This window comes from Malus sylvestris, chromosome 17 (genome assembly GCF_916048215.2).
Source record: "Malus sylvestris chromosome 17, drMalSylv7.2, whole genome shotgun sequence".
NCBI classification, from domain to species: Eukaryota; Viridiplantae; Streptophyta; class Magnoliopsida; order Rosales; family Rosaceae; genus Malus; species Malus sylvestris.
Window position 1 is genome coordinate 25951450 of NC_062276.1, and position 140426 is coordinate 26091875.

At 37.7% G+C, this 140426-nt stretch overlaps 15 protein-coding genes and 1 long non-coding RNA gene across 27 annotated transcripts in view; 11 read left to right on the forward strand and 5 right to left on the reverse strand.

Annotated features, from left to right (window-relative positions):
- The first annotated feature begins 6830 nt into the window (after positions 1–6830).
- LOC126611576 (protein TOO MANY MOUTHS) lies at positions 6831–8346 on the forward strand. Its single transcript, XM_050279873.1, has one exon. It carries the CDS (start codon positions 6851–6853, stop codon positions 8177–8179), a length of 1329 nt encoding a protein of 442 aa, XP_050135830.1. The 5' UTR covers positions 6831–6850; the 3' UTR covers positions 8180–8346.
- An 11435-nt stretch (positions 8347–19781) lies between these two features.
- On the reverse strand, positions 19782–20647 carry LOC126611922 (histone deacetylase RPD3-like). Its single transcript, XM_050280234.1, has 2 exons — positions 20522–20647; positions 19782–20423 (listed from the first exon to the last, which is right to left on the reverse strand). The coding sequence occupies exons 1-2, from the start codon at positions 20645–20647 to the stop codon at positions 19782–19784; spliced, it is 768 nt and encodes a 255-aa protein (XP_050136191.1).
- Positions 20648–22334: 1687 nt separating this feature from the next.
- On the forward strand, positions 22335–43964 carry LOC126611578 (PTI1-like tyrosine-protein kinase At3g15890). Of its 4 annotated transcripts, none has more exons than XM_050279876.1 (4): positions 22335–22778; positions 40137–40284; positions 42605–42867; positions 42958–43964. In XM_050279876.1, the coding sequence occupies exons 1-4, from the start codon at positions 22735–22737 to the stop codon at positions 43631–43633; spliced, it is 1131 nt and encodes a 376-aa protein (XP_050135833.1). In that variant the 5' UTR covers positions 22335–22734; the 3' UTR covers positions 43634–43964. The 4 variants fall into 4 exon arrangements, with proteins under 4 accessions (XP_050135833.1, XP_050135831.1, XP_050135832.1 ...); XM_050279874.1 differs by lacking the exons at positions 40137–40284; positions 42605–42867; positions 42958–43964 and adding exons at positions 23480–23627; positions 25165–25427; positions 25530–26561 and having other exon boundaries at positions 22337–22778; XM_050279875.1 differs by lacking the exon at positions 22335–22778 and adding an exon at positions 38924–39397.
- A 2112-nt stretch (positions 43965–46076) lies between these two features.
- LOC126611580 (uncharacterized) lies at positions 46077–47361 on the forward strand. The gene is made up of 3 exons (XR_007618905.1): positions 46077–46134; positions 46232–46347; positions 47230–47361. It is a non-coding gene; the product is annotated as an uncharacterized LOC126611580 (long non-coding RNA).
- On the reverse strand, positions 46676–49487 carry LOC126611579 (alcohol dehydrogenase 3-like). Of its 4 annotated transcripts, XR_007618904.1 has the most exons (7): positions 49051–49463; positions 48399–48535; positions 48117–48163; positions 47672–47980; positions 47476–47558; positions 47267–47385; positions 46676–46692 (listed from the first exon to the last, which is right to left on the reverse strand). XR_007618904.1 is itself a non-coding variant. In XM_050279881.1 (6 exons), the coding sequence occupies exons 2-6, from the start codon at positions 48419–48421 to the stop codon at positions 47344–47346; spliced, it is 393 nt and encodes a 130-aa protein (XP_050135838.1). In that variant the 5' UTR covers positions 48422–48535; positions 49051–49487; the 3' UTR covers positions 47194–47343. The 4 variants fall into 4 exon arrangements, 3 of the variants coding, with proteins under 3 accessions (XP_050135838.1, XP_050135837.1, XP_050135836.1); XM_050279881.1 differs by lacking the exon at positions 46676–46692 and having other exon boundaries at positions 47194–47385; positions 47783–47980; positions 49051–49487; XM_050279880.1 differs by lacking the exon at positions 46676–46692 and having other exon boundaries at positions 47194–47385; positions 49047–49466.
- Positions 49488–66206: 16719 nt separating this feature from the next.
- LOC126611581 (pre-mRNA-processing-splicing factor 8A-like) lies at positions 66207–77063 on the forward strand. The gene is made up of 15 exons (XM_050279882.1): positions 66207–66648; positions 67230–67353; positions 67470–67562; positions 67695–68085; positions 68790–72202; positions 72336–72589; positions 73048–73664; positions 73749–73855; positions 73952–74206; positions 74322–74795; positions 75086–75247; positions 75396–75593; positions 75699–75977; positions 76117–76359; positions 76471–77063. Exons 1-15 carry the CDS (start codon positions 66407–66409, stop codon positions 76660–76662), a joined length of 7044 nt encoding a protein of 2347 aa, XP_050135839.1. The 5' UTR covers positions 66207–66406; the 3' UTR covers positions 76663–77063.
- Positions 77064–77216: 153 nt separating this feature from the next.
- On the reverse strand, positions 77217–81075 carry LOC126611586 (U-box domain-containing protein 52-like). Its single transcript, XM_050279893.1, has 8 exons — positions 80947–81075; positions 80534–80661; positions 79688–79857; positions 79549–79579; positions 79144–79429; positions 78853–78954; positions 77607–78767; positions 77217–77502 (listed from the first exon to the last, which is right to left on the reverse strand). Exons 3-8 carry the CDS (start codon positions 79710–79712, stop codon positions 77407–77409), a joined length of 1701 nt encoding a protein of 566 aa, XP_050135850.1. The 5' UTR covers positions 79713–79857; positions 80534–80661; positions 80947–81075; the 3' UTR covers positions 77217–77406.
- Positions 81076–83084: 2009 nt separating this feature from the next.
- On the forward strand, positions 83085–86188 carry LOC126611590 (uncharacterized). Its single transcript, XM_050279896.1, has 5 exons — positions 83085–83678; positions 83995–84082; positions 84159–84258; positions 85235–85323; positions 85580–86188. Exons 1-5 carry the CDS (start codon positions 83429–83431, stop codon positions 85893–85895), a joined length of 843 nt encoding a protein of 280 aa, XP_050135853.1. The 5' UTR covers positions 83085–83428; the 3' UTR covers positions 85896–86188.
- Positions 86189–86688: 500 nt separating this feature from the next.
- LOC126611583 (E3 ubiquitin-protein ligase KEG-like) lies at positions 86689–90734 on the forward strand. 5 transcript variants are annotated; one of them, XM_050279887.1, is made up of 5 exons: positions 86689–86852; positions 87720–88105; positions 88248–88339; positions 88420–88893; positions 89489–90734. In XM_050279887.1, exons 2-5 carry the CDS (start codon positions 87728–87730, stop codon positions 90441–90443), a joined length of 1899 nt encoding a protein of 632 aa, XP_050135844.1. In that variant the 5' UTR covers positions 86689–86852; positions 87720–87727; the 3' UTR covers positions 90444–90734. The 5 variants fall into 5 exon arrangements, with proteins under 5 accessions (XP_050135844.1, XP_050135845.1, XP_050135846.1 ...); XM_050279888.1 differs by having other exon boundaries at positions 86704–86852; positions 87706–88105; XM_050279889.1 differs by having other exon boundaries at positions 86759–86852; positions 87723–88105.
- A 3256-nt stretch (positions 90735–93990) lies between these two features.
- LOC126611589 (uncharacterized) lies at positions 93991–96634 on the forward strand. Its single transcript, XM_050279895.1, has 4 exons — positions 93991–94191; positions 94498–94649; positions 95354–95891; positions 96150–96634. The coding sequence occupies exons 1-4, from the start codon at positions 94151–94153 to the stop codon at positions 96316–96318; spliced, it is 900 nt and encodes a 299-aa protein (XP_050135852.1). The 5' UTR covers positions 93991–94150; the 3' UTR covers positions 96319–96634.
- Positions 96635–97671: 1037 nt separating this feature from the next.
- LOC126611591 (uncharacterized) lies at positions 97672–101101 on the forward strand. The gene is made up of 5 exons (XM_050279897.1): positions 97672–98054; positions 98424–98556; positions 99295–99515; positions 99708–99881; positions 100709–101101. Exons 1-5 carry the CDS (start codon positions 97863–97865, stop codon positions 100793–100795), a joined length of 807 nt encoding a protein of 268 aa, XP_050135854.1. The 5' UTR covers positions 97672–97862; the 3' UTR covers positions 100796–101101.
- A 1545-nt stretch (positions 101102–102646) lies between these two features.
- LOC126611585 (uncharacterized) lies at positions 102647–110123 on the forward strand. 2 transcript variants are annotated; one of them, XM_050279891.1, is made up of 11 exons: positions 102648–103108; positions 103592–103660; positions 104202–104294; positions 105347–105465; positions 106155–106350; positions 107073–107248; positions 108055–108184; positions 108369–108529; positions 109075–109166; positions 109294–109390; positions 109750–110123. In XM_050279891.1, exons 1-11 carry the CDS (start codon positions 102785–102787, stop codon positions 109793–109795), a joined length of 1503 nt encoding a protein of 500 aa, XP_050135848.1. In that variant the 5' UTR covers positions 102648–102784; the 3' UTR covers positions 109796–110123. The 2 variants fall into 2 exon arrangements, with proteins under 2 accessions (XP_050135849.1, XP_050135848.1); XM_050279892.1 differs by lacking the exon at positions 104202–104294 and having other exon boundaries at positions 102647–103108.
- Positions 110124–110929: 806 nt separating this feature from the next.
- Positions 110930–112942, reverse strand: LOC126611593 (uncharacterized). Its single transcript, XM_050279898.1, has 2 exons — positions 112635–112942; positions 110930–111261 (listed from the first exon to the last, which is right to left on the reverse strand). Exons 1-2 carry the CDS (start codon positions 112890–112892, stop codon positions 111070–111072), a joined length of 450 nt encoding a protein of 149 aa, XP_050135855.1. The 5' UTR covers positions 112893–112942; the 3' UTR covers positions 110930–111069.
- A 14011-nt stretch (positions 112943–126953) lies between these two features.
- On the forward strand, positions 126954–131908 carry LOC126611587 (signal recognition particle 54 kDa protein 2). The gene is made up of 9 exons (XM_050279894.1): positions 126954–127477; positions 127992–128091; positions 128391–128544; positions 128940–129090; positions 129193–129341; positions 129971–130071; positions 130174–130331; positions 130987–131101; positions 131271–131908. Exons 1-9 carry the CDS (start codon positions 127247–127249, stop codon positions 131597–131599), a joined length of 1488 nt encoding a protein of 495 aa, XP_050135851.1. The 5' UTR covers positions 126954–127246; the 3' UTR covers positions 131600–131908.
- Positions 131909–132037: 129 nt separating this feature from the next.
- Positions 132038–134427, forward strand: LOC126611584 (DEAD-box ATP-dependent RNA helicase 35-like). Its single transcript, XM_050279890.1, has one exon. The coding sequence runs from the start codon at positions 132392–132394 to the stop codon at positions 134246–134248; it is 1857 nt and encodes a 618-aa protein (XP_050135847.1). The 5' UTR covers positions 132038–132391; the 3' UTR covers positions 134249–134427.
- Positions 134428–136960: 2533 nt separating this feature from the next.
- Positions 136961–140426, reverse strand: part of LOC126611582 (PX domain-containing protein EREX) — a 9657-nt gene continuing 6191 nt past the window's right edge. Inside the window, exons 5-10 of the mRNA XM_050279883.1 lie at positions 140141–140249; positions 139258–140036; positions 138401–138565; positions 138070–138312; positions 137621–137839; positions 136961–137403 (exon numbers count right to left, since the gene is read on the reverse strand). Coding sequence (XP_050135840.1) covers positions 137143–137403; positions 137621–137839; positions 138070–138312; positions 138401–138565; positions 139258–140036; positions 140141–140249 — 1776 coding nt within the window. The 3' untranslated portion in view covers positions 136961–137142. The remainder of the gene's footprint in view (positions 137404–137620; positions 137840–138069; positions 138313–138400; positions 138566–139257; positions 140037–140140; positions 140250–140426) is intronic.

Below are 140426 nucleotides of genomic sequence, written 5' to 3' on the forward strand. Positions count from 1 at the left end.
TAATGTGTTTTTCTAGTTGTTTTTCAACTTCCAAACGGAATATTTTAAAACAATGCAAGGCTTCAGATTTTTCAGAAATCAGAAATACATATGCAAACCGTGAAAAATCATCAATGAAAGTTATAAAATATGATTTTCCACATATGGTTTTAATTGGAAAGGGTCCGCAAATATCAGTGTGTATAATTTCTAGTAGAGATTGGCTACGGTTTGACCCTATTTTCCTAGTATTGGTGAGTTTTCCTTTAAAACAATCAACACACTCTTTAAAGTTGGTGAAATCAAGCTGTGGCAACAAGTTTTGTTTGGTAAGTGTGATGATTCTTTCTTTAGAAATATGCCCCAACCTTTTGTGCCAAAGCATGGAGGTTTTTTCATGAGTGAGCATTTGTTGTGAACCAACACTTTGAACATTAAAACATTCAATCTCATAAGTACAACTCATTTGCCACATATCAACTTTAAGATAAGCTTCACCAAGCAATTTATTCAAATCATTTGAATGGAAAAACTTTACACTTTGACTGTCACCCACAAATGTAAAGCCGGACTTAACTAACTTAGATGCAGAAATCAAATTCCTTCTCATTGAAGGTACATAGAGTACTGGACTTAAATTTAAAATAAAGCTAGAAGAAAGAACTAATTTGACACTTCCTATGGATTCGACAGCAACTTTGCTGCCATTCCCTACATAAACATTGTAGACTTCATTGTTTATCACCCTTGTTTTTGAGAAGCCCTGCAAAGAATTAGTTATGTGAATAGAGCAGCCTGTGTCAAACCACCAACTTTGAGGAGGAACGTAAACTAAATTAGACTCAACACACACAAAAATATTTATTTCATTACCTTTCTTAACAAGCCAATTCTTGAAGCCATTGCAGTTCTTTCTTAAGTGACCTGTTTCTTTGCAAAAATAACACTCTTTTTCTTTCTCAGGTTCAAAGTTAACAGGCTTTATTTTATGAGATCCTTTAGAGATGATGTTAGTATTTTTAAAAGTAGAAGAAATTTCTTTCTTCTTCTTCTTACCAGCAGCCACGGTTGAACTTTGAGTGAAGTCCCTTTTGCGTTTTTCTCCTTGCACAAAATTCACATCTACTGATTTGTCACTCTTGAGCCGATCTTCTTCTTGCGCACACATAGTGATCAGTTCATCGATGCCCCATTTGTCTTTCTGAGTGTTATAAGAAACCTTGAGCTGCCCATATTTTGGAGGCAATGAGTTCAAGGCCATGTGAACTAAGAACTGGTCAGTCATGGGTACTTCGAGATCCTTTAATTTCTGAGCAAGATCAACCATCTTGAGAATGTGTTCTCTGACACTTCCCTCACCATCAAATTTCATAGAGGTAATTTGAGTGAGAAAAGTCCCAGTTTCAGCCTTGTCAGATTCTTTAAATTTTTCCCCAACTGCAGCCAAGAAAGCTTTTGCATTGTCTTGTTTCGGAACACCCCCTTTAACTGATGGAGCCATAGCCTTCCTCATAATCATCAGGGACATTCGGTTTGTTCTCTCCCATTTTTCAAACTTTGCCTTATGATCTGCAGTGCTCTCTACAGTAATTGCTGCAGGTTTTTCCTCCCTTAATGCCAAATCGAGATCCATAAGGCCAAGAACCATTTCAACATCCTCCTTCCACTTCTTGTAGTTAGAACCGGTCAGAGTCTCAATATTGTTGAAATTGAGAGATGTCATATGAGGAGCTGCAAAAAACCAAATATTAATTTTATAGTTGTTAGTCATTAAGTGTCAGCAAACAAAAGAAAAGATTACATATAATCTCTTCTCAACACATAATCGTATAAGCACAGCATCATCTTTGGACAGAAACCATTTATACTAGATTTGCATAGCCAAAATATTGAACACAAGGGCAATTTACATAACTCCAACACTTTTGAGCAGATGAAGAAAGCAATCTTGTCAATTCAATATTTCACTATACATTGATTCATTTGTTTAACTTGAATAAATAAACACTTTTGAGCAGATTATTATTCACTTGATACAAATAAATCACATGTCCAATTACTTAGACAGCAAGCCAAAATCAACAAACTAAACACTTTTGAGCAGATTAGTTGTTGAAATTCTTGTTTATGATTCAAATCTCAAAATCAGTTTGACTTTTGACAAATAAGATATGAATCCAAAAGGTCTTCTTGATTGAGTTCCCAGTATTGTAACTATTCTTGAATGTTGTTCTCTGCACAGAATAGCAAACACAACTGGGGGAATATATGGTAATAATTGATTATACATCATGATCATACGATTTAATTGTCAGTATGCAGCGGAAGCATTTAATGACATAAGAGCAAAACATATAGATCATTCATATCAAGAGTTAACCATATATTGAATAAGGAACCCTAGCCATGTTGGGTTGGCTCTGATACCACATGTAAGCAGTATATGAATAAATAAACTACTGCAACACAGCAAACCAACACAACCCTAGGATTACCAACTAATATTATATTCATCATAACTAGAGATATACCAGTTTATAATCTGTAAGACACTTACCTGTGGGCATCGCCATTTTGAAGAAACAACCGAAGAAGAAGTCTTCTACTTCCAGCACACAAAAGTCTCTCTTCTAAGTGAATAGGGTTTTAGATAATATTGAGAGAGTACATGAGGAAGCAGGGACTGCAACTATATATATCCAACCATATATCTAGAGATTCACTCGGTCCAGCCTATTATTAGAAGGAGTGATTATCTCTATCTCTTAACAAGTTTTAGTCCTATCATGACTCTATATACTAGTATATATTTGATAAGGATCGAAATAGAACAGCTGCAACGTATAGAACTCCACAATTCTTGTCATACTAAAGCTCTCGGACTCCTTGTGTTTCGCATAACTAGTATAACTAGTTAAACGCCACCCAAGTGGTCCAGTTGCAATCTCATTGTTATTCAAACAAGTTTTACAACAAATACATATAAGAAAAAGGAAAAAAAAGGCCATAGGGATCAACTTAAAACTACAACTTGAGGATACTACAAATTCGGAGAAGAAAACTGAGGAATGCCTCAACAATGTTTGACGAGTGGTTGGCCACTGAAGTGCCAATTGCCCCTTCTTCAAACGTGTCTCAGATGGCGTAACTGGGGTTGGCAAGGGCTATATAATAGCTTGTTTGTGTGGCCCTGTGGTGCATAACAAGTGCAAAAGACAATGCCCCAAGTAAAGTGTTTTGACAACACGACACTTTGGAATGCCCGAAGTTGATAGCATGAGCAAAAGAGAATGCGAAAGCGGAGTTGATCTTGTTTATCTAATGACACAATCCTGCTGAGCTGAGGATTGAGATGTATGAATGTTGCAGCTGCTGTGTTGTTTAAGGACATCATTTAATGGCGGTTGTTTAATTTCCTCTTTATTTTCTTGATTTTGACCACATATGTCATGTCTGTCTTGGAATAAGCTAGCAAGCTCCGTCGTCATTCATGGTTGGGGGTGGTGGATAGATACAAATATCCGAAGAGTTTATAGTGGGGATTTCTAAGCATGTTGGGTTCACAATTATGTAAAATATATGCCAAAGGTTGTTTGCATATATCAGCTAGTGTTTAGTTAATGGGGAATATGTAAATGTCGCAATGATGTAATTGTTTTGCAGAAATCAATGTTTTAAAGTATGTTGAGGCAAAACTGACGACTGGGAAGAGATGATTGCTCCTGCTAAGTGGGGTAAGCCGGCGATGGGATTTGTGAAGCACTGAAGGACGGAGGTGAATTGTGACGGCGCATGGATTTCTTCTTTATATCACAGGGAGGATTTGGTTGGGTTGCACGATCGCCAGTTGGCTGCTTCGTTGCAGTTGGTGGGCTGGAGGTTTCCCATGTTGTTCTAGCATTATGGCGGAGATGGAGGCTATTAGGGCTGGTCTTACAGAGTAGAGTGTGTGGAACAAGGATGGCTAAAACTGGAGACAAAGACGAACGCGAAAGTAACTATGGACGTTTACCAAATAAAAATATATATAACTATGGACATGCCAATGATGGATGAAATCTTGGATACGTCAGTGGAAGGAATGGTCCATAACATCAAATTCTTGGCTTCACATTTACATACTATAGTTTTTAAGTTTGCTTTTCAGCTGCGTTTGCTGTTTGAGAAAACGGTGGCATTTCTTGCAATAGGTCTAAACCTATATGGATCTTTGCACTATAAGGAAAAAGGTCTACAGATATGGAATAGGTCTACATATGTGGAAACGTCTCTACTTGTGTTTATAGAGACTGTCTCCTTAATCGATAGAGAAATGCAGATACAATTTGGTGAGACAACGTACGTTACTGATGGGCTGGTAGCTAACTAGGTATAAAGAACGTGCATGTGTGAACTGTAAACCATGTACTACGAATCCCTTCCTCTCAATTCCAACCTCTTCTCTCTCCCTCCCTCCCTCCCTCTCCTATTGGAGTTCTCACTAATTTTCTCTAATATTATTGGTTGTTAAGTCAAATATATTGATCTTGAAACTGAGAAAATAAATAAATAAATAAATAAATAAAAAGAAGGCTACTTGCTGGACCAACAACTTGAAAGATAAAATGAAAACAAGGCCATCTTATTAACTAGCTTTTTAGCCAAAATGATCTCTGAGATTTGCATAACATATCACTTTGGTCCCTGAGATTGAAAATCAATAGAAATGGGCTCTGAGATTGTCCACTATCCATTATTTTGGTCCTTCCATTAAAAACTATGTTAAGTGTCCAGAGCTCTTAGCCGGAAGTTTGGGCAATTTTCAAAACTTCGTAACTCAATCATTTCTTAACTAAATTCGACCCATAATATATCAAAATGAAGATAGGAAGTTGTAAAACAATATTATACCTATTTGAAAGCCCAATGGTTTTCAGAGATGGCCCGAAAATAGCCTAAAAGGAGACTGTTCCGAGGGAAAACTGGAAAACTCGCCAAAAACTGGGTAAACTTTAAACTTTCATAACTTCTTCAATACTCAACGAAATCGAGTGATTCAAAAATAAAAATCATACTTCTCGACGAGAAAAAGATAATGGTGCCCTTATCGACAGCTAACTCAACGTGATTTGGCCGGAAAAAGGCTCAAAAGTGGCGAACTCAACGACCAAGACAGCCCTTTTCGAGCAGTTTTCTGGACAAATCACAGCGAGTTAGCCTTCTAGAAATGTACCATTCTCTTTGTCTCATCAAGAAGTATGATTTTTGTTTTTGAATCACTCGATTTTGTTGAGTATTGAAGAAGTTATGAACGTTTAAAGTTTACCCAGTTTCCGGCGAGTTTTCCAGTTTTCCCGCTAACCAGTTATCTTTCAGGCTATTTTTCAGCCATCTCCGGAAACCATTGGGCTTCCAAATAGGTATAATATTGTTCTACACTTTTCTATCTTCATTTTGATATATTATGGGTCGAATTTGGTTTAGAAACGATTGAGTTACGAAATTTTGAAAATTGCCCAAACTTCCGGCCAAGAGCTTTGGGACACTTAACGGAGTTTTTAACGGAATGACCAAAATAATAGATGGTGAACAATCTCATGGCCCATTTCTATTGATTTTCAATCTCAGGGACCAAAGTAATCTGTTATGCAAATTTCAAAGACCATTTTAGATAAAAAGCCTATTAAATTACTCGCTGCAAATCCTCTTTGGTCTTATTTGGTATAAAGGTTGGATTAAAATGGAAAACTTTCTAAATTCAAGGCACAATAGGTAGAAAAAAATGACTTTTCTTTTTGAGATGATTAGAAAGGATTAAACATGAAGGAAACTTCTCAATTTTTGTCCTACCATTTTGAAAATGATTCGAACCAATAAGTTTTATTCATAGTAATCATTCTTCTACCCCTAAGTTGGTCAAACATTTTCATTTCTTCTTCAAACATATCTTGATTAAATAGTCTCTTGTCGTTACAATCCAGTGCTATATACCAAACTTTGTCTTTGTTTGGTTCTCAAAAGCTCTTTTCCTTTTTAATCTCCTCGTATATCTTCGTCTAATCGCCTTCTCCGGCTTTTCGTTTTCTCTCACTTACACTATGCAACAAGCTAGTGAGAGAGAGAGCTTGAAATTTTTGGAGAATAAGACAATCTCTAAAGGAAATGTCAAATCATAAGTGGAATATTATGTAATCAAATTTGAAGGTAAGAGCAAGCTCCAATAGATATGTCAATTCTATGTGGATTGACATATGAGTTTTCATATGTCAAATTTGACATATGAAAAAAGGTGATGTTAAATAATTTTTAATTATTTTATTATGCAGGTCTCATTAATGCACTAATTATAAATATTGAAAATATAGTTTAATTGATTTCTTCTTAAAATGGGTCCTATAAATATAATTTATAATAAAAAAAACATATCAGTTAAAAAAAGAAACAATCTAACATTTCCATGACAGCCATCAAATTAACATTTTGAAATTTATCTTTTGACATCTCCTTTAGAGATATTCTAAAAAAATGGAGCCGATTGGGCATTTCTTTCTTTGCAACATTGCTCTGCTCTGTGTGTCAGTATACAAAGTGAAGCATTTCCACAACAATTAATGTAACAAATTTCAGTGTCTCCGCAACCCCAAAAAAATGCAAATAAAAATTTGGTATAAATCCCGTGAAGCACGTTAATGCACAAAATTTCATGTATTTATTTCCACTTTGTCACACTAGATCAGTAGAGCCCCATTTCCCGTGAACCCATAAATACCTCATTCACCAACCCGACCCAAATAACATTAACTCCCCCCAACGTACTCAAACCTTTATATATACCTCCCGACTGCCACTCACACTCATCCACTCCCAAACTTAGTCCAAACTTCTTCTTACAATGGCTCCCATCTTCTCACCCCTACTCCTATTTCTATCTTTCTTGTGTTTTTTCACATTAGGGGCCATGCCTTTCACCGTCATCATGTCGGATTCCGGCGTGCCGTCCGACCTTGTGGACGGACCACAAAACGGGTTCTCCGTGAACAAAGACGGAGCCCGAACCGATGCCCGTGAGCAAGAAGCGGTCTATGACATCATGCGGGCAACAGGAAATGATTGGGCCACTGAAATTCCTGACGTGTGTCGAGGCCGGTGGCACGGCATTGAGTGCAAGCCCGACAAGGACAACGTCTACCACGTCGTTTCACTCTCTTTCGGGGCCCTATCCGACGACACCGCATTCCCGACATGCGACCCGACCCGGTCTCATATTTCACCCTCCATCACTAAACTTCCTTACCTCCGGACCTTATTTTTCTACCGTTGTTTAACCTACAATCCTCAGCCCATCCCATCGTTTTTGGGGCATTTGGGTCCCACACTTCAGACATTGGTTCTTAGAGAAAACGGGCATGTGGGTCCTATTCCTATTGAGTTGGGCAATCTCACCCGTTTAAGTGTCCTTGACCTCCACAAAAACAATCTCAACGGTTCAATTCCAGTGTCCTTGGGCCGGATCACCGGTCTGAGGTCGTTAGACCTAAGTGGAAATACGCTAACCGGTTCAATACCCAATTTTACCTTCCCAATTTTGAGCATCCTTGATCTGAACCAAAATCTTCTAATGGGTTCAATCCCATCCAGCATTGGAGCCTGTCATGCCCTAATCAAAATGGATTTGGGTCACAACCGCCTCGCAGGCCCACTTCCCGACTCCATCGGCGGCCTGAAAAGCCTTATGCTGATGGATTTAAGCTACAATCGACTCAAGGGTCCCCTTCCAATGTGGATTCGAAGCTTAATCTCCCTTCAAACCTTGATCCTCAAGGGAAACCAAATGGGGCCCACCCCAATTCCAAGTGACTTGTTTGATGGTATGAAGGGGCTAATGACACTAATTTTGTCAAACATGAATTTGCATGGTCCTCTACCAGCATCATTAGGTCGGTTGCCGAGCCTCCGCGTGCTTCATCTCGACGGGAACAACTTCAACGGTTCAATCCCAGCTAGTTTTAGGGAGCTGAAAAATGTGAGTGAATTGAGATTGAATGATAATTGGCTAATGGGTCCAATCCCATTTGGAAGAGAAATGGTTTGGAGGATGAGGAGGAAGCTAAGGCTCTATAACAATTCTGGGCTATGCTACAAGTCTAATAGTGGGTTGGAAGACAATTTAGACTCGTCATTCAATTCTGGCATTGGTACATGTGGTACACCGAAACCGTAAAAACTCTCTGCCTCGTTTGTTACATCGAAGTGTTCTGACTCAACGTTTCATTTAATATAGTTTAAAGATCTTGAGCTCTAATTTTATCGTTGTAGTTAATAATATATATTGTATAGTTTAAGTGTGTAGTACTATTTTTGTTTATCCCAATAAATAAGTTTAATTAATATTTTGGTTGGTGAATTACCTACTTTAAATTATATTTCAAGGTCTTTGCCTCTTTTGTGGTATTAGCTGGGTTTGGTTGCGAAAGGATCATCTGATATGTAGTATATTTCTCCTTCATCTCCCTTTATTCTGTGTACATTGGTAGGAAGATGTCTAATAAAGAGTCAAAAATAACCTTTTACTCTAAATTTTTCGGTGCATTGAAAATAACTTAGCATATTTTTTTTTAGAATACATCCATATTTTTACATTAAGGGAAGATAGGGTTTCGCTAAGTTATACAATGAACAACTTAATTTGGTACCGAATTCACCATTCACGAAATTCAAACCTAAGACCTCTCACTTCCAAGTGAAGAGGAATATCACCAAACCGTAGTACTAAGTGGCAACTTAGCATATGTTACTAGGAAATACAATCTTTTTTTATACAAGTGTATTCTAATTTAAATTTATTTGCATTGTGAGGAGGGAAATTCGAACTTAAGTGCATAGAAAGAGCACATTTGTTTTAACCAACATGACTACGCCCACATGTGCTATGTTACATGGAATACAATAAAAAACGAAAAACCAAAATAGAAAAGAAGGAGAAGGCGAAGAAAGTTGAGATACGTTATGACATAAAACTAATTGACAATATAAACACTTTATTTAATGTGGAATTAATACTCCCAAACAGAATATATTCCAATTAACGACAAGTTGATCTACAAACTACCAAACAAATGAAGAAGAAATAATGCATTACATATAATCCAAGAATAGCAGTGCATCCTTCTAGAACTGTCACTCCATATAAACCTTGATCGACAACTGCCAAATTTTATGAAAGCTCCAATCAAACAAAGGTTTGTCTTCTAGGACTAACAAAAAACACTGCCACTTTGGTACGGCATCGACTTGTAGGTTACCATTTTTGACTTTTAGTTTAGTAAATTTTAAGTTAGATTTGGATAAGAGATTTTTCAGTGTGCTCAGAACAAGAGACGATATATCACATTTAATTATATAATTTGAGAGATACTTGAAATAAAAAATAAAAAAAAAATCCACCACTTATATAATAATATGTGACATATTGCCCCGTATTCTGAATACATCGAAAATCTCTCAACTTAAGTAAGGCTATTGTCCTCAACGTGTTAAGACTTAGAGCAGTTCCATCGGGGAACTGATAGGCCAACACCCAGCCAAAAAACCAGTCCGGCACCCAGGCTATCCACTCCAGCTTAGCATTTTGACCAGCACCCAACCCAAGCCAGGCAAGACACCGGCCTAAAATCGACAGACCCACATGCCGGGCCATCTGATGTCAGCTGGGCCATCAACCTCCTGCACGATCAACGCGTCGCATAGACATCTTGGTGCAGAGCTCCTCGAGGCTGAGGTTGAAGAAGACCCATTTGCAGGCGGAGCAAAGGGCGGCAAGGATGGGGGTTTGGGGGCCTTCGACGCCCTCCTCGAGGCTAAGGTTCAGAGAGAGAGAGAGATAGATCTCTTCCACTGTGTTCTTCCCATATCCCTTCATCTTGTTAATGGGTTTCTTTCTTCTGCACATTGGAGGGGAGCGGTGGGGGAGCTTCTGAGGCAAAGACAGGGGAGGGGAGTGGAGATGCATTTGTTAAAAATTAAATTATTATTTTATAATAAAAATTAATAATATTTTAATAAAATTGACTAGGGTATTTGGTTTTAGGGGTAGAGATGCTTTGGCCTATTACTGTTTACTGGAGTCTATTACTGTTCACTTAAGTGGATAAATGAACTGAGTGTTGACACAAAATCTTTAGAAATGAAATTACTCTTACGTTTCACCTTACAAAAAAACATATTGCTTTTTGCACCGTAAGCGTAATCACATCACCGTGTTCATAGTATTTAAATTTTTGTCGCTTTCTCGAAGAGATTTTATATAATTTTGGCTAATTATTATTGTCATCACTTGGGTTGTGGTACTTTTTAAATTTTTTTGATCAATTATTTATAGGTAGAGATGGAGAATCAACTCGTTCCAGCCACTTTGGCATATCCTATTACTTATTTGATGCTTCTTCTTGCATTAGTATTGTAGGGGAATTTCGCAAACAACAAGAGTCAATGAAGTAGTTCAATTTTAAAATGCAGCGTAATATGAACAATTAAAAGTTAAAAATCACTTTGAAAAATAATTACAGAAAAGTTAAAACCTTCTGGGGGCAGATGAAATGGTTGATTCGTATTGGTAAATCAATAATTATTCACCAACGATCATTTGGTTTAGTGAAAGTTGTTTTCACTTGGTTCAAGAAAGTTTTGACTTTTGAGATCGACTGAACAATATTTCCACAAAATAAGGTGTTAGCTGTTAGTATTATTTTGTCATTAGTATGTGATATTTCTCTTTATTTATAAATGAAAAGTTTTAAATTCGATTATCGTCAAAGACGAATTTGAATCACAAACATTGCTATTTCATTACTCACCCGATTCCTTTTAGTGTAAATAGTATTATTTGTTTTTTTAAAGAAAAAAGGGTGTTAGTATTATTCCACTAGGGCAAGTAAAAGGTTTTGAACCTATTCACCATCTATCATATAGTTTGAAGGAGAATGTGAAATCTCTTGCTTTTTGGATATTCTTCCTTCTTATTGCAATCATGCAATGTTATCACATCTTTTTTTTCTAGATCAATGACACAAATGACACATTCTTTATATACCAGTGAACTTGATAATTTCTTATTTCTTGTGGATGAATAAGGTCAGAAGAGGATCATACAGAGAACAAATAAAACATTAGCACGTCATTAACATCTTAAAATTTGTTGTCTCTAATATTACTCTTATGAGATAGCACCATCTTTTTTAAATTTATCTATAGATAGTGAAAATGAGACTATTTCAAAACATTTTGTACAACTTTTGGTTGATTTTACATACTAAACTAGATACTAACTTTTGTAGACGTCAAAACAAATCAAATATTTGGGTGAGTATAGATTAGCATTCTAAAATAGTTAACATGTATTCTCGTGAAAGAATTTAAAAGAAAAATAAAAATAGAGAGAAAAGCTACACTTACCACATTTTGTAATGTAGGTTATTTTTTTCCTTAAAAAAAAAGTAAATCAGCTGGTGACTTTCTTACGTCAATCCACCATTGCCGAGGTCAGGAAGACTCACAGAGACATCAGAGAAAAATACAAAGTGCATAATGACATTTTAACCTTTTAAATGTTAAATTATGACATGTATGCAAAACTAATAGGCAATGGAGTCATCACTTGCAAATAACATCTACTTGTATACTGTAGAGAATGAATCCTACGTTGATGGGACGATGGTGTTTGGACCCAAATTTACACCATCGGCCCATGTAATCAAGGCCGTTGAGTGAGCATAGTTCTCGACCGTCAGATGGAAAAGTGAAGATATTTTTGTTAAAGGATAATATTATGATTTTCTATCATAATAATTATTTTTTAATGATGAATTATCTTGATTTTTTCCTGGTACAAGATGGATGAGATGTAAATGTAGTTCAATTTGATTTGGGATTCTTGGAGTTAAGACGCGTGGTGGATTGGGAGCATCAGAGCACGTTATTAAGAGTCCTAATACACTATTGCATTGTTGGCAAATGGAAATTGGCAGAGATATTAATGCTTGCATAAAGATGAAGATGTTAAATTGGAGATGGATAGCCACGTGTGAGTGGATTTGGTGGAGCCATGCATGCATATCATTATTTCAAGTCAAGATGCTTATCGGCACTAATTGGTATATGCTAATATGCTATTAATTAGCAAGAGGTGGTTACATGTTGGTAAGTGATAACAATCTTTTTGCATGAGATTGTTATGAAGGAGGACTTTGATGTTGGCGGCAGCTTTACAACGCGAGCCGTCAGGATGAGGATGATACTTATAAATACAGAGTCGCAAACAACGGGTAGAACTCCACAAAAATCAATACAAAATTGCCCTGCGCAAACTCTCACAACTTGAGATCTTTTTCTTTTCCTTTTTCGCTGACACATCTTCCGTTGGCATCAACAGCACTGTGGAAGCAACCGGTGATATCTTAAGTCGGCATAGATAGCTCTGTCACCGTAGAGTCGGTTGGTCTCGCAGTATCTTCCGTTGGCATCAACAGCACTGCGGCGAGAACGGTCGACTGCCTATCCAAGTCTCGGTCGAGAAGGGTTTTCGAATCCTTGTTGGTCGAGGTCATCTCATTAGCCTTCTCGGCGAGGTGGGGTGTTACAGTTATTACATTCGGCACATTGTAAGCCGAATTCGGTTCGTGAACTTCGCAAATTAGCAGCCTTGTCTTCAGGCTCGAGAGCCCAAGAGGCCGAGAATTGTTCCTTCCTCGGCCGCAATCGCAAGACACAGAAGTCAGCAGCGCGCTCAACGCAACATCAACAAATTTACTCCTCGGCCGAGCCTCGGCCGACGAGTTGGCACGCCCCGCAATCACCGAAGGACGTAGTTAGCTTAGAATATATTCGGCCTGCGCGCCACGCAGGTTTTGTAATTTCTAGGGTCAACATTTTGGCACGCCCAGTGGGACACAGTGCTAATACTACGAAGTTTATATGTTATATCAAGATTCCAATCTGGCTCAACGTAGCCGATTGTACGAGCTCTTGGAGGAATTGAAAAAACATAATGAGGAATGCAAAAAATCTTTGGAAGCAGAAAAAGTTCTTCGTGGCCATAGAGAGATGCAAAAGTCATTCGCTTGCATGTTGAAAATAAAAGCTCCTGTTACCCTGCAAGGGCAATGGGTAAATGAAGACAGGGCTCGATTTAATGCCTGGCTAGATGAAGAACGTTTTCCTTACGTTTCTGATTACAGATCAATTCCATTTGAAAAATGGTTAGGTCCAAAGGCCGGGGGGCAATTTTTCGCTCCGGCCACAATCAAAATTCGGCCTCAAAAAATTGTTAAGGCGGCCGAAGAAATACTTAGGCCACCTGTTGTTTCGGTCGAGATTCAAAGTGTGGTAGGCCTAGACGAAAAAGTTGAAGTTTTTGAGCTAAAAATCGACTCAGAAAATGATTCGTCAGAAGAGTGCTCCAATGACGAACAAGACCAATACACGACTTCAAACCATAAAATCACATCGATTGATATGGTAATTGAAAACATAGGTCTAGCCGAAAAAATCACGCCAATTGATATGATTATTGGTGATAAAGCCGATATGGAGAAATCCCGTTCGGCTAAGTTGCTCGAGTTAAAAGCCGAAATTGGTGAAATAATTATGCCCGGGGGGCATAATACTTGTTCCACACATTCGGCGGCTGAAAATGCAAAATATTTTGCCGAGTCAAAAATATTTGGGAAAAATTCTTTATTCGGCCTAGAGCGAAATCAATTTGAAAATTTTGATGCAAAAAGATCTTGGCTTGGAATAAAACATCGTTGGCCTCCTCCTGATTATGGTTCGGCCACTTTTATTTTCGTTTGCTAAAATATTAAATAAATTATTTTCTTAACTATTCGACTTTTTAGGCCGATGCATAAACATAAAAAGGGGGTAGTATTGTTTTGACCGATTTGTGTTCGGATTTAAGATTTATTCGGCATATAACATATCATGCAGAAATTAATCATGGCATGAACTGTTCTAGCACGAAGTGTTACAGTTTGGCGTCAAAGCAGGAGTTGAATCATGGCATCTGCAATTAGAGTCTCGGCCAAAAGAGTGGTTGCCGAGCCATTCAATGCACCTGGGATTGGTTTGGCCGAATATATATATATATATAAAAGAGTTTAGCCGAACTCTCGACTACCTTACAAAAGCCTCGGCCTTGGCATATATAAGCCTCGGCCAAAGCTGCATATATATGATTCGGCCAAAACTATATATATATATATATATATATATATATATATAAAGAAAATGGGGATTCTCGGCCACAACTATATATATATATATATATTGGGGGGTTGTTTTTATTGAGGGCATTAGAGACTCGGTGGACGTCAAATCTTGGTCGAATGAGTGGGTCTGAGTTTCAATGGCCATGTGGGGTCGAGGGTTCATGATTTATCTTGGTCATGATAAATGAGTGATATTCAACTGGAGGAATTCAGCACAGTATTTTGCCGAATAAGTTTTTATTCGGCGGTGGTTTCTCCAATAATTCTCGGCCATATGTTTTTCTCGGTCACTCGGAGGTAGTCAGTCATCGGTATTATTATTGGTAAATCAGTATTATTGGATGATCAGACTTGGTGCATACAGCTGAGCTATCAGGGATAGGGCCGAGTAATCAACCGAGCTACCAAGAATTAGTCATTGCTGAGCCTTGCATATAGAATGATGGCTACGAACAATTAATTTCCTTAAATATTCGGCTTATGAGCCGAAGTTTAAGGAAATTGGGGGGCAATGTTTGGACCCAAATTTACACCATCGGCCCATGTAATCAAGGCCGTTGAGTGAGCATAGTTCTCGACCGTCAGATGGAAAAGTGAAGATATTTTTGTTAAAGGATAATATTATGATTTTCTATCATAATAATTATTTTTTAATGATGAATTATCTTGATTTTTTCCTGGTACAAGATGGATGAGATGTAAATGTAGTTCAATTTGATTTGGGATTCTTGGAGTTAAGACGCGTGGTGGATTGGGAGCATCAGAGCACGTTATTAAGAGTCCTAATACACTATTGCATTGTTGGCAAATGGAAATTGGCAGAGATATTAATGCTTGCATAAAGATGAAGATGTTAAATTGGAGATGGATAGCCACGTGTGAGTGGATTTGGTGGAGCCATGCATGCATATCATTATTTCAAGTCAAGATGCTTATCGGCACTAATTGGTATATGCTAATATGCTATTAATTAGCAAGAGGTGGTTACATGTTGGTAAGTGATAACAATCTTTTTGCATGAGATTGTTATGAAGGAGGACTTTGATGTTGGCGGCAGCTTTACAACGCGAGCCGTCAGGATGAGGATGATACTTATAAATACAGAGTCGCAAACAACGGGTAGAACTCCACAAAAATCAATACAAAATTGCCCTGCGCAAACTCTCACAACTTGAGATCTTTTTCTTTTCCTTTTTCGCTGACACATCTTCCGTTGGCATCAACAGCACTGTGGAAGCAACCGGTGATATCTTAAGTCGGCATAGATAGCTCTGTCACCGTAGAGTCGGTTGGTCTCGCAGTATCTTCCGTTGGCATCAACAGCACTGCGGCGAGAACGGTCGACTGCCTATCCAAGTCTCGGTCGAGAAGGGTTTTCGAATCCTTGTTGGTCGAGGTCATCTCATTAGCCTTCTCGGCGAGGTGGGGTGTTACAGTTATTACATTCGGCACATTGTAAGCCGAATTCGGTTCGTGAACTTCGCAAATTAGCAGCCTTGTCTTCAGGCTCGAGAGCCCAAGAGGCCGAGAATTGTTCCTTCCTCGGCCGCAATCGCAAGACACAGAAGTCAGCAGCGCGCTCAACGCAACATCAACAAATTTACTCCTCGGCCGAGCCTCGGCCGACGAGTTGGCACGCCCCGCAATCACCGAAGGACGTAGTTAGCTTAGAATATATTCGGCCTGCGCGCCACGCAGGTTTTGTAATTTCTAGGGTCAACAGATGGACTTTGCATGAATTTATAAGTAAGTTGGGTTACTCCCCATATTGCCAATTGGCTTTATGATAGAATCTCAACTTTCTTCATGGTATCAGAGTAGGTTGCCTCACGTGTGAAGCCCAACGGCCACACGTGCTCCATGTCATCCTGTTTGTGTTGTCCACGTGTTAGGTTTGAAAATTTTTCACACATAAGGGGCATGGTGAAAATGAATCTTACATTGATGGGAGGCATGAATTTATAAATAAGTTGAGTTACTCTTCATATTGCCAATTAATTTTATGGTGCAACCTCAACCTTCTTCGTATATATTTAATTAGGCTTTTTAGCTAAAATGGTTCCTGAAATTTGAATAACTCCTCATTTTGATCCCTAAGATTTGAAATAGATAGAATTGGTCCACGAGTTTATCCACAATCAATCATTTTAGCCATTCCGTTAAAAATCTCTATAAAATAATAATAAAATGACAAAATACCCTCAATTTTGGTCAAATCATTTGGCCTATTGTTTATTAACTTGAGGATATTTTTGTCATTTTAATCCTTATTTAACATAATTTTTCACTCAAGGACCAAAATAATTGATAGTGGACAATCTCAAGAACCATTTCTATTTATTTCAATTCTCAATGATCAAAGTGAGGAATTATGCAAATCTCAACGACTATTTTAGCTAGAAATTCCATTTAAATATTTTAGCATTGTGATTCATTGCCCTTCTTTTATAAAGTTTTCTGTCTTTTGTCACCATTTGGAACAAAGGAAACCCCACCGAGGACGTGGACGGTTTAAAGCCAAATTCATACCAATAATATCATATTTTAATGCAATTAATTGTAACACTCATGCATGTGTAACTACTTTCTTTTATTCCAAAGAAACCTTAATTATGAGTTGGAAGTTGGAACAGTAATGTATCGGCCCCAAATTCAATTATTTCCAAGAAAATTCACCCATTGAGTCAAAGTAACGTGGTGTAAAGTTTCCTTTCACGCTCCAAGATTAGTTCTTGTAGTGAATGACAGAGTGAAAGAGTGTTCGTTTAAGAAATAAGTCGAGATAAATCTTGAGTGTGATAGCTTTGTCAATTCACATATTATAATATAAGTAAAATATATTATTGATTTATCATAAATTCGAGACATAATATGAATATAAATAGATAGACATATTTTAACTGAATTCTTATTTTATATCAACCTTACTTATTTTGAATTTTCACTAGCCAAAAAATACATAAATAATCCGTAATTGAAATTTAACTACTTATTTTGATCTCGATTACAAAACTAGTAACCACTGCTAAACAAAAGAAGTAAATAGGGAGCATTTTTGCTACCACTATAAACCATGGTGTATACTTTTATCATAAATTCGAGACATAAATAATCAAGTATCTTTTCACTTAACTCTAGTAATTTTCACATTAAATGTTACTGTTTCAATTTTGAAAAAAAAATTAACTAGAATTAAGTGAAATGATACTTGACAAATAATTATGTTGATGCACAAAACCGGAGGGGTCTTGGAACAACGTAAATCCGACCGTGAATCTGCAAGAAAGTAAATAACACAAGATGTATTGTGGTTCACCCCAATGTTTGGGCTATGTCCACACTGATATTGTATTTCTCTGTTTGTGAGCCTTGTGGCTTTGTATGTGAGGAAGAGAGCTTCTACGGGTAAGAGAGCTCTCTCCCATGGCCTAAGAATTGGCATCTCTTGATGAGGAGAGTGAGGAGTCATTTTATAGAGAATAAGGGCTAATCACTTATTACATATTTGCCCCTTCATCTATTACATAATTACATTTGAGTCCCCCGAGTATTTATACGAGATCTAAATACGGAGGCCCTAAGTATGGTACAAACAGTAGTCCTTCAAGTCTTCAGTCAAGAGAGTCTTTTGGTTGAAGACTTGAAATTCAGTCCATGTGTGGGCCAAAGTAAGTAGATGTCGTCTAAAACTGATACTTGATATGAGTTGGTGCCCAATCTGAAATGATGCTTAACCAGAAGCAGCACATGTTGCGAGGCTGCTCTGCTTGTGGCTTATGTTGCCTTGGTTGGCTCGGCTTATAGCGTTGAAGGTGAGGAAGTCCCTTTTATAGAATAAGGACTCGCTCCTCAATACATAAATGATGGGCTAGAGTTGATGCTCACGGTGAGGCGGTTGCTCAGCTGGCGGCGATACTCTCTAATGATGGTGAGGGAGTCCTAGAATAAGGGTTCGCTCCTCAATACATAAGTGATGGGCTAAGAGTGATGCTCGCAGCGAGACAGTTGCTCAGCTGGCGGTGATACTCTCTAATGATGGTGAGGGAATCTTTTTTATAAAATAAGGGCTCGCTCCTCAGTACATGAATAATGGGTTAGGAGTGATGCTTGCGGCGAGGCGGTTGCTCATCTGGCGGCGATGCTCTCTAATGATGGTGAGGGAGTCCCTTTTATAAAATAAGGGCTTGCTCCTCGTACATGGATAATGGGTTAGGAGTGATGCTTGAGGCGAGGCGGTTGCTCAGCTGGTGGTGATGCTCTCTAATGAAGGTGAGGGAGTCCCTTTTATAGAATAAGAGCTCGCTCCTCAGTACATAAATAATGGGCTAAGTCCTCCAAGTATTTTTCATGAGGCCCAGTTGAGGCCCAATATATGGTACATAATGTAGTCCCCCAAGTCTTCAATCAATAGGGCCTGTTGGCTGGATACTTCAAATTGAATCCATGTATGGGCCGAAGTGGCGGTTGTTCGGAGGCGGTACTTGTATTCCCTGTACTGAATCTTTGTATGTGAAGCTTTGCAAGTGAAGTTTTGAAGCTGAAGCTTTTGTAAATGAAGCTTTTTGAAGCTGGAGCTCTCGAAGCTAGAGCTATGTAAATGAAGCTTTCGAAGCTGATTGGCATGAGTGATGCTCATGAATGTTTATGTTTGATTGACATGAGTGATGCTCATGAAAATTGACATGAGTGATTCTCATGAATGTTGACATGAATGATAGTCATGAATGTTTATGTATGATTGTCATGAGTGATGCTCATGAATGCTTATGTATGATTGACATGAGTGATGCTCATGTATAATTTTGGAGTACTGGACGTACTTTTGATCACCTGGTTAGTGATAATAGTGGTAGGTTACCGAATAATTTTGGAGTCTGGGCATACTTTTGATCACCTGGTTGGTGATAATAGCGGCAGGGTGCCGAATAATTTTGGAGTACTAGGCGTACTTTTGATCACATTTTAATCACCTGGTTGGTGATAATAGTAGTAGGTTGCCGAATAATTTTGGAGTATTGACTGTACTTTTGATCAACCTGGTTGGTGATAATAGAGGCAGCCTGCCGAATAATTTTGGAGTACTGGGCGTACTTTTGATCACCTGGTTGGTGATAATAGAGGGCCTGACTCTTTTGGGCATATGGTCTTTGCCCTCCACATAACATTCTAGCCCATTATTTTGTGCTTGCCTTTTTTTTTTGTACTATTACCCTCTGATGGGGTTATACAAATGTCTCCAAAAGATAAATAAATCACATCATTCAAAAATAAATCCGATCATCTGTTCAATGGGTCACGCCTATAATTCCCTTTTTTGCATGCCATCACCACCGTAATTATGTCTGCTTCTTTTTATCTTATTTTGCTTTCTGCTTTGCTTTTGCTTTTGTTTCTGTTTTTTCTTTTCTCTTTTCTTTTCTACTTTGCTTTTGCTTTCTCAGAAAATGGGAACATGCATGATGAAAGTGTGGGCATCTTCATTGTTGTTTTTCCTCTTCCGCTTGTTGGTTGTAATGGTCAGTTGGCAGATGGCAGACAAGAGGAATAATTATAGTATTGTTATTGAGAAAGTTTATCTTCTTCCCGTTTTCCACTAGTGCTCGTGGTATTCGCAGGAGATGGGATCGCCGCTAAGGTGAGCCATGTCACAGGAGATGAGATCGCCGCTAACGTGAGCCATGTCACAGGAGATGGGATCTGAGCATCAATAAGGGCGCTAATGTCCCTTATGCCAGGGAAATAATCCCCAAACTTATGAAATAAAACAGTCATGACCCTGTCTATCGTGTAAAACGCCTCCTCAACACCATCTCCATGGTGAATATCAATCTCTACATACAAAACGTGCTCGTGCTGCTTAAGAAGCTCCAAAATTGCAAGAACAATGTCATTCACATAGCAAAACCCAGAAGCCTCACACTTTTCAGCGTGGTGCAAACCGCCAGCCCAATTAATCGAAATATCGCAAATCCCATGGTTGAGCTTCACAGCGCCGCTGACCGACCCGCCGACGTAGGTCTGGCAAAAAGAGTACAACCTATCAAAGGCAAGGCAGTCCTCGTCGACATTGAACCGCTTGAGCTGCCGCAGCTGGTCCTGGAATTTCGTTAGAGCCTTACTTAAATAAGGCCATGGTTGTGTGCCATCCTGTTTTGCAGTCCTCCAAGAATCATCAAAATTTTTCTGATATTTATCTAGCACCTAGTTAAGCAGAGAAAATGCACTTCGAATGGGATAATGATCATCCATAAAGCCCAGCGCATAGAGGTCATTTGCTGTTGTAAGCATGTACTTTATACTCTTTGTGCTTGACGAACTGGTGTTGGTCCGGCGTGTGAGTGGGGTGACGGTGCGACCGACGAAGACGACGAACTCCTTGACACTGGACCTCTGAAAGTAGCCGAAGTGACTGGTATCAGAGGCATTGACCAAGATGACTGGTATCGTACTTTTCCTTCAATCTCTGATTTTTCATCTCTTCTTCACCAATGCCTTTCGCCTTTAGTACCATGGAGCTCATGTCTTCCGGCTTGAAAAACAACCTTTCGGATCTTGCCCCTCGAACCACCACCGTATCCAAGAACCACCTCCTTCCTCAATCCCTCTCATCTTCCCCCCAGTTTTCTCTAAATATACACAATCCTCACCTCGGCTACTGCAGCTCATGATGACATTATGTTGATCATGTCCTGATCTACCGCCTCCCTTTGTGGAAAACGTGACAACAGTTCGTGAGCCGTCGTATCTCGTCCTTGCTCTCGAACTTGTACAAGCACATAACGCACGACTCGGGCGGGTTAACTAGGTCTGAGAACTTCGCTAAGGGAAGAATTTCCCTGATCAGAACGGCGGAGATAGAGTGGAACCCCGGGAATCAGATTGGCGGGTCAGACCAGGCATTGTCGGGCTCGATGAAATCTTGGAGACCCAGCAGGGAGAAGAATGTGAAGATGAGCTTTCGGATTGGACCCAGCAGAGTGAGTGTGTGGATGAAGAGCTTTGGGAGCAGAAGCTCTGTGTACCTAACTGGAAACCCCATTGGAAAGCTTCGAGCTTTGATGTTTTGGGTTGTGATTTGGCTGTGGAGTTTGGAGATACGAATTGGGTTTTTTGTTTAAATCTGTGTATTTTGTAGAGAGAGAGAAATGAGAGAGAAAGAGGGAGGGGAATAGTAAGATTGGATCTTTGAGGTTGCAGCTACCGTAGGATTGTGCTGTCACTTGAATCACCGAGTCTTGGCTTGGTGGGTATAAGAACAAAAAAGAATCTCCAAGCTCAAATTGGTGGTATTTTGACCATTTGGTGTAGACTTGTGGATTTGCATAAGTTGGTATTCCCCAAGCATCTAGATCTCCTACTTTATACTGGTAGCAGAGCACCTGGGACTATATTAGCATGAGGAACTGCAGAGCCAATAAGAACTGGAATCTTGGAGTTCTGAGATTCACGGTGACATTGTGGTGAGATGAAAAAATGAAAGAGAACCGACATAGCTTTTTGTGTCGTTTCCCACAAACCGCGCCAAATGTTGATGCACAAAGCCGGAGGGGTCTTGGAACAACGTAAATCCGACCGTGAATCTGCAAGAAAGTAAATAACACAATATGTATCGTGGTTCATCCCAATGTTTGGGCTACGTCCACATTGATATTGTATTTCTCTGTTTGTGAGCCTTGTGGTTTTGTATGTGAGGAAGAGAGCTTCTACGGGTGAGAGAGCTCTCTCTCATGGCCTAAGAATTGGCCTCTCTTAATGAGGATAGTGAGGAGTCCTTTTATAGAATAAAGGCTCTTCACTTATTACATATTTGCCACTTCATCTATTACATAATTACATTTGAGTTCTCCGAGTATTTATATGAGATCTAAATACAGAGGCTCTAAGTATGGTACAAACAAATTATACATACAGTGAGCATACATCATAGTTTACAGTTTGCAAACAATAACGCTCCCTAATAAATATGAGAAAAATGGCAAAACTGTAAATAAATTAAATGAAAATATTAAATACAAACCGTAATTGGGTGCGGTTTGAAAAATAAAAATTTGGGTTTTGTAAAAAAATAAAAAATTGGGTGCGGTTTGAAAATAAATATTGAAGAAAATGGTAACAGGTGGACCAAAAACTTGAAAAAACACAGAAGATATTAAAAGAAAGCTTCAAGAAGAAGAAGGGTGTGGACTTTCTGCAAATCCCGTCTGTTATCATTCAGCTTCTCAAAGAAGAGCGCAGCATTCGCCCAAAATACTGCAGCTTTTTGCCCACCGAACAAACCCAATGACCGAAGTTCCAAGCTTGGTATCGTCTGATCCTCTTCGTCGGCTTCCGCTTTACGTTTTCTCTCAGCTCCATTCTGCAACAAGCTAGAGAGAGAAAGAGTTGAGAAGACCCAGAAGAAGAAGAAGAAGCAGAAGGGAGCTTGGAAAAGTACGAGAGAAGAAAAAGGAGCTGATTTGGGTTTGTGGGGGTCGTTTTCTGATAATCGAGTTTTGTTGGTGGGAGTTTGGCTATGGGTTTTCGTCCAATGTTTTGTTGCGGAGGGGGATTTTCTCGGTATGTTAATCATTGTTTATTTCCCAGCTGAATTTGATAATTTCTGTTGGTTGGTTTGTTTTAAGAATATTGTTTTATTATTTAATTAGTAGTGGATTCTAATTTGGAGAAAATCTTGTGATATGATCATGTGGATGATAAAATGAAAGTTGAAGTGGGTTTAGGTTCTGGGTTTTTTCTTAGATTTTAATAGTTTTATGGGTTGCAGTTTGAATGGAGGATTTGCATTCTGGGTTTAGCTAGATAAACAGAGAAGGAAAGGGGAATTTTTCAATTCAAATGTCGAAATGTCGGTTTCGAATGAGAAAATAATAGGCTAAAGAATTGAGGTTGAGTGGGATCTTAACGACCCAGTCAAAATTACAAACAGGCATCAATGGATTGACTATGTTTGGTTTTTTGTTCTGTCCTGTTTCTAATGACTTGGCCACTGACAATCATTTAGCAGTAATGCATCCTTTTAGTTCCACTTTCTCCAGCAACAAGAAAAGGGTATCAAGTATCAACTGGAATTTGCCTATTAGCTGGCCTCTTTGCTATGGATTTCGGGTTGCTTTTGGTTTCCGTTTATTAGTAGTAGAGCAGGCTTTCTGCTATTATACGTCTGCTTAGAGCAGTTGGTTGTTTGCTGAGAAGAAAATTGATTCACTAAAACACCCAATCTCGCATTCAATTTGATTTGATGGAAATCTGATGTGCAGAAAAGTACGAGGAAAGAAGCAGCCAACATGGAGGGTCTTTTCCTTGAAGGAACTGCACGCAGCAACAAACAATTTTAATTATGACAACAAACTTGGAGAGGGAGGATTTGGAAGTGTTTACTGGGGTCAGCTCTGGGATGGATCACAAGTAATCACTAACTTTTTCAGTTTATGTTTATATTTGTTATCTCTGTTGGTTACTCAGTTAACATCAACAGTACATAATTATCGATCTTGTTAATTTTCTCATTTTGTGAAAGAACAAAGATTAGGCATTGTTCTTGATTTTATTAAAACGTGCAAAATGGAAAGGGATACTGTTTGTTGATTTTTAGTTAGATGTCTGAAGTCTCATTGATTATATTTACTGTTTAATCCATTAAGTTTATAGATTTTGGAAATGTAAGTTAATTTCTTATATTGCTTGATTGAGAGGAAATTTAATGTTGTTTGGCATTCTTGAGTAATTCAATTTCTGAATTGGTATAATATGAATTTAGAAGGATTACATAAGGCTGGCTTTTGTGGTTAAATATGATTCCTTGATGTTTCAGTGCTAGGTTTAGATCAAATGTTTGGATTAGGCCTAACGAAAAACTATGGATGAGACCAATTTTTCTCTGTAGGAGGATGACATAGGTGCAGGCACATAGGTGCAGGCATGTCAAGATTTGGACTCTTGTAAGGACAAAACGCTCATATGCTCTATCTATGAACCACTGGTGTGATCTTTTTAATAAATGTTTATTTGTAAACAGTGAAAGTTCTAGTTAGGTATTTCTTTGTTGTGGGTGAGTTTATTAGGGAATAGGATTTTCTTTCCTCTCTTTCAAGCTAGTTCTAGTCTTGATTTTCGGAGTTTCTGTTTTATGTTTTTTAATGATTTAATTATCGAATATAAAGCATTGCCTCTGCGAATAAGCTGTTCAGTGCATTTGAAATATAGTTGAAAATTGTGGTGCTGATTAGTTATCAAAACAAGGGAAACCGTTATTACATTCAGATGGTAGAATCCACCCGCTGAGAGGAAGATATACTACGGAGATAGTATTTGTACATGTATCATGGGTGGGGTATATGCCTGTCCAATTTTACTAAACATGAGGCATGTCGTTTTTCTTTGTCATTTGGCGGTGAGTGCTAATGCTACAAACTCTTAAGATTGACTAATAGCTGCTTAAGTTGAGGCATGCTTGATGTATGTCGATAATAAGTTTTCATTTCATTATTTTCTACCCATCGGTCTCACGTCCCAACTGAGAACTGCATCAACAGTTCCAATATTTGGGCATATTAGTTATACATACTGTTAGCTAAAAGGGGAAGAAGTGCACCAGGCTTCTAGAGGCGCTATATCTGCAGTTCTCACCTGCAACTACCAGATTGCTTGGTTCAAGCCATACCACTGTTACGATGATCTAACATCTTAGAGAGAACAAGTTTGTACAAGTTATATCATGTGCACAATTATTAATGTCCATTACTCTTTCTGAAAAGATCAGGCAAATGATAAATCTAAGCCAGTTTAATTCCATGTAGAATTAGTTAAGAGTCACTCTAATATTTACTATGTTCAACTATGTGCTAAAGATGAAATGTTAAGTAGGTGAAGATACCTTCTGCCTTCAAAAACCAAATATTTGAAATCAATGCTTATATTCCATTGTTTACCGATATGTATGCAGATTGCAGTTAAAAGGTTAAAAGTCTGGAGTAACAAAGCAGACATGGAGTTTTCTGTTGAGGTTGAGATACTGGCACGAGTCCGGCACAAGAATCTGCTCAGTTTACGCGGCTATTGTGCAGAAGGGCAAGAGCGTTTAATTGTATATGACTACATGCCAAATTTGAGCTTACTTTCCCATCTTCATGGCCAGCACTCAGCTGAATGCCTTCTTGATTGGACCCGGCGGATGAATATAGTAATTGGGTCTGCTGAAGGAGTTGCGTAAGTGCTGAACCCAAGTTTCTCCTCTTTTTAACTGTAAAAGCTGTTTCTCCTCTGTCTGCAATTCTCTCTCATTTTATTGTTTTAATTTGATTTATCCAGCTATCTTCACCATCATGCAACCCCACATATAATCCATAGAGACATCAAAGCTAGCAATGTGTTAGTTGATTCAGATTTCCAGGCTCAAGTTGCTGATTTTGGTTTTGCCAAGCTAATCCCAGATGGGGCTACACATGTGACCACCAGAGTTAAAGGTACCTTAGGCTACCTTGCACCTGAATATGCTATGTTAGGGAAAGCATCAGAGAGTTGTGATGTCTACAGCTTCGGCATTCTTCTGCTCGAGCTTGCTAGTGGCAAGAAACCCATTGAGAAAGTGAGTGCAACAATGAAACGCACGATTACTGATTGGGCACTGCCATTGGCATGTGAGAGGAAGTTTGATGAAATAGCAGATCCCAAACTCAATGGAAAGTATGTAGAGGATGAGCTGAAAAGAGTTGTCTTTGTGGCTCTACTATGTGCTCATAGTCAGCCTGAGAGAAGACTGACTATGCTAGAGGCGGTAGAGCTACTGAAGGGAGAATCGAAAGAGAAGTTGGCCCAACTAGAAAATGACGAACTATTTAAGGCTCCCCAGGTTGCAGAATATAATGAGGGGAATGATGGGACAACAGCAGCCGAAGAACATAGCTCAGATGTCATCTCAGAGGAGAAAGACGAAAAAAAGGATTTGAAAGAGGAGGCTGCGCCTGGGAGTGCACATAATGGCTGAGAAAGTGTGAAAAACATGTAGATAGATGTGGGTTTGGATTGAAGCCTAAGGCGAGGTGGAACTGGCTGTCAATTTGTAAGAATTGCCGGGGTTCATTTCAAGGATTGGTTTCGTGTTTTCGTGGGTGCCGTGTTATCTGTGTGCATTCCTCTTTTGCCTTTTACCCTTTTCTTTTCGGTTTGGTTTGAGCATCTGAATGAGATGAAGAACTGTTTCTACTGTTTATTGGCTGCCATTTTTCATCAGTCACTATATCTTATTAGTTTGGCAACCAAGTGGAGCAATACACAAAAGAAACGATTAATTTCGTTGATCCTGAATTCTTATCTATTTTATCAATATGCTATTTTACGTCATTGTACACATTTACATGGATTTTGTTTCCTTGCACCTGAAAACTCTTTCATTCAACGGGCATATTATGTGTACAATCTCTCTCTGACAGTCATATCTTTCACGTTGTGATCATGTGATCTGTGAGAGGAGCGTTGTACACGTGTGCTAGCCAGGACTTTTCATGTTCATGTCGACAACAACTCAATATGCAGCATGATGGCCAGCAATTTGATCTTCCTTCAATTATGATACAATTATATATCCCGCTAAACGTGGAGCATTAGTATATACGAAAGGGAATAGTTTTGTCAACGGCAATACCATATAGAGATCTCATATGCTGCTCAACCACACGACATTTGTTGAGCGTTCCTGCCCCTTTGGCTTGAAAGCAACTTGTATGGAATGAGTTCATCTTTATGGTGCCGTTACGGTCAAATAATATCATTATTTATATTCAAACAGGAGAATGACAAGACCAACACTGGCCAAACATATAAATAAAACAAATATTTGTAAGAAACAAACAAAAGAGTACTCGAGACCGAAAGAAAAGAGTACTCAATACCAAATGGAATATGTTGTTTTAACATAAATGAAAAATCTTTAGGGGTGCTATTAGGAGAACGTAGTGCCGTAATAAAAAAGATAAAAAAAGAAAAGGCTTCTCGCAGGCGCAGAAGCTGAATCATCTCCATGTATAATTTACTTTGGATGACTAGGTTGAAGAACGGGGAGAAACAATCCTGCACCCCAGAACAAATGGATGTCAGTGACATCCACGGGAAACACTCTGGCACGATGGTTGAAGATCATGAAGTCTAGGTTGTCTGGTAGAGAAACAATCCTGCACCCCAGAACAAATGGATGTCAGTGATCCAATCAATTATCTGCCATACAGCATTTCCAAAGTCAAATTAGCACATGATTTCACAATTCTGAATTTTCTATAGAGACACCCCAGCAACTGAGATTAAATTACACCAATTTTCTCATGCAATGTTTATACCCAAAAAGAGCATAGATAGCTGTCTGACTAATCTTCATGAAAAAGCAAAAAGCTTGGCCCTCTTTAGTCTTACTAATGCATTATAATTAATTTAATGCAAGGAAGAATAAACTTGAGAACTAATGAAAACAATAAAAGGTAATATAGTTATGATACAGGATGTAGATTTATTTGGCTATGGTGGATCCAAAGGATGCCTTAATCATCTCTTTAGCACTGCATGATTACTAATTATGTCTCGATGGACAATGCATTATAATTTACTTAAATCCCGCCTAAATCCCGTATAGCCGCCTAGATGCTAGGCCCTAACCCGCCGCCTGACTAGTGTCTAGAACCTTGCGTTGGAGAGAAAGACAAAGTACATAATGACTTTTTAGTCTTTTAATTGACAAATTATGACATGTATACATTTAAACATTTTAGCATTGTGGGACACTGCCTTTGTTTTATAAAGTTTTCTATATTTTGTCACTAATAGAAACAAAGGAAACCTCACTAAGACCTACTCTAACCCTTGGAGTAAAACTCAAATTTTAGGCTCTAAACTTACCCAAACTTGCTCCAACCCTTGAGGTAAATATGAGTTTTAACCCAAAACTCATTTTTGGGGCAAATTTAGGCCAAAATTGACACACCCCGACTTGGAATGTCCACCTTGACTCCAAATCGAGTTGTGATGACCGACACCTGGAAGGTAATGAAGCCATAAAGTGTAATGAGGTGGAAAATGTGAATAAATTTAAACCTAAAAGTGCCTAAATGCAAGAGTGTGCATATGAGCGGGATTGAACCTAATTCACACATGATGTCAGAGCATAAGTAATGTATAGTAAAAGTAGGATAATAATTATACCATCAAAGGTACTCTCCTAAACCAACGTTTGCCAAAATCCTCATTGACACGAAAGCTCTACCATTAAACAAGGAGGGGCCAAAAATAAGGATGAGTGAGCCTAAAAATAAAGCTTATTAAAAACCTTTTCGAAAACGTATAACCCCTCGCCATAAAATAAGTATAGTTTCCAAATATAGTATACTACATATAGTATGAAAATACTTATCGTAAACAGTAATATCATCTAGAATGCAATACTTAATAATATTTCGTAAATAAACACATAACATTCAATAATCACAATATCTTGAATAAACGAACATATACTAACAGGTGCTCATCGACGTATGCTGACACACGAGTTCATGCGGAGGTATTCTGACATGAACAAGACCGGGTGTAACAATGATTTATACTTTAGTACTACAATCACGTGAAGACTGACGTTATACTTGTCACATACGAGTCCTAATTGCCTATATCAATCTAGGACAAAATTGGCACCTACAATGGATCCAAAGTGAGTTTGTCGATACGATATGAACATACACGTGAAGCCTGGCCCTAGCCCCTGCGAGTACAAACACCAGTGTAGCATACAATGAGCGGATAACATAATTATGATTATGTAATAGTAAATCGATAATTATAGTCAACATAACACTATTCTTGGCCGCAAATATAATTAAGGCATCCTATAATAGTACGCATACATGTGCATCTTGCAGGATTCAGAATAATTTCAAAATTCTCAACATTACGACCTTTCTTATAAACGTTAATTTAATTATGGCAACCACGTAGAAACTTCATTATTAAATATGTATGTAGAAACTAAACAAATATATATACTATATAAAAGAAAAGACTCACTCACAGATACTTGCGAGGTTGCTGCCGTTCGAACTAGGAAAGCCGAAGTCTCCAATAGTAATCACACCTAAGCATAATATTGGGACCCATTAGTAAAACTCAACTAAAATAATTAAATTTGGGAAAACGGAGTGTGGATTTGGAATCAGGGCGTCGAAATATGGTTAGAAGGGTCCCGGACAACTTTTCGTAAAAAGTCAACGAAAAGTTAATGATAAACCCTAAAAAGTCAACTGAACCGCCATGGCAATCAACTACATTAAAACTTTGGAATTTCACTTAATGGATGTAAAAAACAGACTTGGGCGTCAAAATTAGCCTATGAAGGTTTCCAAGAAAATTTCAAAAAAGTCAACTAACGGTCAACTTTAATGAAATATTCCATCCTCAGATGGAATATTCTGTTAAAGCCCGATTCCTAAATGGGTCCGGGTCGGATTCAGGTTTTGGCTTTGGCTTTCTTTTTTTTCTTTTTTTTTGTATTGGGTCGGGTTGACCCATTTGGGCTTTTGGGTCACACCTGCCGGACCCAACGAAGAAGAAGGTCGAATCTAGGCTGGTTTGGCCGAAAAATTTCAAATCTCAACCATTTTTCACATTCTACTTACCAAATTATCCTCGACAAATTTCATATTCTGAGACCGTTGCATGATGTCATCTTCACTATTGAAAGAATTATTAAACTCAATAGAGAGAATTACTAAACATTTGCAAACTCTAAAACTAAAGTAAGAGGTAAGATAAAATAGAAACAAATGTTTTATAGAGGATAATAGAGTTTTACAAACTTTATTGTTCTTTACTCTATAAATTTGGGATTTGAAATGGTTAAATATATGACATTTAAGAAGAATAGGGGAAAACCATAAGTGAAAGACAATTTTTTTTTAATTAAAAGTGAATAATGGGTTTAATTTAAATGTTATTAATTTGTGATAAATGACGATTTAAAATTTTATACTTAATTTGGGATGAAATTTGTTGGATTAAAAATAAATAATGATTGGATTTGTTTAAAGTGTTAAGAATGGTTGTGAAATCGGTACCAAACGGAATCTCCTGTATATAAAAATGATAATCTGCTAGACTGACTAGTCAAGCCCGCTAGTTAACTAAGATATATTTGTTAGTCGATAAATCAAAGATTTAATAACCAATTTCAAATACCAAAATTTATCCTAGTCAGCATGACCTCAGTTTGTTCCAAGTTAGTAATGTTGAGAACAAGATTGTGAGCATACTAATTAAATACTCAAGTGATATATGTCACATCCTAGACTAGACTCTGCCGTAACATGATATTGTCCGTTTTGGGCCCCGGCCACGCCCTCACAGTTTTGTTTCTGGGAACTCACACGAGAACTTCCTAGTAGGTTACCCATCTTAGGATTGCTCTCGTCCAAACTCGCTTAACTTTCGATGGAACCCGAAGCCAGTGAGCTCCCAAAATGTTTCGTGCTATAGGGAGGGGAGCATGTACATATAAGGCACATCACCCCCTCTCTGTTGGTCGATGTGGGATGTTACAATCCACCCCCTTAGGGGCCTAACGTCCTTGTTGGCACATTCACACCACACGAAAGAGTGGCTCTAATACCATTTTGTCACATCCTAGACTCGACTCCACTGTAGCACAATATTGTCCGCTTTGGATCTCGGTCATGCCCTCACGGTTTTATTTCTGGGAACTCACAAGAGAAGTGGGATGTGTCACCCATCATGGGATTGCCCTCGCCTGAACTCGCTTAACTTCGGAGTTCCGATGGAACCCGAAGCCAGTGAGCTCCCAAAAGGTCTCATGTTATAGGGAAGGGAGCATGTACATATAAGACACATTACCCCCTCTCCATTGGTCGATATGGGATGTTACAATACATGTAGCATGTAGGTATGTGAGATATGTGGCACACTATAAATAACTTTGAACACAAGATGTTTTTGGATGGAAAAATCCACCTTTGGGTTAAAAAACCGGGGACTCTCCACTGAGTCCAATCCACTAGTATAATCAAGTTTCTTACAAAGTAACCACACAAGCTCAATTTCTAGATCCTACTCTACAGAGCAACTTGTACATTTGTGCAACCTTGCCTCACACAAGATGTATTCTTTCACTCTTCACGAAGTGCAGCTTCTCCTGAGCTATTCACCTTGTGCCACCGAAACCAGCACACGAACTATGAATATGATGATATGGCAATGATATGTAGATCTGGATTCAAATGTCTAGTCAGTTTCTCCAGTCAAACTGTTGAAGGAAGAAACTGACAAGAATCCTAAAATGGGTCAGTTTTAAAGATTTGAAACTAGAAACACTTGACCACAAATTTAATGTAAAACCAAAGACAATGCAACCCTATTCTTCAATGATTGGGTGTTTAATGCATGTAAGAAGGTTTTGTAACTAGGGTTTCACAAATGAAGAACAAGGAGGAAGGTGAGGTCTTAATGCCATTTTCTCTTTTTCTCTCACTAGGAAATCTGATCTAAAACCCCCAAAGAAACAAATGAACTAGCTAAGGATCTTAACCCCAAAGGCTTTGGTTTGTTTTTCAACCCATAAGACACGTGTCAAGCTTCAAAACGATCTGGAAAGATCAAGGATGAAAAACAAACATTCGCCCGAAAGCTATCAGTTAGCCCATGTGGGCAGGTCTTAATTTACGTGCCCAACTTGTTGGAAATCTGTGCGCACGGTTGACTAGACAACTAAGCTAGTCAAAATGAAACAAGAATGTAGACGTGAAATGCACATGCATGAACAAATCTTTTGAAGTGTGATGTGCCACATCTTTGAACATTTATTCCCAGCAGACACAACTTATAAACAGAGAAAAACCTAAAGCTAAATTGAGCATGTAGTACAATTACAACGTTGACAAGGAAAACCAAACCTAAAAGTCTAGACTTCACAGGTTGCAAAGCAAGGTGTAATACTAATCTTATTTTTACAAGTGAGGGTAAGCCTAGGACTACTCTAGTCCTAATATGCCTCCGCCAGTGAATGGAGGGAAAGAGAGACGAGAGGGAAAAAAGATGTGGGAGAGTTTGAGAGGGAAAAGAGTAGGGTGAGGTGGTAGAAAATGAGTGGTGATCAGGAGAAATTGGAGCACAGGAGGAATGGGCGTGGGGCCCGTTGGCTCACAAAAATATCAACATAAATTAATAAAATAATGAGGGACAATTTATGTAATGACCCGTTCCCAATTTTATGTTTATATAATTTTAATAAGTGAATTTACGAAAATGCCCTTTGAGGCAAACTATTGATTTTTGTTGACTGTCGTGTCGTGTCACGTAAGACTCGTTTTCTTGGCATATCCTCGTAGTACGCGTCGCTACGAACACGTGGGCACAAATGGAACGTGATTTGGAGTTATAACGAAGAAGTTATGAACGAATAATAAAGTTGAGGGCAAAATTGTAAATTTATTATTTTCTGGAATACTCCAGATTTTTGGAGAAAAATCTGGTAGCCACGTGTGTGGCCCAGATTAAAGCACAGAGATGATGGGTGGTGGAGATAAAGGATAAAGGAGAGAAATAAGGAAATGTTGAAGCCAATCGAGAGGAGAAAGAGAAGAGAGTGACCAATAAGGGAGAGAAGAAAGGAAGGGAAATGAAGGAGTGGAGGAGCACCAGATTACCTTGACCCGGTTCCTTCTCATGCGACTCGACTCATATTGACACTTCCCATTGTTTTTTCCGACGATCTGAACCTCACCATCACCTAAAAATCAACCAACGTCTTCCCCTCTTCCATTCCACTCAAACTTCATTGGGTTTAACCATGAATTTGTGATGAACGAACCGTACGGGTTTGTGGGTGCACGGCAGCAAATCCGCCGATCCTACAACAATTTCCTTCAATTGTCACCACCAATGTACTCCTTCTAATCCCAGGAACAAGTCCTAGGCATTGCTAGTGGCGGCGGAGCATCGGCAACGCCAAATCGAAAGCCACCCATTCTAGGGTTCCGACGGATTTTCGTGAAATTGATGCTTTTATCGGCCAAATTGGCCTTAGTCACATGTATGAAAGTTGCTACACTCATTGAGATCTTCATTCCTGTAAAATTTGAGAATTTTTAGAAATAGTTGAATTTTCCGCCGAGTCGGGGCAGCACGTGGCTAGTGGGACGCCGATGCTATTTTACTCTAAATTGATATCTTGATCTCAGATTTGATATCCATATGATGTGATTTGATTATTGTGAATCTAGTTTGATTAAGGTGCGTTACTTGATAATTATATGAATCGACGATCCGATCGTTGGATCGTCACCAAACCTTGATACAATATAGTACGTAATATTTGAGGATATCAGATACTTACGGATCGGGAATCCAACGTACAGATATTCCCGAATAGGATATGTAAGTTATGTGTTTTATTGATAAAAATGTTGAGACGTGATTTGATAATTGTTCTATGAGTCAATCGATTGTGACGCCTCGATATTCATGCTAGAGAGTTATAGTGCGGACTCCACGTGAGTGGGCTTTTGGTTTTCTATATATACGTATATATGTTTTACACTTGCCCAAAAATTGATTTAAATGGAATTATGTTTTTAAGTGTCATGTCATACTTGCATTTCATTTTAGTACATGCATTAGTATGTGTATGCATATTATTGCATGACGATGCGGATGCCCAGGTAAGCTTCAGGTGAGTACATATTGATGATATTGATTGCAGTGCGTATGGTTATGTTTAGATGCATTTAGTGCTCATTATCCTGCACCCCGGTGTTAGTGCTCCGTTCGAGGCCAGGGCCTAGCCTTCACATCATTGTTCACCTCCCGCACCGTACGCTCACCTTGGATCCAAGACAGGTGTCAGCCTGTCTTACAGACCACATTAGGTGGTTTCGACTCGTAGGTGACTTGCAATACTTCGCACAGCTTTCACGTGATAGTAGCACTTGAGTGTACTTATTTACACCTAGCCTGTCTTACAAACCACATTAGGTGGTTCCGACTCGTGTGCAGGAGTGGTTTATGAGCTATAGGTTCAGCCGTACAGGTCACGTTAGGTGACTCCGGCTAACATATCATTTTGTATTGATTCACATCACCTGGCTTACATATCTATTACTGACATAACTAACATGGCATATACTTTTATTTCATTGTTCTCAAGCATGATTTCTATCTATGTATGTATTATTATTTTATGGGAAATTATACGAGTTTTATGGTGAGGAATTATTATTATTATTATTTCTTTGGAAAGAGAAATGGTTTCAAAGAGCATTGTTTTTGCCCACTCACTTTTTTGGTTTTGCGCCCCTTCAGGTTTTTAGCTATCGAAAGTTCGTATTGACGAGGATTCTAGGGGTATTTTAGTCAATACACACATTTAAAATTAATAAAATCGTAAAATTAAGGACGGGATGTTCCAAAGACTCCCCTTGAGTTAATGGGGTTGGCCCACCACATATGTCTATTATTTTTAGTTTTATATTTATAAATTCATTGCATCCAACAACTAAGATCTAATATGATAAAATTCAATGGTAAAAAAAAAAAAACGATATCCAACCGTTCAAATTTAAATTCAACGGCTAAAGTAATTAAAAAAAATATTTTATGTGTTTCATATTCTTTCATAATGCTCCACGGTGTCAGTTAGTTATTTTTCAGTATTTATCGGCATCTAAATATTTTTAGGTTAAAATATTCATAAAATTTAATTAGGATAGTCTACATAATTATTTTTTTTAAATCTACTTTAAGAAAGATATTATTCTAAATTCATTCTTTAATAATCTCGAGCTAAAAATTTAAGCCATAAATTTTTGAGTTAAAACATAAATTTCTAGATTAAAGCCAAATTCAAACGAATAATAACATATTTTAATAATGGTATTAATTGTAAAACTCATGCATGTATAACTACTTTTTTTTTTGTCAAAGGTAAATTTATTAGATTTTAACTGAAACATTTACATCTTAAGCAAGAATATTAAATAAAACCTCTGGACCAATTGCATCCCAACAAAAAGCACCTATATGCGAGGCTACATATAACTACTTTCTTTCTTTTATTCCAAACAAAACCTTAATTATGAGTTGGAAGTCGGAACAGTAATGTATGGGCCCCAAATTCAATTATTTCCAATAAAGTCACCCTTTAAGTCAAAAGTAATATGCGCCTAAAGTTTCTATCACTCTCCGAGGTTAATTCGAGTGGTGAATGACAGGATGAGTGAGTGTTTGTTATGAAAGAAGTTGAGACAAGTCTTTGAGTGTCATAACTCGCAGTGTTATTAGTTTATATATTATAATATAAGTAAATTATACTTTTGATATATAATAAATTAGTGATATAATATGAATATGATATGACTAAATAAATACACATATTTTAGTATGAATATCACATGATTAAATAAATACACATATTATAATATAAATATTACGTGACAGTGGTTTGGTTTAAAATATTGGACAAACTTATAATTTCTTATTTTTTGGGAGTCATAATTATTTTGAGTTTTCACTAGTAAAAAAATACATAAATAATCCGTAATTGAAATTTAACTTCTTATTTTGATTTTGATTACAAAATTAGTAACCACTGCTAAAAAAAAGTAGAAAAGAGGATCATGTTTGCTCACAACCATAAACTATGGTGTAAGCTTACTATACACCTCATCATTTGTTACATGTCATTTCACCGAATAGTTAAGGGGGGTGTAGTCAAATTAAGATTTTAAAGGATTTTAAAGGATTTTAAAAGTGATAGATTTGATAGGATTTAATGACACACCCCGACCGAGGTCAAGGCATCCTGGGCGTCACGTGAAAGTGACGTAGCTATGTGCACAATGTGGAAGCGATAAAGATAGCAAATATATGAATAATTAAAAACCACATTTCTAGAATGCACTACTAACAGGAAGTGATAGGAGTTAGTTTCAACCGTAAACACTCCTAATCAGAGCATAATAAGTTTAGGTGCAGTCCAGTAGGACAAGCACTAGTTACACAGTACCAGGAATGTCCTACTATTATTCAAATAGGTCAGAACTGCCGACGATCCCGAACCACCGACAACAAGCTTTAGAACCTGGAGGGGCGCAAAACATAAAACGTGAGTGGGCAAAAACAAATGTTTTACAAAACCATTTCATTTATCAACATATCTAACCCCTCGCTGTAAAACATGTATAATTTTTCCTAGAATCAGAATATAAGCATATACATTAATGAATATGAAAATATATCAATTCAAATCATACTTCACATAATCATAAGCATATATATGTCATGCCAAGATATGACAGAGTAAGCAATTCAGATAAGAATAAGTTCATATAAATATGATATGTTAGCCGGAACCCCTGAGGTGGTCTGTATAGTTGAATTCATAGCTCAAAAGTAAATCTAGCTGGAGTCACTACAATGACCTATACGGCAATATACTGCACATAAGTCGGAACCCCTAGAAAGGGTCTGTATGACAAGATTGGGTGAAATACAGTTATGCTCAATTCTATTCTCTCATAATAGTCAGGCGATAAATCGCTAGTCACCTACGAGTCGGAGCCATAAATAAGGTATGTACGACAAGACTGTGCACTTAAGTTGGATCCAATATGAGCATATAGTGCAGGAGGTGATGTAAATAAACATGCCTGTACTTCACATCTCTGGCTAAATCACAATCACCCTAGGTGCAGTTTTATGAGCTCAACCTTATTCAATCACATAACACATCATCGATGATTCACATAACCAAACATAACTTACCTGAACTTACCTGTGCCTCCACAGTACCACATTTATATGTATATGCAACCATGAAATGCATATTCAGAATATAAAAGCATTTGACATATTATTTCAAAACATACTTTCCTAAAAATGCATTTCTGGGAAATATATAAAGTATATAAATATATACTGAAAACAAAAGCCCACTCACTAGTATGTCGAAGGGTCGTAGCCCCCGAGTCGCCTGTGGATACGCTCGTCCTCGGGATAAGTCTTACCTATATGCGAATTAACTATAAAAACGTTATTTTAAAGCACATCAACAAAACTAGCTAATAACTTCTCATACATTGCTCAATTTTGGTATTTAAATATACCAACGTGACCTACACAACCTCACGAACATCGTGATATTTTTAGATAAATTTTTAGGTGGCTCATGCGCCCCCACGCGCCGGGGAGGGCACGGCCTCACGCGTCCAACACGCGCATCATCTTCAACCTCCAGACGCCGAAATAGTGTCGGCGGCACCGAATTCTGGGCAGACCTGCAACTGCCTTTTTCTCACTCGTTTTTGCACCATTTTTCACGAAATTTATACCAAAATGAAGCTCTTAACTTGTAGAACATGATCATACTAATTTAAAGCTCTAAACGTCACAGGATCTCATCGGAGAATTCTAAGAAAATCGGTCAAACTTCGTCCACACGATCCGACATCCAAAACCTTCAAACGAAGCACTCCGAGCTTCCTTGGGACCTCACTAAGCTCGCTATGAGCTTGGATTGTCCTAAAACATAACTATTTAAAAGTTCATGAATAATGCTCAACTCGGAGCTTGAAGTTTCAACGCGATATCGAACGGGTTCTTACCTGAACTGGGTACCTTTGAACTCGTATGGTCCTCACGATCACAATGGTACTAATTTTGGCCACGATCCGTGAAGTTTCAAGGGTCCTGGGTGTTTATCCGTACCATTTCGAAGGAGAGAGAATGAAACCGAGAGAGAGAGAAGAGAGAGCACAGGAGAGTGAGAGAGAGAGAGAGAGACAGGATGTGTGGTCCAGATTTTTGGGTCACCAATCAAAACAACCCATTTTCCTTACTTCCAATTGGGTCCAAAATAATAGGAACTTAACACAATGGTCCTCAACCACACATAGTCCCACAATGCCACAAACGCTCAAAGGCATTTTAGTCTTTTCACATCAACGATAACAAAATAATGTACATTTCCGGGACGGGTTGTGACATTTAAGATGATTAAAGACTATTACAAAATTCATATGGATTTTAAAGAATTTGAATGGATTGTGGTGGATTGTGGGGAGGGGGGAAGGATTTGAAATCCTAGGGGGTGAGGTTGGATTCTTTTTAGTTTTGGTTATATATAGTTTTTGCTTTCAAATCCCACAAAATCCACAACTTTTTAAAATACTTTAAAATCTGAATTTTTTTAATACACTTAGATTTGGATGGATTGTAAAATCTTTTAAAATCTTTTAATTGACTACACCTATATTTGAATGGATTCTAAAATCTTTTAATTGACTACACCTAGATTTTAATGGATTCTAAAATCCTTTAAAATCTTTTAATTGACTACAGTAGGGTTTTAAAGTCTTTTAAAATCCTCTCAAATCCAAGTATGACTACACTCCCCTAACTTTCCCATTAAATGTTACCTTTTCAAGTAAAAAAATTAGAATTAAGTGAAATGACACGTGATAAATATTAGGTGTATAGCAAGCCTATACCATAATTTATGAGTGCTGCGCAAAAATGCTCCCTAGTAAATCTTAGAAAAATGGCAAAACCGTAAATAAATTAAATAAAAATATTAAATACAAACCGTAATTGGTTGCGCTTTTAAAAATAATAAATTGGGGGCGGTTTGAAAATAAAAGAAATTGAAGAAAATGGTAACAAACAAGTGGACCAAAAACTTGAAAAAAACACACGAGAGAAAAAGAAAGCTTCAGGAAGAAGGGTGTGGACTTTCTGCAAATCCCGTCTGTTAAGGAGTTGTCATTCAGGTTCTCAAAGAAAGGCGCAGCATTCGCACAAAAAGACTGCAGCTTGTTGCCCACCGAACCAGACCCAATGACCGAAGTTCCAAGCTTGGTATCGTCTCATCCTCTTCGTCGGCTTCGGCTTTACGTTTTCTGTCAGCTCCACTCTGCAACAAGATAGAGAGAGAGAGGGAGGAGAGAGAGAGAGAGAGAGAGAGTTGAGAAGACCCAGAGGAAGAAGAAGCAGAAGGGAGCTTGGAAAAGTAGGAGAGAAGAAAAATGAGTTGATTTGGGTTTGTGGGTCGTTTTCTGATTGACTGAATAATCGAGTTTTGTTGGTGGGAGTTTGGCTATGGCTTTTCGTCCAATGTTTTGTTGCAGAGGGGGATTTTCTCGGTATGTTAATCATTGTTTATTTCCCAGCTGAATTAGATAATTTTGGTTTTGATATTTCTGTTGGTTGGTTTGCTTTAAGAAAATTGTTTTATTATTTAATTAGTAGTCGATTCTAATTTGGAGAAAATCTTGTGATAGGATTATTTGGATGATACAATGAAAGTTGAGGTGATTTTAGGTTCTGGGTTTCTCTCAGATTTTAATATTTTTATGGGTTTGCGATTTGAATGGAGGATTTGCATTCTGGGTTTAGCATCAACAGAGAAGGAAAGGGGAGTTTTTTTAATTCAAATGTCGAATTGTCGGTTTCGAATGAAAAGGAAAAGGATAGGGTAAAGAATTAGTGTTGAGTGGGATCTTAACAACCCAGTAAAAAATATTACAAACAGGCATCTAGGGATTGACTATGCTTGGTTTTTTGTTCTGTCCTGTTTCTAATGACTTGGCCACTGACAATCATTTAGCAGACAATGCATCTTTTTAGTTCCATTTTCTCCAGCAACCAAGAGAAGGGTATCGAGTAGTAGAGCAGTAGAGCAGGCTTTTATTAGCTGGCCTCTTTGCTATGGATTTTGGGTTGCTTTTGGTTTTCGTTTATTAGTAGTAGAGCAGGCTTTCTGCTATTATACGTCCACTTAGAGCAGTTGTTTGTTTGCTGTGAAGAATATTGATTCACTAAAACACCTAATTTGGTATATATCTCCCATTCAATTTGATTTGATGGAAATCTGATGCGCAGAAAAGTACGAGGAAAGAAGCAGCCAACATGGAGGGTCTTTTCCTTGAAGGAACTGCACGCAGCAACAAACAATTTTAATTATGACAACAAACTTGGAGAGGGGGGATTTGGAAGTGTTTACTGGGGTCAGCTCTGGGATGGATCACAAGTAATCACTAACTTTTTCAGTTTATGTTTATATTTTTACTCTTATCTCTGTTGGTTACTTAGTTAACTTTAACAGTATATAATTATCAATCTTGATAATTTTCTCTTTTAGTGAAAGAACAGAAATTCTTGGGAGCAGCCTCTCCATAAATGGGGGTAAGGCTAGCCGACATTCACCTTTCCCAGACCTTGCGTAAAGCGGGAGCCTTGTGCACTGGGTACGACCGAGTGAAAGAACAGAAATTAGGCATTGTTCTTGATTTATAAAAACGTCCATAATGGAAAAGGGTACTGTTGGTTGAGTTTTAGTTTCGATGTCTGAAGTCCCATTTAGTATATTTACTGTGTAATCCATTAAATTTATAGATTTTGGAAATGTAATTTTATTTCTTATATTGCTTGATTTAGAGGAAATTTAAGGTTCTTTGGCATTCTGGAGTAATTCAATTTCTGAATTGGTATTATTATGAATTTAGAAGGATGACATAAAGCTGGCTTATGTGGTTAAATATAATTTCATGACGTTTTAGTGCTAGGTTTAGAACAAATGTTTGGATTAGGCCTAATGAAGGGACCAATTCAGTGTTCAAGAGCTTGTAGATATAACAGAATTCGTAGAAATGTACTCTCATCTTTGAAAAACGATGGACGTGACCAATTTTTCTGTATAGGAGGATGACATAGGTATGGGGATGTCAAGATTTGGACTCTTTTCTTGTAAGGACAAAACACTCATATGCTCTATCTATGAACCACTGGTATGATCTTCTTAATAAATGTTGATTTGTAAACTGTTAAAGTTCGAGTTAGGTTTTTCTTTTTGTAACAACCAACAAACATCTGAAAACTGCCCAGTTAAGGTCCTTTTTTGTGTGGGTGACTTTATTACGGAATAGGATTTTCTTTCCTCTCTTTCAAGCCCTACTCTTGATTTTTGGAGTTTCTGTTTTACGTTTTTTTAATGGTTTATTGATAAAATATAAGGATTTGCCTCTGCAAAGAAACTGTCAGTCCATTTGAAATATAGTGAAAAGATTAGGTTGTGAAAGAGAAGACTACTAGGGAATTACAGGAGTTATGGTGCTGATTAGTTCTCAAAACAAGTGAAACCATTATTGCTGTTGTGCAAAATGTTTGCATGATACTTCAAGGATCTTCCTTATATTCAGACGGTAGAATCTACCCTCTGAGAGGAAGATATAATACGGAGATAGTATTTATACATGTACCATGGGTGGGGTATTATGCCTATCCAATTTTACTAAAAATGAAGCAAGCTGATTTTCATTGTCATTAGCCGGTGAGTGCTAATGCTGCAAACTCTTAAGGTTGACTAATAGCTGCTTACAATGAGGCATGCTTGATGTATGTTGATAATGATTTTTCAAATCATTATCTTCTACCCATCAGTTTCACTTTCCAATTGAGAACCACATCAACAGTTCCAATATTTTGGCATATTAGATATACATACTGTTAGCTAAAAGTTGACAAAGTGCACAAGGCTTCTGCCAATACCGGGTCTGGGAGAGCAGGGCATATGCTGCCTTCAGCCATATTATATCTAGAGAGGCTATGTCTGCGGTTTGCACCTGCAACTACCAGATTGCTTGGTTCAAGCCATTCCACTGTCATGATGATCTAGCTTTCTGAGAGAGAACATGTGTGTAAAAAATTATATCATGTACACAATAACTAAAGTCCATTACTCTTTCTGAAAAAGTCATGCAAATGATAAATGTAAGCCAGTTTAATTCCATGTAGAATTAGTAGTCACTCTAATATTTACTATGTCCGACTCTGTGCTAAAGATTAAGTATTCAGTAGGTGAAGATACCCTGCCCTCAAAAACCAAAGATTTGAAATCAAAGCTTATATTACGCCTAAAAAATATTAAATATAGGAGAAAGGGAAGCCTTTCTTTGTCCTGATTTTCATTATGACTAGAATCAAATAAGTCTTTCATTGGATGTTTCTTGACCATCTCGAGTCAGCTTTCAGAAGCAGTTTATAATTTTTTTTTGGTTTGAGTCTCTGAAGTGATGAATGCATAGCATCGCCAGCCAGATTGTTGTAAAAGCAGTTGATAATGTTTTTTGTTTGTTTGTCTCTTAACTGGTGAACGCATGGCATCTTGTCTAGAGCCAGCCAGGTTGTTGTAAAAGCAGTTTCCTCTAAAGACCACCTTAACAATTTTCTCAGGCATTAAACTTTTGTACACTTACAATTTTGTGGTATGCTTGATTGACTTTCCCTAAATTTGTTCTTCGCTAGATCATAATCAGTGCAATTGCATATAATGTTTACTAATATGTATGCAGATTGCAGTTAAAAGGTTAAAAGTCTGGAGTGACAAAGCAGACATGGAGTTTGCTGTTGAGGTTGAGATACTGGCACGAGTTCGACACAAGAATCTGCTCAGTTTACGCGGCTATTGTGCAGAAGGGCAAGAGCGTTTAATTGTATATGACTACATGCCAAATTTGAGCTTGCTTTCCCACCTTCATGGCCAGCACTCAGCTGAATGCCTTCTTGATTGGACCCGGCGGATGAATATTGCAATTGGGTCTGCTGAAGGAGTTGTGTAAGTGCCGAACCCACTTTAACTGTAAAAGCTGTTTCTCCTCTCTCTGCAGTTCTCTCTCATATTAATGTTTTAACTTGATTTATCCAGCTATCTTCACCATCATGCAACCCCACATATAATCCATAGAGACATCAAAGCTAGCAATGTGTTGGTGGATTCAGATTTCCAGGCTCAAGTTGCTGATTTTGGTTTTGCCAGGCTAATCCCCGATGGTGCTACTCATGTGACCACAAGAGTTAAAGGTACCCTCGGCTACCTTGCACCTGAATATGCTATGTTAGGGAAAGCATCAGAGAGTTGTGATGTCTACAGCTTCGGCATTCTCCTGCTCGAGCTTGCTAGTGGCAAGAAACCCATTGAAAAAGTGAGTCACGGAATGAAACGTACGGTTACTGATTGGGCACTGCCATTGGCCTGTGAGAGGAAGTTTGATGAAATAGCGGACCCCAAACTCAATGGAAAGTATTTAGAGGATGAGCTGAAAAGAGTTGTCTTTGTGGCTCTACTATGTGCTCATAGTCGGCCTGAGAGAAGACCGACTATGCTAGAGGTGGTAGAGCTTCTGAAGGGAGAATCAAAAGAAAAGTTAGCCCAACTAGAGAATGACGAACTATTTAAAACTCCCCAGGTTGCAGAATATACTGAGGGGAATGATGGGGCAACAGCAGCTGAAGGAGAGAGCTCAGATTTTATCTCAGAGGAGAAAGACGAAAAAAAGGATTTGAAAGAGGAGGCTGTGCCTGAGATTGCACATAATGGCTGAGAAAGTGTGAAAAACATGTAGATGTGGGTTTGGATTTAAGCTTAAGATGAGGTTGAACTGGCTGTCAATTTGTAGGAATTGCCGGGGATTATAGCTGTCTTTTCATCTACAAGCATTGGTTTCGTGTTTTCGTGAGTGCCGTGTTATCTGTGTGCATTCCTGTTTTGCCTTTCACCCTTTTCTTTTAGGTTTGGTTTGAACATCTCAATGAGACGAGAACTGTTTTTAGTGTTTATTGGCTGTCATTTTTCATCAGTCACCACATCTCTATTTGTTTGGCAACCTAGTGCAGCAATACACAACAGAAATGATTATTTTTCGTTGATCCTGAGTTCGTATCTATGTTATCAATTTGCTGTTTTACATAAGTAGTGACTCCCTTCCTCGCTTAGGAAGGCAAGAAGGAAAGGCATAAAGCAAGTACTGTGAAATGCCCAATATTATCAAGGGGTTTATGCTAGTTTTTCTTATAAAGAAGGAAGGACGCGTGGATTTATCTGCCCATGTCTCCTCGTTGTTTGCTTGCTTACCATCATCCATATGGTAGCTATATATAAAAAATAGGGAGCTTTAATGAAAAGGGCTTTGACTAACTTTAATTTAACCAAAAACCACATAATAACTTTATTTAATAAAAAGGACATGAATTTTAATGAAAAAGGACACAAACTATAAGAAACAGAAGCCTAACTAAAGAGCACACGGGCTGGAAGTAAGCCCAGCGTGCAAAACAATTTTTTTTTCCAATCCTTGCCCCTGACGGAACACCACTTCCGTTAGCCAAACCGTTTAGAATTTGAATGTCATTTTGTCATCTAGTTTCTCTCTCTTTTTTTTTTTTTTTTTGTAATTTGCCGTTGGTTTCTCCTTTTTATTGTTCTTGTTTTCTTCTTGCCCTCCCCCTTGCTCCTGGAAGCCGGAAGGGACGTCTTTTTCATAGGCTTGAGAAACCCATCGATTCCCACTTCCTTTTATTATATATATATATATATATATATATATTTTTTTTTTTTTTTTTTTATTTTACTTATTTGAATTAGGTTGTTCAAATTACCAATCTCCACCTTAATTTTGTTTGCCGCTTAGAACCTGTATAAATGTTTTCTATAGGAACCCTTTCATTGAAAATTATTTCAATTTCATTTTTAGTTGGTGGGTTTAAAGATTTGCCATTGCGGTCTTGACTATTGATCGATAAAACAATGGTCCTGTAGATGATCAATATTTCAGTTTGCTTTGGTAAAAAAAGTGTGGTTTAATTTAATAAATAGTTCAGTTTGCTTTGGTAAAAAAATATGGTTTAGTTTGATAAATAGTTCAGTATGCTTTGGTAAAAAAATGTGGTTTTCTAGTTCATTTTGATAAATAGTTCAGTTTGATAAATAGTTCAGTTTGCTTTGGAAAAAAAGTGTGGTTTTCTAGTTCAGTTTGCTTTGGTAAAAAAATATGGTTCAATTTGATAAATAGTTTAGTTTGTTTTGGTAAAAATGTGTGGTTTAGTTTGATAAATAGTTCAGTTTGCTTTGGTAAAAAAATGTGGTTTTCTAGTTCACTTTAGTTTGTTTTGGTAAAAAAGTGTGGTTTAGTTTGATAAATAGTTCAGTTTGCTTTGGTAAAAAAGTGTGGTTTTCTAGTTCACTTTGATAAATAGTTCAGTTTGCTTTGGTAAAAAAATGTGGTTTTCTAATTTATTTTGATAAATAGTTCACTTTGATAAATAGTTCAGATTGATAAATAGTTTAGTTTGCTTTGGTAAAAAAATGTGGTTTAATTAGATAAATAGTTTAGTTTGCTTTGGTAAAAAAGTGTGGTTTTCTTATTCAGTTTGATAAATAGTTCAGTTTGCTTTTGTAAAAAAATATGGTTTGATTTGATAAATAGTTCAGTTTGTTTTGGTAAAAAAGTGTAGTTTTCTAGTTTACTTTGATAAATATTTCAGTTTGCTTTGGTAAAAAAGTGTGATTTAGTTTGATAAATAGTTGAGTTTGCTTTGGTAAAAAAATGTGGTTTTCTAGTTTACTTTGATAAATAGTTCAGTTTGTTTTGGTATAAAAATGTGGTTTAGTTAGATAAATAGTTCAATTTGTTTTAGTAAAAAAGTGTGGTTTTCTAGTTCAGTTTAATAAATAGTTCAGTTTGTTTTTGTAAAAAAATGTAGTTTGGTTTGATAAATGGTTCACTTTGATAAATAGTTCAATTTGATAAATAATTCAATTTGCTTTGGCAAAAAAGTGTGGTTTAGTTTGATAAATAATTCAGTTTACTTTAGTAAAAAAATATGGTTTTCTAGTTCAGTTTGATAAATAGTTCAGTTTGCTTTGGTAAAAAAGTGTGGTTTAGTTTGATAAATAGTTCAGTTTGCTTTGGAAAAAAAGTGTGGTTTTCTAGTTCAGTTTGATAAATAGTTCAGTTTGCTTTGGTAAAAAAATATGGTTCAGTTTGTTTTGGTAAAAAAATATGGTTTAGTTTAATAAATAGTTCAGTTTGCTTTGGTAAAAAATGTGGTTTTCTAGTTCAGTTTGATAAATAGTTCAATTTGTTTTGGTAAAAAAATGTGGTTTAATTAGATAAATAGTTCAATTTGCTTTGGTAAAAAAGTGTGGTTTTCTAATTCAGTTTGATAAATAGTTCAGTTTGCTTTTGTAAAAAAATATGCTTTGGTTTGATAAATAGTTCACTTTAATAAATAGTTCAGTTTGCTTTGGTAAAAAAATGTGGTTTAGTTAGATAAATAGTTCAATTTGTTTTAGTAAAAAAGTGTGGTTTTCTAGTTCAGTTTGATAAATAGTTCAGTTTGCTTTTGTAAAAAAATGTGGTTTGGTTTGATAAATAGTTCACTTTGATAAATAGTTCAATTTGATAAATAGTTCAATTTGTTTTGGTAAAAAAGTGTGGTTTGGTTTGATAAATAGTTCAATTTGCTTTAGTAAAAAAGTGTGGTTTTCTAGTTTACTTTGATAAATAGTTTAGTTTGATAAATAGTTCAGTTTAATAAATAGTTCAGTTTGCTTTGGTAAAAAAGTGTGGTTTAATTTGATAAATACTTCAGTTTGATAAACCTAATGTATAAAATGGTGTTCATAATTCGCCCTCCAAAAGATCGATTTCCCTCTTAAACCTAATGAATTGCCTACATGGCTCAATGATATACACAAGTGTGTACTTGAACATGAAACTCCACATGATGCACAGAAGAACACAGTTAGTCTTTGAAACTGCAAAGCAACCTACTACCATCCAGCGGACATGAGATTCATTCCCCTTCCTCTTTGAGCATGTGCTTCTCTTCCACTACAACATGCATTGTCAAATCAAAATCCATCCAAGTGCCAATCCAAGATGCATATGTACAAGCATCGGAACGAAGGAAGCAAATAGTATAACTTGGAACATAAACCAAAGTTACGGGAAAAGACAAATTTTAGACGCCAAGAATCCGGACAAAACAGAAAACGATGTTCTCATACATCGTTTGATAAATAGTTCAGTTTGCTTTGGTAAAAAAATGTGGTTTAGTTTGATAAATAGTTCACTTTGCTTTGGTAAAAAAGTGTGGTTCATTTTGATAAATAGTTCACTTTGCTTTGGTAAAAAAGTGTGGTTTAGTTTGATAAATAGTTCGGTTTGATAAACCTAATGTATAAATTGTGACGCAACTCACTGAGACTCCCTGCAAACAAAAACAATCACCCTCCCATCCATCATCCCTCCTATATCCTTGAACAGCCCGAAACCCTTGCACCTTCAGCAGCCTAAAATGTAACAAGATGAACAAGAAAATCCTTACACTACTCCAAACTATCCAAAAGAGCCATAACAGATGAGCAATAAGAATGACTTACAGCAAGACCAACAGCTCCTAATCCAAAGATGGCAATAGATGAACCCTTTTTCGGTTTTGCAACATTCACAGTGGCGCCAAAACCTTCAAATACACCAACAGAAACAATAATTGATTACTCCAGAAAGAAAAGTTGGAAAATCCTTAATTTCTGATTCCAACTTTTTCACTGTCAAAATGGGAGAAATCTTTCGAACCTGTGCATATTCCGCAACTAAGAACACGAACTTTGTCAAGGGGAGCAGCCGGGTTGATCTTAGCAACGGAACCAACATGACAAACAGTGTATTCACTGAAGGTAGAAGTACCTAAAAAGTGATAAATTGGTTTTCCATCCTTGGGGAACCTGGACTGGCCATCATTGATCATGGTACCCCTATCAGTATTGATCATCAACAGATCACACATGTTGCTTTCCTTCGACTTACAGTGCGCGCACTCCTTGCACTCCCCAGTGAACACAGGGAGGACGTGGTCACCTGGCTGGAGTTCAGTTACGCCCTCGCCTACGCTTTCCACAACTCTAAACACAAAATGTTAAGCAAACAAAATTTAGAAAGGTAAACAAACCGCGTAAAATGGAAGCAAATACTAAGTTAATTACAAATTATGTAGCTTTAATATTCAGAGATGTGTACATACCCTCCAGCTTCATGACCGAAAATGCGAGGAAACAGCGGTTGTTGTCCCTAGCACATAACATATATGTTTCAATTCCAACAGCTAACATTCTAAGCACGAAAATGCCTTGTATAGGATTTATCATCACATTAGACTTAGCACTCAAAATCATGCTTAACTTCACTAATCAATTGCAAGTTATGGACTAAGTACTATAAACATATGAAGGATCATGCTTAATGATGTAGTTATCGATACGCAGATATTAAAGTAGAAAATGGCATTCAAAGTTGAAGTTTTTACTTTGGCTTCCCAGAAGTAGACATCGGTGTGGCAAAGAGAGGTGAAGAGGATCTTCAAGCGAACTTCATGTTTCTACAGTGGTGCCACCTCCACTTCCTCAATTGACAGTGGCTTCCCCGCTTCCCATGCCACCGCGGCTGCAACCGAAAAATCCCAATGCGATTAGCAACAAATACATCGATAAAATCAGTATTTTTACCACAATTACCGTCAACAATATCAAGATTGACAAAATGTAATGAAATCTACAATTTATGGAAAAATTGAGACAAAAGTTCATTACAGCAGAATATTCAGTCCGCTGCCAAGTTAATTTCTTTTTAATCAATTTCGAAATTTTCGAAACTAAAATTTAACTTCTCATGAAATCCACGAAAACCAAATCCTCATCCTCATCATTACCAATTATAAACAATATTTAAAACAAAATAGAAAAATAAAACAGCAGTACGATCATGTAAACAATATTTAAAACAAAATAGATCATTGGATTCATAGAAATCTCAAGCGTTCGAGAACTAATGATGTATGAAAAAGAAATTCAACTGCAAATATTCAAAATCATAAATTGAAAACAAGAATGAAACAGCAACATGCAATTTTTTGAAAACAAAAACCAGATCGAAAGAGAAAGGTAACGTGTTATACTGACAGGGGAACTCGAGCTCCAGAGAATCGATGCTGAGAAGGTCGCCCGTGCTTATCCGATTCGATCGATTCGATAGATTTGAAAAATTGTGGAACTCAAACTGAATTGAAAACAAAAATACATATTGGGTGGAGAGATCGAGAGAGAGGGAGAGAGATTCGATCGATTCGATTGAAAAATCGAGGAATTGGAATTGAACTTGGAAATAAAAGGATTCAGATGGGTTCTTCTTTCACTTCCTTCACTTCTCTTTCTCTCTTGATGTGTCAGGAAGAAATGGGGGAGACAGACCACAGCAGAGCAGAGAGACCCATAAAGGAAGAGAGATTAAACGGAGAAATGCTTTGCCGTCAGGGGCAAAATCGGACACTCACTGTTTGGGCCATTTTATTTGGATTAATTTAGTGTTGGGCTTTGTCCTAACCATTAAATAAACTTACAACATGGTTTTTTGTTAAAACTCAAAGTTTCCAGACCCTTTTGGTTAGTTTTCCTTAAAAAATATCCATTCATTATGAAGGTTCTCTACCTTAGTAAGGATAGGTGGTACATGTGGTAGGGACCTTGCCAAACTCGGTCATACAAAATCTCGTCATTTTGAGTGGGTTTTTGCCATGCACACTAAAGGCCCAGGGTCACAAAGACTATCCACTAGAATTTTTTACGTAATAAGTTGGGGGCTTATTTTTAGCTCTACCCTTGGAATTCAATATTGATCTCACTTTGTTTTCTGTAATTCAAAAGTCACAATTTACTTCCTGGAACTCAAAACTCGTTTCACTTTACTATGTTTTCGTTTCTTCGGTCAAATTTCCATTTTGATCCCACTTTAACTCCTGCAACTCGATTTTGATCTCACTTTACCCTCTGAAACTCAAAAGTCGTCATTTTACTCCATGAAACTCAAAATTCGCTTCACATTACTTTAATTTTGTTAATTCCGTTCAAAAGCCATCAAATATACTTACATGGATTAAAAAATTCATATGTAAAAAAAAAAAGGAATATAGTAAAATGGTGAAGCAAAACCCAAAAGGAGGAGAACAACTTCCTGGCATCGTTTATGCTAACACTACCGACCCAGCCTCTCTTGTTGCGAGAACTCCCCCTCTCTTGTTCACTATCAACCCAGCCTCTCCCTCTCACTCTTTCTCCTAAGCTTAATTTGTTATCAGTGGAATTGGAGCAAATTCCATTTTGTGGGTCTGATTTGGTGCACCAAGCTAAGACTTATATTTAGCTACTCGATTTGACCCACTTTGACACCTGTAACTCAAAAGTCATTATTTTACTCTCTGAAACTTAAAAATTGTTCCACTTTACCATGTTTCCGTTCTATCAAATAGCCGTTAAAGTTTCTGACATGGATGTGTTAAATATAATATCATAGGCTTATTTTTAGCTACGTCTCCTGAAACTCGATTTTGATCACATTTTGCCTCCTGAAACTCAAAAGTTGTCATTTGATAAATTGCCACTATGCATTGTTGAATGTTAACTCATAGTGGAGATGAATTTGATTATAAATCCTCATTACGCGTTAACATTCAATAGTAAAAAAAATATTAAGTTTAAAAGAAGAAGTTAAGAATTGGGTTTTGGGGGGGGGTGGTTGATGTGCTTGAGATGCAAAGATCTAGAAAAAATAAAATTAAAAAAGGCTTATTTTTAGCTACGCTCCTTGGAGCTCAATGTTAATCTCACTTTGCCTCCTATAATTCAAATGTCATCACTTACTTTTTGAAACTCAAAATTCACTCCACTTTACTATGTTTCTGTTTCTTCTCAAATTCGCTCATATTTTATATCCTGAAACTCAAAATTTGCTCCACATTAACTTAGTTATGTTAATTCCGTTCAAAAGCCGTCAAATATGCTTAGTTTATCCTACCACTACCGACCCCATCTGGCCGGCGAGAGCTCCCTCTTCAAATAAGCATGTACGAAGTATGATTAAGTAAAGAATAGAATGAGCAACAATTGAAATAAGAAAAGAAAATATTATTATCAAATATAGAATAAAAAAAAATTAAAAACACAAATTCTTTCGGTACAACTCAAATTAAACATTGCTTTTGACATTTGCTCGAGTTTCATTCTCTATCTATCTTAAAAACCACATGGTGAAATTACAAAGTTTTTACATATTCAGAAACTAGGTGAAAAGATGAAGGAAACTAATAAGAGAAATTTTTTTACAACAGATCTGCAAATCTAATTCAATTAAATTGGTTAATAAACTTCAATAAGTAAGGTTACTCATTGATTTAATTATCAATGTAATTATCTAAACGAAACTAACCTTACTCATTAAAAGGTTTCAGTATATATTTTGCTAAGATCGTGCAACTGAAAAAAAAAAAAATCTTTAGGCCCTTTGGAGATGGCTATGGACGATGATGAAGAGGCAGAGGTACTAAAACTAACATTAGGTTAGAAGGGAGTCATCAAACTAAAATAGCAACTCAAGCTCATTATGATTCTTTATCCGCATCAGAAAGTAGGAAAAGGGTAGACATTGCCAGCCAATTTGAAAGTCAACTTTAATTCTCTGTCCCTCCTATATACCAATCAAATACAGAAAGAAAGCAAAGCAAACCACCTCGTAATTTGGATGGGTGACAATTGAGGGAGTCAATTCCAGATCATATACAAGTAAGAAAGAATTTTACTGCATCAAACATGTTTATTTCCTCCTATGCATTCAGACTAGGTAATACCATGTTCTAATTTGAGCCTCTGTGTAGTGACATTCCTAACAAAGTGTTGATCTATATAAACAAGTTGCAGTTTTACATTTTAGTTATGCAAAAATAATATGATCAGTGCTAATCTAAAGAATGACACTGGAATTGTATGATTACTGCAATAAACATAAGACATCATGTTATAGTATTCTGCTTTCTGATGGACAAGATTAATAAACCATAAAACTTTATTTGAGTTTCAGGTATAACTTCTCTCAATTTCAGTAACATTGACGCTAACTGGTTCAACTATAAAAAGTGGAAGCAGGATATTGAAATCGTGCTGAGGCTGATGGATTTTGACCTGGCTTTAAGGGAAGATGAGCCTGCGCCACTCATTGTAGACAACACAGTGGAACAGAAAACTAAGTTTGAAAAGTGGGAAAAAGCTAATCGTATGTCACTACTGATCATGAGGAAGGCAATGACTGAGTCAGTAAGAGGGGGCATTCCAAAAAGTAAGAAGGCGAAGGAATTTTGCACTTCAATTGGTGAAAAATTCAAGGAGTAAGACAAGGCAGAAACAAGTAATTTCCTCACCAAACTCACCACAATGAAGTTTAATGTAGGGGTGGGCATAAAAACTGCCAAACCGAAAAACCGAATCGAACCGTGACAAAAAAAACCTTAAAAAAACTACGTTGACCAAAAAAGTCAAAACCGGAACAAAAATTGAACCGAACCAAACCGTTTCAATTGGAAGTAAGGGAATTATTGATTTTTGATTGGTGGCTTTGGACCACACACATACCTTCTCTCTCTCACTCCTGTGCTCTCTCTCTCTCTCTCGGTTTTCACTCTCTCTCTTCCCTCTTTGTACGAACAAGCTTCAACTCACCCCAAACCTTGCAGATCGAGGGTGTAATTGTCACCATTATGTTCCTTGTGATGCTACGAATCGTTTGACACCAGTTTCAGGTAAGTAATCATTCGAAAACTCGTAAACCCATAACCAAAAATTTCATGCATTGTTCACACTCAGGTAAAATCTTGTGTTTTAGGGAAATCTAACTTATAGGAAGCTTTATGAGATCCTCACGAGTCTCGGGGTAGCTCGTTCGAGGAATTTGGACGTCATGATCACGAGAAACATCGAGTTGCAGTTTGGGTCGGAATTTCGAAGCTTCCCCGACGTGATTTCGTGAGATTTGAAGCTTCAAATAGGTATAACACCATTCTTCTCACTCTAAGCTTTCATTTGGTTCAAATTTCATGAAAAATGGTTGAGAAACGAGTGAAAATAGTGAGTTTAAAATTTTACCCAGTTTTTCGGCGGCAGGCGACTCGCTGGGGACGAAGATGGAATATTCCGTCAGTTTGGACAGAATATTCTCACGGTGTCAGTTAGATTAGACGAAATCTGTTAGGTTTAACGGAATATTCCCTAACGGTGGTTAGGGAATCCGTCAGGTTTGGGCCGCGCGTGGGGGCGCGTTTTGCCGTGCCCTTGCCGGCACGTGAGAGATCCAAAAATATTTCTAAAAATATGGGGATGATCTTGAGGTTATGTAGATCATTGTGGTATATTCATATACCCATTTTGAGCAATGTATGAGAAGTTATTAGCTAATTTTGCCTATGTGCTTTAAAATAACGTTTTTATAGTTAATTCGCATATAGGTGAGACTTATCCCGAGGACGAGCGTATCCACGGGCAACTTAGGGGTTACGACTGATGTGAAAAATAAGTCAACACACAAAATTAAACCCTCTTTTTATCAATTGTAGCAAAGTATGTAAATAGGGATCGTTCTAGACCGGAGATTAGGAGGGATTGCTAAACACTTGAAAACTGACTTAGAAATGTAAAAACAAAGTTTAAAGCACTAGATTAGACTTAAAAAATGCAAAACTAAACTCTAAAACACTAAAACGAACCAAAAGAATCAAAACAGCAACCAAACACTCAAAACTGCCTAAAAACCACTTTCTGGGCAGTTTTGAACACAAAGCATCAAATTGGACGAATTTGGGTTTTAACTTGTACCAAAACACTTAAAAACATAAAACAACACACTTTCCAATTAATCTAGGAATTCAAAATAATTGGGGATTTGATTTGGACGAAAATAAACTTAAATGGCAGATTGTAAGAGAAACAGATTGTAATACAAAGTTATGAAGAATCAATGGATGATGGAATGGCTAAGGGGTTCTTCTCCACACATGTAATATATGCAACGTAAATCAATTTCCAGTTATCAATTCAATAAGTTATGAACCTCAACACTCCAAGTTAATTAGGTTCGCTTAAATTAACCTTCAGATTTCCCTAGGATCATTGAATTGGATGAATATGCATCGCAAACAAATTATTCCTAACAAGTTCTTTATATGAACAGCATGATAAAGACACAAGTTATAATCATTACGTTCTATGGAAATCATAAGCATCGACAAGACATTCGTAACTATGAAAAACATGATACTCTTGCCAGGAATCTACTTAACACGATCGTGACTAGCGACCTTCACTACTTACGAATATAAATTCATAACGATTAGGTGAAACAAATTTATATCCTAGCATCAAATTCAAGCATGCAAATTAAGCGTGCACTCTCAATCAACATACAAGAATAAGTTCTAAATCAAATGGTTAAGCAAATTGTATTCACGACTTATGTAACAATAACTGGAAGTAATCAACTCATTTCGCATATATAATCATGGTTTTGAATACACCCTTAGCCAAAAACAAAATTAGCCAATCATACTTAAAGCAAAACAAAGATTACATGAATTAGACATTAAAATCCAAAGAAAGAAAACACCTAGAATGCTCCAACTTGGCAGCAAGTGCATCCAAGATTCCTCCTTTCCCTTGCTTGCGGTAGATTGGGTTATGGACAGGTTTTGGGTAGTTTTATGGTGTAGAATGGATGGGGAATGATATGGAAAGGTTTAGGGTGAGTGTGGATGAGTGTTTGATGGTTGGAAGGTGGTAGAGAACTCGGCAAAGATGGTGGAATAAGGTGGAGTGGCTGTTATGTTTTCTGGGCACTAGAATGGTGTTTTTGGGGTGTTTTGCTGCCTAGGGTGAGTATGGACGAATTTTCTGCATGAATGATGAATATGGGAGGTTCAACCCTTTGCCAAGGGTTGTAAACATGTATATATAGGCCCCAAAAACCCTAGAGAATCAGATTAGGCAGTGGGGAAATGCACAGCAAGGAGGGTGAATTTGTGGTGTGCAATGGTCCAAGGATGAAAATGGAGCAATGATGCAAAGTATGGAGGGTAAAATGGAGTGGTATTTCAGCTAGGGAGCATGAATGATTGTGTTCATTGCATGGAAATGAAAAGGGGAGGTGAAATGTTTCAGAAATTAGTTAAAGGTGCAGCAACATGTGTTGCACAAGACATTGGATCCCAAATGTGGATGATGGAGCATCAATTGGTGCATGGAATGGTTGTGAAAGTTGTGTGAAATCAGATGGGTGAAGGGAACAAGAGGTATGCAGCAATTGAGTGTGATAATTGAGTGTATTGGGGCATGAAATCAGAAATATTTTAGGGGACAAGGATGATTAAGCATGCATGGGAATCCAAAGGGAATGCAATGTGGATTGCACGGCAAGGATGCTCTTGTTCTTTTGTGGCTGAATTCATGATCCTTTGTACACTAATTCTTCACATTCTTAACCTCTTTAAGTCTTCAATTTCGTCCAAACCTTAGTTCCAAATATGTGACATGCATTCCAAGCTCCATTTTGCTCCAAAATGCTTCAAAATGCATCTTCTTGCCTAATTTGTCCTTAAAATCTGAAAACACATGAAAATGACTTTAAACATTAAAATAACTAAGGAAACACGACATAAATGCACAAGAACAAGCCAACTAAGTCGCATAAATATGCTCCTATCAACGACCCGTCGACATATTAGTGAGTGGGCTTTTGTTTTCAATATATATTTATATACTTGATATATTTCCCAGAAATGCATTTTTAAGGAAAGTATGCTTTGAAATAATATGTCAAATGCTTCTATATTTTGAATATGCATATATATATAATAAATGTGGTGCTGTGGAGGCACAGGTGAGTTCAGGTAAGTTATGTTTGGTTGTGTGAATCATCGATGATGTGATATGTGATATGTGATTAAGTAATGTTGAGCTCATAAAGCTGCACCTAGGGTGATTGTGAATTAGCCAGAGATATGAAGTACAGACCTGTTTATTTACGTCACCTCCCGCACTATATGCTCGTATTGGATCAAACTTAAGTGCACAGTCTTGTTGTACAGACCTTATTATGGTTCTGACTTGTAGGTGACTAGCGATTTATCGCCCGGCTATTATGAGAGAATAGAATTGAGCATAATTATATTTCACCCAATCTTGTCGTACAGACCCTTCTTAGGGGTTTCGACTTATGTGCAGTATATTGCCGTATAGGTCATTGTAGTGACTCTGGCTAGAGTGACTTTGAGCTATGAATTCAGTCATACAGACTACCACAGGGGTTCCGGCTAACATATCACATTTCTATGAAATTATTCTTACCTGAATTATTTACTCTGTTATATCTTGGCATGGTATATATACCTATGAATATGATTATGTGAAGCATGAACTAAATTGATATGATTTCAAATATATATATATATATATATATATATATATATATATATATGTATGTATGTATGTATGTATGTATATGCTTATATCTTGATTATAGGAAAAATTATACATGTTTTACCGCGAGGGGTTAGTATATTGATAAATGAAATGAATTAGTAAAACATTTGTTTTTGCCCATTTACGTTTTCTGTTTTGCGCCCCTCCAGGTTTTAAGTAAGTTTGCTGTCGGTAACTCGGGATCGTCGGCAGTTCTGACCTATTTGAATAATAGTAGGACATTCCTAGTACTGTGTAACTAGTACTTGTCCTACTGGACTGCACCTAGACTTTATGCTCTGATTAGAAGTGTTCATTGTTGTAACTAACTCCTATCACTTTCGTTTAGTAGTGCACTCTAGTAAGCTGGTTTTTAATTATTCGTATATTTGCTATCTTTATCACTTCCGTATTGTGCACATGGCTACGTCACTCCCACGTGATGGCCAACATGCCTTGACCTCGGTCGGGGTGTGTCAGTTTGGTATCAGAGCTTAGGTTTAGCAATCCTGTATAATTCTTGAATGTTCTAATCCTTGTGATGTCTTATGTCAGAACTATGCCGCCTCGTAGAGAGCCCCGTCAACCAGCTGAATCTAGTTTCCCTAATATTGCTTAATTAGGGGAAGTTATAGTTTCTGTCATTCAGACAACATTCCGTACTCTCCAGATGACACCTCTTGAGACAGTTCATAATCTGAAGTTGACTCACTTCATGGGTAATTAAGGTCATGAGGGGGACAGCCCCAGCAGGGAGAGATTGCTGCTAGTAGTGCAGGATCTTCGAGGCAGTCGGGTCAGCAGATGCAGGGACATGGTATTCATGCCAACAGAAGTCGCGGTGGACGACAGCAGAGTCAGGGGCGTATCCACAACATGTCACTACAAGATGCCCAGAATAATCCAGATTTAATCATGAGTACGTTAAATATTCTTGGTCATTTTGTTAAAGTGTTGATTGATTGTGATGATACACATTCTGTTATTTCTCATACATTTGCTTAAGTGACACAACCCCATCCTACACCTCTAGGATATAATTTAGAATTTTCTAAGCCTAGAGGGGATAACTGTTTTGTGGATTGGGTATATCCAGGATGTCCAGTGATAGTAGAGGGTATTATTATGCCGGCTAATCTTATGTCGTTGGATATTATGGATTTTGATGTGATTTTGGGCATTGATTGGTTGCACTATAATCGTGCCAAGATAGATTGTTATGGGAAGACAGTCACATTTCATTGTCCTAGATTACCTAAAGTTACATTTGTAGGAGAGCCTAGTGGAGTGAGGCATGGTATTATTTCAGCCATGAAAGCAATGAGATTGTTGTCGAAAGGTTGTCAGGGATATTTGGCTCATGTGGTGTTGAATGTTGATACTCCTAGTAGTGTGGAGGATGTTTGTGTGGTTATATAATTTCCGGATGTATTCCCTAAGGATCTGCCTGGATTGCCACCAGATAGAGAGTTGGAGTTTGTTATTGATCTGCTTCTAGGTACCAATCCTATATCCCTGACTCCTTACAGAATGGCTCATGCTGAATTAAGAGAATTGAAAGTGCAGTTGCAAGAGTTAGTGGATAAAGGTTTTATTCAGCCGAGTACTTCACTTTGGGGAGCTCCAATTTTATTTGTGAGGAAGAAAGATGGAACTTTAAGGCTGTGCATTGATTATAGGCAATTGAATCGGGTAACTATTAAAAACCATTATCCATTGCCTCGTATAGATGATTTGTTTGATCAACTCAGAGGTGTCTGTGTATTTTCTAAGATTGACTTGAGTTCAGGATTCTACCAGTTGAAGATTAAAAATGAAGATGTCCCTAAAACCGCATTCAGGACTCGATATGGTCATTATGAGTTTCTTGTGATGCCATTCGGGTTAACTAATGCACCAGCAGCTTTTATGGATTTGATGAATCGAGTGTTCCAACCATATTTGGATAGGTTTTTTTTATTGTCTTCATTGACAATATCCTGGTATACTCTAAGTCTAAGGCTGAGCATGCTAAACATCTGAATTTGGTGTTGAGCAGTTTGAGGGAACACCAATTATCTGCTAAGTTTAGCAAATGTGAATTTTGGTTGAATCAAGTATCATTTCTGGGACATGTCGTTTCTGCTTAAGGCATTCAAGTGGATTCCCAGAAGGTAGCAACTGTGGAGAATTGGGAGCAACCTCGAACCGTCACCGAGGTACGGAGTTTTCTTGGCTTAGTAAGCTATTCTAGACGGTCGTTAAGGATTTTTCAGTGATTGCTCTGCCACTGACGAGGTTGACTCGAAAGGATATTAAGTTTGAGTGGGATAATAAATGTGAACAAAGTTTCCAACAGTTGAAGTACTATCTCACTCATGCACATGTTCTAGCACTTCCAGATGATAGTGGTAATTATGAGGTTTATAGTGATGCTTCTCTGAATGGTTTGGGTTGTGTATTGATGCAACATGGCAGGGTAATCGCTTATGCTTCGAGGCAGTTGAAACCTCATGAGAAGAATTACCCTACACATGATTTGGAGTTAGCGGCTATCATCTTTGCTTTGAAGATTTGGAGACATTATCTTTATGGTGAGAAATGTAAGATCTTCACAGATCATAAGAGTCTCCAGTATCTGTTTACTTAGAGAGATCTTAATCTTCGTCAGAGGAGGTGGATTGAGTTACTTAGTGACTATGATTGCACGATTAAGTACCATCCTGGTCGTGTAAATGCAGTGGTTGATGCACTTAGTAGGACAACTCCAGCTAGACTTAATGCCATATATGATTGTCATGTTCATCTTTTAGCAAGTTTGAGGTCCACGGGTGTGGAGCTAGAAGTGGAAGATCGAGGAGAAGCCTTGCTTGCTAACTTCTAGGTTAGGCCAGTTTTAGTTGATCATGTGATTGAGGCTCAGATGATTGATGAGGAGACCCAGGAAATAATTCAAGCAATGAACCAAGGTAAAAAAAAAGATTTTGAGATTCGAGAAATTGATGGCATGCTTATGCAAGAAAGCAGGATGTATGTGCCGAATAATGCAGAATTAAAGAAAGAAATTTTGGATAAAGCACATATTTCGGCATATGAGATGCATCCAGGAAGCACTAAGATGTATCATACCATTAGACCATTTTATTATTGGCCTGGTATGAAAAGAGAAATTGCCGAATATGTGAGTAGGTGTGCCATTTGCCAACAGGTTAAAGCTGAAAGAAAGAAGTCGTTTGGATTGATGCAGCCACTTCCCGTTCCACAGTGGAAATGAGAAAATATTACTATGGATTTTGTGTACAAGCTCCCTCGTACCCCGAATGGTTATGATGGCATTTAGGTGATAGTTGATCGGCTTACGAAGACAACGTATTTTATTCCAATGAGGGAGAAGTATTCGTTAAGCCGATTAGCTAAGTTATTTATATCATAGATTGTGAAGTATCATGGTCTGCCAGTTAATATTATTTCGGATCAAGATCCCAGATTTGCTTCCAAGTTCTGGATAGCATTCCAGAAAGCTCTTGGTACGAGATTGCTTTATCATACGACATATCATCCTTAGACAGATGGACAATCTGAGAGGACTATTCAGACATTAGAGGATATGTTGAGATCTTCAGTGCTGCAGTTTGGAGATAGTTGGCATGATTGTTTGGATTTGATGGAGTTTGCCTACAACAACAGTTATCATTCGAGCATTGGTATGACACCATTTGAGGCACTTTATAGGAAATCTTGTCGTACGCCTCTATGTTGGTCAGAGGTTGGCAAAAGAGTTTTAGTGGGCCCTGAGATCGTGGATGTGACTACACAAAATGTTCAGGTAATTAAGCCTAACATGAAAGCGGCCTAAGATCGACAAAAGAGCTTAGCAAACAAGCATGCCACTGATCGGAAGTATAATGTAGGTGATTGGATATTTCTGAAGCTATCACCTTGGAAAAGTGTTGTACGATTTGGAAAGAAAGGAAAGTTGAGTCCTAGGTACATTGGACCATATTTGATCACCGAGCGAGTTGGTGAAGTTGCTTATAGGCTTGAGTTGCCTCCAAAGTTGTCCAAGGTACACGATGTGTTTCATGTTTCGATGCTTCGACATTATGTTTCAGATCCTGCACATGTGATTCCTCCTCAACCTTTAGAAATCAATTCAGACTTGACTTATGAAGAGGAACCAGTGACTCTATTAGATTGGAAGGATAAAGAACTAAGGAACAAGACAGTTCATCTGGTTAAAGTGTTATGGATAAATCATTCAGTGGAATAAGCTACTTGGGAGACAGAGGATCGGATGAGAGAGATGTATCCATGATTGTTTTATGATTATTAGTGGATGTATTTGTTATGTATAATTTCGAGGACGAAATTTTATAAGGTGGGGAGATTGTCACAACCCGTCCCACATTTATATTTATCGACAACATGAATTGACGAGAATACCCTTGGACGTTAATTTGTATTCTGTAATTTAAGTTGGTTTATGACCCATTTATTATTTTCCCTAAGTTTTTGGACCCAATTGGAAGTAAGGGAATTATTGATTTTTGATTGGCGGCTTTGGACCACACACATACCTTCTCTCTCTTTGTTTTCACTCTCTCTCTTCCCTTTTTGTACGGACAAGCTTCAACTCACCTCAAACCTTGCAGATCGAGGGTGTAATTGTCACCATTGTGTTCCTTGTGATGCTACGAATCGTTTGACACCAGTTTCAGGTAAGGAATCCTTCGAAAACTCGTGAACCCGTAACCAAAAATTTCATGCACTGTTCACACTCAGGTAAAATCTTGTGTTTTAGTGAAATCTAAGCTTATAGGAATCTTAATGAGGTCCTCAAAAGTCTCGGGGTAGCTCGTTCGAGGAATTTGGACGTCGGGATCACGAGAAACGTCAAGTTGCAGTTTTGGTCAGAATTTCGAAGCTTCACCGACGTGATTTCGTGAGATTTGAAGCTTCAAATAGGTATAACGCCATTCTTTTCACTCTAAGCTTTCATTTGGTTCAAATTTCATGAAAAATGGTTGAGAAATGAGTGAGAATAATGAGTTTAAAGTTTTACCCAGTTTTCCTGCGGTCGGCAACTCGCTGGGGACGAAGATGGAATATTCCGTCAGTTTGGATGGAATTTTCTCACGGTGTCAGTTAGATTAGACGGAATCTGTTAGGTTTAACGGAATATTCCCTAACGGTGGTTAGGGAATCCGTCAGGTTTGGGCCGCGTGTGGGGGCGCGTTTTGCCGTGTCCCTGCCGGCACGTGGCGGCGCGTGGGAGGTCCAAAAATATTTCTAAAAATATGGGGATGATCCTGAGGTTGTGTAGATTACTGTGGTATATTCATATACCCATTTTGAGTAATGTATGAGAAGTTATTAGCTAGTTTTGCCTCTATGCTTTAAAATAACGTTTTTATAGTTAATTCGCATATAGGTGAGACTTATCCCGAAGACGAGCGTATCCATGGGCAACTTGAGGGTTACGACCCGTCGATATATTAGTGAGTGGGCTTTTGTTTTCAGTATATATTTATATACTTGATATATTTCCCAAAAATACATTTTTAAGGAAAGTATGCTTTGAAATAATATGCCAAATGCTTCTATATTTTGAATATGCATTGCATGGTTGCATATATTATAATAAATGTGGTGTTGTGGAGGCACATGTGAGTTCAGGTAAGTTATGTTTGGTTGTGTGAGTCATCGATGATGTGATATGTGATATGTGATTAAGTAATGTTGAGCTCATAAAGCTGCATCTAGAGTGATTGTGAATTAGCCAGAGATATGAAGTACAAGCCTATTTATTTACGTCACCTCCCGCACTATATGCTCATATTGGATCCAACTTAAGTGCACAGTCTTGTTGTACAGACCTTCTTATGGTTCCGACTCGTTATTGACTAGCGATTTATCGCCCGGCTATTATGAGAGAATATAATTGAGCATAATTATATTTCACCCAATTTTGTCGTACAAACCTTTCTTAGGGGTTTCGACTTATGTGCAGTATATTGCCATATAGATCATTGTAGTGACTCCGGCTAGAGTGACTTTGAGCTATGAATTCAGTCGTACAGACTACCACAGGGGTTCCAGCTAACATATCACATTTTTATGAAATTATTCTTACATGAATTGTTTACTGTATTATATCTTGGCATGGTATATATACCTATGAATATGATTATGTGAAGTATGAATTGAATTGAATTGATATGATTTCAGATATATATATATATATATATATATATATATATATATATATGTATATGCTTATATCTTGATTATGGGAAAAATCATACATGTTTTACAGCGAAGGGTTAGTATATTGATAAATGAAATGAATTTGTAAAATATTTGTTTTTGCCCACTCAAGTTTTCTGTTTTGCGCCCCTCCAGGTTTTAAGTAAGCTTGCTGTTAATGGCTCGGGATTGTCGGCAGTTCTGACCTATTTGAATAATAGTAGGACATTCCTAGTACTGTGTAACTAGTACTTGTCCTACTGGACTGCATCTAGACTTTATGCTCTGATGAGGAGTGTTCAATGTTGTAACTAATTTCTATCACTTTCGTTTAGTAGTGCACTCTAGTAAGCTGATTTATAATTATTTGTATATTTGCTATCTTTATCACTTCTACACTGTGCACATGGCTATGTCACTCTCACGTGACAGCCAGCATGCCTTGACCTCGGTTGGGGTGTGTTAAAAAAAGTTGACGATGAGGCTTCTCTTAATAACACTTTTGATACACAATACTTACTTAAGGAGGACAAAATAGGAAAAAAAAGGGAAAAAAAGTTGATAAGGAGGCTTCTCTTAATAATGGTATAGAAAAAATATATACACTTATTAAGAGAAATTGTTCACACACACAAAGTATGTGCTCTCTGCTAGTATATATATAATAATAACCCATTACAGATTCCAACACACACACACACATGTATATATCTAAAACAAATAATTAAATAAATAAAAAATTAAAAAAATTAATTTAATTAATTCGGTTCGGTTCGATTTCCAAACCTCAAAAACTGAAACCGAACCATTCAGATTTCGGTTCGGTTAGGTTTGACAGTTTGGTTCGATTTTTTTTTGGCCTCGATCCGGTTCGGTTGTCGGTTTTTTTCGGTTTTTAGTTTTTTGAACCCACCCCTAGAATGTACAAACAAGGGGTTAATTGGCTGATTTCAAATAGTTTATAGGGTTAATTTACCAAAAAAAATAGTTCATGCGGTCAATTTCGACTGAGATAATAGTTTAAGGGGTTAAACGGCAGTTTACCCTTTTTCATGAGTGAAGAGTTAAGATTTAACTAATTAATATTTAGTTAAATTTCAATCGCTTACATGTCACAACCTAATCTTAATTTGTCTCAACTTTGAACCTCGTAATAATTAAACCTTTCCAATCATCTTCTTTGCTCACGTGGGTTACATTTTCTTTGAAAATTCTATTACGCTGTAGTGTATTACAACAACGGGTGATACGAAGTAAAGCTTTTACCTAAATATTTTTATAAATTTCATAGGGAGCTTTCAAGATAACTTTTTAGTCATTTAATTTAAAAAATAGAAAACTTCATTTTAATCCTTGGCAAAGATGACCTTTTGATTAAAACCATGAGTAAGATCAAAATCTAATTTTAGTCCTTGATACATTAATAACCTCATTTATTAATTATATTTTGATTTTTTAATTATTTATCTTTTTCTTTCTAATTTTTAATGTATTAATTTTATTTCATTATAATTCTTATTTTCATTTCATTCATTGTAATATATTTTGTTGTGAACATTTAGATAAACTAATTTTTGTTATACAATATATTTTGATGTACTTTATCTTCTTCATTTAGGTATATTAAATTCATTATAATACATTTCGGTGCATACGTTTGGGTACACACATTTCGGTACATATATTTCGATACAAATATTTAGGTGCATTAATTCAATATAATACATTTTCGGTACTAACATTTCGGTACACACATTTAGGTACATTAATTTAATATTAATACATTTCGGTGCATATATTTAGGTACATACATTTCGGTACTAGCATTTAGGTATATTAATTGAGTCTTTCAAATTTGAAGAATGTTAAATAAAATTAATAAATTAAAAAACTCTTTTTTGGTCAAAAAATAAATTAAAATTTGTGTATTAATAAATTTAAATATTTAATGGGTGACATTAACATTAATTATTTTGAATTAAGGACACATTGGGGACTAAAATCAATATTTAATCTAACACCAGGTTTTTTTAAAATTTTAATCTTCTTGAAGGATTAAAGTTCAAAACCCCCTTTAAAATTTGATGTGAAAGTTTGGAGATGCTCTAAGTCCTAAAATGCAATTATTCTTTTAAGGACTAATCGGATAAATGGTCCCCGTGGTCATAAGGTATTCGGATGATAGCCCCTGTGGTAAAAAAATTCGAATTTAAACCCTTGTGGTCACAGTCTGTTATGATTTAAACCCCTATGGTCTAAGTCTGTTAGGATTTATGCATTTCTGTCATTCCTTTATTAGGTTTAGGTTGGCCAAATCTGATAAATGGTCCCCGTGGTCATAAGGAATTCGGAAGATAGCCCCTGTGGTAGAAAAAATTCGGATTTAAACTCCTATGGTCTAAGTCTATTAGGATTTATGCCTGAAATTAGAGGTTCTGTCATTCTTTCGTTAAGCTTACAGGTGGAGCAAAGTTTCTCTGAGTATCTATCAATAAAAAATATCTTACAATAAAAAGAGGGGGGAGAGAAGATTTTAGTTTATGGTAAAAAATTTCATTCATCTCACAAGAAGAAAAAGACGAAAATAGAGGATCTGTTGAATTTCAAATAGTTAGTTTCACCAATAGGATACAAAGACTTACTTCACATTTACAATTACACAAAAAAAACTATTTATCTCATAGAGGTTTACGTAAAATTCTGGGAAAACACCAACGATTACTGTCTTATTTGTCAAAGAAAAATAGAATATGTTATAAAGAATTAATTAATCAGTTGGATATTCGGGAGTCAAAAATTCGTTAATTTTATAAAGGCATTTTGAATTATTTGATTTATTAGATCTTGAATTTTAATGAATTATGTGATTTATTAGATCCACCTCGTTCTGTTGCGTCTCCTCAGAGAAACTCTGCTCCACATGTAAGCTTAGCGGGAAAATGACAGAACCTCTAGTTTCGGGCATAAATCCTAACAAACTTAGATCACAGGGGTTTAAATCCGATTTTTTTTTTACCACATGGACTATCTTCCGAATACCTTATGACCACGGGGACCATTTATCCGATTTTGCCAACCTAAACCTAATGGAGGAATGACAGAATGACATAAATCCTAACAGACTTAGACCACATGGGTTTAAATCCTAACAAACTGTGACCACAGGGGTTTAAATCTGAATTTGTTTACCATAGAGGCTATCATCCGAATACCTTATGACCACGGGAACCATTTATCTGATTAGACCTTCTTTTAATATGATAGTATTATCCTTCACTTGTGAGTAAGTACGAGATTTTAAATTTAACTCTCATATATGACAGACCTATCGTGCACGTACCGAAATAATTGGGTTCAGACTATAAAGTAAAATTGGATTTAAGGATTGTGGGCTTAAATACAATTTGGGTCCTTCAAATGCTCACACCAGAATCCAACTACCGAAACAAGCCCATCGGTAAGTCGTTCGGATCCTCACCCCTCACTACCGTCACGTGCGATGCGTCCGCCTTTCTCTCTCTATCTCTCTCTTTAGCAAAAATATAAAATCACATCTCAACACCCGTATTGAGGTTTTTACATCTCTCACTCTCTCTATCACTCTGAGAGAAAAGACGAGAGCCAAACCCGCAAAACCCTAGAAACCGCGAACCGCCATTGAAGCTCCTCAAAAGCTTCTTCGAGTGGAAACACAAGCAGGAAAGCTCTCTGTCACAAGCCTTGTGCAGGGTTTGGCATTCGATTCGGTTTCTGGTTCCGCAGTATGTGGAACAACGGCCAGATTGCGCCGCCTGGCACCGGCGGTTCGTCTATTCCGCCACCGCCGGCGGCTCAGCCATCTTACACGGTGTTGCCTTCTCCAGCTGATGCCGAGGCTAAGCTTGAAGAGAAGGCCCGGAAATGGCAGCAGCTTAATTCCAAGCGGTATAGCGATAAGCGCAAGTTCGGCTTCGTCGAGTCGCAGAAGGAGGACATGCCTCCTGAACATGTCAGGAAGATCATTAGGTTAGTTTTTATCTGCTCCACTGTGATGTATATATCTTTGTATGGTTTTTCGTTTTAATTTTGGCGTCGAAGATCTGTAGGTTAGGTTTCGGATAATGGATTTGTTTTGGGGTTTTTTGTGTTTATTTTTTCAATGAACTGATTTGAAAATTTATACGTAGAAGGGTGAAGAATAGATTTGCTTAAGACCTAGTGTATCGTAGTTGAAAGTATGGAACCAGGTTAAGTATGAGGTTGTTGAAGAGGTTAGGTTGCTTTAGGCGTTTGATATTTATGGTTATTGTTGAATTCTGATGTGTTTTGTATGAGAAAATCTTCGGAGCGTTTGTCAATTTATTTCGAGATAGAGAAGCTTCAGTTTCTCATTGGAGATATCTTTTAATTTCTGTTATACATATTCGGTTTGATAAATGTTTGCTGCATTAGAAAGTTTTTTTAATTCACCAGTATGATTTTGTTTTTGTTATCACTACTGGTGTCCTTTGTCCCCTTTCATGGTTTCACGTAATGAATGTGCTTGTACTTTACTGCATTAGGTAGATCTTGACCTGAATAGGATTTAATTTGGTGTCTTTTGACAGGGACCACGGAGATATGTCCTCAAAGAAATTTCGTCATGATAAACGAGTGTATCTCGGAGCACTTAAGTTTGTCCCCCATGCCGTTTACAAGCTCCTTGAGAACATGCCAATGCCATGGGAGCAGGTACTTGTTCTATGTCTCTCATATCCTTGCAAACTTTTCATTTTTGATGTCCAGATTTATCCATTGTGTGATTTTTACCGATGTGGCACTGATTTTATCAATTACTTCTGTAACAGGTCCGGGATGTGAAGGTTTTGTACCATATAACTGGGGCAATTACATTTGTAAATGAAATACCTTGGGTTGTTGAACCCATCTATTTGGCTCAGGTGCTTATCTCTCTTATATCATTTATATGCTGCTTAAGTTTATATATTATGCTATCCAATTCTTTAAGTTTTTAGCCTTTTCTTCCTCCTTTGGATGATATTTAGTGGATTTGGTGTACTTTATTTTTACAGTGGGGTTCAATGTGGATTATGATGAGAAGGGAGAAGAGGGATCGTCGGCATTTCAAAAGAATGCGGTTTCCACCATTTGATGATGAGGAACCTCCGTTAGACTATGCTGATAATCTGTTAGACGTTGATCCCCTAGAGCCAATTCAATTGGAGTTGGATGAAGAAGAAGATTCTGCTGTGTATACATGGTTTTATGACCATAAACCTCTTGTTAAGACAAAGCTCATAAACGGCCCAAGTTATAGGAAGTGGCATCTGTCGCTTCCCATCATGGCAACTCTTCATCGACTAGCTGGACAACTGCTTTCTGATCTTATTGACCGCAATTATTTCTACCTTTTCGACATGGAGTCTTTTTTTACAGCCAAAGCACTCAATATGTGCATTCCAGGTATCCGTATTTTTCTCTCTATTGGCTTGCCACTTGTTGTAAGAAAAATTACTCTTATTTCATTGTTTTTGTTTTTCATTGTTTGTTAGTGGTGTCTTTCTGGTGTCAGCCTTTTATGCATTAGACTGTGGCTTGATACAGTCCTCTAATAAGTCTAATATGTCTGGCAATTTTGATAGTTGTCAGTTCCAAAGGGTCTGCTTGCAGAATCGTGTTATTTCCAGTTTCTTATTGGCATTAGATCTTCACACATTGCATGATTTAAGATGTTGAATATGCAGTCTAGGGAAATTATGTTATCAATTTATTACTCTATTTGAGCATTGTGTTGGGCACATACATTGTTTTGACAAGATCATTATTCTATGCTTTAATACTTCACTTCAAACATTTGGGTGCAGTGGTGGTCCCTTCTAATTTTTTACTTGCCATGTTGGACACTGGGGTGATCCCCACTTAGTGGGAAAAGGCTTTGTTGTTGTTGTTGTTGTTGTTGGATACTGGGGTGAGGCCAGGGTTATGTTTACAGTTTTAAATATTGCTCAGCTGGTAACTGTTTTCCTCAGTCAAAATATTACTTCCAAAGCCTATAGTAACTAAAAAGGCCCATTAACCTGCTAAGTTGTATCTATGTGTGTTGTTCAGTTGGTGTATTTAGCTTTGAACTTATATGCGCCTCTTTTGTTTTGCTATACCATTTGCAGGTGGACCTAAATTTGAACCATTGTATCGGGATATGGAGAAAGGGGATGAGGATTGGAATGAGTTTAATGACATCAACAAACTCATTATTCGGTCACCTCTCAGAACGGAGTACAGGATTGCATTCCCTCATCTCTACAACAATAGACCCAGGAAGGTCAAGCTTTGTGTGTATCACACACCCATGGTGATGTACATAAAAACCGAGGATCCTGATCTACCTGCGTTTTATTATGATCCGTTGATACACCCAATACCCAGCAGTAATAAGGATAGGCGTGAGAAGAAAACTTCTGATGAGGAGGAAGATGATATCTTTACATTGCCAGATGTGGTGGAACCATTTCTCAACGATACTCAGCTTTATACTGACACCACAGCTGCCGGAATCTCTCTTTTGTTTGCCCCACGCCCTTTTAACATGAGATCTGGTCGGACCCGTCGAGCAGAAGATATACCCCTTGTGTCTGAGTGGTACAAGGAACATTGTCCTCCTTCATATCCAGTTAAAGTTCGGGTCAGCTATCAGAAATTGCTGAAGTGTTTTGTATTGAACGAGCTGCATCATAGACCACCCAAAGCTCAAAAGAAGAAACATTTGTTTCGATCTCTTCAAGCTACCAAGTTCTTCCAAACTACAGAACTTGATTGGGCTGAAGCGGGTCTTCAAGTCTGTAAGCAGGGTTATAACATGCTTAATCTGTTGATCCACAGGAAAAATTTGAATTACCTTCACCTTGATTATAATTTCAATCTGAAGCCTGTGAAGACTTTGACAACAAAAGAGCGTAAGAAATCTCGGTTTGGTAATGCTTTTCATCTGTGCCGTGAAATCTTGCGGTTGACAAAGCTTGTAGTTGATGCCAATATCCAGTTCCGTTTGGGTAATGTTGATGCCTTTCAATTGGCTGATGGCCTACAATACACGTTTTCTCATGTTGGTCAGTTGACTGGAATGTACCGTTACAAGTATAGGTTGATGAGGCAGATTAGAATGTGCAAAGATTTGAAGCACTTGATTTACTACCGGTTCAATACTGGGCCTGTGGGAAAAGGACCAGGATGTGGGTTCTGGGCACCAATGTGGAGGGTGTGGTTGTTCTTCCTTCGTGGCATAGTACCTCTTCTGGAACGGTGGCTGGGAAATTTACTTGCACGACAGTTTGAAGGGCGCCATTCAAAAGGAGTGGCAAAGACTGTTACTAAGCAGCGTGTTGAAAGCCATTTCGACTTGGAGCTTCGAGCTGCTGTGATGCATGATGTTCTTGATGCCATGCCAGAGGGTATCAAGCAAAATAAAGCCAGAACTATCTTGCAACATCTCAGTGAGGCATGGCGCTGCTGGAAAGCTAACATCCCTTGGAAGGTTCCTGGTTTGCCTGTTCCTATTGAAAATATGATTCTTCGTTATGTGAAATCGAAGGCAGACTGGTGGACAAATGTTGCTCACTACAATCGTGAACGTATAAGAAGAGGTGCTACTGTAGATAAGACAGTTTGTCGGAAGAATCTAGGAAGATTAACTCGTCTCTGGCTAAAGGCAGAGCAGGAGCGTCAGCACAATTATTTGAAAGATGGTCCATATGTTACACCAGAAGAGGCAGTTGCAATTTACACCACAACCGTGCACTGGTTGGAATCAAGAAAGTTTACACCCATTCCGTTCCCTCCATTGTCATACAAACATGACACCAAGCTTCTGATCCTTGCTCTGGAGAGGTTAAAGGAGTCTTATAGTGTGGCTGTAAGATTGAACCAGCTTCAAAGAGAAGAGTTGGGTCTCATTGAACAAGCCTATGACAATCCTCACGAGGCATTGTCACGAATTAAGCGCCACTTGCTCACTCAGCGTGCATTCAAAGAAGTTGGTATAGAGTTCATGGATTTGTATAGCTATCTGATTCCAGTTTATGAGATAGAACCTCTTGAGAAGATTACGGATGCATATCTTGATCAATATTTATGGTATGAGGGTGACAAACGTCATCTCTTTCCAAACTGGATCAAGCCTGCAGATTCAGAGCCACCTCCACTCTTGGTTTATAAATGGTGTCAGGGAATAAACAATTTACAGAGCATATGGGACACGAGTGAGGGGCAGTGTGTGGTGATGCTTCAAACGAAGTTTGAGAAGTTTTTTGAAAAGATTGACTTGACAATGCTAAATAGGCTCCTGCGTCTTGTTCTTGACCATAATATTGCTGATTATGTCACTGCAAAGAACAATGTGGTATTGTCTTACAAAGATATGAGTCATACAAATTCGTATGGTCTCATACGTGGTCTTCAGTTTGCATCTTTTGTAGTGCAATATTATGGGCTTGTGTTGGATCTGTTACTTCTTGGGTTGACTCGGGCCAGTGAAATTGCCGGTCCACCCCAGATGCCAAATGAATTCATCACCTATTGGGACACAAAGGTTGAGACACGGCATCCTATCAGGCTGTATTCTAGATACATAGACAGGGTGCATATCTTGTTCCGCTTCACCCATGAGGAGGCTCGTGATCTTATTCAGCGATATCTTACTGAGCATCCGGACCCCAATAATGAAAATATGGTTGGATACAATAATAAGAAATGCTGGCCAAGAGATGCCAGAATGAGGCTCATGAAACATGATGTCAATCTTGGGAGGAGTGTTTTCTGGGATATGAAGAACCGTCTCCCTCGAAGCATCACAACTTTGGAGTGGGAGAACAGCTTTGTTTCTGTTTACAGCAAGGATAATCCAAATTTGCTTTTCAGCATGTGTGGATTTGAAGTTCGGATACTTCCCAAGATAAGAATGAGTCAAGAAGCATTCAGCAACACTAGGGATGGGGTTTGGAATTTGCAGAATGAGCAGACAAAGGAGAGGACTGCAGTTGCTTTCTTACGTGTTGATGATGAACACATGAAGGTGTTTGAGAATCGTGTGAGGCAGATTCTTATGTCCTCAGGGTCTACAACATTTACAAAAATTGTCAACAAGTGGAATACAGCGCTTATTGGTCTAATGACTTACTTCCGTGAAGCAACTGTTCATACACAAGAACTGTTGGATTTGCTTGTCAAATGTGAAAATAAGATTCAGACCCGTATTAAGATTGGGTTGAATTCAAAGATGCCTAGCAGGTTTCCACCTGTCATCTTTTACACACCAAAGGAAATTGGAGGGCTTGGCATGTTATCTATGGGGCACATATTGATTCCACAAAGTGACCTCCGCTTCAGTCAGCAGACTGATGTTGGTGTGAGTCATTTTAGGAGTGGAATGAGTCATGAAGGGGACCAGCTGATTCCAAATCTTTACCGTTACATACAACCATGGGAGAGTGAATTTATAGATTCACAACGTGTTTGGGCAGAATATGCACTGAAAAGGCAGGAAGCTCAGGCGCAAAATAGGCGTCTGACTCTTGAAGATTTGGAAGTGAGCATTCTGTTATTGCCTAGTGTTTGTTCCCCTGTTATATCCTTTTTTTTTGTGAAAATTAAAATTCTTTTCCTTTGCTTTTATCTAGGGCTGTACATTATTTCTAAACACTTATTCATTTGGTTGACAGGATTCATGGGATAGGGGAATACCACGCATAAATACTTTGTTCCAAAAGGACCGGCATACTTTAGCATATGACAAAGGTTGGAGAGTTCGGACAGATTTTAAGCAGTACCAAGTGTTGAAACAAAATCCTTTCTGGTGGACACACCAGAGGCATGATGGGAAATTGTGGAACTTAAACAACTACCGAACTGATGTGATTCAAGCCCTTGGAGGTGTTGAAGGAATCCTTGAGCATACGTTATTCAAAGGAACATAGTAAGTTTGCTACTCAATGTTGCTCAGTTAGCTATCAATTTTTAATATTTCATAAAGTTATTCTAGACCATAAGCCGATAGAACATTATACTACACTTTATTGCATAGATACAGATTGCATAGGTGATAGGTGAATGAAAGATATTGACCTACGCAATTGCAGTTGAGATACAACTAATTAGAATTAGAACCCATCATTACATCAAATTAATAAAATTCATATTGTGGCTGATCTATGTGGGCTTTCTATAATCTAGCATTTGTTTTATGTGTTCTCAATTATATCAAATGTGAAACTTATATATGATTGTGGAAAACATAAATATTATTTTTAACATATGTTTTCATATTTTAGCGACTCACATCATGTTATGGATTGCAAATAAGTTCTGTGAAGTGTCTGTATTACTGTTGATTCAGAGAGTTATTGCACATTACTGAACTCTTTCTAATTTCAGCTTTCCTACCTGGGAGGGGCTCTTCTGGGAGAAAGCATCTGGTTTTGAGGAGTCGATGAAGTATAAAAAGTTGACAAATGCACAGAGATCTGGGCTCAATCAAATCCCCAATCGTAGGTTTACTCTCTGGTGGTCACCTACCATAAATCGGGCCAATGTATATGTTGGTTTCCAAGTGCAGCTAGATTTAACTGGAATATTTATGCACGGGAAGATTCCAACCTTGAAGATATCACTGATTCAGATATTCCGTGCTCACTTGTGGCAGAAGATTCATGAAAGTGTTGTCATGGATCTCTGTCAGGTTTTGGATCAAGAGTTGGATGCTTTAGAAATTGAAACTGTGCAGAAGGAAACGATACATCCCAGGAAGAGTTACAAAATGAACAGCTCTTGTGCTGACATTCTTCTGTTTGCTGCCCATAGATGGCCAATGTCGAAACCTAGTCTTGTTGCTGAGCCAAAGGATGTGTTTGACCAGAAAGCGAGCAATAAGTACTGGATAGATGTACAACTCCGTTGGGGAGATTATGATTCTCACGATATTGAGCGTTACACCCGAGCTAAGTTTATGGACTATACCACTGACAACATGTCCATCTATCCATCTCCCACAGGTTTGTGGTTTTTTTGGTTGCCTTATTGTTTGTGTCTTTCGTTTATCTTTTTTTTGGGAATGTAATCGTGCTTGTTTCATGCAGGGGTGATGATTGGTCTTGATTTGGCATATAATTTGCATTCTGCATTTGGTAACTGGTTTCCTGGTTCAAAACCGCTGCTTCAACAGGCAATGAACAAGATCATGAAAGTATGTCAATTGTCACTATTGAAGTTTTATGATGTACTTCTATTAGATTAAAATTTGTCAGAAGCAGCTAACTAATTATTCTTCATGTTCTTGCAGTCAAATCCAGCCTTGTATGTCCTGAGGGAGCGAATAAGGAAAGGATTGCAGCTATATTCTTCCGAGCCTACAGAGCCATATTTGTCATCCCAAAACTATGGGGAGATCTTCAGCAATCAAATCATTTGGTTTGTTGATGATACCAATGTGTATCGTGTTACAATCCATAAGACATTTGAAGGAAATCTCACTACGAAACCAATCAATGGTGCTATCTTCATATTCAATCCAAGGACGGGGCAGCTATTCCTGAAGGTATGTCTTTGTTTCTGTGATATTTGGAAATTAGCCTTTCTTTCTCTCTCGCTCTCTTTTCTTTAACCTTTCTGTGGAGGTTTTGAACTTCATGTCATAAGTTCATATTTTGCAGGTTATCCACACAAGTGTGTGGGCAGGACAGAAGCGTCTTGGTCAGTTGGCTAAATGGAAAACTGCAGAAGAAGTTGCTGCACTTGTGCGTTCTTTGCCAGTGGAAGAACAGCCAAAACAAATTATTGTGACTCGCAAGGGAATGTTGGATCCCTTAGAGGTTCATTTGCTCGATTTCCCCAACATAGTCATAAAAGGAAGTGAGCTCCAGCTTCCTTTCCAAGCGTGTTTGAAGATCGAGAAATTTGGTGATCTGATATTGAAGGCTACTGAACCACAGATGGTTCTTTTCAATATTTATGATGATTGGTTGAAGAGTATTTCATCATACACTGCATTCTCTCGGTTAATTTTGATTCTTCGTGCACTTCATGTGAACAATGAGAAGGCAAAGATGTTACTGAAGCCTGATAAAACGGTCATTACCGAGCCACATCACATCTGGCCTTCTCTTTCTGATGATCAATGGATGAAGGTAATGTCATTGTGTTTGTGCATTCCTTTTAAGTAAATGTTTCTCTGCTAGCAGCTTTTTGTTGTCACACACACACTAGTCAGAGTTGCTATGATAACCTATAGGCTATGGTCATCACCTGTTACCTTTATTGATCTGTCCAGAAATCTGAAAATGATTTTGATTTTTTGTACTCCGAAAGGTTAAGAAGGTCTATTTGAATGGAACTTTTGTAGATTTTGTTTAACTTTTCATACTTATGTGTGCATCTGTCAATCTAATAATGTTTCTGAATACGATGCATGGTACAGGTTGAGGTTGCTCTAAGGGATCTCATATTGTCAGACTACGCAAAAAAGAACAATGTGAATACATCAGCCCTAACACAATCTGAGATCCGTGACATTATACTCGGAGCTGAGATCACCCCACCTTCTCAACAGAGACAGCAAATTGCAGAAATAGAAAAACAGGTGATGTTTTTCTTCTGTTGGTTTGAATTTTGATACACACAACACCCGCACATATATGTAGACTTGTTTTGCCTGACTCAGTTATATACGTGGGCTGTTTTTTAATTTTGTTATGAGTTAACTTATATTGTTCAATTTGCATTTTCAGGCCAAAGAAGCCAGTCAGCTGACAGCAGTCACAACAAGGACTACAAATGTGCATGGTGATGAACTCATTGTCACCACTACAAGTCCCTATGAGCAAAGTGCATTTGGCTCCAAAACTGATTGGCGTGTGAGAGCAATATCAGCTACAAATCTATATCTTCGTGTCAATCATATATATGTGAATTCAGAAGATATAAAGGTAGGGTTCTATTTTTTAATAAATATGATATTATGTAGTTTTTGTGCTTTGATCTTATCTTATCCTTACTTGTTCATTGACATGGGAGCATGAATGGTGCTACAGGAAACGGGTTACACCTATATTATGCCTAAGAACATTTTGAAAAAGTTCATCTGCATTGCGGATCTGAGGACGCAAATAGCTGGTTACTTGTATGGCATAAGCCCACCGGACAACCCTCAGGTCAAGGAAATCCGCTGCATTGCAATGCCACCACAATGGGGGACCCACCAACAAGTTCATCTTCCATCAGCTCTTCCTGATCATGATTTCCTCAACGATTTGGAGCCTCTGGGATGGATGCACACCCAGCCAAATGAGCTTCCTCAGCTTTCTCCTCAGGTATTTTACCCAATCAATCTATCAATCCTTCTGATCTTTGATCGATTGTTATGATTGTTTGTTTGGGGTTTGCCTTCTGTTATGGAGGAATGTGGTGGACAAGAAAATAACCCTTTTTGTTCTTTTTTTGTTCCCGCAGGATCTCACTTCTCATGCCAAGATTTTAGAGAACACCAAGCAATGGGATGGGGAGAAATGCATCATTTTAACCTGCAGTTTCACTCCAGGTTCCTGCTCTTTAACCGCATACAAACTTACTCCATCTGGTTATGAATGGGGACGTGTCAATAAAGACACAGGAAGCAATCCTCATGGATACCTTCCCACTCATTACGAGAAGGTTCAGATGCTTCTCAGTGACCGCTTCCTTGGTTTCTATATGGTGAGATTCGTTAGTACCCTTAGTTCGGCCTATTTGTGTTCCCACTAATATTGTGGGAGGGTCTCTCTACTTTTATTGGGCTAATTTGTTCATTTTCCGTTTTGTTTTTAGATTCCGGACACCGGTCCATGGAACTACAACTTCATGGGGGTGAAGCATACACCTAGCATGAAATACGGCATCAAGCTTGGAACGCCCAGGGAGTACTATCACGAGGACCACAGGCCGACCCATTACCTTGAGTTCAGCAACCTGGAGGAGGGTGACACGGTGGAAGGAGATCGCGATGACACTTTCACATAAACTTGTGTCGTAAGATGTAATGCAAAAGTGACGGGAGTACTTTGGCATTCAGAAAAACCAATTCTGTTTTATTCTATGGAGCTTTTTGTTGTAAGAATCCATTTGTGGATGAAAATGCTAGTGCACCTGTAAAGCTACGTGTGACGTTAGTATGTTCGTGTTTTCAGACGAGGCCTGTAAATATTTGATTTGGTAGCAAAGTACTAGTTTTGTTGCTGAAAGATGAAATTTCCTAGTCATGCTCATAAGCTCCCCTCCTTGAAGTGGTAGAAAGTAGAATGCTTGTAGTTCAAGTATTCACAAATCTTTAGCAAAGACAATGAGGATGCGTCCTGTAAATTACTTGAGTTACAATTCTTGTCAAATTTGATGCGGACTATAACTCAATTTCGGTTGGTTTACGATTTAGGGTTTTGGGCGGTTTCTTTGCGTCTAAATTTTGAACTCATTAAATTATTTGAGTTACAGGTCTCTTGTTTAATCCCGGTCACGGTTTCGTGCGATTTCTTTGCGTCTAAAATTTAAAACCCATAAACCTGTCACAAAAATCACGGAACATGAGAAGGCGATTCAGCCGGTTCTCGTCATTAATTTTTCTGTTGCATTAGTTCGTTGCCTTGCTTTGTCTTGGCCAGAATCAAATAGTCTGGCATAGACGACATCACAAAAAGTAACAATTTGACAATACAAAATTCTATTCACACATAAATTTGGCTACTTCTGGGCTGTATTTGGAATTCTAAGCTAATGCCTGACATCGGAACCGGAGAACATTCTTTCGGCATACGACGATGTGCTCGAACGGCTGTAGTATCCAGAGAGGCGGTCGCTCATAACATCCTACATTGAAACCAAACAACAAAACAAAACGAAAAACTTTGAGAACGCAGGCAGAAAAAAGTTAAAACAAAGAAAAGCTTTCATGCTTATGTTATGTAACTTACTTGTCTTGGTGAGTATGGTGCACTACGACCTAGCCTGAAAGGATCCATTCTCTCGTCCGCGAGTACTCTCAATCTGTTTAGCTCCGGTAGCACAACCTTACCAAGATCCGGTCTGTCTTTTCTCCTCATTTCAGCGCACTGTAAGGCTAGCTGCGCAAACTTTAATGCTTCCTCAACAGGCCAGTCGGGAACATCAGGGTCAAGCATCTCCGCGAAAGTCCCACTCTCAATAGCATCTTCAACTTTGAAAGTCAAACCCATTGGCGGCTGGGCAGTTATTAGTTGTAGAAGCATGACCCCGAGTGAGTAAACGTCAGATTTCACCCCAAGCATTCCGGTCTGCTGGTACTCTGGGTCGATATAACAGAATGTTCCGGCCATTGATGTCACGTGGTATTGAGTGACAGCATTGGCTACTGATGGAGGGACAAGCCTGGCCAAACCTACGTCACTAATCTTACTCACATAGTTATGGTCTAGCAAGATGTTGCCGGGTTTTAGGTCACGGTGTACAACGGGTTCTGGCTTGGTCTGATGAAGAAACAAAAGTCCGGTGGCAATTTCTGCAGCAATTCTGAACCTTAGCTGCCAAGGAATCACCGGGGTGTTGCCTTTCCGGAAGAGACGGTCTTCTAAGCTACCATTGGCCATGTACTCATAGACCAGACAACCAAATTCTGGGCAGGCTCCAAGTAGGAGAACCATGTTTGGATGCCTAATGCAGCTCAATACTTCAACCTCTTGCTGGAATTGCGACCGCCCTTGGGCTGCATCCGGACGCAGAACTTTTATTGCTACCGGTGTGTGATCTAGTTCACCTCTGTAGACTGGACCGTATCCTCCTTCTCCAATCTTATAGGCTTGTGAAAAATACTCCGTCGCCGCTTCAATATCTTCAATTGTGTATCTCCTGTACCTGAGATCGTACCCATTTGATGCTAGCGACTTCTTTCCTTTAGCTTTTTCAAGAGCTTTCATTTCTAAGTTTTTCCGTCTTTCTGCTTCCAGTTCTGCAACCCTTTCAGCTGCTTGTGCTGCCTCAATTGCTGCCTTACTTTTCGCTTTCTCCTTCTGTGCAAGTGCAAATGCAGCTCCCTCAGCGAGTCGTGCTTCTTCTAATCTGTGCTCTCCGTTCAATTTCCACTGGTGAAGTTCCTTTTCCTGTGAAGATACGTCATCAGATTTTACGCTTGAATGTGCCTATCTTAAACAAAGTATATAGTCAAATAACAGGTCGCATCCATACCCTATGTTTTGCTGAGATTGCCTCCTTGCAAGCCATGCTGTACATCTCCATTGTTTGCTTGAGCTCTAGCCTGAGCCTCCTCATCTCAGCTTCCATGTCATCCTATTATTTTCGAGGCAAACTAGTATATCAATATTTTCGAACTTTTCTGGATGAATCCTGTGTTATTGTACTAAAAGCGTTTCTTTATGCACCGCGTCACTAACAACATTCGCAAATAGTTGGAAGCATGCTCCAAAGCTTGTAGTTGGTGGTGTTTTCAAGTTTACTATGCTGGGAAAAATGTCTTACCCTGTTTCGTGATGACCATGACCTTCCACTTTCAAACGAGGATGATGAAAAACCATTCGGCGCAGATGTCATGTCAATGAACTTGGTTCCGGAGTAAGATGACGAAGAGCTTCTGCTGTCCAACTCTGAGCCGATTGAACTTTGATGGGTCATTTTCGACGGCGTGCTATCATAATTTAAGATGCGATCCATGGTTTGCACTTTGCTGCTCACCGGCGGTAAATCAATGCCTGGCAAGGGCTCATATGATTTGTTCACTATAGGTGTTGCTCTTGATAATGCTGGCCTGTATCATTTTTATCAGAGGTTAATTCTCACCGTTTTAAGTTTTAACACATTTGATTGAATGTAGAGACTACTTGGACAAAGCAAGATTAAAATTGAGAGTTTGAACTCGAAGCTTACCTGAACTTGTTCTTCAGCGGGCTCTCCGGTTCTGCACCAATCAAAGAAAATTGGGTAACTTGTGACCGGAAGTAACCAAAATACTTATGTGGTGAGGAACAAACATGCATACATTGATGTTAGAATTACAGAAACAAACCTCTGGAGTGCTGGTGGAGCCTCATGTGTTGCGAGTTTCTCGAATCATTTGAGGGTAGTTCAGCAGTAGCTGGTCGGCAATGCGTGATCTTTCCTTTGCCAATGACATACAGAGTGCAAAAGTCTGGTGCCCCTTTGGACACGGTGCTTGGGATGTCTTTCGCTTTGAATCTTTTTGTAAAAACAACAACATTGATGTTAGGATTCTAATTAACTAAGTAACTAAGGTGTTTATATGCATACATACACGTATAAGAAATACTTTGTGATGACGCGTGTGACCTATTGAACAACGGTCGATATGATGTAAAATTCATCGATAATGTCACTATATTTTGGGAACAATGATATTTGAACATTATTGATGCGTTTTTTAGTCAAAAGAGTAATTGAGATTGACATAACTCCTCACTTTGATCTTTGAGATTTAAAATCGATAGAACTGTTCTGAATTTGTCCACCATCAATCATTTTGATCATTCCGTGAAAAATCGTTATTAAACAATGAGCAAAGTAACAAATTTTGGTCTTATTTAATGGAGATTTTCACAGAATAATCAAAATGATTAACGGTGAACAAATTCAAGGACCATTTCTATCAAATCTCAAAGAACAAATTGCAGAGTTATGTCAATCTTAATGGATGTTCATTCCATATCAGAACAAAAACATGAAATGAAGACAAGAAATAAGATAATGAAGATGAACAAGTTCAAGGACCACTTCTATCCAATCTCAAAGAACAAATTACGGAGCTATGTCAATCTCAATGGATGTTTATTCCATAGCAGAACAAAAACATGAAATGAAGACAAGAAATAAGATAATGAAGGAGAAGAAAAAGCACCTGAAAAAGCCAAAGCTGTTTTTGGATGGTGCGCCAAGCACCAAAACCCGAATAGAATTAGCAGCGACATAGTTGATAAGTGCTTTTGCTATATCAGTATCCTCCACTATAACTTCGTTGCTTTTGATCTGCAACAAATCAATACAATTAAATAATATGAAGAATTAATTGCGTTTAATTAATGATTAAATCATATCATAAGGAGAATACTTAATGATCAAATCATATTATATGGAGAAAGTAATTTTCTGAAAAAAGATTAAAATGATGATTGAATTAACTAATTAATTAAAAAAAATAACTTCAAGCCAACAAGTCTTCTTGCTTTGTAGAGAGACTGTTTCTACCACTCGAATATGTGATCTTTCGGTCACAATTAATTAAAAGGAGAAAATACCAAATGGAGGACTTACAGCTTTTTTAGTGCAGAAGCAACGGAATGGGAGGAACAAATCTTTGGCTTGATCTTCAACTTGGTAATTGTTCTCCTCTGTCAATTCCCCTCCTGCAACATAAAATGATATGAGGAAAAAAAAGAAAAGGAAAATGGGTATTTTTTGTATGTATTTGTATTATTTTAGAAATAAAATGGGGGAATTTACTATCTTTAGCTAGAAAGCATTGGGAGAATACATAGGTGTCATAGACTCATATTAATTTTAAAATATAGTTTCTTTTTAATTATTAGAGAATGAGATCCGAATTTGTGATATCTTTCAGTATTACGAAAAGAAAATGTTTCACAAGGTGCACGTTTATTGCTGATATTGTTCTAATGTACATAAAGTCGTACCCTTAAAATGACATGACATATGATTTTTTTATTTGTAAAAACTTTAATTATGTGCTTGTTTGGAAGTGTTTTTGAAACGATTGAAAGCGATGTTGAAAATGTTTTTGAAACCAATTATTAGTAAAAATTCAAGTGGATCTTGGAAAAACACTTTTAAGTGCTTCATGCAAAAAAACACACATTTGATGTTTCTTTAAAAAACAACACTTAAAGTGCTTTTGAAACTTAAAATTAATTTCACCAAAAATGTTTTTAGTCATTTTAGAAACACTCTCCAAACGACCACGTATCATCATTCATTCTTTCACGAGAGAGAGAGAGAGAGAGAGAGAGAGAGAGAGAGAGAGAGAGAGAGAGATGGTTTATGGTGCTTACTTTGGGTGGAAATTAGGGGAGATGAAGGTTGTTTAACATGAACATGGAGCAAGGTGAGAGGTTGTCCAGGCTTGGTAAAAAGATGATCAGCAATCCATTTGATTGCATACTCACTTGCTTTATCCTTGTCTATTGCCAATGCCACTGCCTCCTCTCTCTTCTCTGAACCTTCCCTTCTCGATGTTCTCATCCCCATCCTCCTCTCTCCTCTCTCCTCTCTCAAGCACTTCCCAACAACAAACTTCAACGAAACAAAAACTGAAACCAATTAGCTGCAGATATCGCAATCGTCAAAAATCCATCTCTTCCCTCTGCAAAAACTCAGATAAAAACTGACAAAACCGACAACGGAAATCTGTGTTTCGCTCTATCTGAATCCTGTAGAGGCCAGGAGAGATCCAAACCATTTTTCTTTTTCTTCTTTTATTTCTTCTTGTTTCTGTGCGTAGGAGGGAGAGAGTTGGTTACTTCTGTTGAGATAATGAAAGAGAAGAGAGTTAGTTAATTCTGTTTAACATATAAATTAATGTGTATGCATGGAGAATTACCAGTGCTAATCCCTTAATTAACCAATTTTTATCATGATTAATCCTAATTCTGTTGAGCTGACAGAGAGTCTTGCCAGCTTCTTTGAATTATTTCTCAAATAGGCAAACACGGTGCAATATTATTGTTAGATGATATATTAAGGAGTTTGCCACTATTTTCGCATTGTTGTTGAGCTGTTGTTTCATAATTTTCAGGGGAGGAGCCAGAAAATATTTGGTTGGAACTTTCGAGTCAAGATATATGCGTGTATATATTCGAAAATCAAAATTTAAGATAAAAGATGATTAGTTTTTGAGGGTGTAACATGATGGGGAAAATCGGCCGTAACCTAAATCTCATGAAGACACCCCCTAATTGTGAAAGAATCCCAAACCCTAATTGTGGTTTAATTTTAACCTTTTGATATCACCTCTCATTTTGTAAGCTGTGTTCGGGAAGAGCTATTGTCATTAGTTGACCTTTATGGTAAGTATGAAGACTGAAAGGCGGTAGCTTACCATGCATGAAATATTATCGGTCCGAGTCTGCTTATCTCTCGCTTGCTAAGCCAATAAAATGCTATAGAATGATTCATTTGGATATATGTTATGATTCATGAACATTGATTCAATCATTCTATTTAGTCAACCATAATACATTGGCATCAAAATTCGCCAACTACAAGATTCGATTATAAAACCTCTCATTTACATGTTGTGATATTAAAATAAAGTAAAAAATTCGTTTGAATACAAGTTGTTGTGAACAAACAAACAAAAGTACAATCTGATCCCAAATAAAACAAAAATGAAAAAGGAAAAAAAATTGAAGATCCACCATAAAGAGGGGGAAAATCGAACCGTTGGCTTTGGTCGGTCGGGAGTCCACCCCCACACACTTTCTCAAAAGACACGCGCTGCCATGCCACACCCGAAACCAATCCCTCTCCCCCAAATCCCATAACGGTCTCTCCGTCTTCCTCATTCTTCTCTGCAACTCTCACTCTTCACTCTAAACCCTAACAAACCATCAACCACAGTGCATTCAATTTCTGTGGCTGACAGCACGATTTGAATTTCACCTTTCTACTGTGATCGATTCCGAATTTTCCATAATTTTTTTGAATTTGTTTTGAATTTTTGTTCTGATCAGGCTTTTAAACTTTGCAAACGGCAGCTGTGAGCTCAAATTTAAAGTATATGATCATATATATATATGTATATATAGTTGTAATGATGCGAAGGAAAAATGGTAGTGGTGGCACTGGTACTAGTACAACGATGAGGGTTTTGAATCTGATCGAGAGGCGGTGTTTGGCACCGCTCAAGCGAAACGACGACCTTCGCGAGAACGGCGCGCGGATTTCCTCCCGCCACAGCTCGTACAAGAAGCTCGCTCAGCTTCCGCTCCTCAAGCTCTCCGTTCTCAAGCTCGACGGCTCTGTTTTCGGTGATTAATTCACTTCAAATTACCTCCATTTTTCGTTTTGACTTTCTCTTTAGGTTCTGCTTTTCGAATTGGTGAATAATTGTGCTTTTGGAAAAGCTATCCTGGTTAGAAAATGCCTTTATATGAAATTATAAAAAATCTGTTTTTTTGGAAAGCTAGTTTGGTTATAGTGGTGCTGCTTTTTAGAATCTGATCATATGCTAAAATTACTACCCTAAACGGCTTTTTTCCTAATTTTTCTTTTTCTGTAAAATTTAATTTTATCAAAATTATTGGGGTCCCATGTAAATTTCAGTAGTGAATTTGAATTGTGCAGAAATTCAGGTTGGGAGGACTGCCACAATAGCAGAGCTCAAACAAGCAGTAGAAGATTTCTTTGGTCCCTCCCAAGACAAGATTTCATGGTAAATCCCTTTGCCTTGCAAAATTGACATAAATGAAAAACTTGTGTTTTAAGTTTGTTTGAATTTGTGCTCTCAGGTCACTGGTTTGGGGGCATTTCTGCTTGTGTCATGTTGGTCAGAAGTTGATTAATGACAGGGCGTACATTCGGAATTTTGGAATTAAGGATGGTGATCAAGTATGTGTCTCTTTTCCCTTCAAGTATCAAATTTGTAGTATCTCTGTTTTTCCTGTGCTTTGATTTTACAAAAACTTATCACTCATCGAAATGGATAGCATGGCAGCTCCCTTTTGTTTAATCTCCGAAGGCCAACTCTCAACGTTGCGAGAAACAGTTGTGTCTAACATATTTATCTGAACATATACGGTAGAATTGAGTTGGAACACATATAATGAGCGACTTGTATACCATTCCATCTTTAACTTGGTTTTTCTGTAGAACTTTAGTTATGCATAGTATGAAATAAAAGAACCCTTAAGTGGGATTGGGATGCATGTTGACATGCTATACAAGAGATTAATTTGTATTTATGCTTCTAAATGAATTATAATGATTTAAGCAGGCATGGGAGTTAATTTTATGTGGCGGCATTAGGTGAAAAGCCCGTAGCATACATGTTGTATGTTTGGTTTACAGTTCAGCTCTTTTATATTTCATCTGTTTATGCTCGCATTGAATGAAGAGAAATGTTTAGTGTTGCTATTTTTGTGCATACTGTCCAAATTTGTTAACTTATTATCACGCTTTAGTGAAATTATTTGACCTTAGCCAACTGACTTCATTTATGTTTAATGAACTCCCAAGTTGTCGTCTCGTCTCCCTCATCCTCATTAGAATTTCTAAACAGCCTTCAATCAGGCTAATCTTTTTTAGTTTCATCATTAGTCTTCACCATATTGTATTTCTGGAAGTGATTAGGATTTCTGTTGTTGCCTTGCTCAGTTTGGTTATCTGAAATCTCTTGTAAGAATATAGGCAATTTTTGTATAAGTGGGGCTTTCGTATTCAAGTATTAGACTGTGCCGTTGCTGTGTTTCTTGCTTTTCCTGACAGCTGATATAGAAGCTCCATGAGTGCATATATTTGTATTTTTTAGGTCATTCTGTCATGTTATTGCCGGCAAATTCCTGATGTTTATTTCTGGCGCATGCAGCTTGAATTCATTAGGCATATGTCCATCAGCAACTCACCATTGAAAAAAGGGTCGAAGAATGAGAGTGTTCCATACAAACAGCAACCTATGTAAGAATCATTCATACTTTTCCTTGCGATTTAATTTGGTAAGAAGTCAGGCTCAAAGCTGCACTGTAGTAAGCCTATTTACCTGTGCCGTATGGGTGATTTACTGTTTACGTAAAGTTGGAAGCTTCTGAGGGAAACGGTGAAACTAAAATAGGAAGAGCATTCAGCATATAGTTCTCGTACTTTCCATTTCTTTCTAGTTGATTCATGCATATTTAACTGAGATAGGGAACTTAAGCATGGATATTGACTTCAGGTTGACATACGGGCCAAGTTACTATCCCAATGAAGAAGATCTGGAGGCAGTTCATGTGCCTGAATTCCTGCACAAAGACGAAGAAAATTGTGGAGTGGAGGTTAATGGCAGCAATGCAGCAATACAGGAGGACAACTCCAATTACTATCCCAATGTAGAAGATCTGGAGGCAGGTCCGGTGCCTGAATTCAAGGCAGTTCACTTCTTGAAAGGGTGGCTCTCATACTCGAAGGTCGTCGGGGGATTCAAAAAAGGGATCCGAAGGCAGGAATCGTCCATCGAAATTCAGCCTACTTTCCTTAGGAAGCTGATGTAGAATGACTTATTGACCTCACATTTTGTGTGTTGGGAAGCTGTTGCATGCTAAGGCCTAAAGATGTTCTACAAGTTCAGCACTAAGTTTATTGTATATGGTAGTTGGGTTATCTCGATATATTTTGACTCCTCCCTTGTAGTCTCTCAACACGCCCTTTCACACGGGCGCTACTCGAACAAAACACGTAAATAAGATATTTGACAGATTAAACACTCACCATAAAAAGGGGATGTGCTCGAACCAAACTTTTGGCTACTCAATTATGAGTAAGAATTCATACTTGAATTTCTTCATGATCGATGCACATAATTTTGTACTTATCATCGATGAATTGATACAGGTTATATTATATGAACTCGTTTGACAAGTGTTTTTAAACAACTGAAAGATCTTTTAGATAAAATATTTTTGGAACCAAGCTATAGTAAAAATACAAGTTAATTCTGCACTTGAAGTGCTTCTAGCAAGAAGCACTTATAATGCTTTTGAAATTCAAAAAAAAATCTCTAAAAACTTTTTCAATCATTTAAAAGTAGTTATCAACCCTAAATCATTTCCTTACTAAAAATAAAACGTCAATTTCCGAGCGATGTGAGACTCTCAACGATCCGAAACTAGTCACCAAAATTTGTGAGCCCGACAATTAAAATCTTCTTCAACCTATCGGGTGGTCCACGAATTTGGATAATTGATCCAGATTCTAACGCGAGGCACGCTGCTTTCAAGCCACGTGTCTCCATAGACAGCTTTCACTTCTGAAATTTCGATGACGTGGCAAAAGATTAGGCAGGCCGCACCGAAGATACCGTATCCACTCTCGTAGCGATTCCAATTTTGTTTTCTTCTGCTGCATCCATCTTCAACTGATTGCACATTATTTTATAAAAAACAGAAGAAAAAAATTGCTGGTTTTTCGAGTTTCGTTGCGGGACGTCACGGAGTCTCTCTCTGCAACCAGTAAGTTTTGTGTTTTTTTGTACGTGTTTGGTTGCCGAGAAAATTTGGGAAAATAAGAAGGAAAATAAACTGTTTGTTTGCTTTTACTCTCACTAGCTTTGTTGAATTAAACAACAGAAGACATATGAAAACAGTATTTATACTTTATACAATAATCGTGGTTAATCCAGGTGATTTTTTAATATATATTTCCATTTTTGATGTGTTGTGTGGATGCATAGCTGTAAAGATTTACTGTTTTCTATTTGTATCAGAACCAAGTGATATGAATTTTGGATGAGTTTTGAATCTAATTCGTTGCAATCTCACTTGAATTGTGGATAATTAGCGAATTTCATTTTATTTTTTCATGATAATTGTGATTAATTTGATATAGGAAGTAAGTTGGTTGAAAGCTTTAAACTGCCGAAATTATGACCTATGATGTGTATTGGGGTTAATTCTAACCCCTTGATCGGCAAATTTGTATCAACGGGAGGGGATTCGAACTTGGGATCCCTTCCATTCCAATATTGGAAAGAGAAGTACCGCTAGACGTAGAGCTAGTTCATTGCATCATCTAATTACCTGTCCATTTGTCTAGCTCGTATGATCGTGCCTGTTGTAGTAACTTTTTGTTCAGTTGTCTCCAATTGATTTTTGACCTAGGGATTATGAAGTTCCGATTAAAGGCTTCGCAGGAATCACGAATTATGTTAAAGGAATATCGATTCTTGCTACTGCCAAAAGCCCTTGTGAAAATTCCCAACTCGTTATTGTTACTTTCTCTTTCTGTAGTTAGGGCCTTGACTATGTACTTCGATATAGACGTATTAGGGATGCGCGAATTATTGACTTGAGCTTGTTTTTTGAGATATATATTTATAGCAGGGAAAATGGATGAGCAAATGGGAAAAGCAAAGCCAGCAGTGTCTTTTGAGTATGAGCTCTTTGAGGGAGATCCGGACCACCTAAGAACTGTAGTGGCTACACTCACGCCAACACTTACTCCTACTAGTCCATGGATCAGCCCTGATTCGTTGAACTTCAAATACCGAATTGGGCGAGGCCCCTTTGGTGATGTTTGGTTAGCAACTCATCATCAGTCTGCAGATGATTATGATGAGTATCATGAGGTAGCTGTTAAGATGCTGCACCCTTTGAAGGAGGAAGACACTGAGAAGTTTGTGCATAAGGTTGAAAGGTTATTTTTCAAGTTCCGCAGAGTCTATGGCCTTTGTTGGCTTCACGGCATCTCAGTTATTGATGGGAAGGTGACTGCCTGGAAAATAATTTTGGATTATTTGTTTTTTTTATTTTGAAAATATTCGTTTGTGTTGATTATCCTGTTTATTTGCCTCGCATAACTCTAGTATGGATATATCTTGATGAGTGCTCATTCTAATGCCGTGGTAGGTCTGCATTGCTATGAAGTTTTATGAGGGATCAATTGGTGATCGAGTTGCTCGGATGAAGGGCGGAAAGCTTCAACTTTCTGATGTTTTAAGGTTATGTTATCGGGAACATATATCTTCCTTCATGATGCATAAAAGTGTTGTTACTGACCCAATAATGCTAATGTTTACAGGTATGGGATTGAGTTGGCGAAAGGAATTTTAGACTTGCACTTACTTGGGATTCTGGTGCTAAACCTGAAACCTTCCAACTTCCTTTTAGATGAACATGACCAGGCGGTCCTTGGAGATTTTGGGATTCCGTATCTACTTCTTGGGATTTCATTGTCTAATTCAGATATGGTTCTCAGACTTGGAACCCCAAACTACATGGCTCCCGAGCAGTGGGAACCAGAAGTGAGGGGCCCTGTATCCTTAGAAACGGATGCCTGGGGTTTTGGATGTTGCTTTGTCGAGATTTTGACTGGCGTTCAACCATGGTTTGGGAGGTCAATTGAAGAGATATATCATTCAGTTGTGATAAAGCAAGAAAAACCACCTGTTCCAAGCGGCTTGCCTCCTGCAGTTGAGAATGTTATAAGTGGTTGCTTTGAGTATGACTTCCGCAATCGGCCTTCAATGGATGATATAATACATGCTTTTGAAAGGTATCCACTCTCCTTATCTAATGATCTCACTTTACAAACCTTTTCTCATCAACTTAACAACCTGGAGACACAAAAACTACTTTCCCTGTGTAGTCGACTGTGCACAGCCTAAGTTTCCAGCCTTGTAGCCATGCCAAAACCTAGAGTCTCCTTACACATCTTATAACCCCAGCCCTGAAATTTTCCCTAGTCTTGAGCTTCATACATGGAGTTTACTGCTACTTTTACCAGTGAGCTATCAGGGAACCCATTGATACCAGTTAGATTCTTTTGTTCTGTCAAGAAGTTACTGCTGCTTCAGATTTCTGCGGAACCCATCGTTGTATTTTATTTTTGTTACACACTCCATTTTTAATGAACAGAACCCTAAGGAGCTGTTGCATTACAGACTTCTTTTTCATGCCCTATTAATTACTGTTTCTGGTTCAAGGTGGTGCTTAATCGGATTTTTACCTTTGATTCCTTGTTGGCCTCTTCTGTACCCAAAATGAGAATTCAGCATTTGATCATCCTGCCTTCTCTTTTATCGTCCTATGCTTTTTTTTTGTTGAACAAAATATTGTTCTGTGCTGATTATTTGCAATTGAACATGCAGCTCACAGAATGATGTTCAAAGTGAAGGCGAGTGGCTTGGTTTAGGGAGCAGTACAGTAGCTGGAAAACATAATAGCGGTGGTTATACTACATGGTATCTCTCAAAAGATCATCTTCAGGTTGGAGATATAGTTCGCTCAAGAAAGCCCCTAAATGCACGCAAGCCTCAAGCTATGGATGTCCCTGAAGGAACTGTCACTGGTCTGGAGACTGATTCCAATAGAGAAGGTTTTGCCCTGGTGAAGATCCCCGGAGTGCGCAACCCTGTAAGAGTGCTGGTGTCAACAGTGGAGAGAGTCACATCTGGCTTAGCAGTGGGTGATTGGGTGCGCTTGAAGGGTGAAGGCAGGAAGCACTCTCCTGTTGGAGTTCTTCATTCGATACAGCGTGATGGTAGTGTTGCAGTTGGATTTATTGGGTTAGAGACTCTGTGGAGAGGAAAGTCATCCGACCTTCAAATGACAGATTCATATTTTGTTGGAGACTTTGTGAGGCTGAAGGCTAGTGTGTTCTCTCCTAGATTTGAGTGGCCTCGTAAGAATGGAGGAGCATGGGCGTCTGGAAGGATCTCACAAGTCCTTTCGAATGGCTGTCTGGTTGTGAGGTTTCCCGGAAGATTTGTACTTGGAGATGAATCTAATAGCTTCTTGGCAGATCCAGCTGAAGTAGAACTAGTGTCCTTTGATACATGTCCTGGAGTGGTTGGAAAATATCAACACATCGAGGATTTTCACTGGGCAGTGAGGCCTCTTGCAATTGCGTTTGGCCTATTTACAGCCATGAAGGTGAGCTTATTTGTTGGACACAATGTAGGTGCAAAGCTGAAGGGTCGAAGATCAACAAGGAAGGATGGGAATAACCAAGATGGTCAGAGTGGTGGCGGTGCAGGTTGGATTCCTCCACCAGTTGCGAATATTCTTTTCAAAGAAAGCGTTCCTACTGCAGGCGCTAGGTAGTTTACCGGTGTCATGTGGCCGTGGTACGTTTGCTATTCCTATCCGGTCAAGAATTGAAGTCTGAAACGAGGCCAAATGTACCTAGCGCCAGCGAATATGGATGGTCCGAATCTGGTTAGGCCGAAAACAAAAATAATCTGTGTAATTAGAAGACTGATGATATATGTGTGTGTGTGTGTGTGTGTGTGTATAAATCTGCAGTTGCTACTCTGCTTGCAATGTAAATATTTGTGTAAATTATATTATATATGCACAATTGTAAAAATGGGTGGTGCTTCACTCTTCCAGTCACCTCTCTCTGGGGCTCCTGTTTCTTTTTTTCCTGCTCTTTTCATACAAATCAACGAGGTGGCGGTTAGAAATCGGCTCGCAACAAGTTCAGTTCTAACAAGTTTATGTGGATGCGTATCAAGGAGGGGCGTTCTGCTTACCTGAGAGTGGTTCCCTTCAAAACTAAATGTTTTCAAATTATTTTATGTGGATGCGTATGAATATTACTGTTTGTCTTTGAGGAGACTTAAAATTATATTGATATCTCGAGACCGTTGGTGATTTATTTTCACATGGTCATCATACACATCACGGCTAGCTACGGTTTTTTAGTAGACACTAGTCATTGATCAGGTAAATATCGCTTCACCGGCTTGCTGTATATTTGGATTACTTTGAATATTTTGACTTATATTACTTTATTTGATATGACGAGCGATGTGATGTGAACTTTACTACTATTATTGTAGTATTATTTGTATGTAATTTTTACTTATATTTGTGATTTCAAAAGGGGGTTAATATATTTGAATGATTTTAACTAGATAAACTTGATCCGCTCATGTTTTGTTTTTTGACCCCTCAGGACGTAACAAGAATAAGGAGAACCTCGGAGTTGACGAGTGGGCATGGCAGTGAGACATTCATCTTTTGGACTTTGGGTGATGATTCTACTTTGTAATAATCGCATAATCATACTTTCAATTATGTAAAGCATTGGCATTTTATATGTTTACTGTTGTGTGAAACTTCTAACTGCTCTAATATGATTTGATAGTAATGGGGTTTAATCCTCAAACATGTGTCTCGAAGTAGGGAGGTGGATTAGGAAACTTTGTAGCAACTTCTATTTTATTAATAATGAAAGTTTTGGTTCAAATTCACTCACATTGTAATTATCTTACTATGGCTTTCATCATCAAGTTGGCTTGTGACGTCATCTTTCGATAGGGTGATATGGTCAATTTAGTGGCGGCCATCACATCTTGGGCTCATTACTTGTGTTATTGGGGTCGGAGTGTGTCACCATGCATTCTTCCGTTTGTTTTGAGACTTTCATTCGCTACTTGTGCCGACTTGACGAGACAACTTCATCAACTGTTTCTACATTTTCTTGAAGATCTAATGCACCATCCACTTGAGTATTAACAAACTCAAGGGGGACTGTTATGAATATACTTTTAACTGATGTGTGATTATGTAAATCATTATTAGATTGTATTTAGGATACTAAAAGATTTTTTTTCCTCTAGGATTGTATTACTTGAAAGGCAATACTATAAATTAATGGCACTGGTGAATAATACACACAATTCATCAAGCCTATTGGCTATTGTCCACCTCTCTTTCTCCCCTTTGCCGTGCACCATCTCCCTCTCCTCAATTAATTATAGTGAAAATTGTAACAATATTCCCTCAACTAAAAATCTATGACTATTGGTCTCTTAACTCGTCAAAACGTGCACATGTTGTCCTTTACATTAACTCCGTCAGAATTTTATCAAAATGAGTTATGTTGGAAGTTCCATTACTACAATTAGACTAAAGTTGAGGGATCATTGCTTCAATTAAGTTAAAATGAAGGGACCAATTCTCCAGTTGAGTTAAAGTTGAGGGACCATTGCTACAATTTATCTCATTTGGTTTTCTATATTTGCCTCTCCATTCAGCCTTATGTGCATGGAATGTGACTTAATTTGACAGAAGTTCTAACAGAGATACTTGAGTTGGCTTGCCATAGCTGGGAGATTCTTGACCTAGCATGAGGTTCCAGGGCATATGAAGGTGGCAATGGCAGCAATGCACCTAACCGGTGACGCCGCCTTGTGGATGAGCTCTTTTGAAACACGGTTCCAGAGCAACGATTGGGGAAAATTTGAAGAGGAATTGCTCAAGCGATTTGGCTCAGGCAATCATGCAAGTTTCACAGCTCGGTTATCTCACATTCAGCAAAATGGGTCTCTTGAAGATTATATGACAAAGTTTACTCGCTTGTCTTGTTGGGTACCTGATTGGACAGATGACAAAATAATTGCATAATGCATGAAACATGTTTATATATCGGAAGAAAAATATAAATATAAGGGGTTTGTGCATCATGGGGAATGTTTTCATGCTTCGTGGACGTTTCAAATATTTTACTTTATTTTAAGTGTACCTGATTGGCAGAAAACAAATAAAAGCCTTTGAATTTTGTAGAAGAAAACCTCCTCCTATGATCCTTCAGTTTCTTAGTTTCTGGCAAGAGCGTGATGATAACATGTTATAGGTCTATTTGACGTAATTGTATTTAGGACTAGAGAGGGAGAGAGGCCGGCGGCAAGAGAGAGAGATAAGAGAGAGATTTAATTGTGAGGTGTGTGTTGTATCAACCCTTTGTGCCTTTATTTATAGTAGTAGAATATGTTAAATCCTTACCCTTATATGATTACAACTCTAATAGGATAATAACTACTAAAGGAAATATTCAAAGATATCCCTAGATACACTATAATTTACGCAATCACATTCTTATTCTAAATATGACTGCAATAAGACTATCTTTTTCTTGCTACACTTTACCAAAAAAAATAAAAAATCTTTTTCTTGGTACACTATTTTTTTCTTCTTTTAAATAAATGTAGTTAATTTCTTTCATTATAAAAGGTTGCTTTTGCTAATAAACCTATAATTAGGAATATTATAATAAATTAAAGTCCTTAAAAGGAGATATAATCTTTAAAAGCCCCCCATTTTCTTGTATGATATCATTTAATTGTTTATTTTGTCATTGTTCAAAGGTCACACCCCTAAAGTACCCCATTGATTACTGTTAGGTTAATTTTGTAAGACACAAATATCAAAATTTTAACAAATCTAACAACAATCAACCGGGGTAGGGTGAGAAACATCCTTACTTTAGAAGGTGAGCAAAAATGCACTAAAAAATTCGAAAATTCATCATAAGCATGCTACTAATATCAAAATCGGTGATTTGTTTAACACATAATTTTTTTCTTGAGACGAACTCTAGCGATAATAAGAGCAAGAATGGTCCTAATTACGGTATATGTACGGTAATATGTTAGGTACATGGCCACTACACCATGCTTTTTGCATTAAAAAATAAGAAGTTTCAAACTCAAAATTATAAAAGAAGCAGATAAGTACATAGCCACTACACCATGCTTCGTTTTTATTTCTTATATTTTGCGCTATATCAATTTATACACAATTTAATTTATAAAAAAAATATAACAACCAAAATTCTAGACTATGTAATCTTAGGACCGGCCTAGTTGATTTTGTTATAAATTGCAAGGCTTCCCTTCTCTTTTGGTTTTATATTTTCTCCCTCCAGTGGTCACTGTAGGCTTACGGTTCAGTTTCCCGGATCAGGAAGAGAGTCCAAGAAATCGATCGACGCAGAGAAGTGCAATATACCAGAAAGCGAAACGATGAAGGGGATGAAGGGGATGATGCCATCTCAATCCTCCGTGTAAGTAGTTTCTTCCTTCCCTCTCACATTCTGTTTGGTTCTTTTGAATCAAGAAAAGAAAATTCCACAAACACCAAAGCTGAAGAACTAAACTCTTTTTTCTGTTTGGTTCCCGAGAAAATAACAATTAGGACAAGAAAATGAGGGATTAATGACAACCTAGTTGTTCTTTCAAGTTTTCTTGACCAAAGGACAAATGGGCATTGCATCAATTCTGTTGCCGAGAAAATAACAATTAAGCTGAAGAATTGAAGCGTTCTTTTATTTTCTTTCATTATTTTTGCTGAGAAATTGGAATTTGTACAGGAACTACGCTAATGAAGACGGCTACGACGAACTAGAAGAAGAAACTGAAGGATTGTTGAGGAGAGGCATAGTAGAAGGCTGCCGTGGAATTGATGGTATAGCAGACAAGTTTCAGTGCATGAGCATTCACAAGCGAGACGCTGCCAAACGAGGTAACCCTCCCTGCTACTTTACTCCAGTTTTCTCCGATTTTTGTCCTAAATCAAGATGTTAAGATATATTTGAATCAAAGTAGACAAAAGCCAATAAATTTCCTTCTCATGTATGTGTGGGAAGATCAAGAAAATTGTATGTAGAAAGAGGAGAGATGCTGAACATTTGAAAAGCTAGATCAAGAAGATCGTACATTTGTTGTTCCCAAGACAGTAAAAAAGGAAACCTTTTCTCGACTAAGAAAACAAAAACAAGATTTCTGGGCATTCCGTGTTTGTACTTGCTTGGAATAACTAGAACTAGACCCCTAGTTGTGGTAAGCTTGGAAACATTGTCTAAAGTCTACATTGTCCGACAAAAATGATGAGTATGAGTCATTGAATCAGGAACATCAAGTGAAATTTTTTGGTAAAATGTCTCCATTCTAAAGGACCGTTTGTATGACCCCGATTGTTTGGCAATGGTAGTAGGTTTAGTAGTAATTGGGAGAGTTTAGAGTCTTTTCTGTAAAGAACCAAAATGCGCATTCAACCCAAAAAAGCCACATACTGGAAGACCATCACCATATACACTTTCCACTGAATGTTGCATTCTACGTCTTTGCCTGCAAAGGTTGCTCGTTTTCTGTGGTGTATCTTTTTTCGATCCACAAGACAGCTTTCATGATTACTGAAAAATTGAAAAATACATTATGTACATTTAGGTGAAGACATCTCTTTTCAGAAGAAATGTCTGTGGAAGCAAGAGCAGAAGGGCAGAGTTGCAAGGCTAGAGAAACAGCTCAGGATAAGGTGGGAACTTGAGGAGCTCATTGAAGAACAACTGAACAGGTTCCATGCCCACTACAACTTGGATATGGTCCCAACCCGGCTTAAGGATGTTGCTCAACTGCTCATGCCCAATTGGACTCCGCCTGATGAGCTGATCTCCACAGCTTGGCTTGGTGATTGGCGTCCCTCTGCAATTCTGGAGCTTGTGCGTAGCTTGCCCATCTGTTCCTGCTCATCATCATCATCCTCTTCGAACTCTAGTCGCACTGAACAGCTCTTATCGCAGCTCATTTATGAGATTCGGATTGAAGAGGCAATAATTGATGAGGAAATGGCTGAAATTCAATCAACATGTATCTTCTACCTTCCATTTGCTCCGGGAAACATCCAATCAGGTAGAGCTGCCTTGGCTTCTGTTCAGTCAGAGTTCAAGAAGATTGAAAGGGTGATCACAAAAGCTCAACAACTTAGGTTTGTTTACTTTCCCTTGATTATTTTTCTGAATTACTTACCTGTTACTACTTTAAGAAACATGATAGACTCGATCGTTGTTAAGTTAGTATCAAGTCTAGTACAATATATGTGACAGAACATGTGCTGTAGGGTTTCTGCTTGCTAGTGTTTGTTTTCGTGTCTTGGCTTTCCCTCTTTCCATTCCTACCTGATATGCAATTCTAAAATGAACATGCCATTATAACTAATTACAAGATATGTGATTCTGCATAACAGGTTCAAGGCACTGGAGTTGGTGTTGAAGAAGGTACTGAATGAAACTGATGCGGCAGAGTTCTTGGTTGCATTCGAGGGAATTCAAGAAGCAATTCACCAGTTTGCAGCAAACCAGAGGTTCCAAAAGGGTCCAGTCACGGTGCCTGTCAAGTCCTTGGGGTCTAGCTAAGAACAAAGAGATGTGAAACCTTCTAGCCAAATCAGAAACAAGCAGAGAAAGAAGAGATAACAGACCTTTCCAACTTACCATTTTTACTGAACCTGTTTTTTTCGGTATGATATCTTGTCATCGTGTCAGCTCCGGCGGAAATGTAGCAGATGAGCAGAATCCTGTGGGCCAATATTGTGTTGTCTAAACATTGTTTGCGGAAACTCGAAAGAGAATTTTGCATTTGCTGTGATTGGAAGTTGAACATATTATATTTGTAGTGAATGTATAAAGCTTTGTAAGATGAAGATAGTTTAATTCATTCTCAAATTTGACATGAGGTTTGTCGTTCACCATTTGATCTAGCCGCACTTAGTCTCTACTTTGTTAGAAGAGATCCAGAGTTCAAATGTCATGTACGATAGTGTTGTACAAAAATTACAAATTGAGATTAGTAGTGAATCAAATTTAAATGTACAAGTAGCTGGTTTTAAGTTTTTGAAAGCATCTTCCAATTAGCTTTGGCTAATAGTTAGTGACGATAAGCTCAGGTAATTGTGTATTTGGAGTTTGGATTGTGAAAGAACTAAAATGTGTTAAATTGTTGTGAACGGCTTTAAGCTTTATTGGTTAAGCAGGTTCACTTTTGTACTCGAGGTTGAGTTCGATTTTCTTTTTCCGCATTAAAAAAAAATGTCAGATTGCTAAGGTTTAAAAGAATTACATATTGGATTAACCATTCAAGTGTGCAATTCTGAGTTTTTGACCCTAACTTATCCACATCATAATTAAATCTATCAAGTGTAAATGATTTTTATATTCTCATTTTTATATTTTATTTTTTGAGTACATCGATAATTTTTACATTAAGACAAGAAGAAGTTTGGCAAAGCCATACAATGGGCAACGATAAAAAAAAAATGCAAGAATCATCACCCAAAAACAAATAAATTGATATTTTAGCCAAAGTAAGTAATTACAATATGATTTCTTTCCCCAATTACAATAAAATAAGTAATTAAAAATATGATTTCTTTCCCGAAAATTTTAATTCAATCGTCTAACGCCTATTTCCTAACAGATCCCTAATACTGTTGACAAAAAAAAAGTGTGATCGGAATACGGATGATAACCACGTGTTTCTATATATGTAGTGTGATATGTGTATTAAAAAATTAATAATTTAAAAATAAAATTTCCCCTTACTTATATAGAAACACGTGATTTATGTTCGGATCACAATGAAAAAGTTCTCCCACCTATCCCGAATATTCAAACCAAAAATCCTAAGACGCGCCTACAGAGCGCGTGCATTACCTCTCCTTCTCCTCTACCACTCAAGTATATAAATACGTGAGTTGCGTAGTATTTCGTCAAAGCCAAACCAAACAAAGCACCAAACAGGAAACTTATCCCCAAAGGCAAAACCCTCTCGACCCAAAATCCCTCTCGACCCAAAATCCCTCTCAATCCCTCAAAACCCTAACCCTAATTTATCTGTAAAATCATCGGATTCAAATCGGAGGTCTGGTTGATTCGTTCGAAATTGAGAGATAGATTGAAGGATGTCTGCGGCGGTGTGCGGAAGCAAGAGGTCTTTCTTCGACGATCAATCGCCGCCCCTCGCACAGAGGCTTCCTCCGTCGCCGGTCCTCACAAAGAGGCAGCGCCGTTCGTCTTCTACCTCTCCCATTCGCTTCGCTGCTCCGTATCTTCTCGAGCAGCTTCGCTCTCTTTTCCCTCACATGGACCCTCAGGTATCAATAGACATTGCCTTGTGCTTGTGTTTTGATTCGATGCTGTGTTTAGTTTTCGATTCCTATTGTTTGTTTGGTTGCTGAGAAAAAGAAAGGTTGGAAATTTTGGAGTTGTAGGATTTTGTTTATAAATTTTCTGGAATAATGATGGCTTAGATTTATTTCATGGTGTTGGGTACAAAAATGATTTGTTTTTCTCCGATTCACGGTAAGCCTGAAGTTTAGACCGTCCAGTTTATATAAAGGTTGATTTTCCATTACAAGGTTGAGCAATGTAGAATTAAGTTTCAAAATCTAATTTTGATTTAATAAATGTTAGCATTTTGTGTGTTGGGAAACCAATAACGGATTTGCATTGATGATCCTTAGGTTCTTGAGAGAGCATTGGAAGAATGTGGCAACGATATGGATGCTGCCATCAAGAGGCTGCATGAACTTTGCCTAGGATCTGCGGAGGAAACTTCTGCATCTGCCGAACAAACAGCTGATATCGTAGCTAACGGTATGATGTCATTCGTACATTTTCTGGTGCTATACTTTGTTTTGTTGTTTAGGCTTGCGATTTAGTTCATGGTTGCTTCTGCATATGGGATGGGATGATATAAAAGGTCCATCATGGACTGATAAATGAGAAAGTTCATTAGCATGATTGCCTTAATTGTAAAAGTGGTTAATGCGTACTGCTTTCTCTCTTGAAGATGCAGAATGGCTTGTGCATATTTTTGTTGTGAGGGGTTTTCTATTTATTGTGATTACTAGACTGCTAATCAGTCAAGTTCTTTCTCAGTGGAATAGTGAATGGAGTTTATAAATCGTTTATTGTTTCTTTATATCAACGTTCTAAAGAATTACTTCGTGTTTGTATTTTGAATTCTACACTTTTTCGGTTGTTTTATGCCTTTCATCTATTTTGTTAGTAGCGGGGTAATAAACATCACTCTAAATCAACAAATCTTGCTACATTATAAGCAGTATTCTGTGTTTCAGCTTGTTGTATTTCTTATAAAAAAGATAGTAAAGAAAAAGGAAAAAAGTCATTGGAATAGTGTTCTATTTCTGTCATTTCAACTTGTTCCTTAAAATATTTGAACATTGTTACCTGAAATTAATTCCATTAGATTGAACATTCTTTTATCAATTATTGTACAGTTTTTATTGTTTGCCTATGGTATACTTCAAACTGCATATAACTAATCTTTTTCAAGGGTACGACTTTTATTGTTGCCTTCTAATTTTGTAGGTCTATTGTGTAATGATGAAGCTGCAGCCACTACTGAGAATCCATCAGTTCCAAACAACCTTCCTGCAGATGGTGCAGAATGGGTTGAGTTGTTTGTAAGGGAAATGATGAGTGCCAGTAGTGTGGATGATGCTAGGGCCCGTGCTGCTAAAGTTCTAGAGGTTTTAGAAAAATCCATCAGTGAACGTGCTGGTGCTGAGGCAGCCCAAAGTTTTCAGAAGGCGAGTATATTTTTTAGTATTCTTTTTCTTGTTCTGGTATGTGTTGGCCTTGTTTGTGATAATTGGTCAAAGTGTCATTTATGCTTTTGCTCCAAACCTGTAGCTTCTGGATAACAGGTGTAGATTGGAGCTTATAAGAAGGATGATTATCTTTCTCTATAATGATTTGTGTTTACTATTTACAATTATTAGGAAAATATGATGCTGAAACAACAAATTGAAGGATTGGTAAGGGAGAATACCATACTGAAACGTGCTGTAGCTATCCAGCATGAACGTCAAAAAGAATTTGAAGAGAGGAACCAAGAATTACAGCATCTGAAGCAGCTAGTTTCTCAGTATCAGGAGCAGTGTAGAACACTAGAGGTCAGAATCATAACTTTCTGGCTGCTCAAATATTTTTTTATGCTGTTTTTGATTTTCTAGAAGCATGATAGTGAAAGTCTTTTAGCGGCATTAATATCAGGAGCACATAAAAGGTATATAATATCCATAATCCTGGTTCAAAACATAATAAGTTTGAGTGTGTTGAAATTTATATCCTTTTGAAGGAATGTAGAACTTTTAAAATATCTGAAGATGCATGATTTATTTCTTAAATCCTCATTTGGTTAGTAGAAGCTGTTGCTAGGTCCTCTATTGTGAATGATTTGAAAATTAATTCCTAAAGCTGGTATGGAGGGGGAGGTAAGGAGGAAGGTAGTGGTAGAAAACTTACCCACCATGGATACTGATATCTGTTAGATTTCCTATGTCTTAAGAACGATGTAGTAAGAGATCTGAAAAATAAAAATGATAACGGTTTACAGAAACCTTACTGACCATGAATACTAATCACTGTTAGATTTCCTATGTCTTAATATTGATGTAGTAAGAGATCCGAAACATAAAAATGAAAACAGTTTACAGAAATTAAGGACAAAAAATGAGAAAGATGTGGAATTTGTATATTGTACTAAGGGATTCTCTTGCATAGAGTCCTGTTAGACTGCCAATCTCTGAACCACAAGGTCAGGGAAGAATCCACATGGTCAATGATTCATATTAACTAAAGCATCTTATCTGGCGAGAAAACATTGCCTTTGTATCTAGACTAAGCAAGGAAGGTGCATTCTATCTCATTGTAACGTTGTAGAAAATCACGTTTTGGCATTTTAACTAATCATAAGAATTCATTTGTGGTTTCATGACAGATTAACAACTATGCTCTGACAATCCGTCTGAAGCAGGCGGAGCAAAGCAACTCCATCCCTGGACGTTTCCACCCCGACATCTTTTAATTTGAAGAAATAAAAATAAAATGTAGCATCTTGATGATATAGAGTCAGCAATACATGCTGCGTCTTGAGCCGTTTGAAAGTTGTCTGTCCAAGTTTGAAAGTTTGTCTGTCCAAGTACGTGTAGCGTTTGTAGATTGCTGCTGCTCTATGTCTTTAATGTTCCCAGTTTCAGGTCAGTGGAAATTTGTCAAACCGAAATCATCGCAACTGAATACTTTGGTTTATATTGGTGAATTTGTATTTTGATTCTATCAAGTTTGTAATGGAATTTAACATAAAAGTGAGAACATGATTACCGTTGGTGGATATAGTTTAGTTGCATTCCTCTAATGCCGTAATTCCGGCATTGACGTAAGAGACCAATTAGCACTGTTTATCTACAAGATTCAGGCAGATGCTATCATTTCCCAGGTTGGGTTATTTTTTGTCATCAGTTTTTAAGTATTGAAAGATACTGTCAATCAAATATGTTTTATTTTTCACCGTTATTTGGCAAAGTAATATGATTCTATGTTACGTTTTGTTCATACTTTTTACTTAATTGTAAAACGACCTTTGATTAATTTTCCCGTCTTGAAAACCGGTATAGTTTGAAACAAAGAAGTAACGCGTAACGCCTCGGATTCAGCGCAAACCGAGCCTGAACATGAGACACTCCGATTCACATTTAAGGGCTAAAAATGCATCTAATTCAAACTCTCCAAACTGGACGTTAACGCTTCCATTACCCCACTTCTTTTGTTTTACCTCAGAATACATACTGTAGTTATTAAAATTCCAGAACAACACATTGATTTGTACTGTGCTATTGTTAGATCGTTTGACTTGCACCACAAGTAAATCAAGCTTCTTATCAAGAGATTGTGCCATAGAGTGGTTAAGTCTATGTAACGTCATTTTTCTGTGCCTTGTAGCCAAGGACTTCATATATTTTCTTTGTGTTTTGCCAAGTGATAGCCACAAACTAATCAACGACGGACCTACGCTTTTGGTTATTGCTAGCCCATTGTGAGGTTAAGTCCACTCCCTCCCCGATAATATCATTTGTTAAAAAAAAAAAAAATACTAAGAGCATGTTTGGTACTCTACTTGAATCCAACTTTTTAAACTCAAAAACAATTTTCAAGTTTTAGGCCTTAAAAACTTGTTTGATATGATTATTTTCAAAAACTAAACGCAAGACTAACTAAAAAATATAGTCTATTATCTAAAAACATAAAAAATGAGTATTTAGAGTTTTTAAACTTAAACTTACTCATTTCTTTTCTCTCCCTCCTCTCCTCCCAGTCCAAATCTATCACTCTTTTCTTCTTTCTCTCCTCCTTTTATTTACCTTGTCTCTCCTCCAATCCGTTCGCTTCATTATCTCGGTTATTTCTCCCACTCTTCTTCCTCTCTATCTAGTCCGATTCTCTCTCTTCTTTCTCTTTCCTTCAATCATCTCTTACTTTATTTCCTCCTCTCTCATGCGACATCCTCTTTTTAGATCTCTTTATCTAGTTTAAGTCGTAAGATTTAAAATTTTTAAATCGCAAACCAATCAAGTTTTTGAATCTTAAAGAAAATTGTGTTTCAAAAAATGTTTTGAGAAATGATAAAAAATTTCAAATTTTAAGATATCTCTTTATGTCACTCTTCTTTCATGTTAAAAAAAAAAATTGCTCAAACAAAACTCGAGTGGGCATGTATTGGTATATACATATATACATACATACAGACACACACACACACACACATATATATATATATATTATCTTATTTTTTATTTTTTGTAGTTTGCACTATTTATTTTCTTCAATTTTCTTTGCAAAAGGGAGAAAAAAAGAATGAGAAGAAAAAGAAATTGAAGTGGGGAACTCACACACCACATAATATCCGTAAGTACACCAAAGACGCTGCCAATCGCACCAACACTCAATCTCGCTAGTCAGCCATGGACATTGCAGCACCCACGTTCCCTTCGTCCCACAACTGATTCGCCTACCTCCAATGGCGGCCGCAGCTCTCTCCCTCCTCCCCTCCTCCTCTCCCCACCTTCTCTTCCCGCCCTCTTCTTCCTCCTCCTCCGCCTCCTCCTCTTCTTCTTTGTTTGTATCCGGTGGGACCCATTTGAGGACCCACAAGAGCTTCGTTTCTCTTAGTTCTTCTTGGCCGTCGTCATCTTCTTCGTCTACTTCTTCATGGAAATTCAGCCCGAAACGCAGCGTTGGGAGAGTGTTTGCTGCTTCTGGCGATTACTATGCCACTCTTGGGGTTCCCAAATCTGCCACCAGCAAGGAAATCAAAGCCGCTTATAGACGTTTGGCTCGCCAGGTAACTATTTTCACACACTGCTTGGTTTTTGGAGTAAATTTGTTTAAGTTACTTCGGAAATTGTAAAAACCTCAACTTTCAATTGTGGGTATTATGCAATTGTATGCATTTTCTCAGCAGCCAAACAACTGGTATCTTTCAAAGTTATAGTATAGTTTATATAGATTAAATGACACAAAATCCATGCTTTTGTTTTGGCATATTTTAAGGAACTTATCAGAACTTATGGCTTGCTTTTTAAGCATTTGTACGTACTTACTAAAATTTTGTTGATGCTTTAGTTTTATGTTAAAAGGAGAAAGCTTTACAAAAATTTGGATGCCACTGCAATTTCACTCGCGATACGATCAGAATCAGTTTTTATTGGAATTATGTTTGTGTCTATAGTTACTGTATTTTATCCATCTTGAATTAGTAATTAGCAATATATGTTTATAATATTTACGTAATTCTGACCTTCTTATGTATTATTATGCTCTCAAGTACCACCCTGACGTCAACAAGCAACCAGGAGCAACCGAAAAGTTTAAAGAGATCAGTGCTGCATATGAGGTATGAAACTTGCTTTTCTTTATCTCATCTATCCTAATGACATGCTTATCACATCTCTGTAGCAAGCAATGAACTTAGAATATATGATAGATTATATAGTTTTTGCTGTTCAGTTGAATCTTTTGAAAATCCAGTCGGTGCATTCTATCTGTATACTTGTGATAATCGTTGTTCAGTTATCTTTTATTGGCGTACATTGGTCACTGGAACAAGAAATGTGACTCTGAATCCGTGAGCAACAGTAATCCAAACTCACCTTAGTTATTTGTATTGGCACATTTGCTCATAATCTAACCAAGTATGACCTCCGTCTTTATCAGTGACATCACCAATAGTGCAACTGATTTTTTTTTTCTGGCTTTCCTTCATTTCCAGGGTTTTAAGCTTGAAACATGTATGATCTCTTGTAGTCTGCAATCATTTAACATTGGGATTTATGCTTTTTGTTTCCTTAGTCTCCAATGAAGCACATTATCTTGCTTATCTTTTGTTTTCACATTGTTAATATCGTCTGTTGAATTCTGAAGTACAACCTTGTCAGGTGCTATCAGATGATAAGAAGCGATCTTTATATGATCAATATGGTGAAGCAGGAGTTAAGAGTGCTGTAGGGGGAGGTTCAAGTGCCTATACGGTAGTGGATGCAGTCACATAAATTTTTTGCATGATAAATAAATAAATGTGAATTATGGCAGTCACTTGATGTATGTAGAAACTTGCATGCATGTCAATCATATCATTGCACACCATGCAGTGTCCAGTTGTTGGATGTATTTTGGGGCAACGTGGCCTCCATTTGGTCATTCTCCTTTCTGAAATTCAGGTCTTAAAATCACAGTAAACAATAACAGACATGCACTTGCACACACATATTTTAGAGATAATGAGAGGCCACTTTGCCCCAGATTCATAAAAAAAACAGAGAATATGTATCTACTAATTAACCTTGATATTCAAAAGTATATGCTACGTCCTCTGCAACATTCTTTATGTACATGTATTATTTAAAATGGTATATGCTACTATCTCTGCAACTTTCCTTATATAGCATATTTATTTGAGCAGACAATCCCAACCTACCGATCATTTTAGAGAAGTTATGGTACTTTTAGTTAATTGCTGCTTTGTTTATGTGACAAACCATGCCTGTGTGGTGTTTGCGTAGATTATTGGTCAATATTCTTTCTGGGTTTATATGTTCAGTTGTTGCCTTCTCTTGAACAGGTTGCAGAATGTATATATCTTAGTACCGTATATTGATCACCTGAATTGCATGCCTAGTTTCCTTTTCACTGTAATCAATGGGAGAGAACTTGTCATCCCAGTTTTTTTTTTTTTTTTTTGTGCGATATCCTATATTCTCATGACAATGTTTGTTTGTTGGAAAAGTTTCGCAATCAGAGCTGTTTCCCCGATTTTAATCTGAGTTCTTTGCTGAATGTTGAATTTAATTAAGTACTATGTTCTTATTCTTTCACATGGATACAAGATGTTTTTCCTTTTAACATTATTATTAGGTATCTGAGTAAACATGAATAAGCAAATATAGAGATGTGCAAGGTTTTCGTAATCGTTTTCTTAATGATAACATATATTAAAGCTTAAATTACTTGATTGTTGCTTGGTATTTTTTTTGCAGATGCTTATTAAAAGTTTAAATTACAAACTTTTACTCCTATTTTGCAGACAAATCCATTTGATTTATTTGAGACTTTTTTTGGGCCTAGTATGGGTGGATTCTCTGGTATGGATTCTGGTTTTGGAACGCGTCGTCGTAGCACTGTTACTAAGGGTGAAGACATCCGGTGAGTTATAATGTTGCAGACAATACACGTATTTTTTTTACTACCACCATTCTCTTCCTGCATACAACACTAATATTCACTTGATACTTAGGAAATCAGATTTATAACAACTTTCTGTACATATTGGTTAATTGTGTGGCCTGATTATGTCTGCTCCGATTTGCTACTTAGTAAGCAAGTTTTCTAATAAATTGTTAATTAGTTATAACACACATTCAACTCAGGATCAGGAGAGAGAAGATATCTTTTGTTCTTTACAATGAAAGTGGTTTATGATTATAAAATGATATCATATGGACATATTCTTACTGCAGCTCAATTCCTTTGCTCTTCATGTAAATGTCTGGGAATTTTATTTTCTTTGGTTTCGAGGATGTGCTTTGAGTAGCTTCAGTAATCAGTAGCACAGTTGTTTAGTGTCCTTTATTAAACTTATGTGATAAGCACAATTGTGCCTTACGAGTATATGATAAAGAATATTAGAGCCTCACTGCTACTTGATCACATTTATAATCTTTTACGACCACTTACTATTTTGAAAAAGTTGTTTTTCTCTACTGATTTGTGGTTGTTTTGTCTTCACTGTGTTAGAAAATTTCTTACTGTCCTATTGCTCAGTTATTGTTGTGATACAAAATGAATATACCGTTGACGGCTTTTTAGTTGACTCCTGGTCCAATTATGTTCAGCTATGACTTCACTTTAGAATTTTCTGAGGCTATATTTGGAGCGGAAAAAGAATTTGAACTTTCCCATCTGGAAACATGTGAAGTTTGTGCTGGAACTGGCGGTAAAGTAGGCTCTAAAATGCGGATTTGTTCTACTTGTGGTGGGAGGGGTCAAGTTATGAGAACAGAACAGACACCTTTTGGCCTGTTTTCCCAGGTAAGGGCTTCTGGTTTCTATTTCTATTGATTTCTTTTTGCACTTATCTGATATTTTGTGCATATTCGTATCAAATCAAAATCAGAAACATTTGTTTAGTGTGATTTCTCAAGGGTTATCTCCTAGTGTTTTAACCACTTAGTTGCCTATGGTTTAGAAATTTTTCCAGTTTTGCATTCAATCCAGTTTAAATTCTTTAATGACTGATTGCATCTCTAAAGAGTAGCTTGATTGTTGGTATTATTTTACAATAGAACTGGATAAATGTTTTTGCACTAGATAGCACCAACTGGCGATAAGACAAGAAAACATTGTTTGAGGTAAATTTGGATGTGATGAATACATCAGTAAGGAAAGGTATGGTTTACTCAGGTGGTATTCTGCACACGGGAAGGCCAAACGTTGAACGGTTTGTGGTAGTGAGAAATGAAATTATAGCCAATTCTTGACCTCGTAAATGGAACTGATTGCTCAAGTGGCCTCATTTAGTTCTACACGTTCATGAATGTAATAAATCTGCGATACATTTGATGTAGTTACATGTTAGGTTCGTTTTTAAGTTTATGTATTAGCTCTATGTGGAACTGATTGCTCAAGTCAGCAACTATTTGTGGCCACGGGATTATATTTAAGTTTATATTGCATCACTCGGGTATAAGCACCCTGTATTCTATGCAAAACTAGTTACATGATTATTTGAATTATCTTTTTGTTCATGTTAGGTTTCCGTATGTCCAAATTGTAGTGGAGATGGGGAAGTCATTTCTGAATACTGTCGGAAGTGCTCTGGTGAAGGACGTGTTCGTGTTAAGAAAAGTATTAAAGTTAAAGTTCCTCCTGGTGTTAGCACAGGAAGCATTCTGAGAGTTGCTGGAGAGGGAGATGCCGGGCCGAAAGGGTAGGTGGCTGAATTTCATTTTGTTTTTTACCATGCATTTTCAAGGTATTGTCTTTGTTTAACTGTAAGGTAGATATTCTGTAATATACGAATAGAAAAAGTATGAAGTTCTCCTTCATTCATGCTTTCAAGCATATACAAGGTGCATATTCAATGTTTTCAATTAAAAATTTGTTACAATTTATTTTTTTTGGTTGTGTCGATACAACATTAACTACTTTGTGGGAGCACTATAGATGCTACGAAGTTTATAGAAGGCTCACAAAAAGCATTACAACAGTAAAATCATGTGAAGATTCTCCTCTAAAACAAAAGTCATGTGAAGATGATTGAGACATTAAAGACCTATTCATCTTATTTGTACAGTTTTTTTCCCTTATGTTCTTTTCTTAGTCCTGTTTTTCAATCATAATTTATGTCATATGGACTTTGCATGTGTACTGTTTCAAATTTGGATATTGTTTCAAACCATTCTTTTGTTCGCTGCTTGTCATGTTGACCTCCGTACGTACTTTACGGAAAATTGAAGTCGTTGTGTTACCCAGTCCAATGTGTTGAGGATTTAGTATTCTTAAGTATTATAGCCTCCTGGATTCTGTCATTTATCTTAATGTACGCTCCAGCCACTCTGATAGAACATTAAATGTTTCTTCCTCTCCTTGAGAAAGTACTTTTTTGGGTGAAGAAAATTTATACTTAAAAAATTCACTAATTATTATTTGTGCACATAACTTCAGAGTGTAGATATATGCGTCATACTGTGATACAAATTTTATAACCAATTGCTGATCTTGTTATACCATCAGGGGCCCTCCCGGGGATCTTTATGTATATCTTGATGTTGAAGAAATAGAAGAAATTCAAAGAGATGGCATAAATCTCTCCTCAAAAGTTTCTATCAGCTATCTGGATGCAATATTGGGGGTTGCTGTTAAGGTATAGTTTGTTATTTTTATTCAGCATAACATTAGACAAACTCCTGCTTCCATTTAATTGTTATTTGTATCTCACAGAAAACATATCTCACAAGCCTTGGAGTAGTAGAAAACCTTAAATTATACTATTGTTTACGTGTATTTTTTTCATGACCGATCTATTGAATTTCTGGCATCTGAAATAGGTCAACACAGTTGAAGGGGTTACCACACTACAAATCCCACCAGGCACCCAACCTGGGGATATTCTTGTCCTGGCAAAAAAGGGAGTGCCTAAGCTGAACAAACCATCAATACGTGGCGACCACATATTTACAATTAAAGTAACAATACCAAATCGTATCAGGTATACATTTTTCTCTTTTTCTTTCTATTTTCATTGTTACTGGGTAGCTGTAGCGGATTTGCCACAAATTCATCTCCCTGTATTGTTGCGACTTAAATGTATTGTTACAGACTTCAAATACTCAAAAGTTTTGGTGAATGCTTTTTGGCAATATGTCAGCTCTTCTAGTGGTAGAACATCCATGAGAAATTAGAAAGACACGAATATCATTAAGAGACACAATATAAAAGAAACATGAATACGATAGTAGCTTGTAAATATATTAAATGACTTAACTTGGAAAGTAAAAAGGAAATGTTAAAAGGTGGATGAACACTACTGGGAAGGTTGTCAGCTATCATCATTCGGTACATGTGGTGCTGTGGAAGCACACTCGTGAAGACAGAAACGAGTATTGGTTGGAGAGAAGGGGCATGGTTGTTTGCTCGATTCACAAATAATAAACATCGAAGAGATCTTTAAGCTTCTATTTTCTTGTATACATGCATTCTCTAAAGAATGGGAGTTTTTTTAAATATTAACCGACATTTTTCATTCATTTATAGTTCCAAGGAGCGTGAATTGCTGGAAGAACTTGCTTCACTGAGTAATACTACTGCCACACGTTCACGTACTCGCCCTAAAGTGCCGCCAGCTAGTAAGTAATCGCTTTGTCATTTGAGGATGTTTTCTTTGCTTGCGCATGTTACAAACACTTTAGTTTCAGGTTCAGTGTACAGATTTATGATTTATCTGACTTGACTTTGATGCTTTTGCTTCTGCAGCAACTAGTACGGAAACTGAGGTGGGAGCGGTTGGGGAGAAAACAGAGGAAGGAGGAGATCAAGATGACCCATGGAAGAAGTTAAAAGACTTTGCAGGGTAAATCTCTCTCTGTCTCTCTCTCTTTCTCTCTCTCTCACACACACAATGATATCTTTCACGCACTGAGTATTTATGCAACTTAACTGCGGTCACTAATTACCGAGTGAAAATTCTACATCTGTTTCTAAAAAGTATAAAAAGATATGGAAAAGGCGGTTGATATTAATTTCCTGGAGGTACTCTGTTATGTGTGGCATATCCAGATATGTATAAGCTCATGAGATGCTTTTTTTTTTTGTGTAAATTAATAGTCGCTTCAGATGTATATTTTCTGTCGTATTTGCTTTTATCTTCTCTTCATTAAAGCACTCATCATCTGCACAACAACTGACCAAAAGAGTTTGTCGAATTTGCAGGTCTGTTGCAAATGGTGCCCTAAAATGGCTGAGAGACAACCTCTAGTCTGGTGTGTTTATGAAGTTTCCTCCAAATTTGCCCAAATATTCGGCTATATATATTTTTCTTCCTCCCAGAAGGGGTACTGGACGAGGCCGTGCAGCCAAAATGTCTCCACTGTTTTACAGAAATTAACTTGCCAGCGTTGCAGTGAAGATCTTGAATTGTGCGGTAGGCGACATTGTTTTTATTTGTTGCATTTTACATTTGTCAAATAATATACAAAATCAGCTGCTGCGTCTGCGTGCATGAACTGATTTGTATCATCTAGCAGGCTAGAGGGGCATCAAATTCTTGTCAATGAAACTTAATTTCAGACTCAACTTTTCTTGAATTTCATGTTTTTTTTGGTCAATGAATTTCTTTCACGGTTATTGTTTGTCAACAGTATTTACCATCGGTCGGTGATGTTTACAAATACGTATAATTTGGTTGTGAGGAAGTACTGATGATTTTCCGAATCATGCGACGTAGTCTCATAGGTTTTCGTCACTCCTTTGCTTCTGTGTCTTGGTTCACAGATTTCGCACCTATGACAAAAGCTTCTTTGGTCCATTCTCTTCTCCGCGTCATCTCAAGCTTAGGCGCTCGAGTGCTTCCGTGGTCGTTGCCCTAGGCGGCACTTTGTTTTGTAGTTCCTCTTCCAAAAATCAGATCAGAACCTTGATTGTACTAAGATACAGGCGAAAAAGTAAAAGGAAAACTAACGAAAAGTCTAAAAAAAACTCTTCTTTTAACGAAAATCCCTTTTTAAAGGTATAGTGAATAGTGCCATTTAAAGGTAAAAATATAGCTTTTCGTTAAAAATGAACAATACCGGGAGTGTTTTGTTAAAACTCCCAAAAGTAAAACAGAACCGATGGAATTGCAAAAGATCGATCTAAACGATCTAAGACGACTTTCCCTACACTACTTGATACTTAAGAAACCTAAAATTACAAAGAAATGTAAACATCTTAAGTTTAGCAAGTTTAACTCTTCCATTTGATTGATCATACTAGTCAGGTCATGTCGATCATGCCCTACCCTAACAAGCTGATCGACATGACCTGACAAGCTGATCTCGATGAAAGCGCTGAAGCTTGGAAATCAAGGTAGAAAAAATTAATAAAAGAACAAAGTACAGAATAGAGCCGGGAATCGAGGAGAAAATTGACATGTATACAACAGATACAGGCATCGAGGAAGTACACAATAGAGACGGATTTGCTCCGATAACATTAAAAAATAATAAGAATGTACCACGACTAGGATCTGTGCTAAATTGATGAACTACATTCCTAGCTTCGGCCCTCCGCACGGCTTTGCTTGATCAAAAGCAAAACAGCTACAACAATAGGCATGAATATCATGATAAGAGCCTGGACGATATTGGGTCTAGTTATCTCAGGCAAAACTATGCTTCCGTACTTTATTACCGCTGCAGCCACAAGGGAACCGGCTACCACCTTCCCCAGATATTCCAAATCGTCCTGTTTACACAAAAGGAAACATTTACAATTCAGAATATTCTCAAATCATTTGTATGTTTCGAGACCACAGAATTTCATAGATAACAGAAGACATAAGGCATCTTTTAAGTTTCAGGTTTTCTGATTAGTTAGAACTGGAAGCAATTTTTAGCAGATTTATGATAACTTCTTTACACATAAATCACGTTCTCTTGTTGGCCGCTGATATTCCATCTTTTCCCTTCGTTTTGGCAACCAGACTAAATCCTTGATGCCACGACGCCAACTGTGACCATGGTATTAGATCGAAATGCAGCTTAGTTTCTGTTCTATTTTTCAGAAGACATATTAAGCAACCCTATTCTTCAAAAATGAAAAACAATCAAAACTACTAAGGATGTCGCTTTCTTCACTCTATTTTCCCTGGTATGAGATACCTACTCAAAATGTACTACGACAATTCAAACATGTAAGATAGGTTTGTCGAAAATACTTCTCTAGAACTGTGTAAACAACTGAACACAAACTAGTGAATTTGAAATCATTCATGAAAGAGAACAAACTTACGCTTATAAACAACATAATCTTGACACTCTGATTGTTTATGTTTAGATAAGCAAGCAAAATAGAACAGGGCTGATCAGAAAAAAAAACTCGCAAGAAAGTGAAATCCCCAGAGGAAAACAAATTCATGTCCATAATGCTAACAAAGCCATCATACATTTTAATTGAGCCTAAAACTCTACTGGACGGTGGACATAGATTTCTCATGCACATACTGACGCTTGCATCTCTTTTCAAACTATTTGAGTGAATTACCAAAGAAAATAAATGCCGAATCTGGAGAATTCATATTCAACATTCAACCCACTAATCATATCGACATTTGACTGAAATGCTTGTGTGAAAATGTTTTTGGGTTTCAAAAGCACTTCAAGTGCTTTTTGGGGGAAGCACTAGTTACATGCTTCTTGCAGGAAGCACTTCGAGTGCTTTTCAGAATTCACTTGTATTTTTAGTAAGGATTAGTTTCAAAAGCATTTTTATCAAAAGCGCTTCCAGTCATTTGAAAAGCACTTCCAAACACACCCTTCTACTACCTAGTGATAATCTGCTTATACCAAATGACCAAACTTGTTTTCTATCTCAGAAATTAACTCGTTAATTCCCCTGCAGAACCTAGCTTGTAATAGTGCAATATTTAAATTAAAAAACCCAGAAATTATTAAACCATCAAAATTCAATAGATTTTCGGACGTTTGTATATAGGGCAGAGTTTCTAATCTGTCTAAAACAACAGTAAGATGTACCAATTTACCTTCAATTTGGAGCCTCAATATTTACTCGCAGTAGCCAAAATTAATCAAAAAAGGAAAAGGGGTAAATGGATATACCTCAGAGATCAAACCGCTGCCATTGTTACCCACGTTTGAATTCACTTCTTCTTCCTCACCTCCTCTTTGAGGGTCAAGAGCTCGGATAGGGAAATACCCCTTTACCCTTGTGGAAGATAAGCAATTGGGGAAGTGGATGGCAAATTTCGTGTAACTCGTGAACTTCTGTGCGGGCCGTAGCCGCCGTTGATCAGACCCGGACGAGTATCGGAGGCTGGAGGCTCCTGTCACCGTAGCTGAGGCAGTTGCCACCACCATTTCTATGTGGCTGACACTTGGACTTAATAAGTGTATGTCACTCCATTCATTGCCTAAGTTTTTAATTTATCCACATGTGTGCCTTGAATTTGTTTCATTTTTTCAGTAAATTTAAATTATCATTTGATACTTTTATGGTTTGCTTATCTTTTTTAATCTCTTTCCTTGATAAAATTTTGGTTAAACTTGTATTGAAAAAAATTAATTATACTTAGCATTAGTATTATTATCATATGAATTTGAAGTAAATTATAGCAATAGTCCCTTAATTTTAACTCAATTAGAGTAATGATCCCTCAACTAAAAATTCATTAGCAGTGATCTCTCAACTCATCAAACCGTGCAACTATGATCCACCAACTAAAAATTCATTACCGTTGACCCTCAACTTTGATCCAACTGGATAAATGATCCCTCAACTTTAACTCAATTGGAGCAATGATCCATTAACTTTAATCCAATGGTAGCAAGGGTTATTCCAACATAACTTTTGACAAAATTCTAATGAAGTTGACGATAAAGATCATAGCTACACATTTTGATGAGTTGAGGGACCCTAATTGTAGCAGTGGTCCTTTCAAAGTAACTCATTGTAGACAAAATTATGACGAAGTTGACGAAAATGACTATAGCTACACATTTTGATGAGTTGAGGGACCAATGGTAATGGATTTTTAGTTGAGGGTCATTGTTCTAATTTGATTAAAGTTGAGGGACCATTGCTACAATTTACTATATGAATTTGTAATGATAAATCAATTAGTTCATAAATATTATGTTGATGAACAAAACCGGAGGTCTTGGTACAACGTAAATCCGACCGTGAATCTGCAAGTAATGTAAATAACATAAGATGTATCGTGGTTCACCCCAAGGTTTGGGCTACGTCCACACTGGTTATGTATTTATCTGAGGAAGAGAGAGCTTTGAGAGTGAGAGCCTTGAGAGGATAAGGAGCCTTAGGAATTGGCCTCCCCTAATTGTGAGGGTGAGGGGTCCTTTTATAGAATAAAGACTCCTCACTTATTACATATTTGCCCTTTCCTTTATCACATAATTACATTTAAGTCACCCGAGTATTTATACGAGATCTAAATATGAGGTCCTAAATATGGTATAAACATATTACATTTATAATCTTCTTTGTAATTGAAAGGCTTTTTAGTCAAAATGGTCATTAAGATTTGTATAACTCCTCACTTTGGTCTCTAAAGTGGTCTCTAAGTTTGTCCACCATTAATCATTTTTGTCATTCCATGAAAAATCTCTATTAAATAAAAATAAAATGATAAAAATACCCTCAAATTTTTTTTTTCAAATCATTTTGGATTTAACATAATTTTCACGGAATAACCAAAGTGATTACTAGTGGACAAACTCAAAAACTACTTATATTGAATTCAAATCTCAGAAAGCAAAATGATGAGTTATTCTCCATGACCATTTTGGTTAAAAAGCTTAATTGTTATTCATGTGTAAGATTCTACATATTAACGTTAGGTTGACCGTCCTTATTGAAAATTCTAGCTCCCTCTCGCCATTAGGATCAAATAACCACGTTAATACAAATTTGCCTATGTACTTATAGCACTAAAAAACTTCAATGGCCACATGGCAAATTGTTGCCGTGAATTCCACATCTACTATAATATTCCTGAGAATATTGCATTTCAAAGCAACCATATCCATGTGGAAGCCATTTTTATGTCCTCATTTTGTGGAAATCAATCCTAATTCAAGTATTTGATGGCCTCCAAGTTCAAGTGCTGGAACCAAGGCATGCAATTTTATTGTGACAACCCGTCCCAAATCTTACGTTTTTACAAAATTTAAAAGTGTGATTTTACAAAAATCCCTTAGAGGCGAAGGTATTGATTTTCGTGGATCAGCATATAATGATGTGTATGACTTAATCCTTTAACGTTTTCCTGAAACACTCGAGAAGTATTTTTGGTTTAAGTCACTATTTATATATTTTTATATATTTTTATAATGTTTATAATTATATTTTTTCATATTAAGTTATTTGAAAAGAGGAAAAAGAAAGAAAGAAAAGAAGAAGGAAACGGGAAGAGATGAAAGAAGAAAGGGGATTGGGCAAGAACGCCCAATCAGAAAGAGAGGGACATAAGGAACGAATTGGAGGAGGAGGGAGGAAAGTCTGCCCAATGAGAAGAGAGGAAAGGATGGGAAATGAGAAAGGAGAAAGGGAGAGGATCGGCCAAATCCCTTGAACCCGCACCCAACCCGGTTTCGAAACTGGTGGAATTCTGACATTTCCGAGCCGTTTTTCAAGCAATATTCACCCCATTTCCACCTGCAATCATCACCATACCTCTTCCCCTTCATTCTTCTATCAAGATTCGATGGAAATTGGGTCAAATCCGTGACATTTGACGATCGTGACACTAACGGGTTTTGTGTCAATTCTCCCATTTCTGAAGCAATTTCTTCCAATTTCCACCACCAATAGACTTCACTTGAGGCCTAGAACAATGCCCAATCATTGGTTGGAACGTCGAAGTCGAATTGGGGACGAATCAAGAACACCAATTTCTAGGGTTCCTAGCGGATTCGAGGCAAATTGGAGCATTTCCAGGCTAAATTGGCCTTGGTCACAAGTATAAAAGTTACTCTACTCATTGAGATCTTCATTTTTGTAATTTTTGGTAATTTTTAGAAATAGTTGAGTTTTCCGGCGAGCCGGGGCGGCTGGTGCGACGGCGCGTGGCTAGGGGACCATCGATGTTATTTTTAGGCTAATTTGATGCCTTGAGTTCAGTTTTGGTAGTTGTATGACGTAGGTTGATTGTTGGAATCTAAACTCTCTATGTTACGTTAATAGGTCATTACATGAATCGACGATCCGACCGTTGGATCATCACCAAACTTTAGTATGTTATAGTACATAATATTTGAGGATCATAGGAACTTACGGATTAGGAATTCGACGTACGGATCTTCTCGAATTGGATTTGTAAGTTTATAAAATAAATGTTAACCGCCACTTAGTTTTGGGCAATTGACGGAAATCCGACCGTTGGATCGTAATGAAATTTTAGTATGTTATTCTAGAAGTATAATGTGGATTTTTGGAAGTTACGGATTGGAAATCTGATGTGCGGATCTTCCACAGGGTTGTGGACCCAACCGTCGATCTTTGACCGACGGTTGACTCTTGGTCAATAGGTCTCAAATTATTCTTGAAGGTCTTTGAGGATATGTTTTATGTAAATTATATATTTTATCGGTTAGAACTCTGAGATGTGATTCGATAATTGGTTATAGGCGACGATGGTTCGTGATGTCTCGATATGCATGCTAGGGAATTGTAGCGTGGACATCAGGTGAGTGGGTTTTTCCCCTTCTACTGTATATATATATATATACACACACACATATACGATTGACAATTCCATAAATGTTTATAAATTGATTATTGCTTATGATTACTATGAATGCTTTGAATAATTATTGTGAACTACAAATGGCTTGATCCCTGCTTAGGGTACGTAGGCAGTCTAACGAGATGTTAGATGTAGCCATATAATAAATGAGAACGAATAATCGAGACAATAGTCTAGTTTGGGAAATTGAGTAGTTTGAGGGACATTGGTAGGAAGATTATAAGATTTGACCCTATGCTTTAGTGGTTAAATGTCAATCATAAATCATTGGGTGAATAATCAAGAAATTGAAGTAAGGAAAGGGAATTAATTGATAGTTAATTTAACTAGTGCTTAATTAGGCTTATCATTGATGATTACTCTTAAAAGTAAATAGTTTGGGAATGGGGCATTACAGTTTATGCATTCTAGACCATTTGTTTATATGTTTATATATCTGGAAATATTATGATATGGTTAAAGTTCAGACTTACATCTTGGTATATCTATATGTATATTCCTTGCTCATAATTATTGTGAACGCTCTGAAATGCAAAGGTGAACGCAGGACACACAAGTAAGTTCAGGTAAGTTCAAGTAAGTATACGATATTAGTTGAATGGATGGGCTTATGGTACGACTACACTTATGTTTTAAGCAACTCCGACACTGTTGTACAGGTTGCAATAGTAGGCAACTTTGGCATTGTCGTACAAGTTGTTTATAAGTCGTACATGTCGTATTAGATGCATTTAGAACTCATAAACCTGCACCCTGGGTGATTGTGATTTAACCAGAGATATGGTACAAGCCTATTTATGATGTCACATCCCGCACCCTATGCTCACATTAGATCCAATTTAGGTGCATAATCTTGTCGTATAGACCACCATAGGTGGTTCCGACTCGTAGGTGACTAGCGATTTATCGCATAGCTATCATAAGTGCATAACATTGAGCATAACTATATTACACCCAGTCCTGTCGTACAAACCACTACAGTGGTTCTGACTCGTATGCAGGCATTGTGTCGTACAGGTCACTAGAGGTGACTCCGACTTATATGCTAGCAATGATGAATGAGATATACGAGGAGATATAAATAAAGTCGTACATGTCACTAGAGGTGACTCCGACTTATGAGCTAGCATATGTGATGAATATATGATGAGCTAGTATATGTGATGAGATATGGGTAAGTCATACAGGTCACCATAGGTGACCTCGACTTGCGTACTAGTATGAGTTATTAATCGCATGACAACTTGATATTGCTGACGAGATGCTGTCTTGTGGTATATTTATGATATTTTCTGGGAATTATACATGTGTTGTAGTAGATGATTATCATGTTTTATATGGTTTCTATTAAAATCTTACTTACAGTGTCACTCACCCTTGTCTTGTCTTCACCTTCCAGGTTTTATTAGCTGAGTTTTCTTATCGTCGAAGATTCGGGGCGATTCTTAGTATCAGAGACTATTTCGAGGGTACGATTCTTAATTCATTCTTCTGTACTTATTTATACTCTAACGTCACGTGTAAAGTGGGTTTATTCCCGCTCACCAGTGCACTCTGGTATTTAGGTACTTTTAGGTTTAAATTTATTCACATTTTTCCACATCATCACACTTTATGGCTTCGTCACCTTCCAGGTGTCGATCATCACAACTCGATTCAAAGTCTTAGTGGACATTCCGGGTCAGGGTGTATCATTTATAGCCACATCTTTATTTTGGATAAAATTACCTTGATCTTCGGTCGACTGATTCTATTGCCATTTTATTTTAGTCGGTCTCGAAAACGTACTATTTATTCAAATTGAATGTGTTTTTCGGTCGGCTGATTCTACGGCAATCAATCATCTTTATCTTTCCACCAAAACTTGCATCTCACTGACCAGATCCTTATCCTTATCCAAACACATGTAATTGATTTCTTCATGATTGGGTGGATTTCAAATCTTTTGGTTAATTGCGACAAAAAAGAGTCTTATTAACTTAAAGGAATCAAATTAGGATTTGATGGTATTTTAATAGATTTTAAAATCATAATGTAGTCAATAGAAGTTGAAAGGTGGATTTTAAAGTCATGGTATAGTCAAATTAGGATTCAAGAGGATTTAAAGAATACATCCAAATCCATGGTAGTCAATTAAAATTTTAAAAAGTCTATACAAATCTAAGTGTAGTGAGGTTTGCCAAAGATTTGCTAGGAATTTTGTGGATGAAGGATTTTGATGGAATTGAGGGTAGGTGGTATAAGTGTAGTGGGAATGTCAAAGATTTGCTAGGATTTGTGTGGATGAAGGATTTTGATGCAAGGCCTATCCTTATTTTGGGCTCTAGGTGGTGGATTGGAGGTGGTGAATTTGTTGTGATTCGGGATGACCGCTGGCTCCCCACTCCATCAAGGTTTTGGGTTTTCTCTCCCAAGCCTCCCGACTATGAGTTTAGTTTCATCTCACCTAATTTACGTTGCTGGAATTTACCCTTGATGCAGGAATGTATTTTTGCTAAGCATGTTTGGTTTGTCTCCCCCATTAGTCTTCCTCCTTGTACAATTCCATCCTCCTCTATGCTGGAATGGATGTCTCTTTGGGCTACTGATCTCAACATCTCAAACTTTACTATCTGCTTGATGATCATTTGGGCAATTTGGGAAGCGAGAAATAATCAGCTCTGGAATGACATCTTGGAGCCTTCCGACATCATCTCGGCGAGATGTATTTCCTGGTGGCTGGAGTTCAATAAGGTGTCATTTCCTGTAAAGTCGAATTGCAGCACTCCTTATCTGCCTTATTGGACTCCTTCTCCGTCGAGTTTTCTGAAGATGAATGTTGACGGTGCTTAGAATGACGCCTCCAAAAAGGGAGGGGTGGTATGATTATTCAGAATGACCAAGGGGATTTTGTGGTTGTAGCTGTCTCAAAGGTATATTTTATTACCTCTCAAGTGCTGGTGGAGGCGGTGGCTACAAGATTTGGATTTTACTGGAGATGCAAATGGGTCTTTAAAACATTATTCAAGCGGCTCGATCCAGATTGTGGCTGCCCTTCATGACTCTTCTCAATGTTTATCCGATGTAGGAATTATCATTGAAGATCTGAAGGTGCTCATGTCTACAATCACTAAAGTTCATCATACCCATATCCATCGTCATGCAAACAATGCTTAGCACAATTTGCTCTTTTGAATGGCTCAAATTGTAATTGGTTCGAGAAACCCCTGATATTATGTTTAATGTATTGTTTAAGGAGTCTATCTTGCAATTGGTTTGATTGTAACCACTTTTTCTATGAATGAAGCTATCGATGTTTTATAAAAAATAATAAAATAAATAAATAAATAAATAAATCCAACCCTCCCTCCTTTGATTTATTTTCCCATCAGACCTTAGAAATGAATTATCTTAACATGAATTGTCCATACAAATCCAAAGAAATCTATAATGGTAATTCATATAAACCTTCTAAAATTCATATAGAATTGTAGAATCTATTAAAATCCTTCAAAATCTATCACTTAACAAAGTCTATTAAAATTCTGTGAAATCCAAATTGATTACACCTCCTTAGCATCCTCTGACGACGTGGTTATCTTCCCAATTGCAGTCACGTACCAAGTTGGACTTCCCATCTTTATCCCATGCAATCGGGAGAGCAATTACTTTAGTCTAAAGTAAGGATTGCAATTGCAATATTCAAATGAACAATGTTTAGATCCGGATTTTAGTTTAATTACAACCATGCCATCGCTCTTTGTGTTGGTTTTAGCTAAGAAGTTCAGCCCTCAGTCAGACCCAAATGATTAATTACAGTTCTGCCTATCAAAGATTACAATCCTATAGTGGGGATGGTGTATTAGGAAGGGCAATTTTGTCCTTTCGATTTTGGGTTAAATAAGGGGTAACCGGGTAGGTTTTCATTTTCATTTGATGTCGTTCAATGATGGTTTCAGGGATGGAGGGTCAAAGAGAGAGAGAGAAATGGCGATGGAAATAGAGCGAGGGGGAGGGGTAGGGGTCTCGACACTGTTGCTACAGATGGATTTTACAAGTGGGAGCATGGGTATGGTTAGAGAAGACCATATGGGTCGTTGGGATTTCAGGGAAAGGGGTAGAGGTCATGAACAGATGCTACTGAGAGTGGTGTGTGCCGGATCTTGCGCTGCATGCTTAAAATCCAAAGATAAGTTCGTTTTTTTTAATTGGATTCTTTAATATTAGCTTAGATTTTTTAAATTTTTAGTATGTTAGGTCCAATTTTGGGGGATTTATGTCACATCGAAGTCCGCATAGTAAGATACAGTCCGTTTTGGGCCATGCCCCCATGGATTTGTTCTTGGGCTTCCATCCAAAACACGTCTCACTATCAAGAGGTGGGCATGTATATATAAGGTACATCACCTCCTCTCCCTTGGGCGATGTGGGATCTTACAATCCACCCCCCTTAGAGGCCCGACACCCTCGTTGGCACACTTTCAGCGGGGGAGTGGCTCTAATACCAAATTGTCACATCTCAGTCCGCATAGTAAGATATTGTCCACTTTGAGCCACACTCTCACAGATTTGTTCTTGGGCTTCCACCCAAAATGCGTCTCACTATAGGGAGGTATATAAGGCACATCACCTCCTCTCCCCCAGGCGATGTGGAATCTTACAATTTAGCTCTCTGTTTATTGCCTTATTTGTTTCATTTTCTCTTATTTTGGGGAGTCATTCTCTGTTATGTCTGTTTGTTCTTTGTTTTAAGGTCAATTGCTTTTTTTTGGGGGGGGGGGGGGTTTGTGGGTTTTCAGTTCGTTAATTTGTTTAGTTGTTGTTAATTTTACAGTTTAATTGTTTCATCAAATTTGGATTGTTAAGTTTTGGATCTTTTTTTTCCCAAAATCCACATGAACTGAGCTTTAGTGCTGAAGGAAACCTGGGTTTTATTTTGTGCTGGAGTTTATTATGTATTTAGATTGGGAAAATAAGGTTTATGATTTTGGTATGCATATGGGGTTCTATGTTCTGTGTGTATTGATTGACTGATGAAAAAATGTAGCCATAAAATATTTATTTTGACATTTTATTTTATTTTATAAAAAGGTTGTATGATTTGTAAAGCATCAATATTTAACTCAAAGATTGGGCTATTCCTTACTGCATTTTGTTTAAATGATAACCATAGTATCAACTTTTCATGGCATACACCTTGAACATGATTAGGTTAGTTGAAGATTATACTATAAGTAGAGATTTCTGCTAAAGGACCATACCAAATAAGGAGTTAGGTTCGCACGCACACACACACACACATATCTAATGTAAAGTTAGTCTATTAGATGGTTTCCAGATTGACCCCCCTTGCTAAATCTATTTCAAGGCTGGAAGAAGAGTTAAAACATATGTTATTGTCTTATATGTTTGTATTTGAATGGTAACAATGTTGTTCTTCTGGTGCAAAAATCTTCCTTTGAATCAATTTCAGCTTAGGCTCTACTTTTCTTTCATTTCAGCTTCATTTTCATGTTCATCATGTCCTGTTTGTATGTGTTTTGTGTTGGCATTGGAGGGTGGTGGTCTGTCATTTTGTTTTTCTTTTGTCTAATTGTAAGACCTTCAAATGATTGAAATTATATTATGTGGAAACAATCATTTTGATGTCGTAGTTTGAGTTGTTTTAGGTACGTATCAATACTTAACTACTGGATTTTTCTTAAGGAAATTGGATATAGGCTTATATAATAAGTGTAAAATTCATGGAAACACAGTCTATTGCCTGCGATATGATTGACATAGTTTAATTAGATTGAAACCAGACGTACTGATCTAATTTAACACAAATTTATCTTCGTATGTGACTAATCTGCAAAGTAAAAGTGAATAATTTCCACGTGTAGTCTATATGAAATGTATACACTTCAATGTATGCATTCATTATCTTTAGGGGCGGGTACCGCCGGGATTAAAAAAAACCTCTCGCACACATGTAAGCATGCGTGGAGAGGCAAGGTTTTGATCTCCCTCATTTCAATATATGATTGGATTTTGTTTGTAGTAGATTTGATTTATAGTAATGCAATTGCTTTGCTTGTTTTCACCACGATTGTTTTATCGGTTATTGTTTCATTTCTTTTCATTCCGTGTGGTTAGTTTAATCAGTTTATGCAGTTCAGTGTTTAAGTGCTTTATGAATATTAATAATATGGTCACTTCTTCTACATTTCTGTTAGGGATCATGTTAACTGATGATATGATATGGTAGTTAATGTGTTGAAAATATGTTGAGTAGTCCATGCTTTTACCAAAAAAAAAAAAATTTGTTGAGTAGTCCATGCTTTTGCGATTTTGTTATAAATCAGGGGATTTAGAGAATGCTTTCTATGTTCTATTTCTTTTGCTGCTTTAAAGACTTGCCTATTCTCATTTTCTTTTTTTTGTTTCAGTTCTGCTATCCTCTACGTTGGGGAGAGAGAGATTGAGTGAGGAGTGGGGTTGCTTTCCAAAGATTTGTTTGGAATTGTTTCTTTTTTACCGAAATTATTTTGATCCCTGCCATTAAACGTTGATTTCTGCTATTAATTGCTGCTGAAATGTGACTTTTGCTATTAATTTTTTACCCTTCATATTTAAGCTGCTCTCGCAGAAAGCTAAACCACCACATAAGCCTCATTGCCTTTTTTTCTTTCTTCTGGTTTTCAAATTTGGAATTTTACTGGGATTTATCATATGGGTATCCTTTAAATTAGTTGGGTTTTTGAGAAAATTAGTGAGTTTTGTTGATTAAGTGGTTTACTTGGTTATACTTCTAAATTGGGTTCGTATTTCGAAATGTTGCTTGCTTGCTTGGTTGTGAAAAAGCTCTTCGTTTTCCATTTACTTCTTGAAATTCTCTTCAGTTTTCTCAGAAAGCTAAACCACCACATAAGCCTCTTTGCCTTTTCTTTTTCTTCAGGTTAAAGCTAAGTTTAAATAATACACATGAAATTGTATATTAGCACTCCTTGCAACTCTTGGACTCTTTTCGCTAATCCGCCATGCAACAGATAATTCCATAATATTATCATGGTAATTCAACCTAGATAAGCATTAATTTTCAATATTAAATTCAACGGTTTAGAATTTTGCTCACTCGATAACCTCGATTGCTCGGACAAATAGTGTAAAATTGTGTACACACACATACCTAATACATGAAAATGTCTCGTTGCTTTGGCTGTTGGGCCAAAGTTATGTGCATCTAGTAATATGAGACCCATTTGTAGATGACATGGACATCATCATCTGTGACATGAGCCGGCATTTTCAGATTTGACAAATACCTTAGGCCATCTCCAACCGAGGGCTGGCCAGAGGGCTCGTTTGAGCCCTCTAGCCCTCCAAGATTCCCCAAGATATTAATATTTTAATTAACAGTACAGGGCCATATTTGCCTCCGTCTCCAACCGAGGGCCAGAGGGCCAAAGGGCTCGTTTTAGCCCTGTCACAAAAAACCGTCTCCAACCGAGGGCCAAAGGGCCATAGGACCAAACATAATTTATTATTTAAATTTAAAAACTACAACAACTTAAATTTAAAAACAACAACTTATATTTAAACACTACAAATTAAATTTAAAAACAACATTAACTTAAATTTAAAAATTACAACGACTTAAATTTAATATCCATAATTAATATCATCTTCATCATCCGCCATTGTAGGAGTATAGTTAGAGGTAAACAATTGCCGCCGAGCCATAATTTCTTTTTTTTTCCTATCAAAATAGGCCTTACTCATTGAAGTGTAATCCGAAGTGTTCCTTTCCATATTCTTATCATCCATCTCTTCTTGTATTTGTTTGGCTCGCTCTTCATGTCTACACTTCCTTTCTTCCGCCTCACGGGCATTTTGCTCCGCCAGTAATCAAAATGAGGCCGCCACTTCATGTTGAGCGGCGTAATCAGCATTTGCCTTGCCCTTTTCCCTCAACCTTCGGGCCTTGTTTCGTCCCATAGCCCTAGGTAAAGAAATTTCGGACGGAGTCGGATTTTCTACCCTTGTTTGTTGAATGGTAGGAGATCCATCTTCATTCATATCTACAGATGGGGATGCAGCTTCCAAAGGATCCACTCTATGTTGAGGTGGATCTTCAAATAACACCCACCCTTTACAAATTTCCCAACAACCGTGAAACTGAAAGGGTTTTGAGCTGCCCTCCATATACAATTCCTCCGCTTGGCGTACCTAGAAAATATAATTAAAAAAAATTTAGGAAATTAATTCACGAAATTAAATGTAATATAATTAAACATTTAAAATAAACTGTAAAAACACTAACTTCGTCATAGTAATTGGCGCCGCTTTCATGTCTACGTGCTGCTGCTAATAGTGCTTGATGCCATTTATTCAAACTTGGATGAAGATGTTTCTTCCATCTTGAAGAACAACTTTCGTGGTTTCGGGTATTCGGTGGAGTGGTGCCTTCGTAGAACTCTAAGTATTTTTTGGACACACGAGTCCAAACACCTTCACTTGTTTGAGAAATCCCCATCACACTATCTTCTGAGATCCATCTATAAGCCTTGCAAAGAGCTTCATCTTCTTTTCGGGTCCAAGCCCTATCTTTCATTGCAGATGAGGCCATTTTTTTTGAAAAAAAATGAAGGAAATATTGCAAATGAAGTGAAGAAATATTATAGATGAAGGAAATATTGAAAAATTGAAACAAATATTATAGATGAAGGAAATATTGGAAAATATATTGAAGGAAATATTGAAAAATTAAAACAAATATTATAGATGAAGGAAATATTAGAAAATATATTGAAGGAAATATTGAAGGAAATATTGAAAAATATTGAAGAAGGAAATATTGAAAAATATTGAAGAAGGAAATATTGCAAATGAAGTGAAGAATTGAAAGAACTTCACCATATTTATAGAAGAAAAAAATGTTTAAAATAAATTTAAAAAAAAAAAAAAAAAAAAAAAACCAACGGCTAGCTGACTCAGCTAGTCGTTAGATTAAAAAATATTTCAAACTATTAGTGTCGGTTATAACCGACACTAATAGCAGAACTATTAAAAAAAAAAAACCCTTTAATGCTGTCGGTTTTAACCGACAGCAATAGGAAATATTAAAAAAAAAAATAGCCAGCCAGCGGGCTGGCTGGCTGGCCGAAAGCAGCCAGCCCTCCAGCCCTCCAGCCCTCTCCGATCCCGTGGGACCCTCCCAGATTCCAGAGCCCTCTGGCCTAGCCCTCGGTTGGAGACGGTTTTAGGGCTATTTTCGGCCCTCTGGCCCTCTGGACCATTCGGTTGGAGATGGCCTTACTGCCCAAATGCTGCACATTGGGGACGTATCTTTTGGAAAAGAAAAAAAAAAGATTTTTATTACAAATAGTCTCTGAAATTGACCGAACTTATCATTTTGGTGTCTCACTTTTAAAATCAATCAATGTCGTTCTTGACATTCATTATCACACATCAATATACGTTCATTACCACACATCAATTTGGTCATTCCGTATAGATTATGTCCACTATTCTGTTAGTTTGTATGTGTGACCCACAAATTAATGTTGGCCTAATCGGATAAATGGTCCCCGTGGTCATAAGGTATTCGGATGATAGCCCCTGTGGTAAAAAAATTCGGATTTAAACCCCTGTGGTCTAAGTCTGTTAGGATTTATGCCCATCTATTAAATAATGCTCACGTGGCTGCCACGTGGCAAAATAATAATTTTTTTTTTTAAAAACCTGAATTTTTACCAAAAAAAAAAAAAAAAACCAGAACCTTCCCCCGCCCTCCGCCCATTCCCCCCCCCCCCCCCGGCCGTCCTTCTCCTTCTTCCTTCTTCTTCTTCCCGCCGGTCTCCCTGCGCGACTCCTCCCTCTCCCCGCGCGACTCCTCCCTCTCCCTCTTCCTTCTTCTTCTTCTTCCCGCCGGAGACCAGCTCCCCCCCCCGCCGGAGCCCTCTCCCCGCGCCCTCCTCCCTCTCCCTCTTCCTTCTTCTTCTTCTTGCAGATCTGCGTTTTTTTTTTTTTGGTAAAAATTCAGGTTTTTTAAAAAAAATTAAAAATTATTATTTTTGCCACGTGGCAGACATTTGACAGCCACGTGGCATATATGTGTCAGCCACGTCAGCATTATTTAACAGATGGGCATAAATCCTAACAGACTTAGACCACAGGGGTTTAAATCCTAACTGACTTAGACCACAGGGGTTTAAACCCGAATTTTTTTACCACAGGGGCTATCATCCGAATACCTTATGACCACGGGGACCATTTATCCAATTAGGCCAATTAATGTTTTTATCTCAAATGGTCCCTGATATTGATCAAACTTCTCATTTTGGTTCCTGAATTTCAAAAATCGATAAATTTGGTACATAACTTTCTCTACCACACATCCATTTAGTCATTCTGTTAAAATTTCGTCAATATTTTTTGTTAGTGTGCTAACATGGTTCTACTAATCCAATCATATGCACCACGTAGATTAACTATAAAAAAACTATCATCGTTTGATGGTCATATATGCCATTACAACATATAACCGTCAGATAACGTCATGGTAATTATATACTTAGAAGTATATTTTCAAAAAAAAAAAATACATGTAAGTATTATAATTAAATCTCACATTAGCTGCTACGAAAATTTAGGGACCCAAAATTAGCTCGTATGAAAGTCCAGGGACCAACATGAAATTTAGTCAAGATTGGGAAGCATGTCTTTTAAAACCCCAATTCGATTTTGGTCTCGAGGGTTTCTTCTCCTTCAATTACAGTTCTTCAAAAATTAGGATTCTACGACAATCACACATCCTCGAGAAGAAACACATCACTTCATCCCTGATTTTGCTCAAACCCTACCCCTACGTTTTCACCCGAACCCTAAATCCCCAAATCTCTACCAAACCCAATCCCAGAATCCCCAAATCCGTTCCCAAATCCCTAACCAAACCCATTAAGCTTTCCCCTCTAATCAGCAAAGATGGTGTTGGCGCAATTGGGAGGGAGCATCTCGCGTGCTCTCCAGCAGATGAGCAATGCGACCGTAATCGACGAGAAGGTTCTGAACGAGTGCCTCAACGAGATCACTCGCGCCCTGCTCCAATCCGATGTTCAATTCAAGCTCGTCCGCGACATGCAGACCAATATCAAGAAGATCGTCAATCTCGATGATCTCGCCGCCGGTCACAACAAGCGCAAGATTATTCAGCAGGTACGTACGTGTTCTGTGATTCACTCTCACGCATTTAACTTCTCTTTTCTTTTTTTCTTTTTTGTGATTTTGTTGGTTATATTGTGTTTGGGGCTAAAGAATTTAATATTATATTGTGCTATTGATAATCGTGCTGGTTTGCCTGTTTCGGCAGTTGGTTAGCAGCATTTGCAAGATTGTATGAAGCATTTGGCAGTTTGGTACATTGAGAACTTTAGAGATACAATGAATTTAGTTTAGAAAAGAGTTTATAGGATCGTAAATTTTCTATCTTGTATAGCCTACAATGCGTGCATCGAGGCCTGCATTTGAACAAGTACTGTTTTGGGTTTTCTATTGTGCATATGATGAAAGCCTTTATTTTGTTTTGTTAATGCGGGCACAATACACCTCTCCTTTCGTTTGTATTCAGTTGATATAGCAAATTCCATATGTTTATGTACAACAACATATTTCACTGTTATTTTCTCTTGGTTTTCTGTTGTTTTCTAATGAAGTGCTCCTTTCTTTATAGGCTATATTTAATGAACTCTGCAAAATGCTGGATCCAGGGAAACCTTCTTTCGCACCCAAAAAAGGGAAACCAAGTGTTGTCATGTTTGTTGGTTTACAAGGTATGCTTCCTGGCTAGTGGATTATTTTCATACTGATTGGATTATTTGGCATTTATTATCTGCAATTTTTAAACTTTTTGTCATCGTGTTGTCCAGAGAAAGATTTAATGATTGATTTATGTTCAGGAAAAAAAGCTTCTTTGTCTTTTAAATGTACATTTAGCTGTAGCATGCTGTATTTATATATTTTTTTTCTGTTGAACTTCAATTTCACTTATCTTTTCTGTTTACATTTTTAACCAATTCATGCTTTTTTATTTTTTATTTTTTTTATTTTTTATTTTTTTTACAACATTCAGGGTCTGGAAAAACCACAACGTGTACAAAGTATGCATATTATTATCAGAAAAAAGGTTGGAAGCCTGCCCTAGTGTGTGCAGATACATTTCGAGCTGGTGCATTTGATCAATTGAAGCAGAATGCCACTAAGGCTAAGATTCCATTTTATGGAAGGTACTTTTTTACTTTCTACTGGTTATATACTTTCTTAGGACAATTACAAGCCTTGTACAGTTGTGAAATTTGGAATGTTGAATTTTCCTTTGTGTAATTAGTTGAATTCCAGATATTTGTTACATTTTCTTAGGGTAAGTTAAAGAAAGAAGGTAAATTAGATTGGTACCACAATGGTTATATTTGTTCTCATACTCCACTGGTCTGGACTACAATTTATTATTTTGGAAGTTAAAACCAAGGTTGCTGGTTGGGAATGGTCATTTTCACTTAAAAGCAGCCACCCTTGGTCTCCTCTTGTGTATCCCTCTTTCTTTCAGCATTACCACCAGACATATTTTCCGCAGTCAATGCTTTTTAGCATTCAAGTGATTGTTGGTGTTTTTCCCCTGCAGCTATATGGAGTCAGACCCTGTGAAAATTGCGGTTGAAGGTGTGGAAACGTTCAAAAAGGAGAATTGTGATCTTATAATTGTTGATACTAGTGGGCGTCACAAACAAGAAGCTGCTCTTTTTGAAGAAATGCGTCAAGTTTCTGAAGCAACGGTACTTTTTCTGGAATTTCATACTCATACTACATTAACTTTCTGATTGATTCCATTTGCTCGATAATATCTTTCTCTTCTTATATTTTCCCTCATATTCCAGAAACCGGATCTTGTTATATTTGTTATGGATAGCAGTATTGGTCAGGCTGCATTTGATCAAGCTCAAGCCTTTAGGCAAAGTGTTTCAGTTGGGGCTGTTATTGTTACAAAAATGGATGGTCATGCAAAGGGAGGTGGAGCTCTTAGTGCGTAAGTGTTGCTACAACTATTGCAATCTTGTAATAATTTTTAGTTTGATTTAAGCATTGGTATAACTCATATGAAGATGTTTTGTTAAGCTTCACTCTGGAAACTCAGTATTTGACCTTTGTTCTTAGACTTGTTTTCAACCTCTTGGATGCATGGGGAAAATCTCGTATAGTTATAGATTTTATAGTAAATAAAATTCTAGCCACTTGTTTTGCCCAAATCTTCAAAACTTCGCTTTTGTACATCCACCTCACTTGGCCATGCCGAGCTACATTGACATTCATATTATGATCCAACCCTAGAAAGTTCTAGATTGTATATTGTAATATTCTTTGGGGCCCAAAGTTCTCACTTGGAAACACTTATCTTTAGTACCAAGCTTTGTAGAATTTGCACTGTATGTAACCAAATCATCAGTGAGTTATCTACTAATAAGCAGCTTAGTTTCCTAAGTTTCTCCATGTTTTTCTGAGGATGGAATTTCCGGTAAAGTTTTGAGATTGTAGAGGAGAAGAAACCTTGAACTTTTGGGTTTTGACCTTTTTGGGAATGCTGATTTTAAACTCTTTAGGTTTTGTCTCCTTGGTATCTGTAACTGTTTGACAACAAGATTTTATTTTACCCTGCAGTGTTGCTGCAACAAAGAGTCCTGTTATATTTATTGGAACAGGAGAGCACATGGATGAGTTTGAAGTTTTTGATGTTAAACCATTTGTCAGCCGTCTCTTAGGTCACTCTCTTGCTTTCTTGGAACTTGAATTTTTTTTGTTGCACTTACGACTTAGCAATGAATGTTTTAAATAATTTTAATAACAATGGTTTTTACTACTAGGCATGGGAGACTGGTCTGGATTTATGGACAAGATTCATGAAGTTGTTCCTATGGACCAACAGCCAGAGCTTCTACAAAAGCTTTCAGAAGGGAACTTTACAATGAGGATTATGTACGAGCAGTTTCAGAACATACTTAAAATGGGTCCAATTGGCCAGGTTATCATTCTTTTTTGTTGAAGTTTATCTAGAACGTGCCTCTTTTTTCTTATTGCCCCTTTTTCTAGACTTCAGTTTTGGTTCATTTATATGTTAGCTTCACCAATTCTCTCCTAAATTCTTTCACAATTTTAAATTTTAGCAAAAACCACTTTATACCCTTCGCTACAGCTTTCCCAAAATTGAGAAATTAACAAATTTTGCTCTAAATCTAGTTGGGTGTTTCCCTTTTCTCAAATGCTTCTTGTTAGTCCGACTCAGTAGCTACAGCTCCTCTATAAAAGTAGTCTTCAAATTCCCCTCCCCAAAATGTCGTAACTGGATTCAAGAAACCATATACTGAAATCATAAATAGTTTGTGGTGCACTGAGTAAAATTCTTTAACCAACAATATCAACCAAAGGAAAGAAAAGAAAAGGAAAAAAAAATGACTGCAGAGATGTGGGTTATTAGCCTTATAAAGCAAATGATAAGTAGCTTTAATTTGAATTGAAAGGTAGTTATAATGTTATTAACCTTATAAAACAATGGAAAAATCTCAAATAATAAAAGATTGGGAAGTTCAGAGTCACATTCATGATTTTCTGTGGGTTTAGAGCCTCATAAAACAATTGAAAAGTAGCTATAATGCTAAGAATTTAATTGGTTTGTATAGGTATTCTCAATGCTTCCTGGATTTAGTGCTGAATTAATGCCAAAGGGCCGTGAAAAGGAAAGCCAGGCAAAGATCAAGCGATACATGTACATGATGGACTCAATGACAAATGAAGGTAAAGTAAAGGCCATTCCTTTTGTTTTTGTGTAATAAGCCACATAGCTTGAGCAATTACTGTCATGTTTAGTTCCTCCGGGGGAAAAAGCCATGAGAAACTAACTTTTTACTGAATTCATCATGCTGAACTGATTTTATTGTTCTGAATATCTCAACTTATCTTGCAGAGTTGGATAGCTCAAATCCAAAACTCATGAATGAGTCACGTATAATGCGAATAGCACGAGGCTCTGGTCGCCAAGTCAGAGATGTAATGGACATGATGGAAGAGTACAAGCGGCTTGCCAAGATATGGAGCAAAATGAAAGGACTCAAGATTCCGAAGAAGGGCGACATGAGTGCACTATCGCGAAACATGAATGCACAGCACATGAGCAAAGTCCTACCCCCGCAGATGCTGAAGCAGATTGGTGGCATGGGCGGCTTACAAAGCTTGATGAAGCAAATGGGTTCTGGGAAAGACATGATGGGGATGTTCGGAGGTGGCGACAAGTAGATATTGATGAAGAAAATGACAGTTACGGTGGTGATCTCAAGTTTATTTCCTAGTGGATTTCCCTTAGTCAACGAGAGAGGTTAGCAGACGTCTGTCCGCAATTTGATACTACTCACTAGTTTGCCAGAAGGCCCGGCATCTAAGATACTTTTGTTTTAAACACGGTTGCATTAGTTGTAATCTGAAGGGTCCACAATGTTTAAATCTTTGTATGTATTTGGTTAAAGGAAGAAAAAAAAGGTTAGTCGTTTTGGTGATTGAAAGAATTGCAATGATTTAGAGGCAATGAAATTGAACTTCATCTGTTTAGCGTTTTTTTTATCAATCATCAGGAGCCACCTGCATCTCCATCGTCTCTCTCGCTCTCTCTCTCTCTCTCTCTCTCTCTCTCTCTCTCTCTCTAATCCAAATGCAAACCAACTGCTAGAACCCCACCAAAACCCTGGTACCACCGCGGTCGATGTGAAATCTCAAATCTGCATGGGAGTTACGTCCCACAGGGCTCTGCTATTGGCAAGGGCTACGATAAAGTTTGTAATAATTGTCATCTTCTCGCTTCCATGCACGATGATGACTATTGCCAAAGCCCATTACGAATTTACCAGGGAATAATGAACAAACTAATCCTATTAGGGTTAGGATTAGGATTAGGATTCCTGTTTAGCAATTTATTATCCTTATTCATCAATTAGTTATCCAATCCCTATTAGTATTTGGATTTTAATTAGAATTGAAATGCATCCATACACAGAATTCTCTTTTGCTTTTCAAACCAGGTCAGGGACATAAACGATGGAAGAAGTTGTGCTGAGGCACGAGATGTCGATGGAAGCAGAAGACGACGATTATATTGAGTATGTGCCGGTGGCGAAGCGGCGAGCAATCGAAGCTCAGAAAATACTTGAGCGGAAGAGAAAGTTCGCCGGCGGGGAGCTAGAGTCGGCCAGAACCAAGAAAAGGAAGGAAGAGGAATTGGACAAGTTTTCGAAACTTGCTGCTCAAGAAAAGCCTAAGCCCCCCAGTCTTGTTGTCAAAGCATCACAGTTGAAGCACGACGCTCCGGAGATCACTCCAGCACAAGAGATGGTGCAAAAAGAGAGAGAGATCATTGAAAGCTTATCCGATCGCAAGGCGCTGCTGTCAGTTGGTGAATTGGCAAAGGGAATCACTTATACGGATCCCATACCGACGGGCTGGAAGCCTCCATTGCATATAAGGAGGATGACGAGGAAGCAATGTGATTTGATTCGAAAGCAATGGCATATTCTAGTTGGTGGTGAAGATGTTCCGCTGCCTATCAAGACTTTCAAGGATATGAGGTTTCCGAAACCAATTTTGGAGAAGTTGAAAGCCAAGGGGATTGTTCAACCGACCCCCATTCAGGTGCAAGGTCTTCCGGTGATTTTATCCGGGCGGGATATGATTGGCATTGCGTTTACAGGTTCGGGAAAGACATTGGCTTTTGTTTTGCCGTTGATCATGGTGGCATTGCAGGAGGAGATGATGATGCCAATTGTTCGGGGTGAAGGCCCTTTCGGATTGATTATTTGTCCGTCGAGGGAGCTAGCCAAGCAGACTTATCAAGTGGTGGAGGAGTATTTGGCTCCTATGAGAGAGGTTGGTTATCCAGAGATTAGGCCTTTGCTCTGCATTGGTGGAGTTGACATGCGGTCTCAGTTGGAGATTATAAGGAAAGGTGTTCATATAGTTGTTGCAACTCCGGGGAGGTTGAAGGATTTGTTGGGGAAGAAGAAGATGAATCTCGATAATTGTAGATATTTAACTTTGGATGAGGCTGATAGATTGGTGGATATGGGATTTGAGGATGACATACGAGAAGTTTTCGACCATTTTAAAGATCAAAGGCAGACACTCTTGTTTTCAGCCACAATGCCGGCGAAAATTCTCAACTTTGCCAAAAGCGCTTTGGTAAAACCTGTAACCGTAAATGTGGGAAGAGCCGGAGCTGCAAATCTTGACGTGATTCAGGAGGTTGAGTACGTGAAGCAAGAGGTTAAGATTGTGTACCTTCTTGAGTGTCTGCAAAAGACCCCGCCGCCTGTGGTAATTTTCTGCGAAAACAAGGCGGATGTGGATGACATTCATGAGTATCTTTTGTTAAAAGGAGTGGACGCGGTGGCCCTTCATGCAGGGAAGGGTCAGGAGGAGAGGGAGCATGCCGTTTCTTCGTTCAAGGCAGGGAAGAAGGATGTTTTGGTTGCCACTGGGGTTGCCTCAAAGGGTTTGGATTTTCCGAATATTCAACATGTCATAAATTATGACATGCCGCCAGAAATCGAAGATTATGTCCACAGGATTGGACGAACAGGAAGATGTGGGAAGACTGGAATTGCAACGACGTTTATAAACAAGAATCAAAGTGAGACAACACTGCTCGACTTGAAGCACCTCCTACAAGAGGCAAAGCAAAGGATTCCACCGGTCTTGGCAGAGCTTAACAATCCAATTGGAGACTACGTGGACGTTGCAACAGCAAATGCAAGCGGGGTTAAGGGCTGCGCTAACTGCGGTGGGCTTGGTCATCGGATTGGTGACTGCCCCAAACTAGAGAATCAGAAAAGAATGGCCATTGCCGCCTCTAGATCAGGGATGTATTTTGGGTCTGGTGGTTACAAAGGAGAAATCTGATTTGTTTTAGTCATTCTCGATCGTGTATGATAGTTATGTAGTATGTTTCTACTCTGAATTACGGGAAAAATATTAACTTGATCATGTTTTTCTTTGTGTAAATCTTCAATTACATGTCTAACCTTCACTTCATGTATCCAAGTCTATGTTGTTTATTTGCTACTCGGCATCAACCTTAACCTCTATCACTAATTTTCACTTCCACGATGCTGATCATGCAATTATTTTGCCTAATCTTATGATAGTCGTCTGTTATCGTTTTTCCTTAACTTCTGTAGCAACCTTTTCAGTTACATAAGATAAAATTGAGGATACAACTATGAATTCTGTAGCTTCTGTTGTGATGTCTTCTTGTATACGGATCTTACCAATAAAATACATTTCATTACATTCAGCAACCAGTACTAAACGAAACTTGTGCCATCAAAATGTCAAAAACTAACACGAATACTTGAAATTTTGAATCATATTTAGCAGTAGCTAGCTCAATCTCATTTAGTCCATGGAAAGTACCTTGATAAGGGTGTTCGGAAGTCCTTTCATCTGTTTCACTCTGCTGGGTTAAACTTTGCCGAGGAGAAGAAGGCGGTGGAGTATTTTCCTTATCTCCCTGCAACATCTTCACCACATTGCTCATGAGAGGTCTTGCATTCTGAACGCACAACAGAGCTACCGATAAGATCCTCTCCGATTTTTCCATGTCTTCTCCTTGATCCCACAACGCGACATTAAAATTGCTTGTAGAGACAAATCACATGCTTTTCTGAAATACTATAATATATGTGAGTCGTCTATAACATTCATTTTTGTCATACATTTCCCATATCCGCTTTGGAAGCCATTCCCGTGGCTCATTTGCATCTACAGGAAGATATCTTCTCCTCTCAACAATCTCAAAGAGAAGGATCCGAAAACTGTTAACAAAGCATTTGTGAGGCACGGGATAAGGCTTCCATACAAGCAATCCTTGTAAGTTTTACCATTGAATGTAAAGGGGAGTCATCAATGTTCGCAATGCATTCATGATACGTTTTTAGCGAACTGTGATTCATTACTTTATTGTCTTGTTTAGGATACTTGTTCTACCGGACGTGTTCTTCCCTGTATGCATCATAGTCTCCATTTTCCGGCCTTCCTGCAACTGCCACTTGAAATGCGTCTGGCCCAAGTTTGTAGCCAGCAACCGCAGACATTGGCGCGGGCTAGGGATGGGTTGGTTTTTCCTTCCCATACTCTAAGAAGAGACTCTCGCCAAGATACAATGCATAAACTGCTGGTCCCGCCAACAAAAATCTCCTTTGTTGCGGATAAACTACTTTTGGTTCTGATTAGTGTGGTAAACAAAATTAGTGGTGAACCGCAGCCCGTCTCTCTAAAATGAGTATGAGGTTTTTATGAAAAAAGCAAATTAGAAGTGGAACTATTTGATATAAGTTGTGATTTATTTTATGAGATGGCCGATGTGACACTTTTTGCTTTCTTCAATATAAACGCTGCCGCTTGTGATATTCCAAAGAGTCGTTCTTAGTTTCTAAGGCCATCTTCAACCGAGGGCTGGCCAGAGGGCTCGTTTTAGCCCTCTGGCCCTCCAAGATATTAATATTTTAATAAACAGTACATGGTTATATTTGCCTCCGTCTCCAACCGAGGACCAAAGGGCCATAGGGCTCATTTTAGCCCTGTCACAAAAAACCGTCTCCAACTGAGGGCCATAGGGCTAAACATAATTTATTATTTAAATTTAAAAACAACAACATAAATTTGAAATAGAATGAAGTGAGATAGTATGCAAGGGTGAAAATTATGTGAGAAATGGTGTAGGAATGACTTAAGTATTTATAGAAGAAAAAAAAAGGTTTAAATTCATAACAAAAAAAAAAGTAAGGCAACGGCTAGCTGTAGTCAGCTAGCCGTTGTATTCAAAATTTTAAACTATTCGTGTCGGTTATAATCGACACGATTGCAATTCAAATTACTATTCATGTCGGTTATAACCGACACGATTCTGCCGGGTCAAACTGATTCCTGCGATGCCATTTATATTCAAATTAACATTCGTGTCGGTTATATCCAACACGATTTCAATAATAAAAATTATTCTTGTCGGTTATAGCCGACATGAAATCCGACACTTGTACACAAAATTCTGGCCAGCCCGAGGTTGGCTGGCTGGCTGGAAAGGGCCAACCCTCTGGCCTTTTGGCCCTTTCAGATTCCGTCGAGTCCACGAGCCCTCTGGCCTAGCCCTCGGTTGAAGACGGTTTTCAGGCTATTTTAGGCCCTCTGGCCCTCTTGACCTTTCGGTTGGAGATGGCCTAACCTCACACTAGGCTATGTGGCGACTCACGCTTCCCGGCATTCCCCAACCGGCGACTAGCTCTAGGCTATGTGTTTTGAATGGTGTTTTTTTTACTATTTTATGTAATCATTTAAATGGTGGTTTTTTTTTTTGTTTTTTTTTTTGGTACATCGACGTTTTTACACTAGGAGGAGGAAAAGTTTAGCAAAACCACACAATGAGCAGCCTAATTTGGTATCGGATTCGTCATCCACAAGATTCAAACCCAAGACCTCTTACTTCCAAGTGAAAAGGAATACTACACGATATTATCTACCCTAAAAGAAAGGATCTTTTCAAATTGGAGAAGGTATAGATCAATATTTGAAATTCAGGGACAAAAATGCAGATCATAATGTTTTCCAGGCACAGTGTAGTTGAGAGACGATTGCAACAATTAAGCCAAATTAAAAATATGTTACAAATAATGTTTTCCAGGCAGCCACCTGCCGTATAGAAGTAGAAAGTATATTGGCAACTTGTACCTGCATATACAAGGATTTAGAAAACTCGGATATACATATACATATATATCTAGAGTATTATTGCTCACATGTCATCTTTCCAAGAATTTGCTTAGAACAGTTTTCCTTAGATGCGTATCTCCGTCTTCATCATCTTCTTCAGCTTTCATATTTGTGTACAACGCACAGCGGATTACCGAGTTGACCTGCATCCTTAATCTGGCATTGTCGACAAACTGATCTGTCAGCATCTTCCTCAGCTCATCATCAGCCTTCCTATCATTACCATTGACGTTGTGACTTTCGTCTGCCGCCATAACAGTGTTTTCCACGTCCTGGGCGAGGAGCTGTGCCTGTTCCAGTTTCATAAACCATTATAATCTGGACTGGAGGCACCAGTACTATAAGCCAAATAAGACTCGTAAATGAAAAAACGATGTAGTTTAGTCATATATATAAATGCCATCATGGACCAGCATGCGATTGTTGATGAATACAGATTCATAATACAACTCACTAAATGGATGAAAAGACGAGGGCGAGGACAAGAACTAAAGGTGCATAACATACCTCCGCCAGAAGGAGACCAATTCGATTGTCAGAAGTTGTCAGTAAATCTATAGCATCAGATGGAGATGAAGTATCCATAATGAGCTTATCTTCCTCTTCAACAAGGAAATTAACGCTACATTCTTGAAGCCGATTGAGAAGGATTTCACATTCATGTAACAACTTTGCATTGGCAGTATTTGCCGACTCTGTCCTTCGCCTTTCCTTGTGAAGAATTCTCTGAAAGACAAAAACAGAACAAGATTTGGAGGATTTAAAATTGAATTTTCTTTAAGGAAAAGTGCAACTAACCCTACTTAAATCCAGAAGGTTAGGAGATATACGCAATTTTGATTAAGTGGACCTATGCAGAGAAAGACAAATAATCAAAGGTTTGCCAAAACATATTAAAATATGTGAGAAGTTTGGGAACCTATTACAAAAATCAAATGAAGCATAAGCGACATTACCTCTACTTCTAATTTCTCTTTCATCAATCGACTAAGTTCCTGCTTCAATTCTGATTGTGAATTCCGAAGAGATTTGACCTCTTTAACAAGTAGCTTTACATCTGTCTTTGACTTTGCCTCAAACTCTTCATGATATTTCTGCAAGTTCTCAAGTTGCTGCTTAGAGGCATCCAACTCCTGGTGTAACACATCATTCTCATGAAGGATGGACACTTTTGTTGACTCTGAATGCATCCTTTCGTCCTGGAATATTCGTGAACATCATCCACATAAGGACCTCAGCATTGAATAACAAAGAGGAATAAATAATTTGTGGCAGAACGAATAAAACCTGCTCAGATTTTAGTTGTGATTCCAAGTCCAAGCATCTCCTACGGAGTTCCTCCATATCCCACTGCATTTGGGTAAACCTTTCTTTTTCGGTTAAAACTGTCTGCTGCATGTTTTCTTTACAATTCTGTCTGGTAGTTTCAAGATCAACTTCCAAATCTTTGACCTACAAGAGAAAATTCCCATAAAGCAACACAAAATTTGAGCGAAGTTACAAAATTATAACAGAACAAGAAAACAATCATTCATGATTTCAAAATCATTCTCAACCCCCTTTCTCTCTTTTCCAAATCCATCAGCCTTTTTACATTGAAAACAACAGCAGAAACACCACAAATAAAGAAAAAAGGTTTACTTGAGTTTTTTGGCGAGGTAATAATTTTCCCAATGCAAGCCTATAACTGAATCAATAATTCTTTCCCGCCACTTTTGGGATTCCTTACAACTACTAATTAATCGTCAGAAAACTCATTCTTTAATGTGGCATCGGCCTTAGGCTTGGCTTTGCTCTTACTAACTCACTGTTTATTGAATTTGATTCCTTACTTCCCCGCATGGCTGGGATATGACCTAAAATAATGATGGTGCATATACCACTAGAAATCTTAAATACTAATATATCTCTTTCAAAGAAAAGAAAAAAAAAAAGAACGAAAAAGCTGCAACTAATGGATAACCCAACTGCAGCCATCTAAGTATGAGAAACCAATGGCTGGGAATAGAAGCAGACTTTGTTCTATAATACAGTCAATCAGTACCATATTAGCAGCACACTTACTAACCGTTATAGGTTAATTGTCAATTAGTGATTCAGTAGCATATTAGCAACAAGGACTTATTAGCTGTCATAGATTATACCTTTGTTGTGAGGAATTGTCTCACAGCAACTTCTTGATTCAATCTAGCAATAAGATCCTCAACATCCGTTTTTGCTGTGGCTAGTCTCTGCTGCAATGTAGTTAGAACCCTGTTTAACTTATGTCGCTCCTCAGATGGAAAAGCAACTACTAAGTCCCTTGAAAGCCTTAAATCAGATTTGACAACAGCATTAGGAGCTTCAGAACCTTCTGCAAGATCAAGGGAGCCATCACCGAATAAATTGGCCACTCCCAAGTTAGATGTTTCAGTAACTCTCATAGAACTCGAGTCACTACCAAAACTCTCCGTTGAAAGCCTTCGAACATGGCCATCCCGGTTGTAATTTTCTATTTCTGAAAAGAACTCTGTTCCATCCATACGAAGAGGTTTGGCATCAGAGTTATTCTCGCTTACTCGGTCCCTATCTGTACTACTGGCATAACTTCTGCCAGGCATTTTGCGCCTGGAGAACCTTTCTAGGCTTGACTGGATAAAATTCCGGTTGAATATGCCAAATTTAGAATTTTCCATTGAATCAACTAAGTCATGTTCAAATGTTGAATTCTCCATGCCAAGATCAGAATGGTTATCATCTCCTCCATGCCTTGGTGTTCCATTCTCAGATACATCAAAGGGAGTATCATTACCATAATCTGATGTGATAGATGAACTAGCAGCAACAATGGAAAGATCTGAATGAGCTTGTACCAGAAATGATGGAGCTGCGCCACTAGTCGAAGAGTTTACATCTGCAGATTCCTGATTGTCTTCATGGAATGCTGTAAAGTATGACAGCCAAAAATTAATATAAGCAAATGGACAAAATCAACACATTATACATGATAGGATTTTCATCTCTAAGATGCATAAAGGATACACATACAAGACCTCGCAGCAGCTTCAAGCTCAAGAAAGGTTCCAACCAAGACATTTCTTGATAAATCAATGTCCGATAATAGCTTTTCAATCCAATCCTCCAAAGAACGCCTTCGCTGCAACAGACTAACCAATTTGAGAATAAGAGGATGAACCCTTTAGAAAAATAAAAGGCATAACAAAATCTTTTTCGGAAATAAGAAAAACCTATATTTTGTAAAGCTACATCTGCATCAACATATTTTATTCAGATCCACATTGTGTAGATGTGTGTGTATTTATGTGTGTGTATT

Excerpts from the sequence above, each read along its gene's own strand:
- LOC126611591 (XM_050279897.1), top strand. The coding sequence starts at position 97,863 with ATGTCTGCGGCGGTGTGCGGAAGCAAGAGGTCTTTCTTCGACGATCAA. Across the intron at positions 98,055-98,423 it reads TCCCTCACATGGACCCTCAG|GTTCTTGAGAGAGCATTGGA; the intron begins GTATCAATAGAC and ends GATGATCCTTAG. Across the intron at positions 99,516-99,707 it reads CAGCCCAAAGTTTTCAGAAG|GAAAATATGATGCTGAAACA; the intron begins GCGAGTATATTT and ends TACAATTATTAG.
- LOC126611579 (XM_050279880.1), bottom strand. The coding sequence starts at position 48,421 with ATGTCTACTTCTGGGAAGCCAAA. Across the intron at positions 47,981-48,116 it reads TTCGGTCATGAAGCTGGAGG|GCGAGGGCGTAACTGAACTC; the intron begins GTATGTACACAT and ends TGGAAAGCGTAG. Across the intron at positions 47,559-47,671 it reads TAGTTGCGGAATATGCACAG|GTTTTGGCGCCACTGTGAAT; the intron begins GTTCGAAAGATT and ends GTGTATTTGAAG.
- LOC126611576 (XM_050279873.1), top strand. The coding sequence starts at position 6,851 with ATGGCTCCCATCTTCTCACCCCTACTCCTATTTCTATCTTTCTTGTGT.
- LOC126611578 (XM_050279876.1), top strand. The coding sequence starts at position 22,735 with ATGGGTTTTCGTCCAATGTTTTGTTGCGGAGGGGGATTTTCTCG. Across the intron at positions 40,285-42,604 it reads AGCTCTGGGATGGATCACAA|ATTGCAGTTAAAAGGTTAAA; the intron begins GTAATCACTAAC and ends ATATGTATGCAG. Across the intron at positions 42,868-42,957 it reads GGGTCTGCTGAAGGAGTTGT|CTATCTTCACCATCATGCAA; the intron begins GTAAGTGCCGAA and ends TGATTTATCCAG.
- LOC126611593 (XM_050279898.1), bottom strand. The coding sequence starts at position 112,892 with ATGGTGGTGGCAACTGCCTCAGCTACGGTGACAGGAGCCTCCAGCCTC. Across the intron at positions 111,262-112,634 it reads GCAGCGGTTTGATCTCTGAG|GACGATTTGGAATATCTGGG; the intron begins GTATATCCATTT and ends TTGTGTAAACAG.
- LOC126611587 (XM_050279894.1), top strand. The coding sequence starts at position 127,247 with ATGGTGTTGGCGCAATTGGGAGGGAGCATCTCGCGTGCTCTCCAGCAG. Across the intron at positions 130,072-130,173 it reads ATTTGTCAGCCGTCTCTTAG|GCATGGGAGACTGGTCTGGA; the intron begins GTCACTCTCTTG and ends TTTTACTACTAG. Across the intron at positions 130,332-130,986 it reads AAATGGGTCCAATTGGCCAG|GTATTCTCAATGCTTCCTGG; the intron begins GTTATCATTCTT and ends TGGTTTGTATAG.
- LOC126611581 (XM_050279882.1), top strand. The coding sequence starts at position 66,407 with ATGTGGAACAACGGCCAGATTGCGCCGCCTGGCACCGGCGGTTCGTCT. Across the intron at positions 74,796-75,085 it reads CTGATGATCAATGGATGAAG|GTTGAGGTTGCTCTAAGGGA; the intron begins GTAATGTCATTG and ends TGCATGGTACAG. Across the intron at positions 76,360-76,470 it reads GCTTCCTTGGTTTCTATATG|ATTCCGGACACCGGTCCATG; the intron begins GTGAGATTCGTT and ends TTTTGTTTTTAG.
- LOC126611583 (XM_050279884.1), top strand. The coding sequence starts at position 86,977 with ATGAAAACAGTATTTATACTTTATACAATAATCGTGGTTAATCCAG. Across the intron at positions 88,106-88,247 it reads TCTCAGTTATTGATGGGAAG|GTCTGCATTGCTATGAAGTT; the intron begins GTGACTGCCTGG and ends ATGCCGTGGTAG. Across the intron at positions 88,340-88,419 it reads CAACTTTCTGATGTTTTAAG|GTATGGGATTGAGTTGGCGA; the intron begins GTTATGTTATCG and ends TAATGTTTACAG.
- LOC126611590 (XM_050279896.1), top strand. The coding sequence starts at position 83,429 with ATGATCATATATATATATGTATATATAGTTGTAATGATGCGAAGGAAA. Across the intron at positions 83,679-83,994 it reads GCTCGACGGCTCTGTTTTCG|AAATTCAGGTTGGGAGGACT; the intron begins GTGATTAATTCA and ends TGAATTGTGCAG. Across the intron at positions 85,324-85,579 it reads CCATACAAACAGCAACCTAT|GTTGACATACGGGCCAAGTT; the intron begins GTAAGAATCATT and ends TATTGACTTCAG.
- LOC126611586 (XM_050279893.1), bottom strand. The coding sequence starts at position 79,712 with ATGAGGCTCCACCAGCACTCCAGAG. Across the intron at positions 79,430-79,548 it reads CCGCTGAAGAACAAGTTCAG|GCCAGCATTATCAAGAGCAA; the intron begins GTAAGCTTCGAG and ends AAAATGATACAG. Across the intron at positions 77,503-77,606 it reads CACCATACTCACCAAGACAA|GATGTTATGAGCGACCGCCT; the intron begins GTAAGTTACATA and ends GTTTCAATGTAG.
- LOC126611585 (XM_050279891.1), top strand. The coding sequence starts at position 102,785 with ATGGCGGCCGCAGCTCTCTCCCTCCTCCCCTCCTCCTCTCCCCACCTT. Across the intron at positions 105,466-106,154 it reads ACTAAGGGTGAAGACATCCG|CTATGACTTCACTTTAGAAT; the intron begins GTGAGTTATAAT and ends AATTATGTTCAG. Across the intron at positions 109,391-109,749 it reads AAGTTAAAAGACTTTGCAGG|GTCTGTTGCAAATGGTGCCC; the intron begins GTAAATCTCTCT and ends TCGAATTTGCAG.
- LOC126611589 (XM_050279895.1), top strand. The coding sequence starts at position 94,151 with ATGAAGGGGATGAAGGGGATGATGCCATCTCAATCCTCCGT. Across the intron at positions 94,192-94,497 it reads ATGCCATCTCAATCCTCCGT|GAACTACGCTAATGAAGACG; the intron begins GTAAGTAGTTTC and ends GAATTTGTACAG. Across the intron at positions 94,650-95,353 it reads GCGAGACGCTGCCAAACGAG|GTGAAGACATCTCTTTTCAG; the intron begins GTAACCCTCCCT and ends ATGTACATTTAG.
- LOC126611584 (XM_050279890.1), top strand. The coding sequence starts at position 132,392 with ATGGAAGAAGTTGTGCTGAGGCACGAGATGTCGATGGAAGCAGAAGAC.
- LOC126611922 (XM_050280234.1), bottom strand. The coding sequence starts at position 20,647 with ATGCCTCTGATACCAGTCACTTCGGCTACTTTCAGAGGTCCAGTGTCA. Across the intron at positions 20,424-20,521 it reads CAGTTCGTCAAGCACAAAGA|GTGCTAGATAAATATCAGAA; the intron begins GTATAAAGTACA and ends CTGCTTAACTAG.